Source organism: Haliotis cracherodii, unplaced genomic scaffold (assembly GCF_022045235.1).
Source record: "Haliotis cracherodii isolate W230 unplaced genomic scaffold, xgHalCrac1.p SCAF_6, whole genome shotgun sequence".
In the NCBI taxonomy this organism is placed as follows: domain Eukaryota; kingdom Metazoa; phylum Mollusca; class Gastropoda; order Lepetellida; family Haliotidae; genus Haliotis; species Haliotis cracherodii.
In genome coordinates, this window is record NW_027266319.1 from 47,231,015 (window position 1) to 47,375,193 (window position 144,179).

Consider the following 144,179-nt stretch of genomic DNA (forward strand, 5'->3'; position numbering starts at 1 on the left):
CTAAAAAACTTGAACGTTTATACAGGAGATAATAATAATAATAATAATAATAATAATAATAATAATAATAATAATAATAACAATAATAATAATAATAACAATAATAATAATAATAATGTTATTACCGTCTTCGCCATGCTTGTGGTTTTGACACAGAGGTTCACCCATGGCACGACCCGGAATATGTAGAGGGCGTCATGGAAAATGATAACTACAAAATTCTTTGGAATAGGCCCGTATACAGCCTCAGACGTATCCAGGACAACAAACCTGATCTTGTCCTTTTTGATAAATCCAATGAAATCATTTATATCATTGAATTTTCTGTCTCCTTTGGCACTAATGTGATTGACAGGATTGAGGAAAAACATGGCAAATCTGCAGGCCTCGCTTTCGAAATGTCACGCTTGCATCCCAAGTACTAAGTTGTCCGACTCCCCATTGTTCTCGGTGCCTTAGATTTGGTACCTCCCAATCTGTTGACTGACATCGGGAGAGTACCCGGGTTCTCTGGCAGGAATACAGCCCTTCTGACAATGTGGGTAATGCAGAAGGCTGCAATGTTGGGGAGTCTTCACATTCTCCGAAACGTTCTGGGTGGGTTTGACTAGGCAGCGCTTCCTGGGAGAAGTCCCATTCGCTGTCTGGGCTGCGTGTATAGGGGGCAAAGGCCCAGAGCTGATGATGAGCCTAACCAGCCTGACTGTGCCAAGAGTGCTTCGCTTGAATGAAGTCAGCTGGCCTGAAAAGTGAAACCGAAGGCTTTCTGTTTGCTGCTCAGGACCAGTCACTTCCCAGTCGAAACCGTCTATGTGTGATTTTGCATCAAAATGTAAATGAAATGTAGATTATGTAATGAATTGAATGAGACTGTCCAACACATTGCCAATGGATGCCAAACTTTGGCACAAACACAGTATCTTGAGCGACATGATGGAGTGGCTCAATCATTTTATTAATTTGTATATTAATTTATATAGTTAAATGACTTAATAAAAAATGTTACAGCCAATTTTGTCAAATTATGCATTTTCCCTTCAATTTATGCAATTTGGACCCCCTGAAAATTCACGCACATACTTGCAAGCTTACTACCCATTGGAAATCGTGTGCAGATACGTCCTTTGTGCAATAGAAATAGTTTTAGATATACAGGAAAAAGTGGAAACAAAAATCTTAACTAAGCCTCTTTTCCTCTGGTGGCCAACTGACTATAACATGAGTAGGTTAAGTAATGACAACAGAAGGATAATACAGAACTAGGACTAGGAAGTGCTTCCTGGGAGAAGTCCCATTCGCTGTGCTGGGCTGCGTGTAGAGGGGGAAAGGGCCCGAAGCTGACGATGAGCCTAACCAGCCTGACTGTGCCAGGATCAACCAAACCCTCTTTGCTGCATGTTTTATAATTATGATAATAATAATAATAATAATAATAATAATAATAACAATAGGCTATTTACATTGTGCATATTTTCACTCCAATCAGAGGCATGCACAAAGCGCTATTATTACCTCAGTTACTAGATCATTGTGGATTCTGGAATCATTCTCAGCTCCCTGGGGAGTATACAACCCAGGTGTAATTATCAAAATTGACTGTAGCTGTGGAAAGTTAAGAATGATTCTCTGTTTGAAAATTAGCTGTGAAAACAACTGAGATCCATGCAATTAGTTTGTTGATTTAGAATAGGGAACTATCTTCCAAAACTAAGCTACAGTGCCACTTTGTTGTCAAAATTAATAAAACAAATGGCATTATAACCAACGAATTGGAACGCTTGTTCTAAGAAACATTGGCATTATAACTATGGAGGACTGAACATGATCGTCAATCACCCACTTTAATTTCATCATTATTCCATATCCCATGAATTTTTTTGTTCAGACATGTTTGGAATTTTACATGTGGTAATAAAGTTCGACGAAGCTGAAAGTTCATATTTCCATAATGCATTAATTTTGTTTTTGTTGGAATATTATTTATATTACATGATAACTGCCTGCAACCCATATCAAATTGTGGGTTATTGTTTAAGAAAAATAAACTCCACTTTCGATTGCTGGTATTAAAACTTCTTATCCATCTGGTGTACTTGGCATGTAAGAGGTATGGCGTTATGTGAGGGGGATCTGAGCGCCTTCTAGGGCTGAGGAGTTGGCAAAGATGGCGAACACCCTGACGGTGGTTAATATTGTGGGTCAGTGAGTACAGAGATAATTAGACCTGAGTTAATCTAACGCAGATCATACAGCCGCGCATTATAACCATACCAGCATATAGCAACAGGTTATGCTTTAAAATACCAGCATAGAAACATATTATGCTTTAAAATACCAGTTAACATAGCAACACGCTAAGCGTGAACATACCCGCATAGCAACACGCTATGAATTAACATACCCGCATAGCAACACGGTACGATTTAACATATCCCCACAGCAACACGGTATGATTTACCATACCCGCATAGCAACATGTTGGGCCTCCTTGTGCACGTGGATGCCTGCTTGAATAACGCCCCCATCTACTAGTGTGTGTACTCAAACGCATGATTAACGTGCGTACAAACTCATAATTGTTAGTCATCTAAAAATATAACAGCATTGAGATTTGCCATTCATTGTATCGACCTGCACTGCTGGTGTACACGAGTACCACTGCTACATGTGGCCGTGTACACGTAAGGCCTTGTTTGGCACACTACAGGCATGGCTGTGGTATGGACCATAATGCCATATCCCTCAAGGTAACGCCCACATGCCATACACCTTATATGGCATGCTTAACAGTAAACACTGACCTACATAATGTGCCACCATCAAGCAGGCCTACTAGATAAGGCAGAGCACTATATCGGTTAGTTGCGTAGTAGAGAACAGAGTAGTCCTCACATAGAACACCATTTCCTGTTACACCTAATCTACGACATTAGTTACCATAGAACGGCCCTATATTGAGGCAATCAACCCTGGAATAACGCTCCGGTGGTGTTGTTGGTGTTTCTATCAAAGTCTGGTTAATAATATTGAGCGTTTCAAATGTGTGAACATAACGTTCATAAATGTGACTGTATACAAGTATATGGAGGATCATTATAATATCATATTAATTGACACACAGGCCAATGTAGAATCTGTTCCAGTGTGTTGTGTACCTCGTCTGTTCACTGTGTGTACTCAGTGTTCACATGGTGATATGATGGACACTCCCTGCCGGGGTAGTAACTATTGATATTTAGTCTGCCCTCCAGTGAACACAATAAACTGGTATTGTTGTGAGTAGATGCTGCTGACAACACGGTTGTGTGTGGTAGTATCTATTAATGTATACATGCGAATACTATAATACTGTAGTCTACCAGAGGAAGGTAATGAACGTGCCCATGTAGTCGTTCTGAATACGTGAAAGGCGACGTGAAGCGACTACCACGAAACACCGTCCCTTCTACCTACACACTTAGGGACCAACTATTTGATATTCGGGGGGGGGGGGGGGGGGATGTTTGTATTTGTATTTGCATATTTTTTAAGTTAAAACTATGAGCCTGATTTTTTAAAAGAAAGACACCTTGCAACAATGTCATTTTTTTCTTTTTGGCAGGCAATATATTTTAATTTTTAGATCTACCTTTATCAACAGTCTAAAGCATAATGATTTTTTTCAAGAATTTTCAGGAACAATTTTTGGTTCATAAATGTGTATCAATATTAATGGATAAAACAGTAATTAAGACCTGGATATAAATATGTGCATTGCCAATAGGCGCTCATGTCCTATAGTCTTAGCATGACTCACTGTCATACACGATAGCTAGATTATTTATACATGTACAGTACAGTGATTCTGTATGGTTCTTGAATACTGGGAATGTTAGGGAGTCTGAGGGCGTCTCATATGATCGCAGCTTACCTTGCCCAGTCACACGTTTTTCCCATCTGTCAGATTTAAATAAAAGAAGAATCTCTCATGCATTTTTATATAAAATTCACTTATAGAGTGAACATTTTATCACGTTCTAGATCTACTCTTAACTCCGTTGACTTTTGATAGACAGGCAGCCTCTCTGTGCCAATACACAATTGCATCTACAATTGTTTGTCATATGTAAAAGAATAGATGTGTGGCAATAGTGAAGATGCGTATATACTTCCGACTGGAGTCCGCAACGCAGATTTCCATGCATGGAAGTGTCATCGTGCCCCGATGTATCGCGTGTCATGCTTTCAGCCACTATAGTCTACATGACTTATACCCAGATGGTATTAACGTTCTACTAATATGTCGGGAAGACTACTAACATTCTGGGTTCGTGTAAATAGTATTGACTATCTTAAAGATCCGGGTTAGAATAGGTCTTCAGCAACCCGGGCATGCTTGTCGTAAGAGGCGACTCACAGGATCGGGTGGTCAGGCTCGCCGACTTGATTGATGCATGTCATCGTGTCCCATGCGTGGATCGATGTTCATGATATCAATCATTGGATTGTCTGGCCTAAACTCGATTATTTACAAACCGCTGTCAAATAGCTGGAATATTGAACAACAAACAAACAAACAAACTATGCCCAGTACGTCGAGAGCTGGCTCGCAGCACAGTAAACGTGGGCTCGATGTCCGCAAGGGCAAGGTCATTCTTCTACCCAGTGCCGTGACCTACGGGTCATTCCTCAATGATTGGTGGTGTACATCAAAACTATATCAAAAATAGGATGGTGAATTGGTTGCTTTGTATGTACTTGTGTCAGGTGTGTATGAGATGGCTTCACCACTTACTATAACGCTGTGGGTGACAGGTTTAGTAACACGTACAGCAGCAGCAGAAACCAGGCTGGGTAACTACCACACGGAGATTCACGGGATTTATCCCGCCGAGTTCGTCGTCACCTCTATTTATAGCTTAGGTTTCGAGCGTTAAAGATATTGATAAACGTGACTATCACGTGCATGTGTGTGCACATGTACGTGCGTGTGCTTGTGTGCAAATATCGCAATAAAGCAAAGATAGTTCTTGATTTTTTTGTCATTGTGCCCACTAGTATGTGATGTCATTGTCCACATACGGATATAGATACATGCATACCGATGTTGTGAAGTCGGGCAAATTGATCCACGTGGTATGACGGGCGAAAAGTCTCCAACTTGTGTCTTGTGGATGACGTTTGTCGTTCAGGGTTTCAGTTCACGGATTCACCGACCGGACCCGAGAGACACTTTTACCCAAACAACTCAGCAAATATTAAACTACACAAGTTACGTTAATTTTCGTTTTAACCTGTACAGGGATCCAGTTGCATGTCTCACTTATTCAACCTATACAGAGGTACCCTTTACCAGCCGCCTGTCTCACTTATTCAACCTATACAGAGGTACCCTTTACCAGCCGCATGTCTCACTTATTCAACCTATATAGAGGTACCCTTTACCAGCCGCATGTCTCACTTATTCAACCTATATAGAGGTACCCTTTACCCGCCGCATGTCTCACATATTCAACCTATACAGAGGTACCCTTTACCAGCCGCATGTCCCCCATATTCAACCTATATAGAGGTACCCTTTACCAGCCGCATGTCTCACTTATTCAACCTATACAGAGGTACCCTTTACCAGCCGCATGTCTCACTTATTCAACCTATACAGAGGTACCCTTTACCAGCCGCATGTCTCACTTATTCAACCTATATAGAGGTACCCTTTACCAGCCGCATGTCTCACTTATTCAACCTATACAGAGGTACCCTTTACCAGCTGCATGTCTCACTTATTCAACCTATACAGAGGTACCCTTTACCAGCCGCATGTCTCACTTATTCAACCTATACAGAGGTACCCTTTACCAGCCGCATGTCTCACTTATTCAACCTATACAGAGGTACCCTTTACCAGCCGCATGTCTCACTTATTCAACCTATACAGAGGTACCCTTTACCAGCCGCATGTCCCCCATATTCAACCTATACAGAGGTACCCTTTACCAGCTGCATGTCTCACTTATTCAACCTATACAGAGGTACCCTTTACCAGCCGCATGTCTCACTTATTCAACCTATACAGAGGTACCCTTTACCAGCCGCATGTCCCCCATATTCAACCTATACAGAGGTACCCTTTACCAGCTGCATGTCTCACTTATTCAGCCTATACAGAGGTACCCTTTACCAGCTGCATGTCTCACTTGTTCACAGATCATGCTTGATGGGCAAACTATTTTATTGAATGCGTATACATGTTCCTTATCATTGTCTACATAAGTGAACACACAGGCATACAAAGTGCCTACTTGCACATTATTTCCGTGTACAGATATTCAACAAACACACTTCCTCATGTCTTTGTAATTCCTCCCACCAAATGAAATGATCAGACTAGGTAATATAAAAAAAAAACAATATTTCCGCATGGCTGCAACTAGCCATGTGTTAACATACATACATATTCAGGGATCGCAAGTCCCTCATGCACAACACAGTGGATGATATGGTTTACGGAACAGATCTTTTATATCCATTCCGAACCTACTCCCATTTAAAGCGAGAAACATTGTGTTGTGTGATTAGCAGTGAACTGGACCATGTCAGTTAATTAACGCCGGCCACTATATGAAGATAAACAACCGTGATTTGTCAATAACCAATTAGAACAATGGGGGTGGGGGGTATGACGGCATTGGGGGTCTGGTGGTGTATGTTGTTGCCGTCCTATGGCCATGCTATAATGTCCCGTGTCCTTCCTAAACCCACATGAGAGGTGTTACCCTGTTTCCGTGTGTGGTTTCGACAAGGGAATATAAATTACTACATGTTCGTCTTTTCTTTGGGCTTTTCGGATAAGTGATAGCATAGTGGGAGAATAAACTATGTTCACCAAACACATATTTGGAGATAGAGGGCCATGCATATTTATTGGAAAATGGATAGTCATCCAAAATACATTAGGGGTTGATCACATGCTTCTAGTACATTCACGCTCATGGATAAAACACGACAGTAACTCCACCCTGTTATAAATGGTGGGTCTCCTAAACTCTGTCAACATACACTAACATCTATAAGTTACAGTCAGAGTCTGTAGATAGCTTTAATGGTTCATCAAGTCAGGTAGAGGGCCGCCCGAGCACACCGGATATGGATAAACGTAAATATAGCGGGTGTAAATGTCTACACGTACAGCTGTGTCCATACAGTTGTCGCCACTGTGATCAGCTAGATTCTGCCCCAACACGCGTATCCATGATGTGCTGTGATTGCTGACACTGATATACACAACTGTCATGCACCATATTGTGATTCGGAGCCCGCGAATATCACTAATGTACATCGACGGTGCTCTTCATCAAATACTTAAACCCATTGTATTTTTGTGATCTCGGAAACATATCTTTCGTTGTGTTTATCTTAGTTCATTTTAACAATGAAAAGCAACACCGTCGAAGATAAATCTTTAACTAAATACCGATATCGGCATCTACAGGTTTGACAGCGCCTGCAAGGTAACACACCCTTCTATATACTGGCGTTCCGTCAACGTTAGCAACAATAAACAGGAACAATACCAATGCTACCGTCCCACCCTAAAGCCTACCCCAATAACCACATACGCTATGATGTAAACCATTATTAATTAGTTTACTTTAACAACCAGATCAACATGTGGTTTAAGAAAGGGGTTAATTCCTGTTAATACAAATACACTCGTATATGCTGTAAAACTTGTTTCAAAATGCGATATGTGGTTTTTGTATTGCGAAGTTTGATATAGGATAGTAGAATGTATTGTATTTAATCGACATTATAAATAGAAGAAATAGCAGAGTAAATGTTTTGCAGTCCTGATCAGTTTTGACACGGGGCTGCATTTAGAGCTGACTGTATAATATATAGTTGTGACGTCTTCGGTTATATTTAGTGTTTGACATTGTGTCCTAAAATATGTCTGGCATATCAATAACATCACTATCAGTATAACTAAATAAAACAAAACGATAAAACCAAAACACCTAACCTAATAACACATATTGACTGTTTTCCCATTTCAGAAGAATTCAAGTCAATTTGTCCATTATCAAACACCAATAAAAATGTTGTTTTAATTCGTGTTGTGCAAAATATAGTTTCTAATGTGACGAAGCAGTTGCTTATTAAACAAATGAATATCATCGTGTATTGTTGTTGGTGAACTTATTGCTGAAACCTGCTTGGTCTTCCATTGCAAGCTAAGAGGTCGCATATCGGAAAACTGCGCCTAGTCACCGGACTGCCTGGAGAGCCCGGATGTACAGTGCGCTCTAGTGTTTAGCGTCCGCCATGTTGTATGGCCTGCCAGAAATTGACGGTGGCGAATGAGGTCAGAAGCCGATGGCGATGACTTGTTCGTCTTGAAGAAACACACATCTAGCATACGAAGTCTTTGAAACACCATGGTAAGGTCCTAGTACTTTATTGACGGAATTAAATCAGAAAAGGCGTCATCTCATTGCTTGGAAAGTGTCGATAGCATTGTCATTCAAGACCATCGAAGGCTGAAGAAACATACAAGGGTGTCTTGTTGGGTTGTTTTGTGCCGTTATGAAGTCATTAAACGAATATTCTTGTAAATTTTGAATAGAATACTGATCATAGCTCATGCCACAATCGAGGGTTTTAGAATTGTTGGGTTCATTTAGCTTCCTGCAGTTGTTGACATGGTGGTTGCCCATATTGCTGGCAATGTCAGTGGGCATATAACATGGTCATCTTTTGTAATGACAAAAAACAGGCACTTTCTGTGACACAGGATCAGTGCTGAATCCATAAAATATTCCAAGGATGGTCCACACGTGGCTTTACCAGCATGTTTTTCAACAGAATTATACCTCTTCCTTTATATTGATTTTTCTTGAACTTTGAACTTACAAAACTTTTCAAAAAGTGATTGAAATATATGTATAGCAATTTCAAGTTAATAGTTATGTATATCTGACTATTCCTGGTGATTTTGGGATTCCTGGTGTTTGTCTTTCAACATTAAAAGTTCATGACCTACTTTTTATTTTGTCCATAATCTAATGATATTGGTTCATATTCTTCATTATTGGTGTGTTTCAAGAGATTTTATGTTTCACATACTCTTTGTGGTATGAATAACTACGTATTTTGCTTTTCTGTTAATTGATACTCACAGTTGCAACCACATGCACAATATGTACAGCGTTGTTGACAATATTCATGATTGTAGTTTGTGAGGAAGTGTTTGGTGGGTTTTTTTCAAAACCTGTCAAGCTTTTGTGGGTTAGAAGAACTTGTCATTTGCATGTCCGTGTTATTTTCTTACCAGTAATATCAAAAACTACTGCTTTCCTGAAACAGGCCTTTCACTTCAGAAATGCATGCCAAAGACTGTTCGCTACTTTGTCAGATTTCAATGATTTTATCAATACATTATGGAATATTGTAAACCCTGTAAAATAATTCTAGAACTAAACATAAGAGTTTACTATTCTGTTTAAGTTTGGTTCTGAGATGACTTTGTGAGTACTATCAATAATTAATCATGATAATCCACAGGCAAGAAAAACATTTCTACTTGTTTCTTGTTTGACAGGGTTCACAAAGGCTTGAAAAGGCCTTTACTTTTATGGATCGTCTTGAAAAATCTTTAAAATCACCAAACTAGCTTTAGATGTCGTGATTTGGGGATCCACTGAAAACGCAACAGTGAAAAACAGCAAAATTTTTTTTCTGTAGGTTAGACATAACGGCCAGGGTTCGACACTAACTCTTGTCTACTGTTCCGAGCTAGCATATTTTCTTAAGGACCAGTAAAAATAAGTAAATGCTTGTCTAGTGTTTTGTGGACGAACGAAGTAATTTAGGTGTGTACTACTTTTGAAATCAGCGATAGATTGACTCAAAACTTGAAGCAAAACCAACAACATGAACATCCCTGAGTATGACTGTGGTTACCTTCTTGGTGAGTTTCATTCTAATGATATAATACTTTTTAAGAACTTTTTTGGTCTTTGTGTCTAGCAGAGATCCAATAGGACCAGTAGATTTTTCAATGTGCTGGTCTTTTTGACCACAGACAAATTTGGAAGAAATGCACATCTAGCATCAGAAACTCAGAAAAGGCGCCACCTCATTGCTTAGAAAGTGTTGATAGCATTGCCATTCAAGACCATGGAAGGCTGAAGAAACATACAAGGGTGTCTTGTTGGGTTGTTTTGTGCCGTTATGAAGTCATTAAACGAATATTGATGTAAATTTTGAATAGAATACTGATCATAGCTCATGCCACAGTCAAGGGTTTTAGAATTGTTGGGTTCACTTAGCTTCCTGCAGTTGTTGACATGGTAGTTGCCCATATTTTCTAGCAATGTTAGTGGGAATATGACATGGTCATCTTTTGTTATGACAAAAAACAGGCACTTTCTGTGACACAGGATCAGTGCTGAATCCATAAAATATTCCAAGGATGGTCCACATGTGGCTTTAGCAGCATGTTTTTCAACATAATTATTCCTCTTCCTTTTATATTGATTTTTCTTGAACTTTGAACTTACAAAACTTTTCAAAAAGTGATTAAAATATATGTATAGCAATTTCAAGTTGATAGTAAATATATGTTTCTCATTCTAATGCACAATGATATAATACTTTTTAAGACCCTTTTTGGTCATTGTGTCTAGCAGAGATCCAACAGGACCAGTAGATTTTTCTATGTGCTGGTCTTTTGGACCACTGACATATTTTGGTCATTGTCAGAAACATGGTAGCAACACATTTTCATAATCCCTTTGTTATGTTCATATATTATATACCTAGTAAGGTATATTTGCTGGTCAGAAAGAGAAGACATTAGACATTAATATTTTGATAAGCTTTTCCACATCACCAATGTGAGACAATAAACAAGCAACCCATGCTTGCCATAAAAGGCAACTAAGCTTGTCGTAAGAGGCGACTAACGTGAACAGGTGTTCAGGCTCGCTGACTTGGTTGATGCGTGTCATCATATCCCAATTGTGTGTATTGATGCTCATGATATCAATCACTGGATTGTCTCGTCCAGACTCGATTATTTACAGACCGCCATCATATATCTTGAATAATGCTGAGTGTGGCTTAAACAACAAACAAACAAATTAACATGTATTTCATCATTATCCGTCAATATCAAATTATATCATAAAAACATTGTTCAATAAATTAAGAAAGACACAACAAATACACAAAATTGTGTATCCATAGCCCACACAGTTGACACATGTATGATAGTATGATCACAGATACAGGTGTATGTAAGCTATGTGTGCTGGTTATTTCATAAGAAAACCGACAGTGAGATTGACATGTTTTCCCATAAACGTGTTGTCTTTGTATAATTTGTAAACAGTTTTATTCTGACCGATTTAAAAATTATTGTGTTTTTATGAAAGCATGTGTCCACATTTTTCTTAATTTTTTGGGGGAAAATTTCATGTAAAATGTGTGGCATTTTTAACTGTTGCTGCTCTTGGGCATATTCTTGAAGCGTACCTAACAAGTAACTATTAAAAGCTTATGCAGTTGTTCTGGTAGTAAACGGAAATTACCAATCTGGCAATGTGAATCTGGTCTGCCAACCATGCAGTCAGTGTTAGCATGCTAAATCTAAGAAATTATTTACTGATCTGACTTAGGGCATTTATCTTTGTTATAATACTGTAGTTGTAATTTTAAGGCCCTGAAAAGCCTTGAAGTTTAGCTCTTAATATCTGTATGAACCCTGGTTAGTTTGTGAATCTTTGGGAAATGGCTCATTCACATTATCAGTATGTATGCTCAAGCGACCTCCAGATGAAGGCCCTTTTGGAATATTATAATTGGCAGGTTATTGCATATGTCCACAACAATCTGTAAGACTTTGGTTTCCAAAGCATAACAGTATTAACATTTGATTTTGTTCAGTGTTTCTTTACTAAACTTTGCGCACATTAACCTCCAAGTGCCTTTCTTCTGATTAGATAGTTCTGAAAATGTTCCATTGTTCTTGATATTGAACAAATGTGACTTTAGTAATGTTAATTGAAGGTGAAGCTGTAGAAAACTTGAGGGAAAACTGTTCAATAGTCCTTTTTGTTGTGTGTGTCTGTGTGTGTTTTTTTTATGTTTGGGGCATTTCAATGGAAATAATGGCTGTTTGTCTTGTAATGGGTACTGACATCTGCCTGAAAGATTTTATGTTTTCCATGCTCATCCCAGCCTCGGGCTAGTGTTAATTTCTTACCCTGATAGATCTAGAATGCATTTGTGTGGGATTGCCACATTATTTTTATAATTGCCGCATTAAAAATAAATGATGGACCTTAGTACGTATAGGAAGTCACACATAGTTTTATAGCCCCTCTCCAAGGCTGTATTGAAAGATAAGTCCATGGATGTGTGTGATTATATCCTCCTAGTAGGCAAGTCTAGATATGTGGACAGCCTAAGGACTCCAGTCACATATAGGGACAACATGTTTTTAGTTTTTATATAAGCTAGAAATTTGCCCTTTATAGGTGTTTTGCTATATGTTATCATTATAAGGACTAGTGTACCAAAAAAGTCAGTTTCTAATGCTCCACAACAAGGCTTTCTTACTCTCAGCATTGCTTGCGAATATTAAACAATCACGTGGGACTGGCGGGGTCTTCTACTGATTGATGTACAGAACTTCCCTCCTGTTTGGGTGATCCCGAAATATGGCAGGAAGTACCCTTGAGTTCAGTTTTCAATGACCAAATAGTGAAGTGACATCATTTGTTAGCTACCAATAGTCAGTGGTTTATATTTAGCACTTATTAACTTGCTTTGAGTATTAATTTAATTATAGGGGCCAGTAATAGATAGATGAGGTACTTTGGGAACGAAATCGTCATGACATGTAATGTCCGGTTTTCAATAAGTATAAAATATTTTATTATACAAACTAAAAATGTGGAAAAATGCTTTACTTTTAACCTGATTCCAAGGTCCTGTTGATAGTGTAATGAGAGTGCCTAAGTGCCCATCTAGTTAACGTTTATTATGGCACCATGTTAGCATTGCAACAGAACTTCAAGCAGAAGAGTGGTGAATAATACAATAGAAAGGAAACATTTGTGTGGGGTTACCATGGTTAACATTAGGGCTGTTATGATTCACTCTTATTCTGTAAATCGAACTGTATCCCTTCATGAATTGAATTCGTTATTCATGGTCACTAGAATCGAATATGTACAATTGTTTTTGTAGAGAGTGTTTTTTTACTTGGAACTCGTAAGTTATGTATCAAAGTGAGATATGCAAAATGGAATATATACAAGCCATGCAGTAGCGTAATCTATATGTTTGCCAAGGCCCCAAAATGCTACTGTCAACCAAAACATGAGGCTATAATATATATAGTATAAGCGGCATTGTTGCAATGTATTGTTTGTTTGCTTCACAAAAAATATAACTGAAACCTTTTTTTTATGCACATATTTCACGTATATTTCTAACTGGACATCTGGGCTTGTCTGTTACAAAATAAACAATTGGAAAGATAGAAAGATTCAAACTTCATGTGAGTACGAAAGTGTTATTCATTCGTTCTTATTAAGATCAGTGTCAAAGAGTAATGTCCCTTGATCCCAAATAGTGAAAACATACACAAAAATCAGTCCAAAAAGAATTAGGGGGCGTCTTACTACTTGATATGGATGTTTTGAAACCGGTGAAATGAGGAGTGCCATTTTTCTCGTACATTCTTCCACTAGCAGAGTCCCTGTTGTTATGATAATCTTTTTGTGTGTTCATCTGCACACATGTAGACAGACATTCATGTCACCATCAGGATTAGTGGTGAAAGCTAGATCCGTATAGCTAGCCTAGTCCTGCCAGGTTTTCTCTACCTCTTCCCCGAAGTACAGCATGATAACAAATAGTACCTGCATGAGATAAGAAATATTGAGAATAAAATCTATTTGGAATTAATTTCGAAATATTTTAACTTTGCCATAAAATCAATTTATTTTCATGGTCAATTAAGCTTCAGTTTTTTTCCCATTGCTTTTAAAGTTTTAAATGATTCTCTGTATCTACTTCCTTGAATAATATCTTCATTTTGTCTTGAATTTTTGAATTTTCAATGTGTTATATATCATGTTTATAGGCCATCAGAGTGACTTTCTCATTATGGTCGCATTTCACAGTTCTCTCTTCAAGATAGATTCTTTCAGTTCATCAATTGAAAAATTATCAAACTCGAGCCGAGTTTCCTTACTGAGCAAAATACTAGCTAAAGACCTTCCCCCTGTCGAAGGAGATTATTTGGTATTTTTCGAAAATGTGTCCATTATCATGATATAATGCCATGTTTATTAATGAATAGATCGGCGAAACGATTAGGTTCGTAGGCATTGGCCATTACTTCTTGCAAGGAATGTTACATGCAGGGGTATCTGTGAGAGGAGACACTTGATTAGCCGAAATTTGAGGGATAACCTAGTCTTTGGGATTTTGTGCTATTTTAAGTCAATTGAAATCAATTGTCGGACCTGGGATAGGGGTAAATGTTTACTATGCTTGTCGTAAAATCGGGTGGTCAGACTCGCTGACCTGGTTGATGCATGTCATCGTATCCCAGTTGCATGGTACGAAGCTATTGTAGCTGGAATAAGTCTGCTGGAACTAGTGGCAAACAATTAACTACTGACACTAAACACTGCACCATTATAAAAACTTGTTTTTTCTTTATTAATTGTAAGTTGAAATTATAATCCAATCACCTACATTGATTTTTTTGGATCGGTAAAGGCCTAATGGTTTCAGTAGAAAACCTCGATACAGATCATTATCATTTACCTTATCTATTATATTGATCATGTGATATCTTGGCATTTATCTTAACACAGAGATGATTTTTCCTCTTTGTTTATCATGCTCTTTCACCGCTTAATGCTGAGATAGCAACTTGGATGTACAAACAGGAAACAGCCTTGGAAATTGATAATGGCAAAGCACGTGAAAACAAATACATTGTATTGATAACCTCAGGCAATCACAGTTTGGAAGATAACACAGGAAATACTGGGAAATTAATGTTTCTTTGACAAGATGACCAACTAGTTAGATCACCCTGATAGAGCAAATTGATCAGAAGATGCTTCTGTCATGATCTGAAGTGTGAAGTGGTTGACATACATGATGTGATCAAGCTCAGATTTAAAAACAAACAAATGATAAATAGTATATGTAATTGCCAGTGCCACAAAAATAACCCAAGTAATTATAGAATGCCTGTCAGCTATTGCAGGGTTTTTACCTTGACTTACAAAACTGAGAGTCTCATTTACCGATAATTACCAGTTTTGTACCGGTGAAATTAGGCTTAGACCAGCAGTTCATGTGACTGCCAGTCCCTGTAGACCAGCAAATAAAGTACCTCTTAAATCTCGTTGTTGAAGAAAACATCGGCGATATTCATGTAAGTATATTTTTCGAATGAAGTCAGTTGTAAAATTTTAGAATTTAAACATGGCAAAGTAATGAAATGGTGTAGTGTACTGTCCTGTAGGATTTGATAATTACTTACAATTACAGGATCTTTATATTTCTTGTCAAGAATTTGGTACTATGAAAATAATTGTGCATCTTTTGGGATGCAATATTTTTCTCTTTGTGGCCTGTCTATACATTTGTGTACCTGATACATGGCCCCTGAAGATAATGTTGTATATTACCTGACTCGTGTGTCGTACCCTGTTGAACGAGTCACTCACTATTCATGGTGTTCACCACTGGTTTGCCTGACACAGACACAATCATGTATACAGGCAGCAGGACTATTGTTGACATGCTGGAATAGTGTTGATTGCAGCATAAATGACATTGGGTCTCTCACTCACTTACTCTGGCAGCTACAGCAGGTGTAACCAGGGTTAGAAATTGGCACTAGTCCTATAGTCCTTGCCAATCTGCCCAGTAGTTAAGGTATCATAAGGACTAGTAGATATTTGCCATTTTTAAGGGTTTTGCTATATGTTACCATTATAAGGACTAGTGGACTAAAATGTTAGTTTCTATCGCTGTGTAACCTTACTGAGCCAATGACAATGATTACAAACAGTGACAGACAAATCTTTGGTTTAGCAACGTGATAGATGGATCTGTCATCACGACGGTACTGCTTCTGTGGATCAGCATTAGATTAATTATATTATGCTGGTATTCATTCAATGGAATTTACCTAGAAATTCCTTTAAGGATTGACTATTTTTTCGTGCAAGTGGTGCCAGGTATGATGGGAATGTCACTGAGACAACCATCACAGCTTTGTTCCAAATTTGTCATTAACATGGAAAAAGGAACGAAGAGTTGACTTTTTTTGGATTTGACACTAACTTACTCAAGTGGTTGAGAATAGGAAAGTGAAACTATTCTTGTATTTGATAGGAATTCAGGGTATTTTAGTGAAATACATGACACATTTGTATTTGAGTGTCAAGGTGAAAGTACTATTGCACAGTTGATAACAGAATTTGACGATTATTGCAATCCTAAGATAGAATCAGAGCCTATTGAACACAATAAGTTTTTCTTAAGGAATCGGGAGCCTTCAGAAGACTATGACAAGTACATGACTGAACTCAAGACTCTAGCAACTACCTGTAATTTCAGAACATTGCATAACACTCTACTAAGAGATCGCATTGTTTATTGGATTTTGGAAAATACTCCTCGTGAACGTCTTCTCAGATAAACTGAGTTGAACTTGGATACATGTGTTCAGTTATATAGAGCTACAGAGTTACCAAAAGAACAGTTGAAAACACTTGGATTTTCTAATTCCTTAGTACATAAAGGTAATCATCATGATCGTCATTCCTCAGCTAACAAGTTTGGGATTACAGGATTTACTCTCAGGCCTCAAGTAACCATGATAATCAAAGTCAAACACTTCAGATCAACTGCATATTTTGTGGAAGCAGGCATGAGATGAAGCAATTGATATGCCCAGCATTGGGCAAGTTCTGCAGCTAATATAGGAAACCAAATCACTTCACAAAGCGTTGTGCTCCAAGTCAAAGAGTGCCTATTACACTTGATACACATTATCAGGAGGATAATCCCAAATACCTAAGATACCCATATCTTCACAGCATGTGCACTGCAAGACAAAGCCCCAAGAATGGTGAAGGAGCTCACTGCCAAGCATACAGTCTTAAGACTCTTTGACAACAGTGATGCTGTTACAGTTCAGTGTGATGCTTCTCCTGTCAGGCTTGGAGCTGCTTTGTTGCAACAGGGATAACTGGTTGCCTTAGTAAGTCATGCTCTTACAGAAACAAAATCACACTATGCACAGATAGAGAAGAAGCTGCTTGCTTTAGAGGGGAAAAGTTCCGCCAGTATGCATATGGCTGCACTGTCACAGTACACAGATCACGAGCCACTGAAGATGATTATTAAGAAGCCATTGCAGTGTGTTCTAAAATAAGCTTCTGTTCTTACAGAAGTACTCTGTGCAGCTCATCTACGCACCTGGTAAAGAGATGTACATAGCAGATACTCAGCAGAGTTCCACTACTCCCCTTCTCCACTACCCAGATGAAGACATTAACATAGCAAAAGTACTTGCTGATCTCGGAGGAGAGACTGGTAAGAAATTCTGCATCACATTGATTGTGATGACAATCTACAAACCTTGAAAACAATATTTCAAGGTGGGTGCCCAGTGGATCAAACAAGCAGGAATTAATGTGGAAGGACTTTATCTCAAAAAGTGAAATCTGGCACACAAATGGAACTCCACAATCAAAAACAACAGAGGTGCAAGTGATGTCAGACCACTAGAGAATGGTGATGTAGTAAGAATAACTCAAGGAGAAAGTCTTGGAAGAAAGATAAAGTATTGAATGGTCGACCTTGCTCATATACAGTGAGGACTGGTAAAAACAGTGCTCTTAGAAGAAATTATAAACACTTGTAGAAGACAGCAGAAACACCAACACCGGCGCAATCTTATTCTACTGAACCTGAGATTAATCCGGGTTAACTCCAGCAAAGAACCAACAAGTGTTTGCATTCCAGACAGTGCAGTAACTGAAGCAGTGCTTTACAAGATTGGGAAGATCCTGAAAGACCATGAAAAGACTGGTGTGCTAAGATAAGTTGAGTTGCTACCAGACAATTAACCCTGTATAACTATGCATGAGGACCGCCCACTGGCATGTACCATTCGGAAGAAAGGTAGCTGGTGGTCCCCGACAAGTAGTACAATTGATATGTGCATGTCCTGTCTTGGAGAACAACTTCTGGTGGTGAGTTCAATAGCACATAATAGTATGTGCTGATGTGAGGTAAACAATGATGGTGAAAACGGTGACAGCCAATTTGCATAGATATCAACAATTGAGATATCATGACAATGAAGGGAATAAATTTGCTGTAAAAGTGGAATACTTTTTTTTACCCCATAGAGCAATAATCAAGATAATAATAATAGAGTATCAAATGATTGTGAAGTTTGATACTTTAATGAGTAATCTCATGTACATTCTTTCTCCATGTAATGTATGACATTTTAGGCTAAATCTCAAGCATGACAATATATGATCTGGCCATGCCTAACTAGCTTTGACATGTTTATTTGTTAACTATATTAATTATCTTCTATCAAATGACTTTTAGAGAATTTTGGTACAGACTTATCACACTGACCACTTAATAGTCTTATTAGCAGCACGTGTGTCCACAGGAGTGTAGTCAATTTCATCATCATGACCTGCAGGTGCACAACATATGTACTGTTGCTGTTGGTACACCCACTCTACCTGTAACAAACCAAATATGTTTGCCCAAGTTCTGTGCACCGCCTACCTGTCTCAAATACTTTTTGTGATTTTGTTCAACTTATCTTGAATTACCAGTAGTTAAGTTTGTTTATATGTTTTCTGAAGATCACCACTTTAAGAGGTAATATGTCAAATTGCGTGCATCTGTTGAAATAGACAAAGACAACATTGCGTGAAGATGTAAACAAAAATCCATTGTAATGACCTCTGCCACACAATGCCAACAAAAAACATGTGACCATCAATGATCAGTCCGATCACCCATCAATATAAGAGTATCCAACCAAAACTGAAACGTAAAAAAACACGAAAACACATTCACACAAACACAAAAAACTCTCAGTAGCATATCTGACTGACGTTTCATGCACCCATTAGTGTCTGGATGGTTGCCAAGGGAAGATTTATCCACTCTTCGGTAAGAATATTGCTGAATTCCTGTAGAGTTGCCAAAAGGACATAGCGCCATGAAAGGGTGATCTGCAGCTTGTTCTGCATGTGTTCGATAGGGTTGAGGTCTGGTGACCCTGCTGGCCTCTCCATGCAAACAGATGGCATCAACGACTGGCAGAATAAGGTCATGCGTTATCGTCCATGAAGATGAAGTACGGTCGAATTGCAGCAGCATACTGTCTCGCATACATCTCCAGAATGTCATCCCAAAAGTGCACACCTGTCATCGTGTCCCGCTGTAGGACATGGAGATTGGTTCTTCCAGCTAATCTGATCTCAAAGTCACAGTCACAAAGTGATGAAGTCTTGCTGCAATCAGCAGAAACCTGTCTTCCTGCTGTGTGTTGGAATTCTGTCGACCATCTGCATGTCGCTGGGTAGCTTATCCATATAGATTCCATGCCCTGCTGATGACACTTTGGCTGACACCTAAGACGTTTGCAACATGACCTTTTTTGGCCCCACTTTCAAGCATGCATATGCATCTGGCTAATTCTTCGGTCATCAAACAGGGCACAAGTGCATTCAGTTGTTGCAATCCTCAGTGGAAAATATTGTGCTCTCTGATAATGATATGCAATTATTCTGTTACGAAACATCCAGTGTTTGAAATAATTTCTTGTCATTGTGCCATCACAAGATGAACATGGTGAAATACTTAAGTGTAGTGATTATTGTGTGCATCCTTATAATAATTTAAAATGTGACATGTGCAAGTTTGAACATTTCAAGAAATATCATCCATGAAAACATTGTGAACGACTGTGAATGGAGCAGAACTGCAACTTTCAGTTTTAAATTTGAGGCCTATGTGCCATTTCTAAGTGAAAGTTTGGATGCTTGTAAGAGATACTTCTTTAAAGTTAACATTAATTTCCATAGTATTTGTAAAATTCTCAGGTTGTCGTATCAGCTGATAACTGAGTAACGAACGAGGGGTTTGGTTAATCACTGTTTACTGATATACTAAGAGACGTCTGTACAGGCTGACGGCTTCCTGGGACTCAGCCGCGCATGCGTATAGATGTACAATGCTGATAGTCTAAGATGCTAGTATCCTGATGGATAATTATGGATCATATATTATTATAGGTATATTAATGTCAATCTGTAATGTCAAGATATCTTCACAGGGAGTAACAATTTTCAGCTTAATCACTTTGTAACTTTTAAGACAACCCTAACTTTATCATTAACTTGTAAATTATCAACATCAACTTTAAACAGTCACTCTTGATCTTAGAGTATCAACACAGTCACAGATTTAATTTATCAGGTCTGCGAATAGCTTTGCCTGATCTGGTTTGATACTGATATCTATCACAATCGATGACACTGTCACTTAATGTCATTGGAACACATCTCTGACATGGTCTTCTACGTTGTGGGGTTCTATCAGGAACTCTTTTGTTGTTCAGCTGGTTCTTGTTTCCTGTGTCAGCTATTACTTCTCCGTGTTCATTTGGTGTTATAGTCTCATGTCAATTAGTTTCTTCTCTAAAGGTTACCTTCTTTCTTGGAGAAATTAAGTCTAAGATGTGTCGTCGATTTCTTAATACATGACCATTTGGAGTTTCAATTAAGTATGACCTTGGCTCTGTGCACTTCTGCTTGACAGTACCTTGAGTCCACAGTCCTGTTGTTTGATCTTGAATACGGACTCTCTGTCCAGTAATGGTGGCAAGTCGTGGGCTTGCCTGTCATGATACATTCTCTGTGAATCTTGGATGTTGTCTCTGTCATGTTTGTTGTGGTTGTGCATCTTGCATGGTAGGTTACTCTTCAATCTTCTACCACTGAGTAATTCTTCTGGTGATGGCAGGTAATTATCTATAGGTGTGGTCCTTAGACGCAGCATCGCCATATCAGGATCCATATGGTCTTCTGTAGACTTTATTAGGATACTTTTCACTGTCTTGATAGACCTTTCTATGAAGCCATTTGACTGGGGGTAATGTGGTGAACTGGTTGTGTGGTCGAAACACCACCCTTCAGCAAACTTTCTGTAATCTTTGCTATCAAAGTGTCATCGCTGATTATTATCCCCCGCCACGAAGTGGAAGGGGGATATAGGAATGGGTGCTGTCCGTCCGTCCGTCACATTTCGTTTCCGGAGCAGATCTTGAAAATCGTACCATATTTCTTCACCAAACTTGGCACTTAGATAGATCTAGTGGTGAACTGGTGCCTTTTGATAGTTTGGGATTTTTAAAAAGTTATTTTTCGAGTTTCCATGGCAACAACTTTGATTTACAATGATTTAGACTGAAAATGGCAGTAGTCCTCGTTTTCGGAGCAGATCGTGAAAACTGTACCATATTTCTTCGTCATACTTGGCACATAGATAGGTCTAGTGGTGAACTGGTGCCTTTTGATAGTTTGGGATTTTAAACAAAAATATTTTTTGAGTTTCCATGGCAATGACTTTGATTTAGACTGAAAATGGCTGTAGTCCTCGTTTTCGGAGCAGATCTTGAAAAACGTACTATATTTATTTACAAAAAGGCCCAAAAAGTTATTTTTCGAGTTTCCATGGCAACAACTTTGATTTACAATGATTTAGACTGAAAATGGCAGTAGTCCTCGTTTTCGGAGCAGGTCGTGAAAACTGTACCATATTTCTTCGTCATACTTGGCACATAGATAGGTCTAGTGGTGAACTGGTGCCTTTTGATAGTTTGGGATTTTAAACAAAAATATTTTTTGAGTTTCCATGGCAATGACTTTGATTTAGACTGAAAATGGCTGTAGTCCTCGTTTCCGGAGCAGATCTTGAAAAACGTACTATATTTCTTTACAAAAAGGCCCAGTGAACATAGTTCTCAGGAGCTAATGCATTACACACACCCGACACGTCATATTGGCGGGGGATGTGAGTATTTCATGCTTGTTTTGTCTGGTACTCCCATGTTCTGCAAGTATACTCTTAGTAGCTGTGATTACAGCAATACTTGTGCAGGGCTTAGGTAACTTTCTTATGACCGGAAACTTTGAGTAGTAGTCTGCGACGATAAGAAACTCGTTATCATGATGAAATAGGTCTGTACCTACTGTCTGCCATGGTCTTGTTGGGATCTCATGAGGCATCAGGGTTTCTTTAGCTTGTGAGTCTTGATGGCTTTGGCATGTAGGGCATGAGTTTACAGCTTGTTCAATATCTTTGTTATTCCATCCCAGAATACACATGATCTGGCTCTCAACTTGCACTTGGTTGCAACTTGGTGACCTGCATGTATCTTCTGTAGTACTTCGTGTTGCATTTCTTGGGAAATTATGTCTCTCTCTCCTTTAAGGATGAGGCCTTCAACTGATAATTCGTCTCTGTAACACCAGTACGGGCGGATTGGTCCTGGTATTTCTTTGAATGTGCTAAGCCATCCTTCAACAATCATGTGATGTAGTTCGCTGAGCGTATGGTCTTGACTTGCGCATGACTTTAGCGTTGTTAGCTTGTCTGATGAAAACTGTATTGGGCTAACCTGGATGTCCAAGTGAATTTCTCTTGTATTCTTATGATTTGGTAGTCTTGATAGCCCATCAGCCAGGGTCATTTCTTTTCCTGGTCTGTATCTGGTTTTGACATCATAGTTTTGGAGACGTAGAAGCATTCTCTGTAATCTTGGTGGGGCTGCAGTCAAGTTCTTCAGCTTGATCATTTCTAAGGGTTTGTGGTCTGTCTCTTTGATAAATGGCTTTCCATACACATATGTATGGAATCTTTCACATCCAAATACAACTGCCAATAATTCCCTTTCAATGATGGCATATCGTTGTTCAGTGTCAGTCAGACTCTTTGATGCGAATGCTATTGGTTTTCCAACTTGTGTTAACTCTTTCATCCCTGGCTGCCCCAGAGTTATGTCCCTTGAAACCCTGCAGTCCTTGACACTGACAAGGCCTGCACACTGGCCTTCCTGGCAGTATTATTGGAAAATCACACTATCATTTTTGATGCACTTTTTCTACCAGAAACTTGCTTTTAATATACATTTATCATATACCATTGTAAAGAAGATTAAGTATACTGTAATATTCTTTGATGTTATTGTCTCTAACCTTTGTTATTTTCTAATTACAGGTGTTTACAAGTGAAATAAAACTTGAAAACACTGAAAAAATGAAAACAGACAATGAATTTTGGCTCAAATTGTATTAAAAATCTCAAAAATAAATCACAGATACAAGGTAAACATAACACAGTGGTCTTGTCATCTTGGACGGCACAGGTAATCCCAGGTATTACAGGTTAATTTTCTTCATGCACATCTGTAAACAAATAAACAAGTTTACAACTCTTGGTACTGACTTTGTTTTCTATACTGACGTCACATATTACTTATGAAACTCGTTAACACACGTAAACTTGTTAACGCAGGTAAACTCATTAACACAGGTAAAAACACAAATATTTGATTTATTTTGTTCTTTTTCAGGATTTGAAACAAAAATTAAGTATTTAAGTTTTTAAATAGTAATTCATCACATTACCTGAACATTGAACCACAGCTACTATAAGAATGACATCACAGAGAAGATATCACAGATTGATCTGAAAGGAGGGAAAGATTGTAAAAGGACGGAAAGATCGTAAATTCAAGTTCTGCAAATATACAAGTTGTGATAACATATTTACAATACACTGCTATTTACAATTGCATAATAAATTAAATCAGTACTTTATTACATCAATGAATAAATAAATAATTATTACAGTTACTAAAACTTAAAATAAGATGTAAAAAACAAGAAAACAAACATGAATATGAAAATATATTTCATTCAAATTGAAATATAAGCACATACGATGAAAACCGGCAAACTACAATTCGGATTGCGATCAGAAAATTAAATTTAAAAAACAAAGAAAGAGATACGTCATGCCACCCACATTTGTTGTTGTTGTGATCGCTCGTTCACTTGTAGGCTGCATTCTCATTTGTCGCACTGATAATCTGTTCAAACACAGAATCATTGTAAAACAGTTGGATAAAATCAATAGCACGATACTTCACTCACCGTGTCAATATATATTCTTGAGTCTGGTCGCCTCTTCAAAATCCCTCATGTCTCCACTGTTGTGGTCCCTCTGCCACTCCCATTCTTGAAAGTTGGCGGGGGGGGTGGGGGGGGACACCTCATCGAAACCGTCAAAATCTTCACGAAATTATTCGCGAAATTCCCTCTCCCCTTCGTGCAAATTATTCAAATCAAACACATTATTATTCCCGATAGTCGTTGTTAGTCATCTGATCGCTATCCGAATCGTAGTTGGCCACCATTACGCTAGATTTACGATTCAAGCGAGAAAAATACCTGTCGCGAAAACAGGTGACATATTCGCGATTTTCGCGCCAAAAAGACTGGGAAATTCCATCGAATGACGTGTCATTACGTGTAGATCACGTTTCCATATTTAGAACGAGATTACACACGAGAAAGGAAGTAGAAAGACCGATTTTGTAAACACGGTCGTGCCGCCCGATTTATCGGGCAGCCGTGTGTGGGACTTATGCAGTAGCTGCCCGATTTTTCGGGCAGCCGGGGTACTGGCAAACGGTTTATGCTGCCCGATAAATCGGGCAGTCGGGGCGAAAGCGTTAATGCTGCTCCAAGTCCATGTAAGGATGCATCAACTTGGATCACTGTCTCTTTGCTTGGATCAAAGTAGCTCAGGGTGCCTTCTTCGCATATGAGAAATTTGATTCTCTCGAAGTCTTTGTCATGGGTTTGGACCAGCAGAATTCTGAGTCCTTGATTAAGTCACAAAGTGAAGCTGTGTGTTGTGACAATTTTGGTACAAATGGTCCCATTTAATTTACTATGCCAAGGAATTCTTGTAATTCTTTTGGGGTCTCTGGTGTCTTGATTGACTCTATGTCTTCATATACCATGCCAAAAAAGCTGATCTTCTTTACTTTGATTTCACACTTTTGGCTGTTGAATACAAGTACATGTTCTTTAGCTGTCTCCATGAGGTTGTCAAGATTGGCATCATGCTCTTCTTCTGTTTTGCTGTGAACGGCGACATCATCTGATATTCCAAGTGTTCCTGGGCATTTCTGTAGTATGATATCCATTTTCTGTTGGAACACGTCTTGTGACATAACATTCGTAGGAATCTGTATCTCCCAAAGGAGCTATGAAATGTTGTCAGCATGCTGCTCTCCTCATCAAGTTTTACGGACCAATATCCATTTTTTGCATCCATCTTTGAAAAAATAGTAGATCCAGCAAATTTATGGGTAATCTCTTCTAGTGTTGGTGTTTTATAATGCACCTTTTTATGGCTAGATTCAAGTCTTTCGGGTCCAAACAGATCCTTAATCCACCACTTTGTTTGCGTGAATATACAAGGCTTGATACCCAGTCTGTTGGTTCTGTAACTCTTTTGATTACCCCTTGATTTTCCATCTTTGTCAACTCTTCTTTGATTTCATCTTTCAGCTGAATTAGGCACTTTCTCGGCGAGTGAACTACTGGACTAACATCTGGATCCGTAACAATATGACATGTTGCTGGAAAGTTGCCTATGGTATCAAATCTGTCTGGGTACTGTGATTTCAAATCTTCTAGTGATTTGATGTTTGTTAGATTCTTTGTAGTTCTGTCATCTTTCTTGATGCTGTTTTCTCTTATCTTCTACTCAGGAGCATTCTCTTCCGTTTTCTTGTCAATGGCACAGTTTATGGTTATCAGTTTCATATATTTACAGTCTTTCAATCCTAAGATTGCTGGGCCATCAGTTTCTGCTAACGTAGAACTTGGCGTGCATCCAGTTTCCATTCATGTAGCGACATGGTAATGTGATCATTCCATACTGTGGAATCCTTGTTCCGTTATATGCTGTGAGGATTGTTCCAGGTTTTGCTTGTACTGATCCAGGTATAGGGTATCCTACTGTATCTATTTTCTCTGGGAACATGCGTCTGAATGTCCGTAGTGGAAGAATATTTCCTTGTGCACCTGTGTCCACTTTTACTTTCAATTCTGTCTTTATTTCTTTTCTTCTATTTTCAAGTTCAATGTCCAGTCTTGCAAATACTTCATCTTTGTCATCTTCAGTGTTCACTGACAAGATTCTGATTTCTTCAAAGCATAAGTTTTCAAATTCTTCACTTAGTTCATCATAGTCATCAGTCCATTCATTTCCGACTACATCAACATTTCTTCTTTTGTAATGATAAACTTCTTTCTTCCAAGCCTTGATTGGGATCTGTGGTTACATCCATGTCTTCCATGTCCTCTGCCTCTCTGTGATCCTCTGTATTTTGATCTACAAACATACTTCTTGTGATTCTTGCCTCCACAATTAGAACAAGTTGTTCCTATGGCAGGGCATTTCTGTTTGATGTGGTGCGATCCTCCGCATGATCCACATTGCTGTCTATCTCTCTGTATGGCATGAATTCCATTCTGTTGAGTGTGAACATCCTGTAACTGTGCCATATGTTGAATTAATGCTTCATGAGTATGTCCACATTCAATGGCCTTTTCTAATATAAGGGTATGTTCCTTCCCTAGCAATTCCTTCTGTAATTCAGGATACCTAGTGCCAACAATTAACTGTTCAATAAGCCTCTCACCAAACTCTGCTTCTGTTAATCTGCACTCGAATGCTTGTAGTTTACTTCTTGTTACAAAATCATTATCTCCTTGTCTGTATTTCTGTAGATAAAATCGTTGAACACGAAAGGTTATCTTAGGCTCTATTTGACTATGAAATTTGTTCCAAACTATTTCTGGATTATCATTTTCTTCTTCTGACAAACACCATGAGTTGAACATCTTCAAACCTTCATAACCGGTATACAGTAAGATATAGTCAACTTGTTTTGCAACTTTGGTTTCTTTCACGGAAAAATAAAGTTCACATTTCTGACGGAATAATCTGAAAGCTCCCACAATCTGGGTTAGACCAGTCCATCTTAGGTCCAGAATCCATATTGTTGTCAATGATCAAGTCAAAAGTTCAAAAGGTTATAAAATGTCACTATTATGAAGTTTCCCGCTGAATATGTGTGTTTGTTTACATTTTTCCGGAAGAAGAACTTATGTCCAGTACGTCATATCAGGCAATCTTGTGACATCATTTTACTCTGATGCTTGTTACTTTTTGCGGGGTTTTTCATCCAACGTTCTGAGATATCATAAAAGTTCCAATAATATCAAATTATACATCTTCAATTCTAGAAAAGTGTTCCCAATAATCCAGTTCTAATAAACGATGATATGTGTTAAGAGAAGTATTCACATACACCGGTAGTGATTTTGATTACAGTTCCGATGACAGATTCTTCAAAATGGCGTAGCGTCGTTAGTGACGACAGTTCATGTTCAGAGTACATACATTTCTTACTTACTGCGATACAGTGTTATTCCAATCCATGAATATCTTTATGAATGCCTAAGAATATAATATTTCACTTTCATGCACAATTTCAAAGCATGCACTGATATATGATTTATGATATTTGATAGATCTATTCAGTTCACCTGTCAGCCCAACGTCTTAGTTGTGAGTCCCCTAATTTTGTCTGTTTTTTCAAACGATGAAAATTTGGCAATTTCAGCACCATCTCTTATCCTAAATGATCAAACACACAGGGTGACGAAGCCAAATTTCACAGATGATTTTTCGTTGTTTTTTTGTTCGATGTATACAACTCTTCCAACGTTGTTTCAGCGGTAAATATTCACAATTCACAGTTCTAAAGTCGGCGAGATACGTTTCTCACTCGCTGCCACCATGTAATATTCTCAGGTTGTCGTATCAGCTGATAACTGCATAACGAACCCGGGGTTCCGTTAAACACTCTCTATTGATACACTAAGAGACGTCTGTACAGGCTGACGGCTTCCTGGGACTCGTACCGCGCATGCGTTTAAATGTACAATGCTGATAGTCTAAGATGCAAGTATCCTGATGGATAATTATGGATCATATATTATTATAGGTATATTAATGTCAATCTGTTACAGTATTCTTTACTATTTGAGGGGGCATGGGTGGCCCAGTCCTCTAAGGCGCTGCGATTAGCCGTGCAGAGTTGCTTCCCTTGGGCATGCCAGAAACCTATGATTGTGGGTTCGATCCTGGTTCACCCCGTTTATGTTTCTAGGTTTGTCAGCACCATAGCTGTGCTCGTGGCGTTCACCGAAGTGGTAAACGTCTGAGACTTGCATCACTTCGGGCTTTCCTCCCACATTAAGCTGACATGCTGTGATTTAACTGGAATACATTTAAAAGCAGTGTTAAACCCAACTCACTCATTTACTATTTGATTGCATATACTATACAAAGTGTCCCTTGGCAGGGCGAATAGTTATAGCGCTGTTTTCTTGTTGGTCCTGGCATGATCAACAGGGAAAATCTTCGTTTCAAGTCAGAAATTTGGCCTGACATTTGCTACACACTTGGGGCCAAATATTGGCCCCAGAACAGGACAAGATAAATCCCTTGACAATTTGTGACCTGGTTGTTTGATGTGTTAATAGTATGGTTTATTGTTCCTGCTATCAGCTGCTGGTCTGATGGTTCTACCCTGACAACTCGCATACTAATAGTGCTGACAAGGTAACATTCAGTGTGTATGGCATAGGGTGAAATAGTGGAGAGATTGTGATCCAAATCACTTAGCTTTCTTCTGAGGTTCCTTAATCATATTAATAATGTAACTTTGAGAGATTTATTTTACAATCACAACTTTGAGAGATTTATTTTACAATTACAGATTGTTAGAAAGGTTATTTGACAACTGTTTGTTACATTTATCAAGTTGATAGAAAAATTATCAGTGTTGACCATGTGGACCTTAGAATGTTTTATTATATTTTAGGATGGTTGCTATATATAAGGATTCTCAGTCATCTTAATATGTCTGAGTCATGAAAAAAGCATTGCAAGCGTGTATTGTATTGTATTGGTTACCAGTACTTGAAGCCAGCAGACGGATGTATGTGTTTGACCAGGTGTTACTTCTCTCATCTGGTTATGTGAGGAACTACTGCCCCCCAAAATATATAATTAAAATAAAAAATAAGGAACTTATTCATTTTCCATTGGATTTGGAATCCATTGGAATAGACTAATTTGCCCTGGTATTTCCATGTTGCTATAGATATGTCAGATGGATTTCACAAATATGTCAGATGGATTTCACAAATATGTCATGATCTATTGGTTATTTCTACAGTGAGTTTGTAAACACTTTGAAGCCCCAAGACTATTGTAATGACTGTAGTTGACACTTGGCATTCTTAATCAGACCGATCATGCCAATGACACCTTAATGTGTTCAAGGTTTTCAAATCCAATCTTAAACATGACATTCAAAACGCTTTTAATTCCAAAGTAAATTTCACTTATTTATAGTTATTAATCAGTTCCATTTAATGGGAATGCTTTAAGACTGTCAGAATTTGTAGGCCCCTTGATCTAATAAAAGTGAATTCCTCATTATATATTTGGTTTGTTTAATGTATAATGCTTGGGAATGTTCCTGAAATGCTTGTTACTGGTATTGAATGACAAATTCACGCTGAAGGTCATACATGCAAAGGGGTTTCATGTTTTATTATGGTAGCATGAAATTTGTTTTGTTTGTTTAACGCAGCACTCAGCAGACTGTAATTAATCCAGTCTAGACCAGAAAATCCAGTGATGGATATCGAGAGCATCAAAACACACAATTGGGATATGATGACATGCATCAAGCAAGACAGCGAGCCTGACATTTAGTAGATAATATCCTTAGGGTAAGATACTGTAGTGATATGTTGACATAAAGTAAAACAACAACACATATGACTTAACAAGTCAAAGTTTGGGATTTATGTATCCCTTCCCGGACAACTAAGGTTTGTTTTAAGATGTCAATTGTGGTAATCTAATCACAGTTTCTGTCAATAATGGCAAGTTGGTGTGATCTGCAGATCGGTTCTCACATGATTTCGCCAAAATTAGTGTAAACATCAGAGCTACAGATAAGCAGCTTATTTGCGTAAAATTCCCCCCAGAAATATTCAAAACCCAATTACTTTCAAATAACTTGTGTATAGAAACACATGCATTACATGAAAAACTCTAATGTATAACAGCAGCATGCATAAATACCCAGTGAAGCTTTTTCAGCATGCGACCAAAGGAGCTTATTTCCGAAACAAAAGTACGAGCTAATTTACTTTCCGAGTTAAGTCTATTTATTTAGAAGAGTTATATACATGTAAAAAAAAATAATCTTAAAATGTTCACTTATTTTGGGGGGGAAAAACTATAGAGTGATGAATAGATGAGTGAAAAAATATTTGTTACCCAATGAAAAATGTAATAACCCAATTAAAATAGAAACCCTGAGTAAAAACTCAATTGCTCAAAAAGTTATCTGGAGCTCTGCAGTATTGAATGAAAGTTTCAAAAAATAGATTAAAAACATAAATTCAGATATACGATCAATGTGCGAAACACAAACATTGTAAATACTTGGATGATAGGCTGTTTTTAAGATAAAGTTGGCATTTATAGGTGAGTGAGATGATTTACAGTTCACGTTATTAGCGACACAACTACAAATGTTTTTTAGCGTCCGAAAATCCATAACACGGGAATAATTACTGCTGAGCATCAAGTTAACATCTTAGCACCTTGTATGCTTAACCATGTTTACCCACTCTTACTTATTGACTTGATGAAGTAATAGTATACTAATATTGTATAATGATGAATTCTTCCATGCCATATGATCAAATAGTCTGGTCTAATTTTTATAATTTTAAGAATTCCCCAAAATGTGCTCTACAATGCTAATTTTCCCCTTAAAGGACCTGGAAACCAGTTAAGTCATAGGTTAAGCCTTGCCTGTGGTCCTGAATATGCTGAAACTCAAATAGAGGCCATCATTCACATGATTATGGCTAACCGATGTGTTACGATGTGGCATACTGACAACACTTTCGGGATTAGTTTTGGGCTGGTACAATCTATGTTAGCCCGCTCCACAAGAAGGTCATCTTCCCGAGGCAAAAGCATCCGCTAGCCTTTTAACCGAAGTCTTGGTTCCACCATTGCCACATCAGGCTCAATTTCCTGTGCTAAATATGATTGGATTATTGCACATATCGATAGTCCAATCAGAAAACATGTGACACAATCAACATCCATGACTGGTACACCTTCGTATAAAACTGATTTACCGCTGCCTGTCTTTGTTGACACGAATATGTCTTTTTCATCAATTTAGACCCCCAACGATTGCCTATGTTTTTGTGTCGGGTGAAATCGTGGATGTTTTTGTTACCTGATGGACTAGTTGATTGCCAATGGTAGTCGCCATCTATTTGAAGCAATGCAAGATAAGAACAGCGATCTGATTAGATATCTCATTTTCATTACAAGGGGCACAACTCATGATCTAGACGATGTGTGACCAGGGTCGAGCCAAGAAAAGAGGCTTTGATGTGGCAAGGGTAGAAACTAGGCTTTGATATAGGCTAGTGGACATGTTTGCCTCGGGAATATGCCAGAAGGTACCAGGGATGTTACACCAGATCAGAATCTGTCCAATCTGAATATGTCCAGGAACCTCTTGACCAGTTATCAGCTGAATTCTGATAAATTGATGATTCTAGTTTTAACCCAGGATAAGACTCCTGTACCCATCACTTTGAAATTGAAGCTTCAGAGCAAACAGTGAAAGACTTTGGCCTCACTCCAACCAAATACATAAAAATGGGTGGCTCCCTTCAGCATGTTCAGGTGTGCTACTGCTTTAGGAAAATGTGCCTGTGCATGTCACAAGTGACAGTGACTGCATCTGTGGACTCTGACTTTAGTTTACTTCCCAATGCGCCCGACCTAGCACCCTCCCACTTCTATCGTTTCACTAAACTCAAATCACTCCTAACACCTCTGTGATGTAGTGGATGGAGCATACCCTGAGAGCGTTTGGCCATGTCTTACCAAAAGACGTTAATAGATGGTACTTGTCATCACCATTCCTTGGGATCGAGACGAAAGGCTTCTTGTGGGCATGGATAACAAAGCTTGGACGTCAAATATTGGCAAAGTCAAAGGAGATAATGCTAAAAATGCATGTGTGAACTTTGATTTATCTTGTATACCAGACAGATAGTTCTGCAAAATAATTTCTTGGCCCTTCTGAAAATAGTCGTGAGGTGCTTGCTTCTTAATATCAAGTGCACACTGATCCATTAACCAGGGTAATAATGTCTTGAGCACTTAGAGCATGTATATATTATTATATAGTTGGAGTACAGTGCCATATAAATAGATTATTTTATCATCATCAGTGTCATCATCATGACATTGTTATTATTATCATTAGTATTTTTAGGAAAACCTGTAGATTCCTTTTGGTTCTATGGACTGCTCACAAACTCTGGTCAGTGTCAAACTGCTTAGTGTTTTCTCTGGTCCAAACTAATTACAGACCACTGTGGCTGCAGTATTGCTAACATGTACTTGCTGAGATAAAGTGGTCAGCCTCTGTGGTCTTGTGGTAGAGCGTCGGCCCGGAGAGTGGAAGGTCCGGGGTTCCATCTCTGGACGCCTCTTACCAAAAGGCGATAAAAGATGGTACTTGTTTTTACCCTGTCTGGCGCTCAGTATTAGGGGCTAAAACAAGGACTGGTTGGCTCGGAGTCAGTATACTGTGTCTGAGTGAGGTATTCATGTCAGTGAGCTAGCACTATAAATCGGCATCAGTCCGGACTAGTACAAGCAGCCACAGACACACATGCATGCACGTCGCCATATAAGTGCAATAATCTTGGATGCAACGTTAAACCCAATTTCACCTCACCTCACCTTGTGCAAGAGTGGGCAATGTTGTATTAATTTGTAAAGTAAGAGTTAATCATTTGTTATATACACACAAGTCCTCAGATCTTGAAAGTTTCATTGAGTGAAACTGTAATACCAGTAAGAAATTCCATTATCATGATTATCACATTTTTCAAATCTTTGAAAGAAGCCATTGAATAAGAAAGTTTACCTTTATGATAAAATAATGTATCGAATATTGAGGACATTAATTCTCAGGTTATTAGCCTCATCCCTCTTAGCCTGTCATTGACATCTGAAAGACCCTGCACACCTGCTATTTATGGCTGTCATGCTTCACTTGCTCTTAAAAACAAACCCATGGTCATTGAAGTGTGGAGAAGTACCAGTATGTAGTGATCGTGGGTAGGCATTACGCACTGATATGTGAATGCCTAGAGATGGCGATCTTTGATCCAGAGAGCCCCCTTATCCTGCGAACTGCCACAAAGAACTGTTAGCCATAGTATCTAAATATAGACGAGCGGTCCTATCAAAGCCTGACCCACTTAGAAATTCAAGTCACAACTGTTTGACTGAGTGCAGTTGTGGAGGTGCCTGTATGCCCTCCTGCCTGCAGCAATGACCCCACAACAGGTAGATGCCCCCAATTGTCACCGGTAGCAGATCGAGGAGGCAGATGTGCAGGTGAAGTGACAGCAGAGTGCACCCTTTTCCCAAACCAGCCTCACTGGCTCGAGACTGTTGGCAGGCAGCACATGGTACGTGAGGCAGGCAGGCGACTTCATGGTTTCAGCTCTTGGTGACGGAGGGGGGCCATATCTTTTGTTTGGCTTCATCATAGTCTTTGTTTGCATATGATGATGGAATTGCTCTTATCAGTCCTCTGTTGCCTCATCAGTGAAAAGATGTTAAGGACTTGTGTTCAGTACAGGATTTATTGAGTGATTGACAGTTCAGTTCATGTTCAGTGATTATTGATTTGTTTTTGAATTGTTTGAATAAAACCTAATTACTAATGCTGTAACTGGGGTATTTTGATTGATTGAATTGAAAAATGTTCATTTAAAGTCAAGTTTTTAAAAGTGGAGATATTGACCTTGAATAGGTTTGTTTATGCCAGGATGACATGCAGGTGAAGTTGCGTTACACCTGGTTGCTGACTTATGCTTATGGGACTGTTGTGTAGTAAAATGAATTTGTATCATTAATGATGGCAGATAGATAGATAGATAGATAGATAGAAAATGATGCATCAATACAACTTTACAAGCTGTCACCTTTATTGATACTTGGACCAGACCAATTTTTCTCCTTGTATTACAGATGCACAGAAAAAGTTATGATGAAAAATAGTAAGATTTTTGTATTTTGATAATTTGCAATGGAAGGGAATTTAGCCAATAAAAATTTGTGATACATCACTAAACATGGTATATAAAAAGTGTGTGCCTGGTAAAGTGCATCACTCCCACCAATTCACTTAGACATGTATTTCTTATCGTGCTAGGTGTTGTTTTCTATGTAGAGATTAAGATTGCTGAGTATATTTGTCTAAGCCGGTAGTTCAAGACCCCTGAATCAACTATCAAATCATAGTATGATTACTATGAAGTATACAGAAAGGCCAACAAACACCCAGTGGATTCTATTGTGAGATATGGCTAAAAGAATTTGGATGGTCACATTAAAACAAAATGTGATGACTCTTTCTTATTGTTCTACTAATCCATTGTTTCATGGAATACTTATTTTGTAAATTGCACTTGCAATTTCAAGCGAGAAACGTGCAGGATACTGGTGCAGTGGATGCCATTGACTCTTAAACTAGTACACTGGACCTTATATGAAACAAAGTTGGCGGGGGATATAGAAACGGGCTCCGTCCCTCCGTCACGTTTCGTTTCCAAAACATAACTCATAAACCGTTCAATATTTTTTCATCAAACTTTGCAGGTCGGTCAGGTACATGCTGAACTGGTGCCTTTTGCTATTTAGAAATTTAAGAAATTTTTATTTTTTTACGTTTCCATGGCAACAAGATGGACTTAGGTTCTGTGAGTGTAGGGTTCGTTTCTGGAGCATAACTCATAAACCGTTCAATATTTTTTCATCAAACTTTGCAGGTCTGTCAGGTACGTGCTGAACTGGTGCCTTTTGCTATTTAGAAATTTTGTAATTTTTATTTTTTACGTTTCCATGGCAACAAGATGGACTTAGGTTCCAAACTCATCTTTTTTTTACAATTTCATTGACAAGTTCCACCTCGGTTAAATAAGGTTAGGGTTTGTTTAGATTCAATTATGTCATAAATTCTGCAACAGGGGTGGGGGATATAGCCACGTTAGTGGCAAACTCTTGTTACAAATTATTTTAGCCTGAAATGTTTAGTATTAAAAGGTCAGTTGTGTTTGCACCCAGGAAACTCATTTTCGCTCCCCTTTGTTTTTCATGCAGGTGCCAAATGGCTCCTTATGGAAACAAATAATCAAGAGGGCTGAGAAAAAAACAGTACATAAAGGAATAATAATGTGTTCAAACATTTACAAATAAGTTAACATGTATGTTTAAAGGGAAAAAACTAACACTTCAAACATATGTCAACATTGTCAACTTCTGTCTGTTCAAAATCTGGTTTAGAATAGGTCTTCAGCAACCCATGCTTGCCATAAAAGGTGACTAACGGGATCGGGTTGCTGGTTGCTGGTTGCTGATTTGGTTCATGCATGTGATTGCATCCCAATTGCGTCAATAGATGCTCATGATGTCAATCACTGGATTGTGAGGTCCAGATTCGATTATTTACCGACTACCGTCATATAGCTAGAATATTGCCAAGTGCGGCGTTAAACAACAAACTAATTTGTTTTTATTCATAGAGAATACTACACTCATTCTCGTTAGATACCATTTTTACAAAACGAGTGGACTTTCTATGGTATCTGACCGAGCGTGAAAATCAACAAACTCAAGTCTGCTTGCATGTCAGTTACAGCTTCGAACAATCGAAGGGCAAGGTCACCACCGGAATAAGAAAAGACAACCGTAATCTACTCACAGCTTTTTACGCAAGATATAGGGAATGTCATGTTCACATTTGGGATGTTTGGGGCCAGAAAATCAGAAGTCAGGCACACTTCCACGAAGTTTTTGAATGATTTGTATCAGAACTGTTCACTGTTAGTGATCTGGTCGTGCAGTCGGGTATGTTCATTCATGAACAACACCACCCGAAACAGCGCCACAAAATACGCTTCGAAGGGGACATTGATGGCACAACCGGATCATCCCAAGTAAGTCTAGATATCTGTCCAGATAGTTTAAACAAACTTCATTTCAAGACGCTTATCCTTTTACGTTAAATCAAATTGAGAGTTGCGAAAGTGGTCGGGCGCGTCAGTCTCATGGGGAACCTCGCTCTATTGAACGGTAGTCGTACATTGTAAATGAATATAGCTCGATTATATAATGTCTGTAGAAGCTCTATATAATGCAAACAAAATTTGATGCGTGTGACTGTATTGTTTGGTTTAATAAAGTGTTTGTAAATATCTCTCATTCTCATTAATTTCTTCAGTTCTGCCTTGTAGTTGCAAAATGAATAACGTCTCACGATTTTTTATGAATGAAAAAAGAAGTCCCAGTGTGACAGAGGTCACGGTTATCCAATCAAAACGAATAAAACAAGGTCAACCTTGTACGACACACGTGTGACGTACGGATTTAGTATCTTACCACCTGTATCTTCACCACGTGGGTAATAATGTGTTTTATCAGTATTACTCAACATTCTGAACAAGGATTCAGTCATTGCTGAGCATGTTGTGTTTTTGCAGAAAAGAGAGCTTTCAGTGTAGAACAGTGGAAAGATGAGCAGGTCACAGCTTGAATAATTACTTTTGGAATGTAAAAAGTTTCCTTTTGAATTTTGATGACTGCTGACATGCTTGCAAAGTACTTTCAGTACTGATGTCCGGGAGCACCCGATCTACAGAATGATAGTAGCTCTACAATTATCTTTTAGGGGCGGTCGGGTAGCCTAGTGTTTAAAAGCGTTCGCTCGTCATGCCGAAGACCCGGGTTCGATTCCCGACATGGGTACAATGTGTGAAGCCCATTTCTGGTGTCCCCCGCCGTGATATTGGTGGAATATTGCTAAAAGCGGCTTAAAACCATACTCATTCACTCACTCACTCACTACAATTATCTTTACTCCTAAGTTAAAACCATGTGAACATATAAACTTTCCATTGTTGTAGCTCTATGATCACTTTGTGCAAGTGGGCAGTAATGGTCAGTGTTGGGACTTCCGGTAATGTTCTCTACTTGAACTTTAGAGAAAGTCTTGAATGTTGTCACAAAATTGACATAAGTACCTATGCAGGGTCCGACAGCTATGCTGTCCAGTTAGCCTGAACCTAGTAGATCTTTGTAAGGTATAATGGTAGACCGACTGGCTAGTGTTTTTTGCCTGTTATGGAGCCAGTTTATCTGTTGTGCAGTAATTTGTTAATTGCAGCCTGCACTAGGTGCAGTGGAGGAAAAGAACACCTGTCAATGCATTTCAAGTTGTTCATGAAATAAAGTAGGAAGGATCTTTTTCTTACACCAAATATTCGACATGACATTGTTTTGATATGATACTATCTGACAGTAATTGATGGCATAGTTACCTGGCATTATTGGGTTTATATTTAGAGCTTATTTTTGGCTTGAGGGAGTAAAATGTACGGGTACACATTTGATGTCAGGTTAATTATTACAAAATGGTCATGAAATACCTAGCTGTCAAAAAGTGTTTTCTTGAACTGTTTCAGGTTACTGACCTAAATATATATTGATATTGCATTTTGTCAAATTACCCACTCGTTATGACATTTGCATGTGTAAGTATAAACAAATAAAGAAACGTGATGATGTAATGATGTTATGATAATTAGGCTTTCAGATTAGATATTTCTCTGTCAACAGCACCCAAGTTGTCATGAACATGTTCCTGTTGGGGATTCCGCCTCACTATAGGTCCCCAGCAGCCTATGCTGGTTGTAAGAGGCAACCAAATGGATCGGGTGGTGAGACTCAGTGTCCAACCCAGGCCGCGCGATTGCGAGATTCACGCCAATAAAAAATCAAATCGCCCCTCATAAAAAAAAATCAAAGCGTGATCTGTCGCGCACAGTAATTTCTTGTACAGTCACTTACTCTATCAGCTGTTTATCCCTACCTTTAGATTCAATACTCACTAAATCTTTAATCAATTAACGAAGAAAGACAGTTCACAGCAAATATTGTAAACAACAGACCGATCGATAACAACCGGAAGTTCGAACACGAGTGACGTCCCTTAGGTTGCTGAATAAATTATCGACAGGATTGGCATAGGAAACGAAATTTGATTTATTTTAGTAGAGAACGTATCAAAACTTTGATCAAAATTATGTTGTATTTTGTTGTTTAGTAATCAAAAACCTTGACAAAATGTTTAAAGACAATCAATATTCTATCTTGAATAGTTCTGAAAATATTTTTGAAGATTTTAGTTTGTTTTAGTTTCGTTTCTGAAATCACACAATATGAATCGCTGACTGTCATAGCAGACGATCTTTTGTATAGTGAATGACCATGTCGCGCTAAAACAAAAGAATTACAGACTTTTTTAATCAAAATAGAAAAAAAGCACAAGGCATTGTTATTCATTTCAGTTCTTTATTCTGATCTGTTACACTTTTATATGATGATGTTCCAGTACATAATACAAAATAAGACCAATGAAGAAAGCAATTATCCCCCCTGCTTTTTCAAAATCCCTCCTATTTTCTACATGATGAAGGGACAAGTCCCTCCTTGATTTTCAATTCTGGGTTCGACACTGAGACTGGGTGACTTGGATGATTGTATGTTATCTTACCCTGACAGTGTGGACCGTTGCTCACAAAATCGATCACCGGATTGGTCCAGTTATTTACATCCAGCCATCATATAGCTGGAATATTACTGAGTGAAGCAGTTTTCTGATATATTTTCTTCTACAAGAAACATATCTCTAGGGATACAGCTAATTTCTCTTTCGAATCTGTCTACAAGGCTTTCTACAAAGTCGTGGCATTTGTCTAGCACTTTTGCGAGAATTTTGTTCGACCAAACCGCAACAACTTCTTCTTAGTGCACAATTACAACTCTGTAGGAGGACCAATTTTTGTTTTGGCTTCGATATCCTAGTATAGCCCATACAGTTTTTTCGTCTGCTATTTCTGCTATTTTCTTTGTTTTTGGAATTCGTAGTATATCTTCTACCAAGGTTCGTGTATTGCCCGAAATTTGTGTATATTCTTGCTTTTGGCGCAATAGGGAAGATAGAAGATCTAGTTCTTTTTCTTTTTGTTCTCTGCAAGCTGGTTTTGCTTTTGTTTTTCTTCTAGATAGTTCCATGCTTGTCTTTTCCATTCTTCTGTATGTAGACATTCTTGTATGTCTTGTAGATATTTTCCTCTATCCTTTGTGGACATGGTGTATATTTGTCTTCCTTTTGCTATTTCTGGTACTTCTTGTAGTTTGTATTCGGACATATCTGTAGCTATAGCGTGGCATTTTGCTGTTCTCCATTCCCACTCTACTTTTTCTGTAGGTGGCAATAGAACGCTTGGAGACACTGCGTTTTTGTGTAGTTGTGGTGGCTTTTTGCTTGCGCACAAGATATTTTTTGTATCTTTTGCTTTTGAGTAGCAACATAGAGGACCTAGTTCTACACCTTCTTTGTTTGCCGATAGAATTTCTACCTGGATTATTGGACAGGTTCTGAAGCCAAAATCTCCTGTAGCCCATCGTATAGTTCTATTCCATTTTCTGTCGTCTTCTACAGACATTGTTGTTAGACAAATTCGTACTCCAGCTATTCTTCCAGTTGTTGTATGCGTATACCAAGCTACAAATATGGTTCCTTGTGAGCGATCTGCTAGCACAAACAACGATCTAGGCAGCTGGCAAGATTTTCCAATTGTTTTGCGGGTGGTTGTACTACAAACAAAGGCGTTGTGGAAACTATCCGTAGAGCATCTTCTACCAAATAGTCTGCTGTTTCTGTATCTTGCAATTCATTGTTGCAGGCATACAAAGATACCTCTATACGTGTGCATCCCCTAGCTCGTACTTGTGGGTGTAGAAATGTCTTCTCCAAATATTTGTTTGGACAGTCCACATAGTCTGCAAGGTGTCCACCAAGTTGTTCTCGTATTTCTCCTGCTTCGAAATTGGACACGACTTTGTTGTAGAACTTTGTTCTTGTTGTATAGCCATTGTAGGTATGCACCCATGTACAGACATTTTTCCCAACGCCATGTGTATTTTCGAGAATAGTTAGAGTATTTTCCTGCATAGCTGCTGCAAGGTCGCGTGGTTCTCGGAAACCATATTCTTTGCAGAGATATTCGACAAGAGCTTCTCTATCTAGTGTACCAGAAAAGTCCCTAGTGTAGTCTAAAGAATACAAACCATAGCCGTGTGCTAGTAGTTGTCTTTCGAAGTCTGGCAAAGCGGCATGCAATTCGTCTATAGGTATTTCGGAAACATCTATCTTTGCCACAAACAAGCCATGTGCCTCTTTTTCTGGATATAGTTCTTCCCACTTCTTTTTCGCTTTCTGCTCTGTATCTTGCTCTATTCTTGCAATTGTACTCCGTATGGCACTATTTTTGGTTTCGGTATGTGTAGGAATAGTATGCAAAATTGTTGTATGTATATGTCCTCTTCTTCTCCAATTGGAGTTTCTCCCATACTTGTTCGTACTGCTGTAGATATTCTCGATACTATGTATTGCGCAGAACTATCTTCTCCTGTTGTACATAGCAATTTTCCTTTTTTGTATACACATTCTTTGTGGTGTAGATACCAAAACACATACAAATCGTCCACAAATGTTGGTAGACCTTCTAGTGGTTGTAGATTTGTCCTGCCGAGATTTCCTGCAAAATAGTCTACGTTTGCAATATCTGGTACTAGTTTGCTTTGGTATGCATTTTCTAGCAATAGGTGTAGCGCAATAGATTTTGCAGTTCGCAGACCTATACTTTGTAATGTTGTCTCCATAGTTTGCTCTGTATGTATTGGGCTACCAAAGTTGCTCTATATACATTGGGCTACCAAAGTTTAATTGTAAATTCTCCGCTACTTTTTTGGGATATTAGTTTTTTGGGAGAAAAGGTAGCCGAAAACCATGGTAACCCTGCAGAAAATGGCGACCTAGTAATAGCCAAACAAACGTTCTGCTTATGTCATAAAAATCTTTCGACAATAGCTTGACTACGGTGGGTCTCTTTTTGACCACGCCTGATTTCAACATCATGCTTTGTTAACAGTTTAGTTACTGATCCCATAAACTCGAGACTGGGATCTGCTTGAAATAGCTTAGGCCATTTTATATATGCGACTCGGTGCATTAGCTATTTCTGTTTAATCTTTTGAGGTTAATGGCTCAGCCTCCTTGTAGAGGGACTAGCCACATCCACTACAGTTAAAGCGTATTTATACGTTTTGCGTCTTACCTTATCATGGGGAAGAAACAAGAGGTCAGCTTGATGAACTTCTTTTGTTGTAAAATATCAAACTTCTTCCTCGGGATATCACGCGATGCCGGTAAGTATATTTGCCACATCGCTTGTTTCTTTAGCCAATCCTTGGCCACATCTTTAGATACCTTAGCCGCGGTGGCTAATTTTTGTATTGCTCCTATACCTTTCCAATATCCTCGTGGGCTATAGTAAATTTTATCCATTATTAATTAATATTGATGTTTCTTTTATTACGAATCATGACAATTGTTGAATCACATCATTTTTGCATAAAAAATTCCCTCTGTAGTAGTGGTACCCCATTCCCTATACTACTGCAGCGTAAAACTAGAAACAACCAAACATCATTCTGATCTATTAGAAATTGTTTGTAAGTGAATGAAAAACCATTGTCAATTAACAATTGCTGTAATATAAGAGGTTCTCTGAATTTTACCCTATGCTCCAGTTGCAATTAGCATGAAATTTCATTTGAAATCATTTTGTGGTTGTATCACATGATCCCACCTGACCTTCCAATTAAAAATGTTTTACATTAAAAAATTTTAAAATGTCTTAAGGACTAATTAGTTATGAGTGATCACTAGTCCTTGAGTCTAGTGCAAGAAATATCCAGCTGTCTTGCGGTGATTTGTTACAAAGATATCCATCAATACGTTTGCTATTGCTCAGTTAATAAGTCGTCTATCATTTCTATAGTCATGCAAGTCCATGTGCATCAGTGCATCTGTTAGCTGTGCCAGGATCTGCTGATTATTGCTTGCAGGCTCACCCTGTATATTTTCTTTTGATTGTTAACTCTATGGCCGTTTCACAAAAGGAAATTGTGCACATTCCTTAACAATGTTGCAGAAGGTATACTAGCCTATCAGAGTAATAATAGCCTAATAATCATAATATTTGTAGAAAGGTTGGAACTTCATTAGTCGTTTATTGATTTAAAAAGTGGGTAAGGAAAATGGCCTACTTATTCAATGGCTAACAGTGTTATGGGAATATCAGTAGGTCATTCTTGTCCCGGATAAGTAGCATGATGTTGTTTATAGGTGATAGAAACTACCTGACAATATACCTTAAGGATGTGATGTATATATGTATAGGAAGAAAGCATTGAAACCCCTCTTGTGACTGCTGGTCTTATGGAACAAAAAGGAAGTTTATTTGAAAACTCTGAAGCTTTTATCTGTTTTCAGACTGGTACAAATGTGGTACTTTGTTCCTTGTCCTACTCAGGACACTGATACATGTACATCAGTTCCATGTGAGCAACCCAGTTTAACCTGCCCCTTGTTTGAAGTAAGGGAGGATTGAGCCTAGTGTTAGTTCTCAAACATTCTCCCTGATGGAGCTGGCAAGTTTTCAGTGTTTAGCTCCTTTGTTTCTGTGTCCATGGTCAATAGTTCACCTGGCTGTTGAAAGCCAGGCAGTTACTGCATTGTATGCCTAGCTATACATTGATCAGTTGCACTCCAATCTTTGTGTCACTTGCTCATATGCAGTGGTCAATATCAACAGGTTTGTAAAGAGCTTGTGCTTATTGGCATTCAGTATTGAATAATGGATGTTTGTTTGCTTGATGCCCTTCTCCCTTGCCATCCTTACAATCTCCTAAATACTCTACATGAACTGCCCAATAGTATATGGCCATACTCAGATAAGATATGGTCAAAAAACATATTTTATATGTTGTCTTCAACCTTTGTTTTTACAGTGCTTAGTGGTACTTGTCTGTACTAATTTGTTGGTGGTATTTTGACATGAATGCTTGTGTTGATATATTCATCTGTCAAAATTTTAATATTTTTTTAATATGAAGTTTACGTGATATACAGTTTTTCCATTGGACGAGATTTTGGCCACATGACCACGAAACTGAAGTTCATAGGTGTATAAACAACACATTTTGACGTTCATACGTTTTTCATGAGACTTTATTCTTGAAATGACGTTAACACTGATGGACTACTTCCACATTCCTTGGAAAACACCTGGGAATTCCCTAGCACAAATAAATACTGAAGCGTTGTACTCATCATTTAGGACATTTAATCTTGAACTTAGCATTTTGCCATACATTGGGATAAGTCAGAGAGTTTGACTGCATGCCTGTTCAAGGATATCCTCACTACAACCAATCCTAGAGAACAAAATGAAGAAAAGCACATCAAAAGTATCATAGTATGGACTTAATGCATGTCTAGACTACAGTGACAGTCTACAGCAATCTATGTCTTTACCTGAGAATCTATTGGACAAATCTTTACAATCACCTTACAATGATCGGCCAATTGATGAGTGGTCAGTAACACTAGAAATAGCCACAGGTTTATTAACAACTTCAGAAATCTCTGCCGTCACGTCTGTCATGTTGGCCATTTTGACGTCGTATCTTTGATGTAAATGTATTAGGACGCACTGTCGTTGTGACTGATAATACTGAGGTAATTCTTAACAGACCTTTCTTATTTAATGAGAATATTATTTAAACACATTTGATGTAAAGAAACTACAAAAGTTGTTCCTATAGAGCATGTTGAGCATGCATACGCTCATGTCACCTCTTGTTTTGAGGAATTGTTTTATTCCGCGATACAGCTGGTTGTTGTATGGCTGTCAGTTTAAACATGAAGTCACACATACTAAATATAATTTGTGTAGATATAGGTCTACATCCCTTGAGGTAAAACATAGTGTTATAATAAATTATGAGAATTGACTTTCACTTTGTCTGAGTTCATTGGAGTATGAACCTTCGTAGAGTGGGGACCAAACAATTGTATGAACATCGTCGCAAGCTCTGACGTTCATAGTTTGGCCTTCAATCTATGAAGGTTTATACTCCAATGAACTCACACAAAGTTAAAGTCAAATCTTAAATAAATACACTGATAGGAATATTTCTGATTGAAGATGTTTGAGGTGATGTTTTACCGCTTTGGGTAACAGTAGAATTCTCCAACCTCTCTAATATTAACTGTGGCAGTACATGCATGTAAATATTTTGTTTATCCACAGAATAAGCTAAAGATGGCAGTGGAGGAGAGCCCACGTGCTAGTCGGTCCCGAAACAGAGAGTCCTGTGTGCCTGCTCTCCCACCACTCTCCATCAATACCATGACACAGGTAATATGCTGAACAAATTTTATTAACCCTTACTTTGCTGTGCAGATTCGAGCCTTGGTACCCCCAAATGCTGAATTAATTTGAGGATGTAATCTATTTGTAACTGTTAAAAATGTATTTAGGACGGTGAAATATTGAAATAATTTTTATACTATTGCTTTAACATTATTATATATATTGGTTAAAAGGAATAGTTATGTACATAATGCAGTCGAAGTTACAGTATGAGACCTCAAATCACAAAAACCTCGTCACTATATGGCTGAGATACTGCCGATGTGACGTAAAACTTAAACTCACTCACTCAAATCACAAATCTTAATCAACGTGGAAAAATAGGAATTATGCTAAAACATTATGATTATTTCCTTCAACATGTTCAGTGTGTTAGCTGTAAATAGAAATTGTTGATTTAAATAATTTTCAGTGTACTTTATGAGGTTAATGTAGTTAATCCTATTACATCAAATGTTATAATTCTTACGAAACTTCTACCTCTATTACATATCTGCCAAAAATCCTGTATATTGGTTTCAATCACACTAACTAAACTTTTTTAGATTTTCAACAGACGTCCTCTTCACTGTCAATCACACAATTAGTTGTCGCCAAGTATTCTATTAACTACCCAAGCCTTGACGTCACAATGGCGGCAACATCACTTTTTTCCTGTGTGTGCTAGAGTCAATTATAGTAGTTGTGACAATCTAGCACTTGGTAGTAGGTCACATTAACCTAAGATTATTCTAATAAGATGCTATAATAACAGTCATATAAATATATATTTATTTAAGGAAGTAGTGCTTGAAACAACACGCACATGAGTATAGCTGGTGTTGGGTTTGTGAGGTCTCCCTCCATCCCCAGGTGTAAGTGTCGATTTATGATCACGAGGAGTGCAGAGGAATGAAGACCTGCACCATGGAGGAGAGATGTGAGCAATGCAGTCACACATCCGAATAGATCTCCAAGATGTCAGAGCCGCGACTAAGGCCAAGAGGAGAGATTCGGCAAAGAAGAAAGTTGACAAGATAGTTACTGAGAAATCAGTGTCTACCCCAGCGCCTCCCTCTCCAGTGACCCCATCATCTCCTGCACTCACCATGAGTCTCATTCAACAACTACTAAGAGAACAGCAGGAGATGAAGGACATGCTTGAATCTAAGCTGTCGGATATGGACGCTAAGGTTGCGAGGGTAGCTCTGGCTAAGACTACCAGATCTTCGTCCACAGCCGTGGGCCATGCTACACAAGATCAACAAGCTGAGCCGCACGGCCGGGCCATGGACCACTTTGGGCTCACGGTCACCAACCCCTGGACCAGTCACCAAGCCAGCACTAGATTAGAGAACAATACTGTACAGGAGACGCACAGTATCCAGGGATAGGCCGTCCAACGGCAACCAAACAAGCCAGCCATACCAGGAGATACCCAAGGCTATTTAGAGCCGGAATCAGAGGGTTTTGAGGAGATTGAATACGGTGGGATGTCATGTGCCTACTCCATGTTAACATATTCATCAGACATCACCTTGGCCCAATTACGCTGGCAAGGTTGTAGGCCAGTTGAAGGATAACATTCACAGTCTCAAGCATGTTGAACTGGGTCTTAAGTTCACATCACCGGACAAGTCGTATCGTTTTTCATGGGCATCAACTTGCTCCCACACCGGCAACATCACAGTTGCTACTCAGAACTCGGACACACCACTGGTCTGCCGTGTGTAGAGCTTGAAACCAGTCGACTCAACATACAGGATAACAGTTTACTGCACAGGAAGAATTACATGTCACGTGTCTGGACTGACTGTAAAGATTTTTACCGTAATCAAGTACAGACTGACTTACATGATCGCTTATGCGAACATTACAAACACTCAACCAGAGACACCACGCACCATCGTTCCCTGATATAACAACGAGAACGTTTTTGCGAAGCCCATTGTTTCATTGACAACACATTTTCACATTTCGCTATGTCCTGACATGAGCGGAGAATCCACTGAAGAAGACGAGCTGATACCATCAGTTTTCGGATGGAAGCAAGACACAGGGAAACTGAACATCCTTGCCGACAGCTTTCCCCCCAAGGGATAAAAGTGGCAACAGAATGGATCTTACATCCCCATAAGAACCATCAACCCCGGGGCTGTGGCAAGATCGTAGCGACCTTCATCCTCCCTTTAATATGACAACAGATGGGACAAGTTTGTCCAGTGGAGAAAAAGACTATATCAATCCCTATGGTAGTGGATTTTCTGCTTCATCTACGTCAAGACAATAAATTCAGACACAGGACGATAGAAGGTTACAGATTATTCTGTACTTTTACATGATGGATTATCAATCGGAAACCATCACATTATCAACAGACTGAGATCCTTTCTACTGGAAGATATTAAGACTACTCATATCTTCCCCAAGTGGAATCTATCTGTGGTACTATCGGCACTGTTAATGGAACCTTACAAACCCGTGGTGAAGGCTACCCTACTTAAAAAAGCCAGGAAAATATCGTTTCTACTAGCGATGGCTACAGCAGCAAGAGTTTCAGAGAAAACATGTCTTAGACTATTCTAGTCTTACCCATATAATGATAAGATCACTCCCTGACTTCGTAGCCAAGAATCAATCTACCACAATGGGACCATTGGGTCATAGACACTATACAATTCCTGTCTTGGGACCAACAGTGGATCACCCAGACAGATTCTTATGTCCCATTAGAGCTCAGTATTTCTGTTCTCCGGTATAATTTGCTTTTTACCGATAAAAATATCAACAAGCCGATATATATGAACGCTGTCGGCTACCATGTCCGATAAAACATTGTTTGTTTTAAGATATGATCATGTCAACAGTTACTTGCCTTACAAATTTGTCATATAAATTGATAGGCTTTATTCATCAAACACAGAAACGCAAGTGACTGTCTCGCATTCCAGGGAAACCCCCATCTATTAATAGCATGACTATCCCGCACCAATTAACGTGCATCGCTGTGATTGGATAATATTGTCTTGATAGATGACGTTGGTAATCACGTGATCTATGCTGCCTCGTGACACGAGATTAAACATGTCGAAGACGAAGCAGACGAATCTGTCCACTTTCTTTGGGGGTGAGACGTCTAGTGCTAATCTGAAACGGAAACATGCGGCTGATGCGAGCGAATGTATTGAATTAAACATGCCAACTCCCTTGAAATCTTCGGACAAAATGCCTAGCGAACCAGACTCGAAAAAGAAAAAGAAATCTGTACTGCGAAAGTTTAATGCGGAGTGGTCAAATGAATTCAAGTGGCTACGTTTTGAGGAGGAGGGCGACAAAATCATAATGTTTTTCAGAATCTGCGAGGCAGCAAATAAATCTAACAGTTTCACTAAAGGTTGTATTAATCTCAAGAAATCTGCTTTGAAAGATCATAGAGACAGCGCCTCTCATCATCAGGCCGTTACAACAATGTATAGACAAAATGCAATGGCAGCGCTATGGAGGTGGCAGCAGACAAATCTGACAAGAAATTAACAGCAATGTTAAACACAGTTTTATTCATGTCTCAAGAAAATATTGCTAAATCCAAGTTTTCTAAACTAATCGAACTGCAGCAGCGAAACGGATGTGAACATTTACAGGGAGAAACCTACACTCATTCGGACTCCATAGACGCGATGGAGAATGCACTAGTTGAGAGTACTAAAGGAAATTTAAAATATAAACTTGAAAAAGCAAGTTTATTGGACTCATTATTGATGAGACTGTAAATATCATGGTTGAAAAAAACTTATATTGTTTGTGAAAATCGTTAACGACGGAAAGGCAGAAACAGTGTTTTTAGGAAATTTTTCAGTTCATAGTGGAACAGCCGAATGTATCATGGAAAAAATTCTAGAAATTTTGCCTCAATGGAACATTCCTTTGGAAAAAGCACTGCAAAAAAAATCCATATATACAAGCTTGTATATCCTTTGGAAAGATGATATTTCCAAAGGATATACAAGATTGGAATGATGATATATACAAAAATATACAAGTTTGTATATACGACATATACAAAAATATACAAATTTGTATATATGGTGTATCCAAATTTGTTTTCTTTGTATATATTGGTAAAGGGAGATAATTCTTATGTATGTGTGTATAAATATTATATATGTGCAAATTGAAGTGTTTTAAGTTGAGCACTGTGTTTCTTTGTATATGTTGGTAAAGGATGATAATTGCTATGTATTGCTCTATATCTGTTTTGTATGTGCAAAATAGTATCGGCAAGTTACAAAAAACTGATATAGTGGCGGGTAACATTACTGGAATGTTTAATTAGTACTCCACACTGTTAGCGGGAGTACATACTGTCCTTGCAATGATATTGACGGGTGGGCGGTTGAGGCGTCTGGTACTTGTCCTGGCGCGGTGCTTGGTATGTGAGTTGACTTTATGGTCAAATGCACAGAGAGGATTAGCTGTCGGGGGCGATTGCATTGGCGGTAACTTCTGTATTGAAAGTGTTTGAGCTTGGATTCGTTTGTACGGGGAGGCCGCGATGTGTTTTGTAATATGCTCTCGTGCACATATGCCAACAGAGTGGATTGCACAGAGGATGAAAACTATTTTATCACTACTTAAAAGTGTTGAATTTGGTTTGTTCTGAGCTGTCCGTTTCATTGTAGATATACATTGTTATAATGTGAAATCTCGGCGGAAACGCGGAAAATCGCGTTTTGTAAAACGGTAGTCCTTGCAAAAATCATCTACAAAATATTATCAAAGATTATTTTTTAAAATATTACGAAAATATTGTGTTGCCGGACTACAATGGCGGATTGTCCTGTTTTCGTTCAGCGCGTTCAGCATCAAACATGCCGTTATTATTATTCATAACACAATCGTCGGATCTTACGTTTCCAGACATCATACGTTTTCTATCATGGATACTTGCACTATAACGGGGAATGTAGCGTCACACATAAAAACTGTTAATACTCCGATGATGACTATGTTTATGATGAAGTTGTCTTTTATAAGTGAATGAGATGTTGAGCTGGCTTGGTCTAATTGGTATTCACTCCCTGGAACAAAAATATTGTTTACTAGCATTGTATTATGAGCAACCGGATGCGTAAATAACGTGTGTAATATATTCCCGTATTATATTTTATAATACTTGTTCTTTTAATATAGTTATCAATGAGAGAACGAAGATTACCTTGAAAAAACACAACAGCATGCATATGTTCTAGCAAAAGGAAACTTGATATATATTCATTTGGCTTAATTTCTACTTTGGAAAACTTAGTTGGCGCTCTAAAAGCTTGACGCTGTATAATTTGGCACGCGCATGGTTGGGTGCAAACCATATGTACATCAATAATAATAATAATAATAATAATAATAATACATCATGATGGCAGTTTCAATTAAAAGATTAAGTATTTCTAAAGATATGGAAAATAAATCTTGATAACTGCTTTAATCTTTGATCTTTAGGAAAATAATAATGGAATTGGTTGAGTGACTAACGTATTCTACATTAAAAGTGACAGGAACGTGATTTACATAATTAAAATATAGAATAATATGCAAATTATAAGAGAGGGTTTGTGATTTATATTGGGATGAAGTCAGTATTTAACGTGTGCTTTCCGACATTATGCGTATTTCGCACACGGTTAAGAAAAAAAATGCAATTCATTTATTTATAAGAAGTACGAATGCATCAATCCTACATCACAGGACCATGTACATAATTTGTTGAATGTTATTTCGTGAATACACAAATTGCATAACACATTCCCTGAGGACAAACCCAAATTGCCCGTCCCTTTGTGACAGGTGTTAATTAGAGAATGTATTGCCACCACATGTCCCGGCACTTTTATGACATGTAATGAACCTAGTCAATCCCTGGGTCTGTAACAACAACATGGGTCTAATAAAATCAAAGTAACATAAATGTTACGTAATTCGAATTAAAAAAAAGACTGAAAAAATGTAACATGAATATAATTGCCCTTTTGAGGGTAATATAATTTTGGGAAAATATACGTTTTCTTTTATTTATGGACGACTTCACACAAGCTGAAAAATTAAACATATGTTTATATAGCTATATTTACATACATGGCATTAACATGTAATAATAATATTGATCAGGTTTGTTAATTTGTACATTTCGTTGTTATTGGTATCCTGAGTATGTTGTAATAATGTGTTCTGATCTTATTTGACGTAGATTACATGAACTAGAAGAGTGACTTTCTTTCATCAGCGTGAAAGGATTACCCACACATATACCCTTAATCCTTTGTCAAACAGAAAGAAGTCATATAGATATCATATCTAACTGGTACTAAAAGTTCACTATCAATCTCCTCTGATAACAAACTTGCGTTTAATATCCCCAAGCTACAATACCCAGCATGCTCATGGAGTAATTATGAGAAACCCGAATGATATCCTGTCTACGTGGTCACACCCGGTGATTGTTAAGACATTCAGACAGTATGGCAGTCTGTATTCATTTCTTATATCCCAAAAGTAACCACCAAGCTTCCTTTTATTAACATTGGGATAAGGGGAGATATACATATTGTATTAAATAATACATCAATACATCAAAACAGAACAAAAAAGATAGGTCAACAGTGCGGTTGATGGAAAGGGGTTTCCTAAGAAAAGCTATTTAACTGTTTAATACTTAATACGTGTCTCAAAGTATGTATTTATTCTTACTACTAGTTATTATATATGTGCAAATCCACCCGAACGTCGGATGTACATGGCCGAGTTCAAAATAGCTAAATAAGGCACTGTTCAAATTGTTTACAATAAACCACTGATTAGAAACTCACTTAACCTTTAGAATAGAATCGTTTCTTAATATATTGTAGTTGGGGCATGTGAAAAAATTAATGCAATGTACCATTGTGACAGCCACAAGAGCATGCATGATTTGTTATCTGAGATGTGTTTTTTAAGCCGATGGAAGTTTAAAGTGACAAAATCTGGTATCATGGCTTAACTGAATATAACATTCTCCAAGTTTAATAATCCTCTTTTTTCCGGTGACTATTCCAATTATTAATGGTATCAGGTAGGAATGACTTGGCATAGCATTCTGTTCTACAACGTATATCCTGTGAATTGGTTAGATTTCTTTATATGTAATCACTAACAGCAAAGATGTTTTCCATCTTGTAAAAAGGTGTAATGGCTACGTTGGTCTCATTTGGCAGGTGACCGAATCATCAGACAGACCAATCAAGTGTGACCAGTGTATTCGCCTTGTCTAAACTAATAATTACTGTGCTGCTCTCGACTGTGGGCAGAGTAAGCTATTCAAACTCGTTAAGTGATACAGATTAACCAGATTCCTCTACGCTGGGCAAACACTGGTCTATGCAGAATCATATCGTTATCTGGGACTACGGGTTGACGAGCATCTAGATATGTGAAACTGTGAAAGAGTTGTACAATTCTGCCAGCCATGCTTTGTCTTATTCTGTTGGGTGTATGTCTTATGATGTTTTTATGAAACTGTATAAAAGTCTTGTGGAGCCGGTAATGTTCTATGGCTCTGGTATATGAGGATAAAACGTTAAACTAACCCAAAATAGAGCCTGTAAATTATTTCTTGGTGTTAGTAACGGTACCTCCAGTATAGCCACTAATGGAGACATGGGTCTCTCCTCCCCGTTTGTTACATTACATGCTAATGTTTTTAGACTACCCCAAGATTTAATAACAGTACTTGTAACGCTTTGATGAAGAAAATGGTTATACTATGTAAAAGTTCATGGAGTTCTAAAGTTGTTAAAATTGCCTGTAATCTTAATATTTATGATGTTTTAACTGCTCCAATGTCCCGAAAGAAGAAAATTGCCCATATTAAGAACGTTCTCATAAACAAAGATGAACTGAGCTGGAGAACAGAGCTTTGGAACGATAAACATAATGTTAAGGGCAATACATTAAGAACTTTCATGATCGTAAAGTTGTTGCTCCTTATGTTTTAAATACAGGGATCACCGTCGCATTTGAACTAGTTTTAGATCTGGATTGAAACAGGACAATTTACAACCCCCCAACCCTTTTAGAAAATAGAATCTGCCCACACTGTTTTAAATTTGTTCATAAAAGTTTGTCGAAAATGAATTTCACTTTATTCAATATTATGTCCTTTATGATCTTAGAAGTATTTTACTTAGATAATGGTCATCTCTTTTGTAACACGTGACGCGTTCATAAAATAACTTCCTCTGTAAGGTTCACATCCAATTGTCAGACATCCCATTTGGCAGGTGACCGAATCATCAGACAGACCAGTCAAGTGTGACCAGTGTATTCGCCTGGTCTAAACTACTAATTACTGTGCTGCTCTCAACTGTGGGCAGAGGAAGCTATTCAAACTCGTTAAGTGATACAGATTAACCACATTATGATTGTGTAAGTGGCGTTTGATCTGCGTCGGGTTGATGGTGTGTTGTTAGCACAGAGTAGTTTGTTCAGTGATATAGAACATAGGAAATTAAGAAGATTAATAAAAACAAATCGTTGAGGTTGTTTGGCATCATTTTCATTAAATATATTGTTACACAGATTAAACTGCTCCATAACCTGAGTACAATCTCACCCACTATAAGTACAGTATTATATTACATTGAGGAATTCTCTAAGATCGCAATGACAAGGTACGCCTATATTTTGCAACCTGAATCAATTCCCCTTGAGCGTAAAGACCATACTTTGCTCGGTTTAAACAAGAATTGCAGTTAGATCCGATTTGTCGTAGATAAGTAATAGCGAAGGCCAAACAAACAAAATTTCCCTACATTTCTGAGAGATAGCTACTCTAACATATGTACACAGAGCAGCTAAAGATAAAAAAAATGCGAATATATATATATATATATATATATATATATATATATATATATAAATAATAATAATAATAATAATAATAATAATGGGATCATCACAAGCATAAATTTTATGAATGCTAAAACTTCAAATAGATGTGTACCCTACTCACAAACGAGTCCCACAGGAGACAGGTCAGCCAAAGTGGCCCAGACAGAAGACGATCACACTTAAACACTTAAAGCAAAGCAAGAACAACAACTTTGAGGAATAGTGTCCTTTGCAATGATCTAATGAAATACATCAAAATGTGTGATAGCACTCGTTTCAGTTTATGTTGTATATATAGTGTCTTTCTGATAATGAAAAAAATATAATTTCTTATGATAACTTTTCCGCCCACTGTATGAGTGGTATGTTCCACATTAAAGTTAATAAGAAATAAATATATCCCGTAAAAATATTTCACTTCTGGTGTATGATTTGATTAAAAGTGCATAACTTATCCTGTAAATTCTCAAAATGTCTGCTTTCTGGCCACTTGGTCTGTTCCACTTTAATGAAAGGTAAACAGGTAACTATTTCTTAATTAACCATCCTTGACTAATTCTGACTAAAGGTGTCGTACGCATTTTATATTAATCAAACTTTTATTAAGATCTGTACAAATCTTCTATTTCTTATGTAAAACATAACGAAATACAAATTATTTCATAACATCATATAGTTGTCATAATAAAAATAGTATTAAAGCATTGTTGTCACATGCAATAATAATACTGTTCGGTATCATTAGTAAACCTGGCAACCACATATTATGTGAAACCTTCTATAAGAGGTGAAGAAATTCAATGAAGCAGTGGTAAAATCTAACCATATATACAAAATTGTATAGTTTTGGAAATACCAACTATACAAAATTGTATATTTTGGAAATACCAAATATACAAAATTGTATATTTTGTATATATGGGTATTTTTTCTTGTGAAGTGGTCGGTCTAGGATCGGATGGTGCGTCTGTTATGACCGGGAAACTCTCAGGAGTTGGGAAGAGGTGGCAGGATCATAATTCATATCTTGTGCACGTCCATTGCATAGCCCATCTTGTCGCACTTGCTTCAGCCGATGCAGCGAAGATTTCGAAGGTGTAGCGGAATATAGAACGACATTGTATGATATCTACAAACTGTTTGAATATTCAGCGACGAGATACAACAGATTGCGAGAATTTTCAGAGGTCCTTGAAGACTCGGACTTTTCAAGTTTAAAACAACCGTGCAGTGTTTGTTGGCTTTCCGTGGGACGGGCGGTCAAAGCAGTGAAATCTAACTGGCCAGCTCTTGTTCTCGAAATTGAAGAGGAATCTGCCGAGCGAAACAACGCTGTTGCCACGAATATTCAGAAGAAAATTCGCACGTACTCCTTTATCCGACTTACTCACTTGATGACTTACGTGCTCCATGTGATGGACAAAATTGTTACTCTTTTTCAGAGAGCGAATATCAACTTGGGCATGATTATGCCAATTGTGAATTCTACGATTGACTCCCTTACCAGTCTAGGAAACACCACAGATGAAAATGAACATCATTTCTTGGATAATCTGAACAACGGGGAATTTCGTGGAATTCAGGTCACATATGGGGACCAGCGATCTATTGGTGCGTTTGTGAAAACCCGTTGTGGGTTTATCGATGGAACTCTGTAACTCTGAGAAAAAGATTTCCGGATGACTCGCTTGATATCGTTACTTGTCTGGACAAAGTGCTCAACCCAAGTCAATTTCCCCAAACGCAAGAGGAACTGACAGCTCACGGAAGGGAATCCCTCGAGAAATTACTGGACAAATTCTGCCTCCTGATTGGCCCAGCTGAAAATGACGTCATCAATCGCATCCAGGCACAGCAGGACTTCACACCTTTCAAGATGGCGGTCAACAACATAGGAGCCAACCCGTTGGAGACAGTTGCAAGACAGTGATTTCTAAACTTTCAGTATTTATCCCGACTTTTCCACTCTGTGCTCGATAGTACTATCCTAAAACAGGATACACTCTGCCAGTCGCAATCGTCTTCCAGACAACGGATAAACAACCTGATGCTTTTGAATCTACACGAAGACGTCAACAATACTGTCAAACAAGCTACGAAGATCTTTCGTAGAAAGCAACGCAAACTTTAATAAACTAGTCAGTATGTTTACTGTTGTATTTTATTGAATTTATTAAGGACTGACAAAAATCACAAATGACCAGTATTTTGGTACATTGCCGGCTCACCTGTCCGGCAGATAAAAATATGACCGGAAACACTGGATCTCTCAAGTTCTATCTCTCTGCTACAGACCAAAATAGACGCCATCGGAGGGGACTCTTCCTATCCTGTAAGACCAATTCGAACAAGGATATCACCAAGGCCACTTTAGCAGGATGGATGAAAGCCACAGTTGCACAAATTTATACACAGACTCAGAATTCCACGCCACGTCTGCTTATTAGGTATAGGATGGATTAGAAGCACCTTAAATGTCAACAATCACCTTTTACCGGAAGTGTCGTCATTACCGGAAATAGCCGAACAAAGTCCTTCTAACCAGGAAATGACATCTTTGGGGTATAAATAGACCTAGAGATATGTCATTACCAAAAGGGGAAGTGACGTCATAACCGGAAGTGACGTAATCGCCGGTATTAAAAGTCACAAATCCAGGTTTTTTATGATCAAGATCAGAAAAAATATAATGGTAAATCTAGTGAACATGTCACATATTTGACTGATTCTTGACACAGTGTTCTGATTTTCAAGTCCTCAAGGGGAATATTAGCAGAAATTATCTCAAGTAGGATTAGAATCAGTACATAATTGCTGTCAATTACACAGGGAGTTACTGGAGGCAGATCCTACCAGGTCCCTCTGGTATATTCTGGCAGATATGTAGTAGAGGTAGAATTTTCGTACAGACAATAAGTAAACCGAAATTACTAAGGGATAATGATCCTGTTTCTGAGAAAGTTTGAAAATATAGATTTGTAGTGATAACATTTTCAGCAAAAGGACAAATGTAATTTGATCCTGCTCTAGCATATGCCATATTAGGCTGTGTCTGTCTGTGTAATGTGCCTCCTCCTACCAAGTGCCTCAAGTGTCATCTTGTCTGACTGTGCAGGGTCAGCTGCGAGAGTTTGTCCCTGCCCTGATGAAGGTAGTCAGTGGGAGTGGAGAATGTACCCGTGGACCAGGCCTCATTCAGAGACCTCACTGGTGGCCACCAGATGTACCCCTCTGGTCAAATGCCACAGACAGAAACAAAGAGGTGAGCAGCATCCAAGTTAACTCACATTACTAGGATCATCAGCTACGACTCCATTGCTTGAATTTATGAATTAGTGATCTTAAGAATCAATACACTTCCAGTCTTCTGGTTATTAACTGAGCTTGCACTAAAAGTTGAAACCTTTTTGTGATCATCATATGCCATGATAAAGGTTATCTATTGATCTGCCTGGTCATTTGAACCAATTTTACATTTGGGTTTTGTGTACACAATGCATTCTTCTTCATGTCGACTATACTTCTAGAGCCAGACAAGTTGAGAGTATTACTGTACGCTTGCCCTTCAAATGTTCAACATGTTCATTTCAATGAAAGTAAAGAAACCTAACAACAGAGATTGATATATTTTGTTTTTTCTATCTTTATTTAGTAATGTCAGTACACATATCGTTGGGTATATTCGAACAGCCATATACTTGAACGGCCATTTTATTTGTAATTACTCGCGTAATGACGAGGGATGTAACAAGATCAAGGGAGCCGACTTGTCAGGAAGCACCTCCGCTGATCAAAGTGCTCCGAGTAAAACGTCCAGGTGTAAGTATTGGATTAAAGTTATTGTAAGGCTAAATAAAAAAATAATAGTCTTGGTTCTCAGGCACCGCCGCATCATCATAAAGTCTACTGCACGTTTCGTTTTTATTTCCATTTTCAAAAACAATAAAAACATTCTGATTCTAAAAAACAATATGATCCAATATAACATACAGTTACTATCCTTTACATGCGCACTGCTTTACTGTGCATCTCGTGTTATGGTCATGGTGGCAATAGGAGGCTTTTAAGCTTGTTTATGTAGGGAGGCCCTTTCCCAGGTTAATAGTACACAACTGTTTATTTGGATACATACTAGTTTGAACAAGCAAAGCAAAAAAAACAAACAACAACACTTGTCCACACAATGTTTACAAAAGTCATTGCCTGAGAACCACTTCTTTTATTTTTTTTAAGCCTAAACGTGTGTAATTGTAATGCTGAACTGTGTTAAATTAGGGGAAGCAGTGTCTGTACCTGTGTGTGTTGGTCTGCTTTGTTGACATCAAGTTGTACTGACATCATAATACATAAGGGGTTTAACTCTGTCCTATTTTATAAACTATGGAAATGTTTTTTGGCCATTTATTATGTGCATTTCTACATTTCTTATTTGGATTTATTTATTTTCTCTATGCTTATGTTTTTGTTGTTGTTATTTCAGATTTCAACTCCCCCGGAGAAATCGAGATATCATTCATTCGTGGATGAAGCTTTATCTAAGACATATTCAGCCATGATCAAATATGACTTTGGTATCATGCAAGCTAGGTACTGACACTTTCCTCTCTTCAGATGAAGAGGCTAAGTTGGTGACATATATGGGGCATCTTTTTGATATGGCGACACTCATCACAATGTCATCACCATAGCCACAGGTTTTGCCATTCGTGTTGGAAGGAATACAGCAGACACCAAGCTACTATGCCTCCATTTGATCTTTGGATTTATCAAGAGATGGCCCCACTTGAAAGTTCAGAAACCTAGATCATGTAGATTGTTGGAGCAACGGCAACATCTGAAGAGTATCTCTCTATGGGGATCATCTGGAGTCCAGTGTTGGTGAAGATGATATGAATAAAAGTCCTGATTGTATCTACAACCTTGATGCAAAAGGACTGACGGAGAATCACACCCCTACTAGCATTGTTGGATCTAGTCAAGAGGCTGCTGTCGCTCTTACACTACCTAGATCTAGTACCACAACTGTCATTGGATGTGTAATCCATCCAATCTTCAATTATTGGATGGTTGTCAGCATGTTACATCAGGAACTGAGAGTGACTGGCTGGTCTAATAGTGAAATATTTAAGAAATATCTATCTAGGCACTTCATCAGATATTGTATCCCCTCTCGATTGTGTATGATGATCACAGGTCACATGTCTTGCTGTCTAAGAGTGAATAGGTAAGGCAACCCGTCCAGGTCGAAAAATTCCCTGTCGCTGATATTTGTTTCATTGGTGCATTGTACACAATGCCACATGTCAACACTGGGGTCCATTTGAATTACTGCATGACTGAGAACAGTTTGTCTTAACTCCAAAATCTGGTGACCATGCCAAGACGAGAAAGTAATAATCAGCAGTGAATTATTCATTCATGAAACTGTAAACATGTTCTAATTGAACATATTTGTATTTTATTTATTAATTTTCACTCGCAATTAATTTTCAAAGTCTGGTTTTTGACTTGGTCAATTTGTGTGAACACCTGTTAATCGTAATCTGTCGGGTAATTCCAGGAAAACCCCTCAAATGAGGCATGTGGATTTGTGGACAAGGTGTTCTGGCCGTATTACCATATTGAGAATATGATCAACACTGTTAGAGGGTATGTTATATGTATGTAAACCAGCACTAACTGGGAGTTGCGACCAATCAGGTGTTTCGGGATTAGGTGACGCATGTGTTGATGAGGGGATGTTGAAAGTTTCCACAATGGCTGATCAATTGATTTATTGATCACTAATAGAGTATCCAAGGACATTTAAACTGAACCTCAAAAGAAACGTCACCCCAAGTAACATTGCATGAAAAGTTGTCATTTAAATATCTGGGTAATTTTTGTCAAAGTTTCTAAAATTTAACATTACCTTGTCTGGAAAAATGAAATTTGATGATAAAAATACAAAGCAGGTGTCAATAAAACCGATCGCCCAAACGCATTACATCTGCGGCCATGGTAACCCGATGCACGTGAGTTTCATGCAATTTAAAATGCACATGTGTTCCCCCATTTCATGCCCTATAAAAATCCACCCAGATGGGATAACATTCATTCGTTATTGAGTTGCTACCACATGCCAAGATTGACAAGAAATCAGCGACACCAAGCCCTTGGACAATTGCAAGCTGGACAATTCGCCTGGCAAGTAGCAAATACATTTTAAGTCCACGTAAGGACGATAGACAGGCTCCAGCAACGGTACCAGACCACTAACACTACAGATGACCGACCACGTAGTGGAAGACCAAGGGTCACCACCCGACATCAGGATCGTCAGATTGTGCGACAGCATCTTCAAGATCGCTTTGTTATGCTGCAGAAACTGCTCGACAGACCATGGGGACACACCAGCGACACATTAGTGCTGACACCGTGCATTGGCGATTGAGGAGCAGACACCTCCACTGTCACAGGCCACACTGAAGACCCATTCTGACATACCGTTATTGCCGGAACCGTCTTCAGTAGGCAACACAGCACCAGCATTGGGGCCACTAGCAGTGGAGCAGATGGCAGAGAGAGAGAGAGAGAGTATCTGGCGACGCCATGGGGAACGTTATTCAGGTGCTTGTGTTGTTGAGAGAGACTCAGGTGGTCCGACCATCATGGTGTAGGGTGGAATTGATCTTGCACAGAGGGTCGGCCCTGTGGTTTTCCAGAACATCGGTCCAGAGAGAGGCAAAGGAGTCACAGCAGGTGGTACATTGATCAAGTGAGACCACACGCCATAACTCATTTGGTACGTCGACGCAACGACAATTTGCAGCATGATAACGCCCGTGCCCACACTGCGAAAGCAACAAGAGACTTCCTCCAGCAGAATGGCATCAGACCCATGCAGTGGCATGCCCTCAGTCCCAATTTAAAACCCATTGAGCACCTGTGGGACGAGATTCAAAGACGGCTGAATGATGCCCAGCCAAGGCCAACAACTGCAGCTGAACTGCGTCAGGCATTCCTCAGAGTGTGGGCTCAAGTGCCTATGAACTTCATCAACCGCCTCATCCATTCCATGTATCGATGGTGCACGGCAGTCATCAATGCACATGGCGGACACAAGAGATACTGACTTGTGATGACATTTTCTCAGAGACTAGTGTTGTGTTTCACTTTAAGAACATTTGACACTTTAATTTCAACCTTGATGATCAGTTTTGCCAAGTTTCATCTTTTTAATATTTCTCAAAGTATGTTTACAGTGTTTGGACAAATTAGGTTTCTCATATATCTATCCATGGTGATGTTTCTTTTGTGGTTCAGTATATATATACGGCGAATAATCATTTCATGATGCTTATTGTATGCTGGGTAAAGTACCTCAAGGGGTCGACAAATGCACATGAAGGTTATGCATGACTTTGATGAAACCAAGCCGCAAATAAGAGGGAGTTCCAATGAACAAATCTGTTTCAGATTTAGTATGAAAATTGTGCTGTAATGCAAGTACATAGTAAGTAAAACTATTTCACATGCAGCCAGTAAATGGTTTTTGGAATAACAAAAATGATGAGCATGTTTTGATATTTTTTTTATCCAGCTGCAAACTTTGGCTTTCACGTACCCGTTTTTCTAGTGTTACTTCAGCTTGGTCATTTCTTCAAGGCATGGGGGGCACGGGTGGCCCAGTCGTCTAAGGCGCTGCGATTCGCTGCGCAGGGTTGCGTCCCTTGGGCCTGAAACCTATGATTGTGGGTTCGAATCCCGGTTCGTCCTGATTATGTTTCTAGGTTTGTCAGCACCATACCCGTGCTCTTGGGTTTCACCGAAGTGGTAAACGTCTGAGACCTGCATCACTTCGGCCTTTCCTCCCACATTAAGCTGACACGCCGTGATATGACTGGAATACGGTTAAAAGCGGCGTTAAACCAGACTCACTCACTCTTCAAGGCATGTTGAATCTTTTGCACCATTTTTCACTATAGATGTGTGTACCAAAGTGAATAATGTTGCAGTGTCCTAAAATTAATTCTTCATAATTTGGGTGAGCAGCAGTCTTTTTGTGTATTGTGAAATTTCAAATACAGCCAGTATGTGGTATGAGAAATAACATATGGTTTTTGGCATATTATACTGAACAAAAAGGTAGGGATCATAAATATTATGTTTCAAGTGGCCCTGTTCTTGTGAAGTGTATGGGACTTCAGAGCATATACAGATTTAGGGTACCTGTGTCTAATGGTAGAAGTATCATATTTTGACAGTCACGGTAGCAGAAGTACCGTAAGTCCCCATTGCCCCTTGTATGGTGATCGACCTTCAGTTGCTGGCTATCATGTATTGGGGCCACGGATGGCCCAGTTGTCTAAGTCGCTGCAATTTGCTGTGCGTGTTGCATCCATTGGGCACGCCAGAAACCTATGATTGTGGATTCTAATCCTGTTTCTGGGTTTGTCAGCACCATACCAGTGCTCATGGGTTTCACCAAAGTGGTAAATATCCAAGACCTGCATCACTTCAGGCTTTCCTCCCACATAATGCTGATACGCCGTGATATAACTGGAATATTGTTAAAAGCGTCATTAAACCCAACTCACTCACTCACTTTTGTATGGTATTAGTGTGTATAAATTTTCACTCACTCACTCTCAAAATATTTTGAATCAGCTGTCCAATACTTTTTCTCCGGCATAGTTTTCAGTTGATTCTGTACGTTTAATATATGGGCTGTCATCAGCAAAGCTTCTAAAACAGTCAGAAATGTTCAAGACTTCTTCCATGTCCTCTGGATGCAAGGCACATTGACCAAGTTCCAGTGCTCTATATTTGCATCGATATTGAGTATTTGATGGCTGGACATGTCATTTGGTACCAACAGCTTTAGCATTGTTTCGCCGATGGATCTTGCAACAAAATTCCACAAATTACATCATTGGGTATTGTGACCTGATTGTAAACTTTGAGGTGCAAAGCCCCGTTCCACAAGGCGTATTGTGGCACAACAACAGTCATTAGTCTAAGTTAAAGTATGTGAGTGGCGATAACCTTAGCCCTACGATAATTTTGTGGAACAGTTGCCTGAATTCTAAAGGTGGACCGTTGTATGGTATTAAATTCATACGTTTCAACTTTTGACGTGTTTGAAGTATTATTCTGATAAACTCAATTGGATTAAGCCTAAGCCGTGGGGCCTATTCACACTCAACAGTATAATTTTAAAAATGTTAAAAATGGCCAGTAATAAGTGAAATACCAATTTTTTAAAACTCATGAATAGTTGTGGTATCTGACTCGCTTTCATTGTTAGATACCAGAACTATTCACTCATTTCATAAAATTCGTAATTAGACGGGAGCTTGTTTATTATTACCCATATGGGCTCAAATATGCAGTGTAATAACTTTTTGATATTTGCACAGTGTGCAATTAATGATTCTCGAAGCTGATTGGTCAGTGGAGCAAAGATCAAGTTTCATTGGACAACGGAACTATTTTTTCTCTCATCCCATTCATTCACAAATCCACGCCTTTCCCTTCAGATGTTTTACGTGTTAAAATCTCACTGATTTGAGATTTTTAAGACAAGACACAAGTTTCATATTAACAACATAACACATTATCATTTTTTTCATTTATTTCACATGATTTTCATTTTGAAGTAAAGACCAAAACTACGTAGAGGAATCTACCCATTTGTAAACAAACATGGCTGGCCATTTGAGACCTGTCAAAGTAAATGACCTGGTTAAAGCGGACGGAGATCTGACTGACATGAAAAGTTATTCGTATAATTCAACCTCTGAACACATTTAATGTCTTTGTTGTCAAAACTGCATATGGTCAGATTGAAGTTCCAAGATTCAGATTTTGATGGTGCCAGAAACTGTTTCTAGGGCGCCAAGATCATCACCACCAAGTCCTGGTTTGCGTCTGTGTTAGTGGGCTTGCTGTTTGATGAATTTTTCGACCACCCGAATTCAAAAACCGGACTTTGTATAGACAGGTTTGCCTTTGTGAACGATGATGACATCGATAACTGTCAATGAAAATGAAAACACAATGAAAAAGACTAAACTTGACATGTTGACATGAACTTAGTTCACAAATGTATACAGGTAAGAAAAACACGAAAAATATGACTACTCACACTTTTAACGATGGCATGAGAATAAAAACAGATTCATTTTGCAACAACATTTAGACTTTCCGAAAGACATCATAAAGATACACTACTTAGTACAATTTTGTAACGTTATGTGAAGAAATAAGAATGTGACACTTTTTTATACAATGTGTTTACGGTTTTTCGCAACTGCGACGTCTGCAAAGTACGGCACTGAGCGGTATGCAGGCTGACTGACGTCCGGGGACCATATGACTGTGAGGGTGAATGACACCGGAAAGGTGCAACTAAACATTATTATTTGCAAATTTATCATTTCGGCATGCACATCAGACAGTCCAGAATTCGAACTGTCTACTTTGAAGGGGATCAAGGGTAGCATAGAGTGTTACCTTAGCGACATGATTACCTGCTTGTGGTTGCGAAATCGATGCACTTTGCTGAACTCGGAGAGGTTTTGAAATCAAAACAAAAATAATTAAAAATACAAGGGAAAGAAAACTTACCCCAGCGAGCTCTGTTCTAGGCTGCCTTCACTGAAGCCATGAAGAAGGTTGTGCGAAGCTGCTACCACCATCTTGGTCAGGAATCTCTGCTGTCTACTGGCAAACTTAATGACTGGAAGACTGTCATAGCACATGGACAGTCTCGGAGACAGGCAAGAACGTCACATGGTCATATAGTGTTTAACAGAATAAGTCATTCAGTTGGCAGCTGATAACTGATTTGTAATTTATGTCATTAACAGGGTCAGATTCCAAGTAATGGTAGGGATGCAGCAATCAAGGAAGTCATAGTCCCAATATAAGTATGAACAATTTCAGTGATCATCTGTAGTCAGTAATATATTTTATCTTATGTCCATGTTTAGTTTAATTTGTTTGTTGAACAAGTATATGTTGAGATTACACAACTAATAACATTTTGTAACTGTATTTGCAGAATTTCAATGCCAACAACAGCTCGGATCTCCTATGTAGGACTCCTGGTAACATTTTTCTCCTTTATATATTTTATGAGTTTTTGTTAGTGATCCCTCAGTAGGACATCATTGTGACCATCACTATTTGTGTTTTACTGTTGTGATGAATACAATTCATATCACGAATTTAAGGTAATGAATATGAATAATTATTCATGAATACTGTAATTTCTTGTGTATCATTTAATGCACACAGCAAATGCAACACTGCCAGCACGTAACACTGAGACTCGACTATCAACAAAAACATACTGAAGTTCCAAGTTATTCCAGTAACTACACTTTCTCGTTATAAATAGTGTTCATTGTATGTCTTACTTAATGATTTTAATCTGGTTAATTAATTTGTTCAAATCAACATTAATTTTGGTGTAATGGTTTGTGAAGTGATCGGCAGATCTACTCACCATTATTTACAGCAAAAATGAAGATACACCTCTGTTGATGCCTTGAAATGAACCTTAGTTCTCAGAATGGATACACATTTATCACAAATGACATTCTTTGATTTGTTAAAAATTCTTATTTGTAAGTTGATAGGCATTCCTAAAACACTGACGGATGGTTTCACTGTTGTGTGTCAGTGTAGTGTTTTCGTGGTGGAAATAGTAAAACCCCTGGAAGCTCTTGTCACGATTGCTGTCTGTTTTATCTCAAATGTTGACTTTTCAAACTATCCCATATGTAGGAAATAATAGCTAATATATCAAAATGCTATACTTAGGGTTATTTCCAATTAACATTTATAGTTAAAGCAGCAACTATAATAACAAGCTAATAGAATATATCATTCCTGGTACAATAAATAGACAGATATGATTTCTGACAATTGTTATATTTTTTACTTATTCTGCATTACTACTTAATGCATTTACTGCTTACCTTACGATGGTACTTAGCGATGGTCTTGGGTGAAGGGAAAATTATTCGCTCTCAGATCCCACTTTTTATATGGAAAATCGCGGCTGTCATGTGACCTTGCGGGAATATCACCTAAAACATTCCTGCCTGTCGCGTAGCAGCTAGGATGTATCTCAGATGGGCTCGTCAACTTTTTGATTTTTTTAGGCAGTTCACTTTGGTTACCACACTAAATTATACCTGTGATGGGTGATGTATTCCTTTCATATAACTGTCACTGTTTTGTGTATTGATATGTGGGTCATTTTCCTGTAAAAAGACATTGTCCTGTAGCTTTGGCGTTACATAGTTTTTCGGGTATCTTTTCATATTATACACTTTCAAACTCATAAATGTCTTGCCGATCGATACATGTAAATTTTCATTGGCAATCTCTCATATCCGTATTAATCACAACTCTCTATTTTCGTAACATATGCTTGCACGGTGTACAATTTGTCGTAAAAATTCTTCCAAAGATCTCCCATCCACATTGTTTGGATTGCACTGTTGTTTGGATTGCACTCAGGTTTGCACTCCAAATTTTAAATGATATGTTTGTTTACCACTCTCTCCATCAAATTTTGCTGTTTATAGACAGGTCACTCACAGATGTATTTTGCAGCAGTCCCGTCATGTTTAGAGGAAGATGTCTTAGTCACAGGACGCAACTGACTTTAGGGAATTACCACCCAGCCTTTATCTTCTGGTGGACCTATGTCCTCCGTGATAGTGACTGCTGACATTCACTCTTCTACAGTTTCTACAATATTGGGCTCTACTGTAAGTTTCAAACCTTCAAATTTTCACGCGTCCATGGCTTCCACCGTGACAGTTCAAGCGATGCTGGGGCATGTGTCTTTTGACACTTCTACTTGAGTAGTGCAGACACTTACCACGATCTAGCCGACACCTACTGGCGTCTCTTCAACACCCCCAGGCACTTTACATCATCCTCAGGGCTCCCATTACATCAGCGTCCCATGACAAGCTTAGCGCTGTACCGCCTGCCTACCTGGCAGCGCAGCAGATATACACTCAACTGTTGGCACCATACCAGAACAACAACTGGATGCAAAATTTTATGCAATCCACTTGGCAACAGTCTATGGCACAATTGTACCCAGGGCCTGCACCTATGTACCAAACTCTAGTGTCGGCAACAACACTTACGCAGCAGACTACTCATGTGTCAATGTCTACACCAGCTTCTAACGTTCACCAGACGCCAGATACTCAATCTGTCATAACACATACATCAGCGCTAATACCAGGGGTCCGGAAATGGTCATATGCGCTGGACATGTCCGATTGGGAATCTCAAATGTCCGGTTTAAAATATTGCTTAAAAATTTTTAATTTTTCTGTCCGAACATTTTAAAAAACAAACAACGCTATCTTAGGGGTCCAAATAATTTATGAGCATTATCGTAAGCATATCATTAGCATAAAAGTATGAAATTTGATATAAAACATCACTAGTTATGATGATTTACCATTTAAAATGTATTTCCTGCTCTCCAAGGCATTGTTTTATATGCAGAGATTAAGATTACCATGTGTATTTTCTTGTAAACTAAGCTGGAAATAGCAATCGGCTGTACACACGTTTCCTCCCAATCTACCGGTGATTCAGTTAAAATGTACCCAATGATACAACCTCAAAGAATTTTGATGCAATGGTCAGCAGAAATTGTATCTGAAATTATTATTTTATCAGGAATAATATATTCCAATATCGTGTTATTTTAGTTGCCATATATACTTAAAATTATAAGAACCATAAGCGTAGCACTTGGTACAGATGGTATGCAGGATATTTTTTTATCAGATTTTGACCAATCACCGTAGGGATTTCCCGCGCAACATGTATTTCATTTGCAAAAACGTTATTTAATAGTCAAACTGCCTCAAATATGACTTTTAGCGAGTCATGGTATGGCATTTATGATATGTGTCCATATCCATTCTCTTGCAACTAAAGTTCGTTTAAAGGCGTCAATAGCAGTAATCTGACCGTGGTTGCTGTAAATAACGGTGAGTTGTGCGATCTACCGATCACTTAGCATACGATTTCGCCAAAATTATTGTAAACATCATTATAATTATTGAATGAAATATTGAATAAAATTAATCAAATATATTGCAAACGCTAGTCCAGATAAACAATAAACATTGGAAGGGAAACATTGTTTCATTAGAAAACTTGAGTTTATTAAAAATGTTAGTAAATTTTGGGAGCTATGCTTTACCGCGCTCTATAACCGAAGCGCACAATAACTTGTAATGTGTGTGAAAAGTCGTACAAAAATACGCTATTTGAAGGGGCGTGGCCTAAATGCAAATGTCCGATTGGGATTTTAAATTTTCCGGATCTCTGGCTAATACCACATATGTGGACATTGTTACACAAGTCTTTTTCACCAGTCCTCTCATTGAAGCCTTCTGTTAGAAAAAAAGGTTATGCACCATTCACCTACCAGGAGAATGCGTCACCATCATGCCAATTCTGTCGGCGAGGATGGAGATTCATCAGTTGAATGGAATAATTATTTTAGCTTAGCGCAAATGCCATAGTGGGTAGCAGACCATCTCTTGTCAGTAGCGCCTCCCCCGTATGGTCACATCCCACATCAATTCCGGTGGATGCTATGTTAAAGATATGGTTAAGGCATTGGACGAAGACTTTTCCAAACTTGTTTGCGCAGTCATTCAAGCCGCCAAAACTCAGGAAAGATTATCTTGCTATACATTCCTTCGCTGTAGCAGATCAGGCACACATTTTGGATGAGGATTTACGGAGGATGACTGGTTCCTCGAAACCAACCAAGTCCAAGACGCCAGATTTGCGTTCATTGAAACGGAAATCAGGCGTATATTAAAACCTTTGTCAGCACTGGCGTTTTCAACACGTGCAATGGATCAAGATTTAACAGAGGTCACCCTGAACCTTTAGACCATTTTCAGACTGTGGTTGACTTTCAGAAACGTCAGATCGACCAACATGAGGAACTAGCTCTGAGCTGCACTAGCGGAGATTACTGTTACACGCAGTCTTGGTTATTTAACACTTTCCAACTGGGATTCAGAGTTTAAGCACAAGCTCCTATGTCAATCTTGGTCAGGATTGGCCCAGTGGTTATTTACATGGATAATCAAGCCAATAACTCTTTTTCTACACCTTAGGAACATTTGGTTTGAGTCGTACATAGATGACTGTTTCCTGTGTCATCAAGACACTCACGCTAGTACGCCACCAGAATATCATCAAACCTTTGAACTACTATCCCAATTGGGATTGAAAATCAACAAGGCGAAGTCGGAGCTGACTCTGACCCACCGGCTCCAGTTCATAGGAGGCCTGTTCCAGACAGACCAGGACCTCTTATCAGGACTGAGGGACAGATGGATAAAAATCCTACGACATCTGTCTCCTGCTCTGCATCAATCACGCACACTTCGTCAGTGGCAAGTGTTACTAGGGTAACTAACTTCAGCGCAAGATAACCATAATTGCGCTGAATACCTCCTACACTTGTGTACAAAAAGACATTTGAAGGGTATCACCATTACTACGTATTTCGTAGCGCTCAATTCAGTGTGGGCCATTCCGGAGAATCGTAAAATGACCAAGGTCCCTGAACTACAGGCCCTACTACGCACTTTTAGGCTTGAGGACCAGAAGGCCAAATTCTGTTGCCCTGCTTAATATTTGCTTGTGGTACTTCGAGGTTTGCAAGGGCACCCATTGGAGCCCCTCAACACATCCTCATTTGATGGCCTCACCATCCGAACAATTTATATCTTGGCTTAAGCCACAGCAGCACGGGTGAGCAAGTTACATGAGTTGACATCACCCGTGTCCACTTTGAGCATGGTACGCATGTAGTTGGGTTGTGCTGGGATTTCATAGCGAAAAATCAACTACCAGGCCAACCCAACTGGTCCTTCACCATTCCACCAGTCTCTACGATTGTGAGGGTTGAAGATGAGGGGGAACTCCTTGCGCCCTCTGCGAGCACTTCAAGCTTTCATACGCAGCTTCAAAACTAGGTGTGGTTTCGCAGAAGCAGTTATTCATTCCCGTATCCCATAGGTCCATGATCGAGGTTAGTTCAACATTCTATCTCTATGGTTATCCTGCAGGCTCACGAGATCGCTAACCTTGATCTACCAAGAGCGAACAATCCTCACGAGATCAGAGTGGTAGCCTCAACCATGGCTCTACAGAGCAACTGGTCCATCAGAGCAATCATGAAAGAATGTTTTTGGACGTCTGACAGTTTTCGCCAGCTCGTTATCTTCTCGATGTGGCACTCCAAGACGTCTAAGGCGTTTGTAATTTTGACCCTCTGGTAGTAGCACAGCAGGTAATAATGCAAATAATGAACTTGTACTGTCCGGAACAAGGCTTACCTGTCCGTGCAGTACTGACTATGACACGCCCGATGTGAGGACTTTTTAAGCTTTTTAGCTTTGGCTTGGTAACATGCTAATCTTCCGTTTCACTGGTTGTTTACACAGACTTATCCTCGATTCTCATGTTCTTTCTGTAAATAAGATTGAACCAGTCAGGCGTTTGTGATTTTCACCATTCGGTTTCCTTGACAACTTGTCGTTTATTGAGGGGTTTTTACGTCTGAAGGTATACCCTCCTCCATTAGGTCTGATAAGATGCATTAAGGAGTAATGCAGGATAAGTAAAAGATTATGTAAACTCTAAATATGTTTTACATTTGTATACTTATCCTGCATTACTATGTCAAAGGACCCACCCGTTGCAGACTTTGCCTCTGTAGCTTCAGAAACTCTTTTCGATAGCTTGGGTGACGAGCAGTTATATGAAATGGTTGTGTCATTACAACCTGTCACATGTCCAAAGGGGTGGTCCTGTAAAAAGTGTCGGAAACAGCCTTTTATTTTTTTAACCCAGGACCATCAAAAGGTGCTGTCTTTTATGTTGTAAGGTAAGCAGTAAATGCATTAAGGAGTAATTCAGGATAAATGTACAGATGTAAAAAATATTTAGATTTTACCAATTCTGTCTTCTATAGCAAGATACAGACGCTGCACAAACTTAGTAATGGATGGTTAATACGAGAGATTTGATGGACTTAAATTCAATTAATCAATAGTTTGTGTTAAGGTGTAAAATAGAAAATATTTGGTTCAAAAGGTCATGAATGCCTGATATGATTCGAGAGCTGATCAAGACTTACTCCGTGGTCTAGTGGTAGAGAGTCCGCCCAGAGAGCGGAAGGTCTGGGGTTTGATCCCCGGCCGAGTCATACAAAAAGACATTAAAAGATGGTACTTGTTGTTACCCTGTCTTCTGGCGCTCGGCATTAAGGGGCTAAAAAAAATGACTGGTCGGCTCGGAGTGGGCTATTCATGTTAAACTGCGGCATGGTATCTCAGTGGGCTAGCACTATAAATCGGCATCAGTCCGGACTAGTACAAGCAGACACACAAACACACACATGTACATGCACACCGCTATATAAGTGCAATAATCTTGGACGCGACGTTAAACCCCATTTCACCTCACCACCGAGAGCTGACATCACTGTGGGTTGTTAGTTGTATCTTTAAGGTATAATTGGGGGCCCAATGGTCTAAGATTTTGCAGTTCGACAAACCGAACTCACTCACTCTAATGTATAATGAAAATGGCAAGAAAGAAATTTATTAATGTTTGAATTGAATTGTATTTGGCTTGAACATACATGTATGTACTGCCTTTTTCAGACCTGATGAAGAGTGGCAAGAAACCCTTTGTGGAAATCTATGTGTGTTTCTTCTGTAACAAGGAATTTTCCAATAAAGAGGAAATGAGAAAACACCAACTGAACTGTACAGAGCGTCCACAGGAGTTACAAGCTCTCAACACCCCGCCTCCTGCCACAAAACGTAACAAGTTTAAAGTGAAGTCTCCCACGTCCAGCCCAACTACAGTCACTCCACCAAGAAGCCCCACCCTAGAGAACTATCTACAGAAGCTTCATCTCATTCCTGTTTCCAAAGCTAAGAAGTTGAGAGCTTCAACCAGAAAAAGTACGGACCTCGACTGTGCCAAGATTGATTTCAGTGAGCCAGAGACACCTGTCTCCCCTACAACTCCCAAGACGCCAAAACTGTTAATATCTCAGTTGAGTCGTGATGACTCAGGTCAGTGTAAGCGACGCCTGTCATATCGGATTCAGGAAGAGCACAGTGATTCTGAGAGTGTGGTCAGCGGTAGTAGTGAGGATACAGAGGAGAAACAAGCTCCTGTCAGGACAAAATCACTCCTCAACATTGAGCTGTCCTCACTCCTAGGACAAAGGATTCAGAAACATCTCAAATCAGAATCTAACATTTGTGTTGTGGCTAATGCAGAGGCTTTCTGTAAGACTCCTGTAAAGAATCATTTCCTAGAGAAATTGAGAAAGAAGGAAAATGTTTACCCTGTCACATACAAACCAAGGAAAAAATTCAAGAAACGACCTCACGTACACATGTACTGCTTTACAAAACGTCAGAGGCAACTGCAGTTTAAAAAGCTTGAGACAGGCTTAGATAGGAAAAGTCGATTGCTAGCCAGATCTTTACCCAAATGCAAAGTTGTTATAGGAAGGTTGTCAAAGCAAGGTTTAAAATATTGGCTCGGTCGTAAAGAGACTCAACAAAAGAAAACTCAATGCATATTCCCTGAAGGACCAACATTCCTCTCTGAAGACATTGACAAAATGCTTGGTTTGAGGAAGAAGAACAAGCCACCCAAGCCAGAAAGGAGCCTGTCCCTGGCCAATGTTGTATCTGAGGACACTAATGCTGAAGTGTTGCAGCAAAAGGTAGCTGTGTACAGAAGTCTGTTGTCAGATCTTTCTTCCAGCAAGGAGCAGACACTTATCAGCATGTCACCCAGTAAACAGTCATCACAAAAAACCCTGAAGGGTAGCAATTTGCAGGCAGCCGAGAAGAAGTACAACAAACTATCTGCTTCTTTGTTTACAGATGACTTCATGGAAAACCCAAAACTGAAAGAAAGATTCCCACAACTGAATTCTCTACTTGCAGCGCCTTCTCTACCTGGTGAACCTCTAACACCCTCCTCTTCAACCTCCTCTAGTCCAGTCTCCTCTCGTCAACTCTTTAAAAAGACTTTCAGTCAGCCTCTCAAAATTGACATACCTTCTCAGGGCTCACTTGGCAAACAAAGGATGATCAGTCCATTCTTTCCGAACTCTAGTCATGGGGATGGTTTAAGGGAACACATTTCTCCAGATGATTCGGTGTCTATCATCACTGTATCATCGGATGAAGATTCGTTCACAAATTCTCTATGTTGCACAGGCTGTAGACAAAGGCAGAAGTGTAAGTGCACACCAGTGAAGATTGATCTCAGTAAGGGTGTAAAACCACCACACAATGTAGAAGTTTCACCCATTAGAAATTATCTTGGTCAGTTTTTGAAAAAGGATGTGAAGCCTAAAGCAGCACATCTTCCAGGTGCACTCAAGAAGACTAAGGATAGAAAGGAATGCAATGTTTCTCTAGAGGAAAAGAAAGTTAAAGAGACCTCAACAGAACATAAAAACAAACAGAAAACTTCTGTTGGAGGGAAACTGAAAAATAAGAAAACAGATGAAATGAGATCAAAAGAGCCTTCATTACTTGCTGATGTCAAGGAGAGTAGAAAACGTGTGATGGTTTCAGAATGCAAGAAAAGAACTGATGCTAGTGTGACAATTGGAGGCCAATATGGTCTGCGCAAACAGGCAAGTTCGACTGAAGGGATCATAAAATTTTCTCTCAGATCCAGTCCTGTCAATAAGATAAATCTTATAAAGAAACCTACCAAACTTGGGTTACGAAGTCATAACTCGGCTCCTGCAAACTATTTAGGGAAAGGCCTCAAGAGACATGCATCAGATGCCCCAACGAAAAGTGCTAATATATCAAGTCCTAAGAAATCCAAATTGGATGTGTTGCCACGAACAAGAAGGAACTCTGTTCTTGTCTGACTTCAGTCAAGCAGGAACTGGTGGTTGCTAGAAAGTTGTCAGGAACTACTGCAAACTAGATATTGGCAAAACACAATTCACATGGTTTACCCTATTGATATGCTTATCTTTTAACATGAATATTAATAATGTGAAAACAGTCTTTTAAAAAGAAATCCTCATCACTTTGAGTTTTATGTTGTTTTCCCAAATCAGAGCCCTTTTAGTATTTTCAAGTGACATGTTTTAGAATGACAGTTTTATAAACAAAATGTTCTAAAAACTGTTTTCAAAAGATTATTTCTTTTAATATTGGAACAAGAAGAATAACTAGGGCACTTGAAATCTACTTAAAGTAGGGTATCCTGCAGCCTTCACTTGTATTCAGCTTCATGGTGTCTTGGCAGGCCATCATATCACCACCATGTCAGATTAGTGTACAGATGTTTACTTCCCTCACACACACCATATATGTAACACAACTCAAAGGTGCTGTACAGGATTGCCTTGTGGCATTTCACATTACATTTGGTATTAATGTATGTATAGTTACAGAATCTCATCCTGGAAACTTGTGATTGTTTCAAGTATTTCTAGTTACATCTTTATATTGCCAGTCATTGCGAGTTATCTGTTATAAGTTATATCTGGAGTTCCAACATTCATTGTTTCATTTCAAGTTTCATTGTAAGATCTGTTCCTGTTTGTAATCCCAGTCTTAAGAAAATGGAAAAAATAACACATGAACACACATTTGATATAAATGGGAGAGGCTGCAGAGCTGAATGGTTAATCGTGATTGTGCCAGAATTAGTCATATTCAGTTATTTCACCTTCTGAAAACTAACATATAAAACCCTTTGACATCCAGTCTGTTGAGGTAAATAACAGGCCTGAAGCCCAACGTCACTGGAGGAGAATATCACACAACTGCATCTAAAACGATAATTGACAGCACATCCTGTTCCAACAGCTCTCTAAATGAACATGAAATTCATTGCACAAATTGTTCACGTAATGAAGGCAGCTATCATTTCCATGGAGAAGTGTCCCATTTACTCCCATTGAGCATGGCTGCTGCAACAGTAATCAGAGATGATCCTGTTAGTATTTTTGTTTTATATAGAAATAGTACTTCTAAGTAGAGAATTCAAAATGATCTACAATGCCACATATTTAAAACAAATTGCCTTTATTACTTTAAAACAAAATATCAAGGACACTTTTGGTGTATAATGTTTTCAGGATAGACCCCATTGTCACAAATGCAGTTGTATATCATGGAAAGAAGCAGTTTTCTTGATAATGTCATGCAGCATTCTTCTTTAATAATCTCATCACCAAGCCAAACTTATGCAGTTAAAGTTAGGTTTAATCTTTTAAAGGAAAGATTTCCATGTAGCTTATAGAAATGAAAGATGCATGTCGTCTAGTGAGAATGTAGAAATAGGTGGTCCAGTAGAGATGTTATTTAGCACATGTAATTCAGAAAGCAGATGGTATCGTCAGGCAGTGGGCATACTTAATTGTATTGTAGTCCTCATTTGTTTTTATTTGACTTCCCGAACTGGAAGGATGTTTATTGTTTAGTTTATTTTAAACCAGTTCAAATATAGAAATATTTCTGATGGTGGTTGTCTCAAATGAGCTTTGGTTCTTCATTGTTGTCAGGTCGAATTTGCAGGCCATTATGATTTTATCAGAGTTGTATATCTAACTGCCTCACTTCATGCCGTTTCTCCCCGTAGAAGCACTGGCATACCATACATGATTTATGTCTTCATTTATAGAATCTTATAGTTTGCTATGTCAACTAAGCTTATGTGTGATTTGGTGGCAAATGTTACTAAATCCTTCAGTTTCTGTTAGTTTGATAAAGTGATACTGACTGAGCATTTTGCCAAGGGCTCAAATAGTAAATCTATTAAACTCTATTGACAATTACCCAAGTACTTATTTTAGGTCTTATTTGTATCTCAGAAACATGTTTAACTATGTGAACATATGGATGATTGTGTCATCACATGCAGGTAGACTTATGTAGTCTGGAAGAAGTCTAGATACATTTCATTTTGTGAGTCCAGTCACATGATTCAAGGTTAAGATATAAATGTCCTGATTTGTTTACTCTGTTCTGTTTTGAGACATGTGGACCTGTCCAATCTGCAGACAAGATTTAAAGGGAAATAGTGTACTGTGATGGGGTTGGTAACCTTTTAATTGTACTGCTTCCAAGTTTTTATTTTAGACGGGACACAATGTTCATTGATTCCCAGGTGAAGTACAGGCATTTTGGGAGTTTGTCCTTTTATCTTTTGAGCACATCAGTTATGAAGTGTTTAAAGTATTATTGTTGACATTTTATCGAGATAGGGATGAAATACAGCTTAAGCTAGGAAGTTCAGTGCTTGTATTGTCAATCCCAACAAACAATTGGCTGTATAGGCCAAATTTACCATGGTCACCAATGTTTACTGGATGAAATGGCACAGTTGCAAATTTTCTAAAATAGTTCATAGGAATAAGGTAATATTGTTACATCGATGTGTTGATGGTAAAACAGCATGGTCATCTCGATAGAAGACTTCCTGGGTAGTTCAGCTACTGAGTACAGCATACTTCTATAGTTCAAGACATCGCTGTCATAATCAGATTTATTAAGTATGGAGGTTTTGTAGGCATTATGGAAATCTGGACCACCAATTGAACTTGAAGATATAAGCTTGGAAGAAATATTATTCTACATGAAGTCAGGATCATTTCAATTTAGGGAGCATGGTCAACAAGCACTGAAGTTCTCATGGGATAGAATAACTCTTTAACGGAGAAGTGATTCAGTTCTATAAACAATCAGTCTTTTGTCCTCCGTGTATGTGTAACTGTGATAAGATGGAAAGTACCTACTTACTTTATTATATTCATGTTTTATCATGAACAAGTTTGCCCATTATGGGGCAGTTTTAGTTGTTACTCCTGTGTTTTACCGATAGTCAGAAACAGTTGTGATAATACTTCTCCATCTTACCATAGTGCAACTATGCTAATACTGAAGAAATTTCATTTGATTTCAAATGTCACTGAATTGTCAAAAAATAATTTATGCCAAAGAATTGTATTTTCTTATTTCTTTACTTCTAAGGTGTTGAATGAATTCTGGACAGTGTTGTTAATGTTTGATGTTTGTCTTTGACATTGTTGGTTTATTGTGTTAATGATGGTTCTAAAAAAACTTATTCAAAGCATTATTTGATTTAAAGGGGCACTGATCTAACGCAATTCTCCGGACTGGTTGCTGCCTTTGTTATTGTTTTTTCCCAGTGAGTACCCGGATGATACGCAACGCAACTGAGCGTGACCAGAGACTGGGCTACCGTCTGCAAGGACAGCTAAATGAACTTGGAGGCTGGAGGCGATATTTGTTTTACGCATTTTTGCATAAACACTGATTGGTTAACTGTGATCTATAAAGATTTCGACAAAGGTCGCATGTTAATTAATTAATTAATCCATGCAGTTAACGCATTTTCGGGTTTTGGATTGCGTAATACGATTACTACTCCCTTGTTGTCATCCACGTTTTCTCGTCTAACCCTACACTTGTGTATTTGTCGTCATTCCCTTGATGCTCAGTTAATGAATTTATTACAGGTACAATTAGTGGTAGCACCACTTAGATTACCTGACAAAGGTTCCCATTTGGCATTTATTGTGTCTGGGGTAATTATTCAATCTAAATCCAGGTTTGAAGTGAGGTGAAATGTGTGTTATGTAATATGCACGTGGCAGCCAAGCAAGAGACGAATGATCAGTTCGTTTACTTTTTTTGGTAAATCAACGGATCGTTCCTGGTCATCAAAGGATTAACAGAAAATACGTTGATTGATTAATCACTGTAATCTTGCACAGTGGATATGTCAAAAGTGAGTGTCTAGGTTTACTCAAACAAAGGGAATACACTCATATCATGGCGTGAAGTGCCGATGTAAAAACAACATACTTTGTTCAAAGGGTTAACTGATAATACGTTGATTGATTGATATTGTTATCTATCACTCAATGGAACCGTTGACGTTATGAAAATAGTTGTCACGTGGGCTTTCTCAGCCGACCCTTGAGACTTGACACCTATGTGAAACACCTGAAACAATCCAAGTGATCAGTTGAGAAACGAACACGGGTTATAATATCCCGAAACGATATATATCTTTTAAAATATTTGATTGTTACAGAGACACGTGACATCGAATAAGTTTCTTTGTACAGCTGCAGAAGAGTGGGATATTGTTACTTTGTGTGGATATTCACGGATACATTCCTCGAACAAGCAAGCTGCCTAAAATTTATACACATAAATTTGGTGGGTTGTAATTATGGTATTTGCATTTTGTTTTCCTTCATTTGAACCGATTCGTTTTGTTTCTCTACGTCTTGGTTGGGAAAATCTTCAGTGCGCGATAGACGTTGTTTTCACCGGTCTTTTCCTTTGTAAGCGTGTATATATTACCGTCAATTTGTAACATTTGATTCTCTCAGGCAATTTATAAAATGTGTAAATATTTCAGCCATTTTGACTAAGAAATCTGTCCAGATTGATTAAGACGATCAAAATGGCCTACAAACATCACAACAGATTATTATGTAGGATTAGAAGCCAAACAGCATAGAAATGTACTTTTCAACGAAATGTTTTTCAGTCACTTTGTAAAATATTTCGACGTTTAATAAATATGTTACACATTTTGACAGTAAAAAAATATACACACTATGAAAAAGCAATGCTTAGGTGAAATATTTACTCCGTGTTGCAAGTAAAAATAGTGTAAACGAAAATCGCAAAATTACCAAGCAAGTGACTTATCAAAACTTCGTCACCATTACCGATGCTACCCCCAAAGATACCTACATTTCCTTATTATCTCGAAAACTGTATTTCATTTTGTTGATCAATGTGACCATACGCCCTTATTACTACCGGTATCCATAAAAGTGACTAATGCGCTTACGAAAGGCGCAGCAGAGGTCGCGAACTAGTCTAGATTTCTGCTATACATCCGGGTACTCACTGGGAAAAAACAATAACAAAGGCAACAACCAGTCCCGGGGAATTGCGTTAGATCAGTGCCCCTTTAAGAATTTGATAAATAGCACAGTGTGACAAAGGCCAGCCTTAGTGGTGGCCTGGGTGTTGTACACCATTAAACATGGTCAGTCTTTACTTTTAGAAGTGGAGCATATAACGGTAAACAAATGTTAGTTTCCTTATGGAATGCTACCTATACTGAGCTATGTACTCGCATATACAGCAGCAAAATAATTTTCTTTTAAATGTTTTGCTGAAAGTATCTACATAGTAAGTTAGTATGGTGTATGACTATCGTACAAACAACAAATGATCTGGCGTAGTCCTGTTGACATATGTATCTCTCCCTCCACCAGTGGCTCTCATTACTTCATACAGCACCTGATGAACATATTCCTGGATTATCTCACCTGATGTTAATCTTCATAACATTGCTTTAATCCTCATTTCATCTTGTCATAAATCTTATTGCCAGACATATTTTGTTTGTGCATTCTAGAGAACTTATTGTATGTTGGCTTATTTTGTATGTTGTATGATATAGTCACATATCACAAAGACACCTGTATTTTTTGTTCAGCAATGGGAAAATTCAGTCAATGCAAAAATACAAGGGTTCTCTGGAGATTGAATATTGCATATGTGTGAAGTTATAAAATACATTGCACAGCATTAATCAAAATATTGTTCAGTTATAATTAAATTGATTTTTTTTTAAGTAGATGTTTTGGATCCTCTTCCCTGCCACCCCCTATTCACTGTAATTACAGCTGTCAGGTGAAATGACACCACCATGACATTTTTTTTAAAAAGCATGAAAAATAGAATCGGTAGTAGAGAAACTGTATGCATGAATGCTTACACTTATCCTACTCATTGGTTTTTATCATTCTGTTTCAAAAAGGGGGTCATGGGTCATCTAAGGCGCTGCAATTTTCTGTGCAGAGTTGCGTTCTTTGGGCACGCCTTAAACCTATGATCGTGGGTTCGAATCCTGGTTTCAACCCGATCATATTTCTAGGTTTGTCAGCACCATACCCGTGCTCGTGGGTTTCACCACAGTGGTAAACATTTGAGACCTTCATCACTTCGGGCTTTCCTCACATCTAGCTGACATGCCTTGATATAACTAGAATACTGTTCAAAGCAGTGTTTAACCCATCTCGCTCACTCACTGTTTCAAAAGGCAACACATTACTTTAATTCTGGTACTCAAGTTCAAAATTAGATGTTTGTTTTGTGTAGTTTAGTATAACCTCAAAGAGGGTTACGTTGACAATATATTGTTAGACCTTTTATTTCAGAATTGTGGCCTCTTGAGATGCTACATTGCTCTTTTGAACAAAATGAGACGATCTGCATCTATCACAGACCTTTTCCATGTGTAAAAGGACATGCATTGATATTTTACCATATTCTGTGATCACATTTTACCCTGCCGAAAACAATTTTTATCTTCCATACTTGACAAAGAGAACAACCATGTACATTGACCAATTGTTATTGAAGCACTTGTATGTTTTGTATGCAAATATCAGTATTCCATATTGATGCCAAATATATTTGCACTATGTGCAAACAAGATGGTAGTGTTTGTATGTGACTGTAGGAAGGTGGAAAGGCATTGTTTATTTTCTGGGTGGAGGAAAGTGCATAAGCATTTTCATTCAAAAGTTCTATCTTTGATAAGAAGTCATGATGGAACTATTCTTCCTTAATGAAAATCATAAAATAATTATGTTTAATGTCATTCTAGTTAAGATGTGAAATAGTTTGACTTGAATTCCAAATGAGATTTTCAACAATGGCTGCCAAAAGAGCCACAGTAGAAATCTTTTACTGGAAGAGATACTGGAGATAAGTAAATGAACTACAGTCTCATACAGCTCCAAATCATGTTGATTTGAAGGTATTGTGTGCACTAGAAGGGTCTTTTTGACCACTGTATGTCGTTGTTTGAATGCATGACTTGTAGACTATAGAAACAGGGTGATCAGGAACAATATGGCTGTTTAGCGTGACACTGTACCTTTAAATGTGTTAATTTGGCAAGTGTTGTACATAATATACATATATTACTGTTAATTTGATGCAATAATGTTTTTGTTGAGATCATCCACATGCCTTTCTTTTATCATGAGCTATTATCATCTATTCCTGTATTTTCATACCCATTGCAGTTGCTAACATGCAGCACTGAATAAAGTGTAAATAATTTTCTCTTTTTAATTTACTATTTTTACCCTCAATACCATGTCTATGGCCATGGACAAGCTCCTCCCTTGCTTTGCGGACTCAACAGAATGGATGCTTGTTTTTCTTGACAAATTTCTTTTATTTGGAAATGACATTTGTTTTTTTATATATTAATTTCATGTCAAGTATAGCTGGGGAATGTTTATAAGCTGCTGCTCACCCTTATTAAAAACATCCCACAGGATCTGCATTATTTGTGAAGCAAGCATAAACTTGTTATGTATTCATATGAAAGAGAACTAGACTTTTGTCATTTAAAATCTTCTGCCTCTGTGGCCTAGTGGTAGAGCATTCGCCCAGAGAGCGGAAGGTTTGGGGTTCGATCCCCGGCCACACTATAAGATGTTAAAAGATGGTACTTATTGTTACCCTGTCTGGCACTCGGCATTAAGGGGTTAAAACAAGGACTGGTCGGCTGGGAGCCTGTTTACTGTGTCTGAGTTGGGTATTTATGTTAAATTGCTGCATGGTATCTCAGTGAGCTAGCACTATAAAATGGGCATTAGTAGTCTGGACTAGTACAAGCAGACCCATGCAAGCACATCGCTATATAAGTGTGATAACCTTGAACATGACGTTAAACCCCCATTTCAACTCGCCTATGCTGCAGTAGATGCAGCCATGGCTATGTCCTGGAGACCATCTTCATCACTCCTATGACAACCATTGGAACAAAAGAAATGTACACCCAAAGTATGGGCGTCGGCACCTGAGATGTGCTGCTAATGCATTGTGTGTGCTGATACAGGTCTGTGAGCCAGAACCCTTTATTGACATAACGATGTTACACATGGATGTCCGTTCCCTGGGAAGTCTGTGCACTGTTTGTTAATAAGACGGAAGATCTTAATTAATGGGTTAACCTGTAGATGCTACTCATGTGCCCTTCAAACCAGCTTCAGTTATGCCCAATGACGAATAATGCCTAATCTGGGCATTGTGCATTCTGTGTCAATCAAAGATCTGACAGACGTTTGTTGCCCTGTTTCGTTTTTGTTATGGGTACCTTCAACACCAAACAGTCCATGTTGCACATTAAACGCATGCATGTTCTCAACACCTGCTCAGAAAGACACGTTCTGCCTAGTCTGACGCATGGATATGACGAGTCTATATGTTCTGTGTTGGGGTTTGAATCCCAAAATGATGAGTGGTAAATTTCTAGACTTGTTATTATGTCTCCCCCAGAATGGAGGGAGACATATTGTTTTTGGCACGGTTCCCGTCGGCGTCGGCGTTCCCAACGTTTCCGGACCATAACTCAGAAACCGTTTAATATTTTTTCGCGAAACTTTGTATACACATTAACCCAGCACTGAAGTGGTGCCTTTTGCTATTTAGAGATTTTTGACATTTTTATTTTTTCTCGTTTCCATGGAGATAACTTGAACATAGGCTCTGAATGGGGGTAAGCTTTGTTTCCTGACCATAACTCAGAAACCGTTTAATATTTTTTCGCGAAACTTTGTATACACATTAACCCTGCACTGAAGTGGTGCCTTTTGCTATTTAGAGATTTTTGACATTTTTATTTTTTCTCGTTTCCATGGAGATAACTTGAACATAGGCTCTGAATGGGGGTAAGCTTTGTTTCCTGACCATAACTCAGAAACCGTTTAATATGTGACGAAATTGATCCAGCTGATATTCCAGACCTGCAGACAGAAGCACCTTCATCTCGATCTGTGTCTTATGCACCTCCTGCTGAATTGCAGTCAAGTGTAACAGTTACTCAACACAGACTTCTCTTATCAAAACTCAACAAAAAACAGTCACTGTTGTTTTATTTCATAAGGGACTGGGCACTCAGAGTGGCAAATGGATTGGATGTTAAACCATTTCACATATTTTTGACAGGAGGTGCTGGGACTGGAAAGTCTCATCTCATCAAATGCATATTTCATGAAGTTGAACAAATTCTTCCCCATCGATCTGGAAATCTCAACTCCTTAACTGAACTACTTGTAGCACCCACTGGAACAGCAGCCTTCAATGTTGGCAGTAGGTGATTTTCAACAAGTACCACCGGTTAAAGGTAAACTTTTGTGTATGCAGAGGAGGATTGTCACTGATTTGTGGAGATTGTTTCACCTATGGGAATTGGATGAGGTCGTAAGACAGCAAGGTGATCTGCCTTTCATCAAAATGCTTAACAGAATCAGAAAGAAGCCTAAAAGTGAATTGCTCCACCACGAATATGAAAAACTACTCCAATCACGTTTAGTTTCCAAAACTGATCCAACCTATCCAAAGATGGCCCTTCACATCTTCTCAACTAATCGTCAGCTGAATGATCACAATGAAGCACTGCTTGTTGAACGAGCTGAAAGCACTCCATTGGTAACAATCACTGCAGCTGATATTTGTTTCTCAGCTACCTCAAACAAGTCCTACAAAAGAACAAATCCAATGGAAACTGACAACGCCAAACTTCCACCTCGTGTAACTCTCTGCATTGGTGCACGTGTCCTCTTGTGCTCAAATGTTGACGTACCAGATGGCCTTTCAAATGGTGTTCTTGGAACAGTAACATCCATCATTGCAGGAAACAGCCCACTTGGCTTGCCTACAGCTGTGTGTGTCAAGTTTGATGATGATTAAGTTGGACGCAATGCAAGGAAATCTCATCCACCTCCACCAAGAATTGACCCATGTTCCACGGTCATCAAACCTGAAAAAGAACCTATTCAGCACAAGCCAATTAAAGTTACCCGTCACCAAATTCCACTTAAATTGGCATGGGCGGTGACTGAGCACAAAGTGCAGGGAATGACCACAGACAAGGCTGTTGTTTCATTAGACAGAATATTTAAAGCAGGGATGGCTTATGTTGCGCTAAGTAGAGTGACATCACTCAATGGCTTGTTCCTCATTAAGGACGATTATAAACCAAGTGAAATCTATGCAGACAGCAGGGTAGAAAATGCCATTTCAGAAATGCCGCTTGCTACAAGTTTGCCAAGATGGAATAACCTAGTACCACCAAACATTCCTGATTATGCAAATTCCCTGGTGCTTGTGGGCCACAACACTGAAGGATTTCTCCCTCACTTGAAAGATTACGAGCAAATAGATTTCTGCCAGCTGCAGACATCATAGCCCTTCAAGAAACATGGCTTCTTCCAAATCAGTCATTTACTAACCCACTGCCTACCCACAATGTTCTGACATGTAGCAGGGGAAATCAGTACAACTCAGCCTCTAGTGTACCAGACTCATTGAAAACGAGAGGAAAGGGTGGAGTAGCTATGTTCATCCATCAGGATCTTTCCTACAAAGTCATTGACACTTCATGTGTAGGACTGGAATGCCTTGGCATCCAGTTGCAGTGTTCATCAATTTCTGTTTTCTCTGTGTACAGACCACCAACCCTTCCCATTCCCTACTTCAGACTAGAGTTGAACAGAATGTTGGACCTATCTCCGACTGACAGTACAGTTCTTCTGGGAGATTTCAACATTGACCTCAATACAAACAAAGCGCAACCTCCTCTGCAAGAACCCTTCACGCAGCTGATTGAAGTGTCCACTACCAGGAAAGAAACTGTTATTGACCATATTTATGTCAAGGATCTTTCACATCAGAGAGCTGGTGTGGTGCCTTGCTATTACAGTTTCCATGACATCACATATTTCATTATGTAGAAGACCTGCAGAGTCAGATACACGGGCAATTACATCACAGAGACTTTCCTTTGTGCCATATAACATTGCTACATCATTTCTGATATGTTGGGGATATTAATATATTTGTGTCCAAACTCTATTAGTACTTTAAGTGGATTTTCTACAAATACTTCTGTAACAAGAAAACTGTGCTACTTAGATGACTACACTGTCAGGTGGGTAAATGATTGAGGGATTAGTGGTGTTGATTAGACGCTGAAGTGGTGCCCATTAGTTGTTTGAAAGTTCTAGGAGTTCTATTTTTGTCTCTGTTATTTAGTAATGGAGGGTGGGAATGAAGAGATGGGGTTTAACGTGAAGTAAACGAATGAATGGGGGTTAGGGGAGTGGGGGGAGACATATGTTTTTACGAGTAAAAACACTTTCTAGTTCTATCAGTGTGTGTCTTTTGTGCAAATAAATAACATTTTTTATATTGTTGATCAGAAGTTGCAACATGAAATGTGCGTTTCTTTTGGAACTTAGTATATTAAATACTCATGTGATTGTTTTTTATTAGCCCCAATGGTTGATCATCCAGACCGCCTCCTTTGTCCTATTCATGCACACAGGAGACTGTTCATCTCCTGCAAGACTTTCTCTGACTAATGCCCCAATTTCACTAAGACCAAGAATATCCCAAATCACCCCGAATAAGAAATTTATCATGTTCATCGATAAATCTCTATCATTTCTTGAAGTTCTTAAATGAGTCTTACTTGATTCCCAAACTTTTGTACAGTTCGCGGGAGTTTGTCGAATCGGCGAGAAAGTTTTTATCCCCGAATTGCTATTTCGTGGCTGTATCGTAATCTATTCATAATTAATTCTTATGTTCTGTAACAGCTTCGTAATCAATTCCTTTGCATTCCTGGCTATTCTTAGCGATTCGTCGCTCCTGAAAAATCTTGTCCTCAACCCGAAAAACATCCTGTCCTGAGTCAACTACAAATCATGTAAGAATTTAGTAAGAACAACACGACTCCCCAAGGACCAGGACCAGAGCAACACATGCTCTCAGTTGAACCTCCATGGTGGAAATGATGGGTTGGCCAGCCTTTCAGGACCCAAGAACATGCCGAAGTGTCAGGAAAAGTACCAATTTTCGCAAACTATTCGTATATATGTCATATTAGTCGTCTTGTTTGTTGCGATTGTCCTGCATTCATACATGCATTCAGCATATAATCGTAACTTGGTTGTAGGTGATTCTTACAATTTGTGCATGATCCTTACATGAATCTTGTAATTTGTATGTTCTTAACCCATTCCTGGCATTCTTCATATTTTTAAACTTGATTAGTTTTCGTAACTCTGTTGTACGTTTGTCGTAACTGCATCATACCTCCTACTGATTCTCAACGAAAGTTTGCATTATTGGATGAATCACAAATTTCAAAAGTTTCTGATTCGGGGTGATTCGGGATATTTGTGGTCAGAGTAAAAGGGGGGCATTAGACATTACCAAAGCCACAGTGGCAGGATGGCTCAAATCTACTTTAGCCGGAAGTATCGTTGAGCCCAAGATTCTTCACCTATACTTGCATCTCAACCCACGAAATAGTAGCCTTGGCTATGAGTCTTGCGTCCTGGACTACCATCTTGGTAGAACAGCTAGTATCAAGCTGTCAGTAGGGCTCACACAAGACATTCACCAACTTTTACCTGCGTGATGTCCAACCAGACCAAGAATGGATTTACACCCTAGGTTCTATTGTGGCAGCTCAATCCATTAAGGGGGGGTGGGGGGAGGGAAATGATGAGCCGACATCACCAACCTCAGAAGGTAGGTAAACCTTTTGATCTTCTGAACTACCGTGTACATAATACATCAAGGGCTATAGCTGAATCAAGCCTGAAGTCACAAGCTTGATATCTGATTGACTGGAAGTGACATCACAATCGGAGTGACAAAGATACCGGAAATGAAAAAAATAGGGAAATAAGCTTTACTGTCGGGACATTTGAAATAGCTCACATACAAATTTAACTCATGAGAGAATCAAATGTTGTGATGTATTTGTGTGCATTATTTCCAACACGTATATGGTAGACAAGGCTGGGAAGCCATGATAGCATAACATTTTACTGTGTCTAAAACTAAGTGTTCCGGGTATACATGTATTTGTATGTTACGTGTAGTCAGGTCCTCTTGAGGTGATTCAATAGTCAGTTATACCTAATAGATTTGGAAACCACTAACAATATGTGGAATCAAAGATACCTAGGTACATTCTGGCAATGATGTAATTGAGGTAGAGGATTCGAAAAATTATAGGAATAAAAGTGATAATTGTATGAATGCTTCCTCTATTACATCAAAAGGCCCATTCATCTGCCACTAGTTGGTAGATGTTTGTAAAGACGTGAGGTTTTCCTGCCTCTGCACACAGAAGACCTTTAAGCTGATCGGTGCTACTACGGCGACAACTGGTTGTGTGCAGTTGACAGTGAAGAGGACTTCTGTTGAAAATGTGAAGAATTAGTTATGGTGTGATTGCAGCCAAAGTACAGAATTTGGCAATGATGTAATAGAGGTAGAATTCTTAGAATTATCAACAATAATAAGTTTTGTTCCTATAATTGTGGGTTCGAATCCATGTTCACCCCGATTATGTTTCTAGGTTTGTCAGTACCATACCCGTGCTCGTGGGTTTCACCAAAATGGTAAATGTCCGAGACCTGTATCACTACAGGCTTTCCTATCCTGTCCCATTCCTCATGCGGAGAATGGGTCGTTAGCTCCTAGTCAAACTACTACAACCGGTAACTAAACTGGCAAAATGTGTCGTGTTATGTACTGGTTCATCCAGACAATCTCAACTCAGGCAGAGGTTTGAAACTACTGCAGGTTCAATCTTACAAGTAATTGTGTACTTAACGAAAATGATACTTTGACTGGTATAGGCAATACATTTGTTTCAATTATGCATTATAAAAACACAAACAAAACTCACTGAACAAATTTTCCCATTATATTTCTGAGAATGTCATCATGTTTATCAGGTACACTTGAGACAAGCCGATCGGCCGAACACCGCAACGTACAGACACACAGACAACTCTACACTGTCCACGTTTCTCATTACACTCAGCTCTAATGTGACTACATCAACATGAGGCATCCCCACTTCTCAATTCTGTTTGGTAATATCAGACAAAAATAGAATGAGATGAAAATAATGATACAAGTCCTAAACAATAATAGGCTGATGAACTACCCATCTTTGACTTACATGCAGAAATTGCTATTAAAGATGTTCACTTATATTACTTAAAGTTATGTACATTCATAGAAAGGTTAAGTCCCTTTAAAACAATTGCACATTGCTCCTAACACAAAGTTGACTTCCAGCAATTTCACATTATTCTCCCAACCTACACACATATTTAACCACTAAAACAAAACCATTTACAATTAAAAGATTCCATGACTTTTGTCCTGAAACATGCACACAAAAAAGAAGAAAATATAACCATGTAGAAATCATTCTTTAAAGCAATTTAAATTTTTATTTAAGGGAGACCAAAATGAACTACTTTGTCGATCCTCAAGTACTTGAAGAATGAGGAAAGAATAAAACTCGCTAATAAAACGGCTGACAAACACAATGGAATGAATAAAACTGGAAGAAATGAGTGAAACAAATACCAAACAAGAAACCAATGATAGCAACAAAATAGTCAAATAAAAGAGGAAAACAATGACAAAATCGGTATAGTTATATCAACTTCACAAGAATTGAACTTCTGCATGAATTGTAGATTGCTGCCATTGTTCAACTTTGATATCAGCTCAGATGAAATGTTTTAGACTCAGCTAATCCGACAAAATCAAACAAGTTTGGCAAGTTGGTACAATATAATTTCTGACAATATCCATGTGATAATACAGCCTAACTAACCAGTAGTTTGACAATGATATGGAAGACATGTCCAGGAGAATAATATGTAGAATGACATTAGAAAAAACATGGCATCTATACAGCCTGTTATTTTTTAGATCATTTTTCTGACACAGAATTTCAAAAAATAGAAATTAATCATATCAACTTTTTTTGTTACAAATCTGGTTAAAATCATAATATGAAATTGGTATTTAATGCTACCGCTCAGTCTTAGTCTACATTTAGCTCTCACACCCAGTAATTGCTATAAGGCTGATTTAAAAGAAAGACATTTCCTTTGAGCTGACCTATTTTCAAGACAGTACAAATACAACATGTCACACTTGCAACTTCAGCATAGTTTGCAGTTAGCTTGCATGAAACATCAATTACTTACATAAGTAAATTCCATCCTTTGCATCACAACTATTAATCACATAGTTCCATGTCAGCATTCTTGTAGTTTCCACACTTCTGGAAATTATTGAAGTCTGGTTAATAATGACAAGAACCAAAGAGAAAATGATACTGCAGACGTTGGTACCAGTCCAAGGATCAAGGTCATCATATTACTAAAACAGGATGACAGTAGAATTACAGTTCCCCAAAGGCATCAGACTGGTCACAATGTCCAACCAGAGTCTAGACAGTCACCAAAATAAGCAAGTACATCTCTGTTGTGGCTTAACAGGGTATTATCTGTATTTCAGAATAATAGCCTGGATTAATTCTGATAATTACTTATATACAATGGCTTAACATGTTCAATTTTCAAATCATGTAAAGTAGGCATAATAATGTAAGTACACTGTGCCAGATGTTTCAAGCTGAAATTTTGAATATTTCTGGTAATAATGTTTTGCTTTTACTCCAATTTATTCAATTGACCTTATAGCTGTGAACTTTAAAACTAAGCTGGCATGAATGTAAACAGCTCCATGGCATGCAGACTGTAACACCCTCATATAAAAATAATCATTTTCATCACATTGATAAGAACAAACACCTTAATAAACAAGCTAACAAATTATTGTTACAAGACTAAAAACATCCAAAACTAACTGAAATAGATCAAAGGGTTCATGTTGTTCACACAAATACTGGGAAAGATTATAATTGCAGGATTCTGGCTTAGTATGTCAGGGATAAACAGATTCTCATTGTATCCTGTTTCATGCAAGACAGGACAATTTGTATAACCTTTATATCAAAAAGAAGCAATTCAAAATCAAAATTCGCTGAAGATTATATGGCATCAAATCAGATTTTGATTTTCTTCTTTCAGTTCATTCCAAAACATTTCAAGTTGGAATAGTAACTAAATTAAATCAGTGTGTTTTAACAGCATCATGATAGCACATATCACAGGATATTTTCAAATAAATAAATAAAATCATCTTTCTCCATACCGGTACTTTAAAAAGCAAGGCATGTAACTAACATGTGATTGCTACAGAAATATTTCAGTTGAGAAACCAAACTTCATCTTGATCTGCTCAGCATTGTTTATCACGGCAAAATGAGATGGTAATTGAAAAAGGGAACAAAAAAATTACAAAAGGTTTCATTTGTAGATTCTGTAACTCCAAATCGGGAGGTGAAAATAGTTTTGCCAATTTAGAAAACTAAGGACATCTAATCTCTATTTTCAGTGTTGTATCATGAAGAAAAGTGATCTTCAGTTAAATGACATCATTCATATTTGTAACATGTAAAACCATGTTGCCCCTACTACTGGCTGACAGAAGACTACTAGTGCCTTGCTACTAAAGTATATCATACATGCAACAGGAGGTCCCGTTGCCTCCTACAAATGGCAAGACTCAAAAGCAGACAACACAAGATGCACACTGCATCGAGCACATAGCCCCGCAGCCAGTCATGCTTAATATCCCTGCTGGCTGGTCGGTACAGTCAGCTGGCTGGTCAGCAAGGTCCTCCTGACTCAAGGTTCATGGCTCAGCAAACCTGCTCCTGTGAAAGTTCTGTGCCTGCACGAGGCAGTTCTATTTCTGCTTGCAGCAGAGTTATGTCTCTGCATCAGATTCAGGAGTAAGTAAACATTTTGTAAATGCACCAGTCTTTCTGCAACTAGTAACTCAAGTATCACTGTAGTGTCACAAGTGCTGTGCAACTGCATGGAAGACTGCTGATGAAACATGCCTTCGTGTGACTGCATACAGTCTTCGTGCACCACAGTACAAAGTCCAGCATGAGTCTCTCTGAATCTCTAAACCCTGTGATAATGTTGCAAGGCTTGTCGACAGATCAAGTAGTGATGAACAAGTTGTGATGTCAGAAATATAACATGGAAGTAATATATCACACTCAAGTCATGTCAAGGGCAGTATGTTTGCCTGTAACACCAGATTTGTGCTACCACATTGGGAATCAGATCATTGTAGAAACTCATTGTCATTCCATCAGGCTGTTCATCCGACTCCATGATCAGAGTCAACACACAGTACATTCCAGTTGGATGAATACAGGTATCAAGTTGCACCAGGCGAGGTATGAAGATAAAACATGCTTTAGGTAGGATTCTGTAAAAATAATATAGTGGGGCATCACTTCAGCACTTTAGTTGGGGAATCTTGAGCAGAATCAGGTTTGGGAAATTTTCTTGCTACCTCCGGTGATCTCCCCGGCTTCTTCATGACCGACGGTTTGGCCTTGACAGGTGGTTTTGGTTTCTCTGCCACCGGTGGAGGAACCGGGCTCATACCCACCAATGCAGGAAGATCGGATTTTGCGTCTGTGACAGATTTTGAGCGTATGGCAGGTGAAGTCGACTGAACACGCCGGATTATTCCACCTGAGTTAAATGTTGATAATGGTGGCGGTGGAGGATGATCAGAGTTATTTCCTCTCTCAGAGTCTTCAGACAGATTCATACGATTTGTGGTTGATATGTTGCGTGGCATAGAACTAGCTTTCTTCAAAGTTCCTTGATTTGATTTAGCAAAGGTTTCAGCAGCACTTATTGTGGGACTATCTGGCTCGCTACTCTCCTGTGAAGGTGGGGAGTCGGAACCCTCTGGCAGATCCAACACTAGGTCTGGAGTGTGCTTGGGAGTCTGCTTGGCCTTGACAACAGGCAAACTCATCCTCTTGGCAGACCTCTGTTGCATCTCCAAGGACTTGAGCCCTGCCATCACTTCTTCTAGAGCATTGTCAATATCCACAGATATATCATCTGCTGTGGAATCTGGGGAAGACACCTGTCTCTTCAGTTCCTTTGGTGCATCACCCCCACCAGGGGGACACTCTACTTCTTCTACACTAGTTAAACTAGGAACTTTGGATGTAATTACACTTGTTTTAGGGGTGGAGGGTTGTGACACTGTGGTAGTGTCCACATCAATAATGTCAGTCTCTCGCACGATGATGTTGGGCTGTGACACAGACTTCTCGACAGGCTTGTCAATGATGACCGAGGTCTCCTCACTGGACTGTCGGATGGGGGGCTTGGTGGGTAAGGACTGGGTTGAGCTGGTCTTGTCCCCTTCCTCGCTGCTCAAACTCTTGGGCTCGTCAATAGACCTGCATAATACAAGCACATTTTATAGAATGTACAGACTGCAGGTTAGCTTATAAATAGCGACAATATCTTCTTTGTAATATAACAACCATAGTTTGACATGTATTGTACTGAGATTGTATCAGAGATGAGGCCCTCTATACATACCCCTCTTTGACAAGGCAGATGTACTTATTAGGGATGAGGCCCTCTATACATACCCCTGTTTGACAAGAGATGTATTTATCTGGGATGAGGCCCTCTATACATACCCGTTTGACTAGGGAGCTGTACTTATCCGGGATGAGGCCCTCTATACATACCCGTTTGACTAGAGATGTACTTATCCGGGGTGAGGCCCTCTATACATACCCCTGTTTGACTAGGGGGATGTATTTATTAGGGATGAGGCCCTCTATCCATACCCCTGTTTGACAAGAGATGTATTTATTAGGGATGAGGCCCTCTATCCATACCCCTGTTTGACAAGAGATGTATTTATTAGGGATGAGGCCCTCTATACATACCCGTTTGACTAGGGAGATGTATTTTTTCAGGGATGAGGCCCTCTATACATACCCGTTTGACAAGAGAGATGTATTTATTAGGGATGAGGCCCTCTATACATACCCCTGTTTGACAAGAGAGATGTATTTATTAGGGATGAGGCCCTCTATACATACCCCTGTTTGACAAGAGAGATGTATTCATCAGGGATGAGGCCCTCTATACATACCCCTGTTTGACAAAAGAGATGTTTTTATCAGGGATGAGACCCCCTATACATTCCCCTGTTTGACTAGGGAGATGTATTTATTAGGGATGAGGCCCTCTATACATACCCGTTTGACTAGGGAGATGTATTTATTAGGGATGAGGCCCTCTATACATACCCGTTTGACTAGGGAGATGTATTTATTAGGGATGAGGCCCTCTATACATACCCCTGTATGACTAGGGAGCTGTATTTATCAGGGATGAGACCCTCTATTCATACCCCTGTTTGACTAGGGAGCTGTATTTATCAGGGATCAGACCCTCTATTCATACCCCTGTTTGACTAGGGAGCTGTATTTATCAGGGATGAGGCCCTATATACATTCCCCTGTTTGACTAGGAGGATGTATTTATCGAGAATGAGGCCCTCTATACATACCCCTGTTTGACAAGAGAGATGTATTTTTTTTGGATGAGGCCCTCTATACATACCCCTGTTTGACAAGAGAGATGTATTTATCAGGGATGAGGCCCTCTATACATACCCCTGTTTGACAAGAGAGATGTACTTATCGGGGATGAGGCCCTCCTGGCCGTGACAACATCCCTCCCACCAGTCATTTGACACCTGGTTGTAGATGATTAGCGTGTCTCCCTTCTTGAAGGTCAGCTCCCGCCCAGTGCGCCCCTCAAAGTCATACAATGCTGTTGCCTCCAGAAGATCAGGTTCTATGAAGAGAGAGATTCTGGTGACAAATCTGTTAATATTAACCAAATAAGCTAATTCATCTTTTACTGATAAATTATGGGTATATTTTCATAATTTCTGTTTCAATGATAAGCAGCAGAGAATGCCAGTTACTTAACATAGAGTCATTGACTTGAATGACAGGAATTTGTCAAATCACATACCATCAAATCATGTCCCTCAACCAATTTACATCCTGAAAATATTGAGAAATGGGATGTTGTTCCAGTTAAAGCCACAAATTGTCATGGTAAGGTAGACACAGACGAAATGAGTTATTTGTCTATCTAAATGACTACTTCTACTCCAGGCTTGTCATTCTAATCAACCAGGTCATACACTATGGGGTAAGCTTGACAATCTAGAAACCGCCCTAGTCAGCTGCATCTGTCTGACACTCTGCACACGAGTACTGCAATGTACATCATTGATACATCGTACACTTTATCCTCTCACGTAACAAGTTTAGATACAACTCAACATTAATTGCAGACATGCATGTTATAAAGCTTCTGTTGGTGAATGATTTAGCAACAGGTGTGATCAAGTTGGCAATTACATGTGAAAAAATACAAACAAAAAAACAAACAAAATAAATCTGCCATGCAAGTGAACAAAAGAAAACAGCTGATTGTTGGCACTATGACTATCACGACTCCCTCCTTACCGCAAATGGATCCTGAAATATCAAATACCCAATGCAAACAGGGGAATCAGTAGTTTTTCAGAAGATTTGACCCAATAAGAACAATTCCGATCTATTTCTTGTTCCTTACATTAGCTAGCAAGGACACATTGGAACCATTGTTTCATTTGTGCAAAACAAAACTACGGAGACCAAACCAAAATTATTCAAAAACTTATTGAGTTTCAAAATGTTACATATAATCTAACGGAGAACTAAAGAAAAACTGGCGGTGAACAACTTCTTGAGTATGATTATTTTCTTTAATGGCCACCTAATTTTGGGAGATAGTTATCAGCTGTTAGGGTTTACACAAGTGGACACATCGTGATGTCATCATCTAGTAAACCTGTTCGTGTAGGAATGGTATTGAATTAAAGTGAGCGTGCTTCATTTGAACTGGTGAGTTCCATAATGCTTCATGATTGCAGACAGAGAATTCTGTTAAATGAGAGCCTGTAGAAAGTGTGAGGCAATGATGATAGTGAGTGACCCCGACAACTCACCTTCCTCGTCACTGGGTATAGAGCTTGTCTCATCATCCTCGCCTGTGTCATTGGAGTTGTCCCTGAAACAGAACCACATGGTAAATATTGCTAGGTGGAGGAATTCTGCCCTCAGTCGTTTAACCTACTGGTTGGCATGGCATGCAAATATTGATCTGTTAAATTGCTTGAAGAACAGTAGGGGTCCCCAATAACATTCAGTTCCGTATCTACGAGTATCTCATGGTGACAAGAGTAAAGACATAACCCCATTGGTTTGAGACATTGCAACTTCTCAGTATGCACATCATGACACCAACATTGTGTCCTGCACATGGCTCATATATCTCAACTTCACATTCACCTCCGCGTACCCGTGAATACACTTCTCATTCACCTCCACGTACCAATGAATACCCTTCTCATACACCTCCATGTATCCGTGAATACACTTCTCATACACCTCCACTTCTCATACACCTCCACGTACACGAGAATACACTTCTCATACACCTCAACATACCCGTGAATACACTTCTCATACACCTCCACGTAAACATTTATACACTTCTCATACTCCTCCATGTACCCATAAATACAGTTCTCATACACCTTCACGTACCCGTGAATACACTTCTCATACACCTCCATGTACCCGTGAATACACTTCTCATACACCTCCACGTACCCGTGAATACACTTCTCATACACCTCCACGTACCCGTGAATACACTTCTCATACACCTCCACGTACCCGTTTATACACTTCTCATACACCTCCATGTACCCATGAATACACTTCTCATACACCTCCATGTACCCATGAATACACTTCTCATACACCTCCACGTACCCGTGAATACACTTCTCATACACCTCCACGTACCCGTGAATACACTTCTCATACACCTCCACGTACCCGTGAATACACTTCTCATACACCTCCACGTACCCGTTTATACACTTCTCATACACCTCCATGTACCCATGAATACACTTCTCATACACCTCCACGTAACCATGAATACACTTCTCATACACCTCCACGTACCCGTGAATACACTTCTCATACACCTCCACGTACCCATGAATACAGTTCTCATACACCTCCACATAACGGTGAATACACTTCTCATACACCTCCACGTACCAGTGAATACACTTCTCATACACCTCCATGTACCCGTGAATACACTTCTCAAACACCTCCACGTACCCGTTTATACACTTCTCATACACCTCCATGTACCCATGAATACACTTCTCATACACCTCCACGTACCCGTGAATACACTTCTCATACACCTCCACGTACCCATGAATACAGTTCTCATACACCTCCAGGTACCCATGAATACAGTTCTCATACACCTCCACATAACGGTGAATACACTTCTCATACACCTCCACGTACCAGTGAATACACTTCTCATACACCTCCATGTACCCATGAATACACTTCTCATACACCTCCACGTACCCGTGAATACAGTTCTCATACACCTCCACGTACCCGTGAATACACTTCTCATACACCTCCACATAACGGTGAATACACTTCTCATACACCTCCACGTACCAGTGAATACACTTCTCATACACCTCCACGTACCCGTGAATACACTTCTCATACACCTCCAAGTACCCGTGAATACACTTCTCATACACCTCCATGTACCCATGAATACACTTCTCATACACCTCCATGTACCCGTGAATACACTTCTCATACACCTGCACGTACCGGAGTATACACTTCACATACACCTCCACGTACCCGTGAATACACTTCTCATACACCTCCGCGTACCCGTGAATACACTTCTCATACACCTCCATGTACCCATGAATACACTTCTCATACACCTCCACGTACCCATGAATACAGTTCTCATACACCTCCACATAACGGTGAATACACTTCTCATACACCTCCACGTACCCATGAATACACTTTTCATACACCTCCACATACCCGTGAATACACTTCATACACCTCCATGTACCCATGAATACACTTCTCATACACCTCCATGTACCCGTGAATACACTTCTCATACACCTCCATGTACCCGTGAATACAGTTCTCATACACCTCCACGTAAACATTTATACACTTCTCATACACCTCCATGTACCCATGAATACAGTTCTCATACACCTCCACGTAAACATTTATACACTTCTCATACACCTCCAAGTACCCATGAATACAGTTCTCATACACCTCCACGTACCCGTGAATACACTTCTCATACACCTCCACGTAAACATTTATACACTTCTCATACTCCTCCATGTACCCATAAATACAGTTCTCATACACCTTCACGTACCCGTGAATACACTTCTCATACACCTCCATGTACCCGTGAATACACTTCTCATACACCTCCACGTACCTGTTTATACACTTCTCATACACCTCCATGTACCCATGAATACACTTCTCATACACCTCCACGTACCCATGAATACACTTCTCATACACCTCCACGTACCCATGAATACACTTCTCATACACCTCCACGTACCAGTGAATACACTTCTCATACACCTCCACGTACCCGTGAATACACTTCTCATACACCTCCACGTACCCATGAATACACTTCTCATACACCTCCACGTACCCGTGAATACACTTCTCATACACCTCCACGTACCCATGAATACAGTTCTCATACACCTCCACATAACGGTGAATACACTTCTCATACACCTCCACGTACCAGTGAATACACTTCTCATACACCTCCACGGACCCGTGAATACACTTCTCATACACCTCCACGTACCCGTGAATATACTTCTCATACACCTCCACGTACCCATGAATACACTTCTCATACACCTCCACGTACCCATGAATACAGTTCTCATACACCTCCACATAATGGTGAATACACTTCTCATACACCTCCACGTACCCGTGAATACACTTCTCATACACCTCCACGTACCCGTGAATACACTTCATACACCTCCATGTACCCATGAATACACTTCTCATACACCTCCATGTACCCGTGAATACACTTCTCATACACCTCCATGTACCCGTGAATACACTTCTCATACACCTCCATGTACCCATGAATACACTTCTCATACACCTCCATGTACCCGTGAATACACTTCTCATACACCTCCATGTACCCATGAATACACTTCTCATACACCTCCACGTCCCCGTGAATACACTTCTCATACACCTCCATGTACCCATGAATACACTTCTCATACACCACCATGTACCCGTGAATACACTTCTCATACACCTTCACGTCCCCGTGAATACACTTCTCATACACCTCCATGTACCCGTGAATACACTTCTCATACACCTTCACGTACCCTTGAATATATTTCTCATACACCTCCACGTCCCCTTGAATACACTTCTCATACACCTTCACGTCCCCGTGAATACACTTCTCATACACCTCCATGTACCCGTGAATACACTTCCCATACACCTTCATGTACCCTTGAATACATTTCTCATACACCTCCACGTACCCGTGAATACACTTCTCATACACCTTCACGTACCCGTGAATACACTTCTCATACACCTCCACGTACCCGTGAATACACTTCTCATACACCTCCACGTACCCGTGAATACACTTCTCATACACCTGCACGTACCGGAGTATACACTTCACATACACCTCCACGTACCCGTGAATACACCTCCACGTCCCCGTGAATACACTTCTCATACACCTTCACGTACCCGTTTATACACTTCTCATACACCTCCATGTACCCGTGAATACATTTCTCATACACCTCCACGTACCAGTGAATACACTTCTCATACACCTTCACATACCCGTGAATACACTTCTCATACACCTCCACGTACCCGTGAATACACTTCTCATACACCTCCACGTCCCCTTGAATACACTTCTCATACACCTCCACGTACCCGTGAATACACTTCTCATACACCTTCACGTACCAGTGAATTCACTTCTCATACACCTCCAGGTACCCGTGAATACACTTCTTATACACCTGCACGTACCCGAGTATACACTTCACATACACCTCCACGTACCCGTGAATACACTTCTCAACAACCTCCATGAACCCATGAATACAGTTCTCATACACCTCCATGTACCTGTGAATACACTTCTTGTACACCTCAATGTAGCCTTGACATACTTCTCATACACCTCCACGTACCCGAGAATACACTTTTCATACACCTCCACGTACCCCTGAATACACTTCTCATACACCTCCACGTACCCGAGAATACACTTTTCATACACCTCTCCGCCATCATTGGGGAACAGCTCCTCCTGGTGAGTGATGATGGTCTTGATGATCTCGTTGACAGAGCCCTGGAAGGATACCTGGTCTCGGTCAGGCGGGATGGGCAAGAGGGTCGGGCCAAAGCAGATGGCCAGGTTGTATGGATCCATCATATTTTCATCACTGTACTCTGATAAGCTGGAACACAACGTGGGCTTAATACATTTTTGCTGCAAAGAGTGAGTTAGTGGGTTTGGTTTTAAGCAGCTTTTAGCAATATGTCAGCAATATCACGGCAGGGGACACCACATTGTGGGCTCCACACTTTGTACCCATGTTATGAATCGGCGTGACGAGCGAACGCTTTAACCACAAGGCTACCCTACTGCCCAGTTTCAATAGATAATAGCATATCTTGGACTCACTGGTTAAGGAAGGCAAATAGATATCGCATGACAATGATGATACATCTTGGAAGGGTGCTCAGGAGATCTCGCAGCCTCTCGACACGGCGGCTTGTTTCCTCACCTACAATGTCAGACATGGAACAATATCAAAACAAATAAAGTCATAGATCCTTGTCTGAAGTGTTCAGATTTAAAAAGTAGCTAAGTGTACAACTTACGCGTGCAGGAAACTAGCTCCTCAAACAGGTGCAGTGGGAACAGTGGCTCTCGGAGCTCCCTGAAGTACAATTTGAGAACCCCAGCAACAGAATTGATGTCACTTGAGTCCACAACGTCAATCAGGGCATCTTCACCTAAACATAGGAAGAAATCCATACACAACTCTATCTTGCAGAACCCTGACTACTCCAAGTATCCTACACAACCAACATGTCGAGCAGAGATGTGACCCGTGACCAGCATGTCTAGATCAGAGATGTGACCACCATGTCTAGATCAGAGATTTGACCAGTGACCAGCATGTCTAGTTCAGAGATGTGACCAGCATGTCTAGATCAGAGGTGTGACCAGCATGTCTAGATCAGAGATGTGACCAGCATGTCTAGTTCAGAGCTGTGACCAGTGACCAGCATGTCTAGTTCAGAGATGTGACCACCATGTCTAGATCAGAAATGTGACCAGTGACCAGAATGTCTGGATCAGAGATGTGATCAGCATGTCTAGATCAGAGATGTGACCAGTGACCAGCATGTCTAGATCAGAGATGTGACCAGCATGTCTAGATCAGACATGTGACCAGCATGTCTAGATCAGAAATGTGACCAGTGACCAGAATGTCTAGATCAGAGATGTGACCAGCATGTCTAGATCAGACATGTGACCATCATGTCCAGATCAGAGATGTGACCACCATGTCTAGATCAGAGATGTGACCACCATGTCTAGATCAGACATGTGACCAGCATGTCCAGATCAGAGATGTGACCACCATGTCTAGATCAGAGATGTGACCACCATGTCTAGATCAGAGATGTGACCACCATGTCTAGATCAGAGATGTGACCACCATATCTAGTTCGGAGATGTGACCACCATGTCTAGATCAGAGATGTGACCACCATGTCTAGATCAGAGATGTGACCAGCATGTCCAGATCAGAGATGTGACTAGCATGTCTAGTTCAGAGATGTGACCACCATGTCTAGATCAGAGATGTGACCACCACAACTAGTTCAGAGATGTGACCACATGTGAGATGTGACCACCATAACTAGTCTAGATCAGAGATGTGACCACCATGTCCAGATCAGAGATGTGACCACCATGTCCAGATCAGAGATGTGACCACCATGTCTAGATCAGAGATGTGACCACCACAACTAGTTCAGAGCATTGACCACCATAACTAGTTCAGAGATGTGACCAGCATGTCTAGATCTGAGATGTGACCAGCATGTTTAGATCAGAGATGTGACCACCACAACTAGTTCAGAGATGTGACCACCATGTCTAGATCAGAGATGTGACCAGCATGTCTAGTTCAGAGATGTGACTAGCATGTCCAGATCAGAGATGTGACCAGCATGTCTAGTTCAGAGATGTGACCAGCATGTCTATATCAGAGCATTGACCACCACAACTAGCTCAGAGATGTGACCACCATAACTAGTTCAGAGATGTGACCAGCATGTCTAGATCTGAGATGTGACCACCACAACTAGTTCAGAGATGTGACCAGCATGTCTAGATCAGAGATGTGACCACCATGTCTAGTTCAGAGGTGTGGCCACCATAACTAGTTCAGAGATGTGACCAGCATGTCTAGATCAGAGATGTGACCAGCATGTTTAGATCAGAGATGTGACCAGCATGTCTAGATCAGAGATGTGACCACCATGTCTAGTTCAGAGATGTGGCCACCATAACTAGTTCAGAGATGTGACCACCATGTCTAGTTCAGAGATGTGGCCACCATAACTAGTTCAGAGATGTGACCAGCATGTTTAGATCAGAGATGTGACCAGCATGTCTAGATCAGAGATGTGACCACCATGTCTAGTTCAGAGGTGTGGCCACCATAACTAGTTCAGAGATGTGACCAGCATGTCTAGATCAGAGATGTGACCAGCATGTTTAGATCAGATATGTGACCAGCATGTCTAGATCAGAGATGTGACCACCATGTCTAGTTCAGAGATGTGGCCACCATAACTAGTTCAGAGATGTGACCAGCATGTTAAGATCAGAGATGTGACCAGCATGTTTAGATCAGAGATGTGACCACCACAACTAGTTCAGAGATGTGACCACCATGTGTAGATAAGAGATGTGACCAGCATGTCTAGATCAGCGATGTGACCACCATGTCTAGATCAGAGATGTGACCAGCATTAATGAATAGAACAACTTTAGGCAACCAAAACATAAAAAGGGGTTCTTATTCTTATTCTTTCTTTATTTCTTCTCTGTATCATATGGTTTACAGATTGACAACAATTCTTGTATGAGCAACTTGCACCAACTTTATGCAAAGTGATGAAAATACTCGCAACAAGTAGAATATCACCATACACCAGTAATGTCCCTTTACTGCACCCCAAGATGATGGGTAAATCAATGAGCCTGATGTCCTAAGAAAGGAAATATGACTAAAAATATAGCAGAAACTGTACATAAGCTTAGATTCTTAAAAAATATGTACTTCTGGCCATATATCACAATGACTCTTGAATTATTTCCCTTTGCATGTTAAGGAAAGGTGATTTGACAGCCAGTGCCCCCTTCAACCAGCTTAACACAGCATCCAAACAGGTGAGAGGCCTCACAAACACTGCTGAAGAACTTACATAGACCAATCATAAATCAGCAGTCACACCAGGGGTCCGGAAACCGTCATATGCGCCGGACATGTCCGATTGGGAATCTCAAATGTCCGTTTTAAAATATTGCTTACCGTACATTTGAAAAAAAAAGAAGTATTGTCCGGACATTCTTAAATTTTGACCGGACATGATCAACAGTTAGGACTGAGCAGTTTCTATCTGCAGTTGCAACACAATAAAGATTAACTACCCTGACAAGCTTTGTTTGTTTTGATTGCTGTAAATACATCGTACCTACATGACAGTCCAATCGGTCAATCACTGTAATAGGCAATAAACTGAGCTGACACTGATTAATCGAGGATTAATTACTGAGAACATCTTGTTAATTTGAGTGAAAGGTGTTTACAACTGTACATTAATACCTTGCATCATCGATGTACCTCATTATCCTCTCAATGCTACGATACGTAACCTCAGACAAGAAGCGAAAGCGTGACGACAGCCAGTCGACCGATACAGATCAGTTGAGCGGATCTGCCAAACCCTCAAAGTCTGGATGATCATTTTGTAAGTCATGGCTAACAACTTTCACTTGGTTGACATACAATGAGGATTTGCAGATTTTATTGTTTTCAATAGCTGGTCGTATATTGAATCTTGATTGACCGCCATTTTGCTTTCTTGGACGATCGATATCCAATTTTTTTATGGTCAATAATTAAGTACAGATGAAAAAAGTATTCAAATATATATTGCTATCAACGATATTTTAGTATTTGTGATTAAATTATCTGTCTTGTTTTTAAAAAAATCTTTAGTTTAAAAAAAACCCTTTTCCCGTGAGGTCACGTGATAACCAAATATGGGATAATAGTCTCGATCCAAATGTTACAACGCGTACACTTGAGCAGACTCATGAATATAACTCATGAATATTAATTAGACCGTTCACTACGTTAACAGATCTTTATTATAACAGAAACAAACGTATGTTTTCCATGTAAATCTAAAATGATATTATTTGTTATTAATTGTCCGGTGAATTAAACAATTTAAATTGAAACAATTCATAATTCATCATATTATGAATACGTAAACTTGTAATGTGTGTGAAAAGTCGTACTAAAATACGCTATTTGAAGGGGGCGTGGCCTAAATGCCAATGTCCGATTGGGATTTTAAATTTTCCGGACCCCTGAGTCACACACATCTGTTAACTGGAAATCACCAGATTCATGCGCATCATATTAAATTGAGTCGCAATCCCAAGCCCAAAATGTGTCATGATATTAATGTGAGTGTCCCTTCTTTTGAAATGCTACAGCTAGTGAGTAAACAACAACAGAAGATGTCTGTGATGTGATGTTGTAGCAGTTATCACAGCTTCTCCCTCTTCCCAACAACAAGGAAAACAAGAGCAGGACATTCCAAATATATCCTATTCAGGTGAGATAGGTCAAGTCAGCCGACAGAATGTTAAAGTGTTGTGTCACACGTTAGCTCAAACCTTTGAACTTACATGAACACATATTTGTCTTCAGTATGACTGCTGTTACTGGATATCTTCTCCACATGGGAGTCAAGTATTTTGCTTCTAATGATAAGATTATTTGACCAGGTTGCCATACTGCCAGACTGTCATAACTGTTTGATCAATTTTCAACTCGCGTAAACAAACTGACCACACTTGACCTGACACTTCGTGAGTAGCACTAAATCTGGCACTAAACTATTTGGAGACCGTAGATAAGTCAAAATCTTTAAAATAATAATAACCATGACCTGGGGTATGCGATAGCACTATTTTGTATTGTCGGATACTTTTTTCGCCTGGAACAATTATTCGACAAATCATTGTTGAGGTTTCGTGAGATCTCGCAGAAGCAATATGTTGACATTTAATTGTCAAACTACAACAAATATTACTTTTATCGATTCAAAGTATGGCAGTTATGATATAGGTATCCGTTGTCTGTCAACTAAGGTTCTTTTCAAGGTGACAATATACTCCAATATGTCCAGATATTAATGCTAGCAAAGAGAATTCGCATTTTTCACATTATTTTCATTCTTGTATTAATTTCATGATTCCCAGTTTCCTAGCTACTTGAGGTGAGGTCTATGCTTCAAACATACCTGTTTCAAAGGTGTTCTTGAATTGATTGATGTCCAGCTGTGCTCCGGACACTCGGAAAATTCCCTGGTGGTGCATACCTGCAATACAGAAACTGCTGCTCTACACACCATACTGAACCAGCATACTGCAATACAGATACTGCTGCTCTACACACCATACTGAACCAACATACTGCAATACAGATACTGCTGCTCTACACACCATACTGAACCAGCATACTGCAATACAGATACTGCTGCTCTACACATCATACTGAACCAGCATACTGCAATACAGATACTGCTGCTCTACACATCACACTGAACCAGCATACTGCAATACAGATACTGCTGCTCTACACATCATACTGAACCAGCATACTGCAATACAGATACTGCTGCTCTACACATCATACTGAACCAGCATACTGCAATACAGATACTGCTGCTCTACACATCATACTGAACCAGCATACTGCAATACAGATACTGCTGCTCTACACATCATACTGAACCAGCATACTGCAATACAGATACTGCTGCTCTACACATCATACTGAACCAGCATACTGCAATACAGATACTGCTGCTCTACACATCATACTGAACCAGCATACTGCAATACAGATACTGCTGCTCTACACATCATACTGAACCAGCATACTGCAATACAGATACTGCTGCTCTACACATCATACTCAACCAACATACTGCAGTACAGCCAGCATGGCTCCATACATCATACTGAACCAGCATACTGCAGTACAGCCAGCATGGCTCCATACATCATGCTCAACCAGCATACTGCAGTACAGCCAGCATGGCTCCATACATCATGCTCAACCAGCATACTGCAGTACAGCCAGCATGGCTCCATACATCATGCTCAACCAGCATACTGCAGTAAAGATACTGCTGCTCTACACATCATACTCAACCAACATACTGCAGTACAGCCAGCATGGCTCCATACATCATACTGAACCAGCATACTGCAGTACAGCCAGCATGGCTCCATACATCATACTCAACCAGCATACTGCAGTACAGCCAGCATGGCTCCATACATCATACTCAATCAACATATTGCAGTACAGCCAGCATGGCTCCATACATCATACTCAATCAACATATTGCAGTACAGCCAGCATGGCTCCATACATCATGCTCAATCAACATATTGCAGTACAGCCAGCATGGCTCCATACATCATACTCAATCAACATATTGCAGTACAGCCAGCATGGCTCCATACATCATGCTCAACCAACATACTGCAGTACAGCCAGCATGGCTCCATACATCATGCTCAACCAGCATACTGCAGTACAGCCAGCATGGCTTCATACATCATACTCAATCAACATATTGCAGTACAGCCAGCATGGCTCCATACATCATACTCAATCAACATATTGCAGTACAGCCAGCATGGCTCCATACATCATACTCAATCAACATATTGCAGTTCAGCCAGCATGGCTCCATACATCATGCTCAATCAACATATTGCAGTACAGCCAGCATGGCTCCATACATCATACTCAATCAACATATTGCAGTACAGCCAGCATGGCTCCATACATCATGCTCAACCAACATACTGCAGTACAGCCAGCATGGCTCCATACATCATGCTCAACCAGCATACTGCAGTACAGCCAGCATGGCTTCATACATCATACTCAATCAACATATTGCAGTACAGCCAGCATGGCTCCATACATCATACTCAATCAACATATTGCAGTACAGCCAGCATGGCTCCATACATCATACTCAATCAACATATTGCAGTTCAGCCAGCATGGCTCCATACATCATGCTCAATCAACATATTGCAGTACAGCCAGCATGGCCTCATACTCAACCAGCATACTCAGGCTGACCATTCAACACAGGCTGACCACTCCATACAGGCTGACCACTCCACAAAGGCTGACCACTCCACAAAGGCTGACCACTCCACAAAGGCTGACCACTCTATACAGGCTGACCACTCCATACAGACTGGCCACTCCATACAGGCTGACCACTCCACAAAGGCTGACCATTCAACACAGGCTGACCAGTCCACAAAGGCTGACCACTCCATACAGGCTGACCACTCAACACAGGCTGACCTCTCAACACAGGCTGACCACTCCATAAAGGCTGACCACTCAACACAGGCTGACCACTCCATACAGGCTGACCACTCCATACAGGCTGGCCGCTCCATACAGGCTGACCACTCAACACAGGCTGACCATTCAACACAGGCTGACCACTCCACAAAGGCTGACCATTCAACACAGGCTGACCACTCAACACAGGCATACTATTCTCACCATACAGGTTGACGACTCGTATACAGCTGCGAATGATGCGAGGAATATCCACATTCAGGGCCTCACAGTACTCCTCAAGGCTCCCCCCGAACAACTTCGGCTGGCCAACTGGGGGGGTTCTACCTATGCGCCGTTTCTGAGGTTTGGGTGGGAGAGCAGGTGGTCTAAAATAAACCAAAAACACTCACGTATCTTACACTGAATGTCCTCTAAATACACTTCCGATAGTGTCTCCACAATAACCACTCACATATCTTACACCGAATGTCCTCTAAATACACTACTGATAGTGTCTCCACATGACCACCATCTTCCATTGCATGACCACACCCTTCCACCCATGTTGCCTCACTCCTGACCCCTGACCTTCGGTGAGATAAGACAAGATAGACTTTATTATAATGAATTCTTAATGAAGCTGTACATGTAATGTTGATTGAACCAGTCTAGAGTTTCATGTGCCACTCATGATAACATTAACTAAACTATATTCAGTAATACAATGCATAAAGGAATTAACGCATGTATCCATAATAGTTAGACAGAAAACATTATTTCTTTTTATGTTACAAGCATCAGGAAGTAAACAATGCATATAAAACATATCAATAATAATTTTCAGTAGCAATTTTCTTATAGTTAGTCCGATTTTATTTACATTCCAGCACTTTTCAAGAACTGCCAAAAACATTCCAGCACTTAGACGGTAAAATGTCAGAATGAAGCACCTTTCAATCAGACATGGTGAAATTCAAGCATGTTACAAATCTGTGCGAACCCTGGGAGAATAATACAGGACTGTTGTCATTTAGGATTTAATGGGCTTATTTCATAATTTGTTCTTCTTAATATATGCCTAGGCTTGGCAAAAATCCAGTAATATTATTTGCATTATTTACAATTTTCATTATTCTATTTTCGTTTTGAATTATCTGATTCCCATACAAGCAGTGGAAATTGAAAAGTAGAATGCTCTGTACAGTATGCTGACAGTAGCAAGGTACTTACCATATATCGCCGTCTATAAGCACCCCAGGTATAAGGCGTCCCCCTTGAAAGCCCCCTAATTCTAGGTACAAAAGTCTTGCCTTATACACAGCAATATACTGTATATTCTTCTACAATTTCCATTTCTTCATTATAAACTGCAACTCAATTTAACTCTTTCAACACCAGTCAACCAGAAGTGTTTTCTGCTGGGACACCATGAGTTCCCAGAGACTCTTGTGTGATAGATGAAGCCAACATTTATCAAAGAAAATATCTGCTTGTAAAATATATTTGCTACTACATGTTATACACCATTTGAAAGGTCTGATCCTATGGTTTATAAATATGAAAGTTATGTTTATCACATTATTTAAATGATGCATTTACAACTTAATTAAGTTCGTTGTAAATAAATAATGTAAGCTAAAACGTTGATAACATCCAGGTTACGGACTAAGGAAGCGAACACTTGACGATTTTCGGCAAATATAAGATTCAATAAAATCCACTTACCTATTTCTGTTTTATTTTCATTGTTTCATTTTAAAAAGAATTATAAATAGTATCTTTCATCACCCATTTCCCGATAACAGCGGCTGTCCGTTCAGTAACATGAAGAAATACCCCCATTTTCAAGTCTTCATATGAATAACACTTTCGTTGAAGACTGGCATATGACACATCGCTAGAAAGCTTATTCCTTCATCTACATGCTCATAACATTGCCTGGAGTTTTTTCATAGTTATAACATGTGATTTCATTGGATAAAACTTGGTTTCTAATGACGCTTTCTAGCCGAAATCTGCTACAAGGTTCGTGATTGGTCAAATTTGAGCACGTGACCTAAGGCAGCCAATCAAATCACAGCTATGCTACCGCCTCTTGTATATTATAAATTTCAGAAGTTGACGAAAGACTATTTTTAAATCGTGTTATTCTGAACATTTTAAGCAGGAAATCACGATATATATAAAAAAAGAAGGAACTTCATGAATGTATTGTGCTAGGTTACGAGATGTGACAAAGATTTTTCATACATATATATTTTTGCATTAAACATCGTGTCCGAGCCAAGAATTCAAGGAGACGAAAGATGTCATTTGACTAACATTATACGCGATTGCACGAAAAGATGGAAATAATAACTTAGATGTAAGCTTGACAACTTTAAGATATATATTTGTTGCTCTTTATAATATACGTAAAGATTTGCTTGAAATGTCTTTATTTTGTTCTTTGACATGTTCGATGTGGACCAGTTGTGGAAGTGTGTGTCCGAAAAGCTTATTTTCAATAACACTGCGGGAAATAGTGAATAATTTTTTAATTTATCGATAAAAAATGATAAATTGAAATGGAATACGTATTTCAGACATTGTGAAATGTGATAGATTTAATAAATAAATGATATGACAGGTAGGTTCATAAAAATATATACTATTTTGATGTGACTACGGCTTGGCCGGTATACCGGCCTACGGTATCTGGGGACTCGATGCTTCTTGGCCGGGAAACCGGCCTACGGTGTTGAAAGAGTTAAGGCTGGTTTCTTTACTTGAAAATGTATAATGATTTCCTTTGCATTCTTTACCTTGTCACCCCAGACGATAGATCCTTTTCTCCCAAAGCTTTCTGTATTGCATTGTACTTGGACTGAAGGCGTGCCAGACGATTGCAGCTTAATGTATACTCCCGGAATTTCTGAAAACCAAATAGAAAACATACTTAAGTAAGTGGATGTGATTTGGTTTGGTTTGACTGACAAGAAGTCCTGTTCTTTATATTAATCTTTTACAGTGTGTGTGCTGTGACAATACAGATAGAGATGGCAAGTGACGCAGTGCCCGGTTACACATAGCGATGGTAGCGCAACAACAGTCGTAAGTCTATGTTAAAGTATAGGAGTTACGATCACCTTAGTGCTACGATATCTTTGTTGAACGGACCCTAGCACCATAGAAGCAGGGACACACCCAATATCACTTACTGACAAATAGAATATTTCTGTCTCTTGACGATCATTTCGATATTTAGCATCTTCATGTGGTGACTTGGGTGGTGGATTCTCATCTCTGAAAAACCTTGACACATCATAGTCCTTCACTTGTATAAGATCAACAAGAGCTCTTTCTGTTGTCTCCAATGTCTTCCAAATCTGAAAATATCAAGAGTTCAGGCTAATTTGTTAATAAAACTTTCGTGATCAGTTTTTGTCCCCTTGGCGATAAAAGACTTATGTTGATTCCAGAGAGAATGTTTAAGTAAGACAGTCACGGATTCTCAGAACTGAGAGCAGGGCTCTATCTAAAGACCTTGACTTAACTTGCACCTAGTGTATGTTGGCATGAAAATCTAGTTGCACCAGACAAAACCAGGTTGCACCCTGGTCCCATAAATTTATCAAAGTTGAAACATTGATGTATAAACTAGTGTAAAAAAAGTGAAATCTCAGATCTCTCATGAATTGCACATAACACAGTAATTAGTCATGTAGTAGTATGGTAAATGATGTTTAGAGGTACAGAGTGTGTTCAAAGATAATAGAAAATTTGTTTGTTTTGTTTTGACATGCACTTGTGCATGTAGACCTTATGTAAGGTTGCATTGTTCAATTATGGGTTGCACTGGTGCATGTTTTATACAGCTAAATCAAGCCCTAAGTCATGACAGTAACTTAATGATTCCTCTTACATGTCTGGGCAGAAAGAAGAGATATGAGTAAGTAAATATTGTTTTATGCACATCAGCAATATTCCTGCCATATCACGATGGCCTGTAAATCACCACGTCAGGAGCAGGCAAACCACCGAGCTATGATCCACAGAGGGAGACAACGTCAAAATAAGTCGCTGTGAGACATGCCTGACATTTTCTGCTGTAGTTTGAGACTGACCTCGTTATTCTCCGCAGTGAGAGATGCGAGCCGCTCTCCAATACTCTGATGGCGCTGCACTAGGTCATCTTGTACAGGTTTTTGAGCACTGATCTGCCGAACCTGAAACACAGACCGAATGTAAACATGCAATATATGCAAGGTACTTTTCATACAGTTATCACAGATAGTTATTACGGTCAGTAAATATTTTACGACAAGAACACTATTTTTGTTTGTTATTTGTTGTTTAACGCTGAACTCAGCAATAGCCCAGCTATATGACAGCGGTCTGCACATAATCGAGTCTGGACCAGACAGTCCAGTGATTGACATCATGAGCATCGATATATGCAATTGGGATATGTTGACATGCATCAACCAAGTCAGCAAGCCTGACCATCGATCCTGTTAGTTGCCTCTTACAACAAGCATGGGTTGCTGAAGGCCAATTCTAACCCAAATCTCCCTGAGCAATACATTGCACACCTTTTGAAAGAATTTAGAAAGAAAATATTCTCCAAATGATTAATCAAAATTTGTTGCTTATACAGTATACAGAGATTTTATAAAAAGTCTGAAACCAGAATAACAAGAGAGTTAACAACATTCATCTACCATTACTGCAATAACATTATGTATCTGGAGATACTTGTTCTCACAGGTTAAATAACGACCACACAAACAGCAATTATAGAAGCACTCATAAAATATTCACATTCCTGAAACCACACTTCATAAACTCAGTTGACTGAAGTCTTAGCAGTGAGGCAGACTGAGAACACAGACACCAGTAGGCTGGATGGCTGAATAAGTAATAAGAAGTCTGTGGGATATCTGCGGGTGGATACTTTCAACTACCCGGGTACCAGGCTACACAGGCTCAAGGTGAGCCAGGCTACACAGACTCAAGGTGAGCCAGGCTACACAGACTCAAGGTGACCCAGGCTACACAGACTCAAGGTGCGCCAACAGAAGGGGCAGGTTGTGAAGGGGCACAGGCTACACTGACTCAAGGTGTGCCCGGCTACACAGACTCAAGGAGCGCCAACAGAAGGGGCAGGTTGTGAAAGGGGACAGGCTACACAGACTCAAGGTGAGCCAGGCTACACAGACTCAAGGTGAGCCAGGCTACACAGACTCAAGGTGTGCCAACAGAAGGGGCAGGTTGTGAAGGGAGACAGGCTACACAGACTCAAGGTGCGCCAACAGAAGGGGCAGGTTGTGAAGGGGGACAGGCTACACAGACTCAAGGTGTGCCCGGCTACACAGACTCAAGGTGTGCCAACAGAAGGGGCAGGTTGTGAAGGGGGACAGGCTACACAGACTCAAGGTGCGCCAACAGAAGGGGCAGGTTGTGAAGGGGGACAGGCTACACAGACTCAAGGTGCGCCAACAGAAGGGGCAGGTTGTGAAGGGGGACAGGCTACACTGACTCAAGGTGAGCCTGGCTACAGACTCAAGGTGTGCCAACAGAAGGGGCAGGTTGTGAAGGGGTACAGGCTACACAGACTCAAGGTGTGCCAACAGAAGGGGCAGGTTGTGAAGGGGTACAGGCTACACAGACTCAAGGTGAGCCAGGCTACATCTGCGGGTGGATACTTTCAACTACCCGGGTACCAGGCTACACAGACTCAAGGTGAGCCAGGCTACACAGACTCAAGGTGAGCCAGGCTACACAGACTCAAGGTGCACCAACAGAAGGGGCAGGTTGTGAAGGAGGACAGGCTACACAGACTCAAGGTGGCACAGGCTACACTGACTCAAGGTGTGCCCGGCTACACAGACTCAAGGTGAGCCAGGCTACATCTGCGGGTGGATACTTTCAACTACCCGGGTACCAGGCTACACAGACTCAAGGTGAGCCAGGCTACAGAGACTCAAGGTGCGCCAACAGAAGGGGCAGGTTGTGAAGGGGCACAGGCTACACTGACTCAAGGTGTGCCCGGCTACACAGACTCAAGGTGTGCCAACAGAAGGGGCAGGTTGTGAAGGGGTACAGGCTACACAGACTCAAGGTGTGCCAACAGAAGGGGCAGGTTGTGAAGGGGTACAGGCTACACAGACTCAAGGTGAGCCAGGCTACACTGACTCAAGGTGAGCCTGACTACAGACTCAAGGTGTGCCAACAGAAGGGGCAGGTTGTGAAGGGGTACAGGCTACACAGACTCAAGGTGAGCCAGGCTACACAGACTCAAGGTGTGCCAACAGAAGGGGCAGGTTGTGAAGGGGGAACAGGCTACACAGACTCAAGGTGTGCCAACAGAAGGGGCAGGTTGTGAAGGGGGACAGACTACACAGACTCAAGGTGTGGCAGTCTACACAGACTCAAGGTGTGCCAACAGAAGGGGCAGGTTGTGAAGGAGGACAGGCTACACAGACTCAAGGTGAGCCAGGCTACACAGACTCAAGGTGTGCCAACAGAAGGGGCAGGTTGTGAAGGGAGACAGGCTACACAGACTCAAGGTGCGCCAACAGAAGGGGCAGGTTGTGAATGGGGACAGGCTACACACACTCAAGGTTTGCCAACAGAAGGGGCAGGTTGTGAAGGGGGACAGGCTACACAGACTCAAGGTGCGCCAACAGAAGGGGCAGGTTGTGAAGGGGTACAGGCTACACACACTCAAGGTGAGCCAGGCTACACACACTCAAGGTGCGCCAACAGAAGGGGCAGGTTGTGAAGGGGGACAGGCTACACGGACTCAAGGTGTGCCAACAGAAGGGGCAGGTTGTGAAGGGGCACAGGCTACACTGACTCAAGGTGTGCCCGGCTACACAGACTCAAGGTGAGCCAACAGAAGGGGCAGGCTGTGAAGGGGGAACAGGCTACACAGACTCAAGGTGTGCCAACAGAAGGGGCAGGTTGTGAAGGGGGACAGGCTACACAGACTCAATGTGAAACCAGGCTTCACAGACTCAATGTGAAACCAGGCTACACAGACTCAATGTGAAACCAGGCTACACAGACTCAATGTGAAACCAGGCTTCACAGACTCAATGTGAAACCAGGCTACACAGACTCAATGTGAAACCAGGCTTCACAGACTCAAGGTGAGCCAGGCTACACAGACTCAAGGTGCGCCAACAGAAGGGGCAGGTTATGAAGGGGGACGGGCTACACAGACTCAAGGTGAGCCAGGCTACACAGACTCAAGGTGTGCCAACAGAAGGGGCAGGTTGTGAAGGGGGACAGGCTACACAGACTCAAGGTGAGCCAACAGAAGGGGCAGGTTGTGAAGGGGGACAGGCTACACACAATCAAGGTGAGCCAGGCTACACAGACTCAAGGTGTGCCAACAGAAGGGGCAGGTTGTGAAGGGGGACAGGCTACACAGACTCAAGGTGAGCCAGGCTACACAGACTCAAGGTGAGCCAACAGAAGGGGCAGGTTATGAAGGGGGACAGGCTACACAGACTCAAGGTGTGCCAACAGAAGGGGCAGTTTGTGAAGGGGGACAGGCTACACAGACTCAAGGTGTGCCAACAGAAGGGGCAGGTTGTGAAGGGGGACAGGCTACACAGACTCAAGGTGAGCCAGGCTGCACAGACTCAAGGTGTGCCAACAGAAGGGGCAGGTTGTGAAAGGGGACAGGGAGTGCTTGGAGGCCCTAAACAAAGTGAAAACAGAATCACATTCTGTGTCTGTATTTCCACTCCATGGCTTAACTGGAACAGTTATGAGTGTGCACGAGACAACACCAGCTAGGCTGTATTTAGTGTGCTTGGAATGTGCATGATATGAAATTTTGTCAATTGATGTTACATGCTTGAATTATGTTGAGTATAGGCAGACACATTTGTTAAATACACAGCAACTTTGTTAGATAATTACACACACGTTACAAAAAGCATATTTGCATATTGTTTCTTACTGAAAGAAAATCTAATATTTGATCACTGTACACAGCTAGTGATAAAGTACACTGTGTACACAGCTAGTGATATGGAACACTGTGTACACAACTAGTGATATGGAACACTGTGTACACAACTAGTGATATGGAACACTGTGTACACAGCTAGTGATATGGAACACTGTGTACACAACTAGTGATATGGAACACTGTGTACACAACTAGTGATATGGAACACTGTGTACACAACTAGTGATATAGAACACTATGTACACAACTAGTGATATAGAACACTGTGTACACAGCTAGTGATATGGAACACTGTGTACACAACTAGTGATATGGAACACTGTGTACACAACTAGTGATATGGAACACTGTGTACACAACTAGTGATATGGAACACTGTGTACACAACTAGTGATATACAACACTGTGTACACAGCTAGTGATAAAGTACACTGTGTACACAACTAGTGATATGGAACACTGTGTACACAACTAGTGATAAAGTACACTGTGTACACAACTAGTGATATGGAACACTGTGTACACAACTAGTGATAAAGTACACTGTGTACACAACTAGTGATATGGAACACTGTGTACACAACTAGTGATATGGAACACTGTGTACACAACTAGTGATAAAGTACACTGTGTACACAGCTAGTGATAAAGTACACTGTGTACACAACTAGTGATATGGAACACAGTGTACACAACTAGTGATATGGAACACTGTGTACACAACTAGTGATATGGAACACTGTGTACACAACTAGTGATATAGAACACTGTGTACACAGCTAGTGATAAAGTACACTGTGTACACAACTAGTGATATGGAACACTGTGTACACAACTAGTGATAAAGTACACTGTGTACACAACTAGTGATATGGAACACTGTGTACACAACTAGTGATAAAGTACACTGTGTACACAGCTAGTGATAAAGTACACTGTGTACACAACTAGTGATATGGAACACTGTGTACACAACTAGTGATATGGAACACTGTGTACACAACTAGTGATATGGAACACTGTGTACACAACTAGTGATATGGAACACTGTGTACACAGCTAGTGATATGGAACACTGTGTACACAACTAGTGATATGGAACACTGTGTACACAACTAGTGATATGGAACACTGTGTACACAACTAGTGATATGGAACACTGTGTACACAACTAGTGATATGGAACACTGTGTACACAACTAGTGATATAGAACACTGTGTACACAGCTAGTGATAAAGTACACTGTGTACACAACTAGTGATATGGAACACTGTGTACACAACTAGTGATAAAGTACACTGTGTACACAACTAGTGATATGGAACACTGTGTACACAACTAGTGATAAAGTACACTGTGTACACAACTAGTGATATGGAACACTGTGTACACAACTAGTGATATGGAACACTGTGTACACAACTAGTGATATGGAACACTGTGTACACAACTAGTGATATGGAACACTGTGTACACAACTAGTGATAAAGTACACTGTGTACACAGCTAGTGATAAAGTACACTGTGTACACAACTAGTGATATGGAACACTGTGTACACAACTAGTGATATGGAACACTGTGTACACAACTAGTGATATGGAACACTGTGTACACAGCTAGTGATATGGAACACTGTGTACACAACTAGTGATATGGAACACTGTGTACACAACTAGTGATATGGAACACTGTGTACACAACTAGTGATATGGAACACTGTGTACACAACTAGTGATATGGAACACTGTGTACACAACTAGTGATATAGAACACTGTTTACACAACTAGTGATATAGAACACTGTGTACACAGCTAGTGATAAAGTACACTGTGTACACAACTAGTGATGTGGAACACTGTGTACACAACTAGTGATATGGAACACTATGTACACAACTAGTGATATGGAACACTGTGTACACAACTAGTGATATGGAACACTGTGTACACAACTAGTGATATGGAACACTGTGTACACAACTAGTGATTTGGAACACTGTGTACACAACTAGTGATATGGAACACTGTGTACACAACTAGTGATATGGAACACTGTGTACACAACTAGTGATATAGAACACTGTGTACACACCTAGTGATATGAAACACTTTGTACACAACTAGTGATATAAAACACTATGTACACAACTAGTGATATGGAACACTGTGTACACAACTAGTGATATAGAACACTATGTACACAACTAGTGATATGGAACACTGTGTACACAACTAGTGATATGGAACACTGTGTACACAACTAGTGATATGGAACACTGTGTACACAACTAGTGATATGGAACACTGTGTACACAACTAGTGATATGGAACACTATGTACACAACTAGTGATATGGAACACTGTGTACACAACTAGTGATATGGAACACTGTGTACACAACTAGTGATATGGAACACTGTGTACACAACTAGTGATATGGAACACTGTGTACACAACTAGTGATATGGAACACTGTGTACACAACTAGTGATAGGGAACACTGTGTACACAACTAGTGATATGGAACACTGTGTACACAGCTAGTGATATGGAACACTGTGTACACACCTAGTGATATGGAGCACTGTGTACACAACTAGTGATATGGAACACTGTGTACACAACTAGTGATATGGAACACTGTGTACACAACTAGTGATATGGAACACTGTGTACACAGCTAGTGATATGGAACACTGTGTACACACCTAGTGATATGGAACACTGTGTACACAACTAGTGATTTGGAATACCATGTACATGGCTAGTACTATGGAGCACTTGGCAGACAGTGACCGCTGGCTAACATGTGTCACTTGTCCGGCTTCCTGGACTGTTGAATGGGGGATCATAGCTTCATCCTACAGTATTGAATATTGGTTTCCACTCATGGCAGAGGAATCTTTGACTACCAGGTCTCCATAACAAAACAGGCTTTTTCAATTTATCAATCTAAAATAACTTTGTTTATACTAACTCAGCTTTCCCTGCCTGGATAGTGACAACGTGTAAGGAAGGGCTGGGACGGGTAACTAGGAACTCGGGTCAGTAGGGTATTGAGTAGGACCCAGGTACCCACAGGATTACACCGACCCGTGGTTAGTCCCGTGATATATTGCTTAATGGCATAAAGTTTCTAAAACTCTCTCTATGTTGAAACTTCAAGTCACTTATGTTCGCAGTTATTCCTGACTACTATGCCCTTTCCTTCTGACTTTAATATGTTTGAATAAAAACAAAAATTCAGTCAACTTCAGCGTATCCACCATAACGTTTCATACATGTATCTAAACACATTTTACCAGAGCTAAGGTCAAACTTTTCCCAATCGGACAGTTTGTACCTACCTCTTGAGACCTACAGCGGTTACCCGGGTAGAGTCGGGTAATAGAGGGGTGGGTACCTGGGTAGTAAATTTGGACTCATCCCAGTCCTAGTGGAAGGATGTCCACTTAAAATAGTCTTCTTCTACTAACCCTCAAAACATGAGACTGGTTGTGGCTGGTGGCAAGAGCCAAGTTACATCCCTGGCTACATCACCAGTGTTTCACAAATGTATCAGAGCTTCCTAAGATAACACACACTATAGAAAACATTACTGGTAATAAAGAGTAATGTTAATACTGAAATATGATTACTTAAGTCATATTATTAATGTAAATTGCTAAGCGTCAAGCCACAATACGTTAACAGAAGAATAACTGACAGTTCCATTTCTTTTATTCTTAATTTGTACAAGTTGAACATAAAAGGAGCACCAATCATAAGAGGGGATGTGTATCATGGCCAGTAGATATCTAAAGCTGCATCTACAAAATCTACAAAATAAACAAAACCAACACAAGTCCTAAGAACGGGGACTAGGAGACATGGTAGACAGAAACAGTTTCACGGTAACAGAAACCAAAGGTCAAAATGAAACAGGGGTCATGCAACAGGCAAATGACAACATGAGGGAAAGACAACAGAATTACTCACGGGGATTTGTATTTCTTTCACACCCTGAAGACCAATCAGATTATCTTCAGAATGTCACATGACTTAGCATGGTAATTCAACAGGTCACGTGACTAGTTCTCAAAGCCAAATTCATTTGTCTGTTTGTACTATAGCCAGCATATTACAAAGACTTTCTCCCAACTCTAACAGGAGTCTTCATCATAGACTTACAGTACCTTATTCCAATAAGAGATGTAGACAATTAATTGTGCAGAAAAAGTCATTAGATGCTTTACATGCAAAGAAGCAACTTCAAACTATTGATTTAGTAGTGAGGGAAAAATAGTATATATTAATACGAAAGTAATCTATCCTTGGAACTGGGAATCTAGTGAAGCTGCGTGACTAGACTAGGATGTCAGTCAATGGTGATGATGACAGATGAGGCCTGATCTTGGGCCAAGACACCTCATCACAACTTTCAGTTGGCACATCCTGATGTTGGCTTTGTGTTTAAATCATGAAACTAACAGGAGACTAGCACATACAAAACTGAATGGTACTTTCATAATTATTGGCATAAAATATATTGCCTAGCAACTAAAATGGCTTTGACAGAAATTGCAATTGTAACTACAAATAGAACGAAGCATATATTTCAGTTGAAATGAAGACCATGAAGCATAGGACATTTGACACAGCAAATTGATGTTTATTTGCTGTGTGTTTGACAACCCTGGCCATCGTAGCACAACAGCAAGAAGAACACCATCACTGGCACCACCACGGAGAGGGGAAAAAGAAACATTGTCATCCAACATGTCCTTCCTCAAACCTGTCCCACCTAAAAACAATTCCCTTTTCACAATTCTGTTTGTTTCATATTTTCAATTTTCAGTTCCTACCAGACGAGTATTCTCCTTTCCTATGTAGAATGACAATACAAAAGGGCTTACTGGTGCTACGTACAACACACCATTAGCTTGATACAATTGACCCAACACCCATCTATGCAGGTCTATGCTTAGGAGTTATGTTTTCAGCATATTTTCTCCAAATGATATATGTTATATCCTAAAACTTGTATTAGATACAATTCTGCCTTGTGAAATCCATATCTGATATGGATGCTATGGCCGCTGCAGTCTGTGACTTCATCACGCAAAAGGTCTCTTGAAAGAATGCATGATCTTAGTGCACTAACCTCATCTCCCTTGAAGGGTTGGAACTCAAATTTCTTGGGTAGCATGAACATTTGATTATTCAGCTCCATGAACTTCTGCTTATCTGCCCTTGAGTCAAGGTCTGAGATGTTCTTGTTGATGGACTCAATGGCTGACTGGTGCGTCTGCTTCAGTTGTTCGTGTACTGAGAGGTACATCATCATAGTTCGTCCTACTGAGTTGTGGTAGCCAAAGTCCATGCACTGAAACAAGGGTGAATTATACTCATCATCTCCAACTACTGGAAACAAATCCTTATTAGAGTTGTACCCTTCTGATGAGTCACACTGCTGAACACTGGGTATGGCTTCAAACATGACAGAATACATAAAGTTGTCATAACATATGCTTTTCCATATTCTAGGACATACCAAACAATAACTGATCCACATGAACTACATTGTCCACTGCCTCCAGTTCACAACACCATTAACATCACACAAAACCATCAACATTACTCAACACCATCAACATCACCATCAACATCACATTATAGCAGCTGTTCGTGGCATCTCTTTTATTGCCTCAACAGTTCCTCACATATTTTTCAACAAAATGTTATCCGACTAAATGAGTGTCCATGACAACATGAAGACACTGGTTTTCCTCTGGAGAAAGCCCTAACAACCCTTTGCAACTATTTAGGGTCTACATGTTTCACAAACACATGCAAATGATCAGGTTCAGAATGACTAAAATATAATATTGTTGACTTAAACCCAGCTTGGATATAATAACTTGTTTTGTTTTCATGTTTTCAGAATTTACTTTGTAATCTTCATCCCATCTGAGTGCCATGTTCTACAATGCTGTACGTCTGCTAGGCTCTATGTTGAAAGGTGATGACTCACCACAAGAAGTAGAGGGTGAACGATGGCCTTCATGGAAGTAAATGCTGTCACTCCTGTAATCATTGGTGCCTCAAGTAGCACCATTCTACATAGGAGGCCACACGAGCTTGTCAGGTGTTGTGACAAGCTGGGACATGGGGGTGGGGAGAATTCTAACAGGAAGATGCAACCTGCTGTTCCCCCTGACACACACTTCTTCTATCCATCAGCCACACAAAAACACACACATCATTGGTCAGAGGAGAAGCAATCAATGTCTCTGCTGTCAAGAAATTTAGATTTATATATTACGTAAACTTTTCCCTGCTACATTCGCACAACCAAACAATACTATCACAAACACCTTACAAAGAATATCATATCAAATATGTTCTCTATCATGGAATATTAAATACTTCAGCAAAGAATTAGGTTTCAGTCTGCAATATTCTCCCGCGCTGACTGTAAGAGTGTGGTTACCATGATCTCAGTTTGGGTTAAATTTGGCCCAAGTTTACAGAAAACCCCACTGTGAAGATGTCTCACATTACACATCTCATAGCTGCAGAGTAGAGGCACAGGCCCAACTAAGAGTTTTACCCACCATCTGCAAATACAATGTCCACAACTATTTGAAAGATTTCACACAAAAAACAAGCATATAGTTGACAAAGTCATCTATATCCCCCGCCCATTTTAACATGTTATGGTCCCAAACCAGGTAACTGACCCAACATTTCTCTTAGCCCAAGTCAAAATAGCTGCAATGGAAATTCTAAAATTTCTAAAACTCCTTAATATCAAATGGCACTAGTTCAGTATGTGCTTTATATATGGACATGCAATGTTTGGCAAGGAAATATTTAACAGTTTATTTGTTATACTACTTAAGTAAACCAATCCTATATTAAAACTTAAATCCAACTTATTACCATGGAAACGTGAAAAATAAAAATTTCTAAAATTCCTAAATAGCAAGAGGCACCAGTCCAGTATGTGTCTGGTAAACAGGCACAGTTTTTGTTGGAAAGTATTTAATGGGTTTTGAGTTATGCTCCCGAAACAAACTCTACCCTATAGAACCTAAGTCCGACTTGTTGCAATGGAAACGTAAAAAATAAAATTTATAAAATTCCTAAATAGCAAAAGGCACCAGGTCAGTATGTGCCTAGTAGACATGCAAAGTTTTGTAAGAAATTTTTAACGTTTTATTAGTTACGCTACGGAAACGAACAGCACCCTTATAGAACCTAAGTCCAACTTGTTGCCATGGAAACGTAAAAAAATTAAAATTTATAAAATTGCTCAATAGCAAAAGGCACCAGTTCAGCATGAGTCTGATAGACATGCAAAGTTTCGTAGAGAAAGATTTCGGGACGCACGCACGCACACACGGACGGAACCCATTTCTATATCCCCCGTCAACTTCGTGGGGGGGGGGGGGCTAATAATAATGACTGCAATTTACTTGGAGGCATCTGAACATTCAATCTGAATGTTGTTATACAGTCAAGTCTCGCTAATCCGACATCGTTGATTGCACATGATTGTGTCGGATTAACGAGTATGTCAGATTAACGAAATTCAGTGATTTGTGATCGAAAATCGAACGTCTTTACGATAGATAATAACGGTGTGTACCTTGAAATAAAATCATTAAAAACAAAATATTTACATTGTTATGTTGTTTATTCATTCATTCCTTAATTTCTAATTAATGACAGTGCAAAAATAATAATAATTTTCCCATTTATACATAATAGAGACATTACTCACTGAATTAATCACATCAACGACACACGTTTCCTTGTGTAATTGCAAGTGCTACTGTCTTAACAACTTGCTTCATTTACTCAAAATAGTCTGTCAGTGTTTTCTGTTTCTCACATTTTGAAGGCACATTAATTCTCAAAGTCCCCTGCTCGCTTGACGTCTAGGGCTTGTGGTTCTTCAGCATCAACATTGTCGAGGTGTAATTTCATTTGCTGTTTCTTATAATAAAGCTTGAAATTCTTTATGATTCCGGCATCAGTGGCTGAATGTGCGATGTGGTGTTTGGTGGCAAAAAGTGAAATTTCACATTAGTTGTGTCGACAGTAGCATGGGGTGGGGCGTTGTCCAACAGCAATACCACGTGGCATCACTCCAATCGCATTTGCCGATCCAAGATCAGTAGCCAGGCTTTGAATATTAAGTCATCCATGCTTTCTTGTTTACATACCAGTCGACTATGGTGAGTCGACCATGTTTTATATACCTGTTCATATTTTAAAATGGCTTCATGCACATTTATCTGGCTTCAATTTGTAAACTACATTTGTATAGCTTTGTACATACAGGTTTGAATAGCTTTTCCGGTTAATTGTTAAGTTAATCTCTGCAGCCAGTGCGTGTCAAAACTCGCGGGTGTATCTCCTCACTGTCACAGACAGATAAGTGTTAGCCATGTGGAGGTGCATGACTTGGTGTATCTCCTCACTGTCACAGACAGATAAGTGTTAGTCATGTGGAGGTGCATGACTTGGTGTATCTCCTCACTGTCACAGACAGATAAGTGTTAGCCATGTGGAGGTGCAAGACTTGGTGTATCTCCTCACTGTTACAGACAGATAAGTGTTAGTCATGTGGAGGTGCATGACTTGGTGTATCTCCTCACTGTTACAGACAGATAAGTGTTAGCCATGTGGAGGTGCAAGACTTGGTGTATCTCCTCACTGTCACAGACAGATAAGTGTTAGTCATGTGGAGGTGCATGACTTGGTGTATCTCCTCACTGTCACAGACAGATAAGTGTTAGCCATGTGGAGGTGCAAGACTTGGTGTATCTCCTCACTGTTACAGACAGATAAGTGTTAGCCATGTGGAGGTGCATGACTTGGGGTATCTCCTCACTGTTACAGACAGATAAGTGTTAGCCATGTGGAGGTGCAAGACTTGGTGTATCTCCTCACTGTCACAGACAGATAAGTGTTAGCCATGTGGAGGTGCATGACTTGGTGTATCTCCTCACTGTTACAGACAGATAAGTGTTAGCCATGTGGAGGTGCAAGACTTGGTGTATCTCCTCACTGTCACAGACAGATAAGTGTTAGTCATGTGGAGAGGCATGACTTGAGGTATCTCCTCACTGTCACAGACAGATAAGTGTAAGCCATGTGGAGGTGCATGACTTGGTGTATCTCCTCACTGTTACAGACAGATAAGTGTTAGCCATGTGGAGGTGCAAGACTTGGTGTATCTCCTCACTGTCACAGACAGATAAGTGTAAGCCATGTGGAGGTGCAAGACTTGGTGTATCTCCTCACTGTTACAGACAGATAAGTGTTAGCCATGTGGAGGTGCATGACTTGGTGTATCTCCTCACTGTTACAGACAGATAAGTGTTAGCCATGTGGAGGTGCAAGACTTGGTGTATCTCCTCACTGTCACAGACAGATAAGTGTTAGTCATGTGGAGAGGCATGACTTGGTGTATCTCCTCACTGTCACAGACAGATAAGTGTAAGCCATGTGGAGGTGCAAGACTTGGTGTATCTCCTCACTGTCACAGACAGATAAGTGTTAGTCATGTGGAGAGGCATGACTTGAGGTATCTCCTCACTGTCACAGACAGATAAGTGTAAGCCATGTGGAGGTGCATGACTTGGTGTATCTCCTCACTGTTACAGACAGATAAGTGTTAGCCATGTGGAGGTGCAAGACTTGGTGTATCTCCTCACTGTCACAGACAGATAAGTGTAAGCCATGTGGAGGTGCAAGACTTGGTGTATCTCCTCACTGTCACAGACAGATAAGTGTTAGTCATGTGGAGAGGCATGACTTGGTGTATCTCCTCACTGTTACAGACAGATAAGTGTTAGCCATGTGGAGGTGCATGACTTGGTGTATCTCCTCACTGTCACAGACAGATAAGTGTTAGCCATGTGGAGGTGCATGACTTGGTGTATCTCCTCACTGTCACAGACAGATAAACATATGGTAATCACAGGTTATCACACAAGTGTGTTTTGGGATAGTAAATATCCTGTATTAAGAATAAACATTGATTGTATTTATTAAGCATTGGTGAGCCAAGTACATAGTGAATATTCCAAGTTATTTACCATCAGAAAAACACAGAAGCATGATAACCTCCTTATTATATAGTGTCTTTGAAAAAAAATCTCTCACAAATGGTACCTAGACATTGCCAGATTTCCTGGAATATGTGCATTAATATATAACATCACAGGCTGAGTGACTAGTCAGACTGTGCCAACAGGTTAAATAGTTCCAACTGAAACTTGTATTTAAGACAGTGGCCTAACTACCATATTGCCAAAATTTGTCATTTCTTTAACGCACAAAAAATAACTTTGTCAGTGAACATCTTTCGTGGCAATCCACTTCTCTAGCATCTGTTACATCACATCTGTTTAGAGTCTGCATGGTCAATTTATGTTGTGACCACCTCACGAAATGCAGTCAGATGTCCCCACACAGTGACAAGATGTAACAAAGTAAAATTTGGGTCCAAAGTTGCCTACACATGTAAAAGGTCTTAGCTACACCATAGATTTCCATATCTTGGACTATTTATTTTGACAATTATAACAATTATCCCAGTAATTTGTCCAGATCCCCGGTGGTCAAATCTGACTCAATAGCAGAGGGTCGAGGGCAATGCCATGTTGTTAGTAAACACTGAAAGTAGGACCTACCTGATCACTTTTATTAGTATATATATATCTGTAAATAATCCCAACGGATACTGTTTTTATTTGTTGGGTTTATCCTGTCGAGAAATAGTGCACTTTTGTAACTTACGTCCATTAGGTCTGAGATGTCGTCGGAGAAGTACTTGGTGATGGCAGAGTTGGCGCCCTCAATACAGAGCAGGTAGTCGTTCCGGGCTTTCAGCGACTTCAACTTGTTCTCAGAGTATTTAGATTGACGCTGAAAAAATAAAATCTTGCACATCAATTGTAATTCATTTACTACTACAACACACCCACATACATGCACCCACATGGCAACACATATGCACCAACATGGCAACACACATGCTATGTCGGTTACCCATATTGTAATGAGGTGTTACATGGTGACTTGAACCATGGACAGGGCAAATCATACTCTCCTAACAACTGCATGTCTATGTATTGTACAACACTTTGAACTTGAGTCTTTGACCAGTGTACCTATTTCCCTGTAGCCGTCAGGGAGATGTTCAACAGCTCTCTGCTTACTAGAACAGGGTGTGGTTGTTGGTTTGCTTCACTATTATCACAACATCTTACAAGATCACTTAAGCTACATAGAAAGAAGATCCAATGATGATTCCTGTCAGTTGAAACAAGACAACTAGGCTGGTTTCTAGACAGTGTTCGAAATAACTGCCTGCCCGTGGCTGGTAACTTTTCTGTCAGGCTGCATGAAATTTGCCTCCACCTGCCTGACTGCCTTGCAGATAATTTTAAGACTACTTACAATTCAGATTAATTATAACTTCTTGAAGATTCTCAAGTGATTGTTTGCATTATTTCAACTGAATCAAGGCATGATTTGTCTCTTAATGTCTGAATCCAGGGATGTAAATTTGTAGAGGCGCAGGCAACATTTGTGGGTCACCTGCCCCACTGTCTTTTTGGGTCCTAAAATTATTTCAAACACTGTTTCTGGATAATAACTGCATGAGCACTGTTTACGTCAACCTGAAATAATTATAATATGTTGAGGCATCTTGTTTTTTATGGTTGAAGTGCATACAAAGGCAAGCTTCAGTCAGAACATTGTTTAATTTGGAATAATTATTTAAATTTCTTTATCTTATTCATGGACGCTATTTAATCAAAATGCGCTCATTGGAACTGAAGTTGTGCTACTGGCTGTACAACTGATAATGGGTCGATTTTAAGCTTCCGACTTTGAGCAATATTTTAATGATGCAAAATCTTTCTCTCATTTCTTGAGCCATTATAAAAAACACAGACCATATCAACTAACAAAACTTGTAAGGAATGCTTTGAAACCTATAGAAATGTTATTTTATGGTTAAGAAGCTGCATGTGATGTCATGCCAGACTCACTTATGTTAAGTAAGTCAGTGGGCAGACATCAAATGTTTCTTGGCCATGGATTTTTGTCCATAGGCAGGCATGTGATATATCCAGGACTTCCATTAATCTCATAGAATGTGGTGCCGATCTACACACTGCATGACCTGATGTCTGCCAACTGAATTCTGTGAATCCCCATGATAAGCATGGCCATTCCTCACTGATGGACTGTACAAAAGCTATTGTCATCACATGGTTTTTAGCTATGAAACGGATATCAATTCCAGGGATTTACTGGACGTAATGGCATATACTTATAAAACTTGGAACGGTTGCAAAAAGACTACAGAATGCATCCATTGAGAAGCAGAAAATATACTGACACAATGAAAACGCATAATCAACTTTAACTTGAAGGACTAGAAAATGATTTTAGGAGTGAATATTTACTCACATGACAAAAACATATTAATTGTGTGACAACATGAGATTGTGTTTGATGATACAGTTGAACGTTTCGCAATTTTCCCACTAGCACTTGTTTTAGTGTTAGTTTTAGTTTTAGTTCTTAAACTAACAGTCTCTGAGCATTCGTAAACATTTCTCTTAAGCCACCATTTTGAAACCTGGGACTCCAACAAACAACTTAAGGCTTTGACTCCCCTGTACCCCCTAAATAAACTCATATCCCCCACCAATATAACATTTCTGGTTGTGTGCAAGGCATAAGTTGACTGGACCTTTTTGTAAATGGCCTAATTGCAAGCACTAATAAAGTAGTTGCCATGGAAATGCAAAAAATTAACTTTCCAAACTTTTCATTTTCAAATTTAGGTTCCTGAAATTAGAATGACCAAATAGAACTCAGAAATTTGTAAATTTAGTAAAATCAAAATTGTCATATATGCAAAGATGTACACCTTAACATACACTTATACACATACACATTTAAAAAATAATCCACATTCCTGACTACTAATACTATGTAGCATGTATAACTTTAGCTGGACTTATCCCATCACCCAACTTTGGACTTGTAATAGTACCTTCTCTGCTTGTCGCTCCAGGCCCTTCAACTTGCGGCTGGTTGTATTCTTGCCTGACAGCTGCTGTTCAACTTTCATTTTCTGGGACTCCACACTTCTCAGTTTGGATTCAGCCTGTTTGCTCTCCGACTGGTAAATGTGGTATGTCTTCATTGCCTAATTCGAAAAACAACTATGGTTTACTAAAGAGAAGTTTTCTAATCAGCCATGTATTTGTTCGTTTGTTGTTTAACACCGCACTCAGCAATATTCCAGTTATATGACGGCGGTCTGTAAATAATCAAGTCTGGACAGACAATCCAGTGATTGACATCACGAGCATCGATCAATGCAATTGGGAAACAATGACATACATCAACCAAGTCAGCAAGCCTGACCACCTGATCCCGTTAGTTGCCTCTTACTACAAGCATAAGTTCACCATGTAAGCAAGAGGAGAATGAACTTACAAAAGCTACATGTAAAATTGTATTAAAACTTACATTAGAGACGCCAACAGACATACCAGGGAAATAAATTCATCACAATACACAAATACATATTTTATCTGCTATATCTGGTAGTAATGATTATCTTGTGTGACATATATAACACTTTGTTTGCCAATGCTAGCACTGAAACTGAAAAAGCTAACAAAGCTACAAAACCAGTTATTTCTAAGACTAACTCAATGTCCCAGTTTCCCCATGTCAGCAGAAATTGAACACTGTGCACAGTATTGATCTGGCTGTACTGGGGTTAGCCACCCACAGTCCACAGCCTGCCTCAATTACACTCAGTCTTAGCCAGCACTCACATGTCAGACAACACTTTCAGCTAAACATCTTCACAAAGACACTTCTAACAGTGAATTCTCTTGTAAGCCTTTGGACTGGTTGCTATTGAAGGGAATAATTATTCAAACTAAATAAATTGTCAATTAAAATCACAAGATTTGTCACACTGAAGAAAATGACGTTTGATTTGAACTAAACTGTTCTTAAATTCAATTACTCATTACAAATATGCAAATAAATGATCTAAGACAAATGAGAAAGTTGCATAAACACAACACATAGAGCAATTGTGCATCTATAAAGTGTATGAATTGCATTTTGAAAACATAACATGATCATATGAATTAAAGTACCATCCATACGTTTAAGCATTACGAGGCCATTGTAATCCATGACAATGCCACCCATTACAAGGCCATCAAGATAATGTCACCCATTACAAGGCCATCAAGATAATGTCACCCATTACAAGGCCATCAAGATAATGTCACCCATTATAAGGCCATCAAGATAATGTCAACAATTACAAGGCCATCAAGATAATGTCACCCATTACAAGGCCATCAAGATAATGTCCCCCATTACAAGGCCATCAAGATAATGTCATCCATTACAATGCCACCCATTACAAGGCCATCAAGATAATGTCCCCCATTACAAGGCCATCCAGATAATGTCCCCCATTACAATGTTATCAAGATAATGTCACCCATTACAATGCCACCCACTACAAGGCCATCAAGATGACGTCATCCATTACAAGGCCATCTGGATAATGTCACTCATTACAAGGCCATCAAGATAATGTCCGCCATTACAAGGCCATTCAAAAAGTACAATCAGTAACATATTGGGATACATTACAAATTATGCATAGCTAAAGTCATGATCGTGACATGCCCTGCTAAGGGTGAAGTGACATTATAATCAAGTTTAGCTTAATTTATTTCATAGAATGTATAAGAAATAATTGCTGACATGTGGTTGTGTCTTTAATAACTGGCCTCCTGAAGGTAGGGGTATCACCTGCGCCATTCAACACCTGCCCTATGCCCTCTTCTGAACACAGGTGGCATCATGGTCAGGCTCCATCTCGACAGAATTCAGCTTGTTTCACCGAGATACAGAGTTGTAAACTCACAAACATTAATAAGAGTATTCCACTAAAACAACCAACACAGACATGGCAAGGAGTGACCTCTCATCTAGATGGCTGCTGGTTGAGTGTACATGGCCTTTGAGTCACTACTCGGCACAGCGGAGCAAATAATGAAGGCATATTGGAGTTTAGTCTATGTGCATCATGAATGATCACATTGATTTTTATTTGTGATTTCCTAGCCATCAGATCAGACCGACTTCTCGGCATCAACACATGATAAGGCACCGAGGATAATCACTCTCAAAGAGTGCTTGTTTGGATTTTGCTACATATTGATTCTTCCCCAAATAGAAGCATCTCATCATTACACTGCAAGGCTTGATTCTTCTGAATTCTGTATCAATCTTAATTTAAAGATCACCATCTCATTTGTTCATGGCATCAGAAGACAGGGAGTGGGCTCAAAACCAACCTTTTTCTCTTCCATTACAAACCATCCTCAAGTTGTTTACACCAACCTCCTACACCTTAGGATCTTATCATCACATAACATTTCAAATGTTCTCAAGGGTACACCTAGAAACTCAACTTCCCTCTTTAATGGGAGCCGTACACATCTGCATCAGCAGTGAATCCTGTTAAACCAATCATATACAACTCCATCAGCAATGAATCCTGTTTACCAATCATATACAACTCCATCAGCAATGAATCCTGTTTACTAATCATATACAACTCCATCAGCAATGAATCCTGTTAAACCAATCATATACAACTCCATCAGCAATGAATCCTGTTTACCAATCATATACAACTCCATCAGCAATGAATCCTGTTTACCAATCATATACAACTCCATCAGCAATGAATCCTGTTAAACCAATCATATACAACTCCATCAGCAATGAATCCTGTTTACCAATCATATACAACTCCATCAGCAATGAATCCTGTTTACCAATCATATACAACTCCATCAGCAATGAATCCTGTTTACCAATCATATACAACTCCATCAGCAATGAATCCTGTTTACTAATCATATACGACTGCACTGATTGGTAATATATCCTCTTCAGAGTGGCCAGTTATTTGTTGTGTTAGGTATGTGTGTGATACATGAGTGTTACTGGCCTATGACTGCTGTCAGTACACGAGTGTTACTGGCCTATGACTGCTGTCAGTACACGAGTGTTACTGGCCTATGACTGCTGTCAGTACACGAGTGTTACTGGCCTATGACTGCTGTCAGTACACGAGTGTTACTGGCCTATGACTGCTGTCATTACACGAGTGTTACTGGCCTATGACTGCTGTCAGTACACGAGTGTTACTGGCCTATGACTGCTGTCAGTACACGAGTGTTACTGGCCTATGACTGCTGTCAGTACACGAGTGTTACTGGCCTATGACTGCTGTCAATACATGAGTGTTACTGGCCTATGACTGCCATCAATACATGAGTGTTACTGGCCTATGACTGCTGTCAGTACATGAGTGTTACTGGCCTATGACTGCCATCAATACATGAGTGTTACTGGCCTATGACTGCTGTCAGTACATGAGTGTTACTGGCCTATGACTGCCATCAATACATGAGTGTTACTGGCCTATGACTGCTGTCAGTACATGAGTGTTACTGGCCTATGACTGCTGTCAGTACACGAGTGTTACTGGCCTATGACTGCTGTCATTACACGAGTGTTACTGGCCTATGACTGCTGTCAGTACACGAGTGTTACTGGCCTATGACTGCTGTCAGTACACGAGTGTTACTGGCCTATGACTGCTGTCAGTACATGAGTGTTACTGGCCTATGACTGCTGTCATTACACGAGTGTTACTGGCCTATGACTGCTGTCAGTACACGAGTGTTACTGGCCTATGACTGCTGTCAGTACACGAGTGTTACTGGCCTATGACTGCTGTCATTACACGAGTGTTACTGGCCTATGACTGCTGTCAGTACACGAGTGTTACTGGCCTATGACTGCTGTCAGTACACGAGTGTTACTGGCCTATGACTGCTGTCAGTACACGAGTGTTACTGGCCTATGACTGCTGTCAATACATGAGTGTTACTGGCCTATGACTGCCATCAATACATGAGTGTTACTGGCCTATGACTGCCATCAATACATGAGTGTTACTGGCCTATGACTGCTGTCAGTACATGAGTGTTACTGGCCTATGACTGCTGTCAGTACATGAGTGTTACTGGCCTATGACTGCCATCAATACATGAGTGTTACTGGCCTATGACTGCTGTCAGTACACGAGTGTTACTGGCCTATGACTGCTGTCAGTACACGAGTGTTACTGGCCTATGACTGCTGTCATTACACGAGTGTTACTGGCCTATGACTGCCATCAATACATGAGTATTACTGGCCTATGACTGCTGTCAATGCAAGAGTGTTACTGGCCTATGATTCGCTGTCAGTACTTACACTCTGCAGTTCATTGAGCACTTTGAGCATATCTTCATGTGATTCAGATCCAATTTCCCGACACTGCAACAAAAACATCCATCTCAGACATAATATTTGAGCAATATGAATATGCTGATATGAAGCCAAATATCCCTTGTGTACATTTGCAGGTTATATTGTTAATAGTTGGTCAGACATTTTTAGGATAACAAGTGAGACATGTTGTTTTATCCAAGATTAGTTTTAATTATCTTGCACACTGACCAATCAGCTGACAAGTTGACCCCTGCATAGGAAACATGATCAGATAGGAGCCGGCATCTCCGCAGTACACCCATCCCTAGTCATTTGGGAAAAACCTTAGGTAGGCGTCGAGCGAAAAATCTAAACTGGGCGATTGCTGGAGGATTAAGAGGACAAACCTGACGACCTGTCGGGGGGGGATTCAGGTGAGTTGAGGTGAACATGTTTGAACGTTGGTAATTAAAACTTCAAAAGTGAACTGTGTTCACATGTCATATGTATTGGTTGTAAAATGTTGACTACTTCATTCTGTCATTAGTTCTTTGTGGGGTGGCTCTGTCGCCTTCACAAGATTTTGGCAAGGCACATCTCAACATCTTCGAGATGGTAAACTAATCCATGACAAGGAATAGAAATCCCATCAATGGTCACATACAAGCATTTGATATAAGGCAGCCAATCAAATTACAGTAATGGATACCACCCTGGTGTATGACATATTATACATTTAGATAAAAGACTTTGGTCGAATCATATTATTCTGAACATCTTAAGCAGGAAATTGCGATTGATGTTTCAAATATGGAACTTTGAGGGTATATTGTGCTTGGCTACGACCTATGGCAAAGATTTCTCATTCATATATTTTGGTGTTAAACATTGTGTCTGCGTCTAAAAATGGAAGAGACAAAAGCTGAGATGTCATCTGATTTACATTACACAATCTCACTTAACATGTTTGATATGGACTTGTGGAAGCATGTGTATATACTGGACAACAAGAAGCAATGCAGTCCTTAGTCACATGTACTATACATGGGTCCAGAGACAATCAGTGCTCACCTTCTTGAATATCCTCTGTGAATTTTCGATGGTTTCGTTGAGCCTGTTCATGACAGCGTTGCTGTACAGCTCGCTGATAGTGTTGTGGTCCTGGCTCTCCTTGCGAGTGATGCCCAACAGATGCTTCCAACATGCAAATGTTGAAAATGTAGCCCATTGTTCTTGACGACTGAAGAATTAAACAGAGTTACATAAGAAACTATCAAGATAACCATGTTCACTAACCAGTTGTAAATACATACACTATCCCATTAGCCCAAAGCTAGTGAATGTTTGTAAGGACAAGCAAAAGCAAACAAATGGTTGACCCTAACAATCCAGCAAGTCCAGATGCCGGAAACATGTATACATGTACCGTGCAAGACCCTAAACACTTTGATCTCCAGATTATTTCAAAGAGTTTTTGTATTATGCTGAAAAATTGTTTGATCAAGGCAACACACTTAATATGGGAAAAAATCCACAAACCTGACAATTAAAAGCCCCTGTAATAAATTTGGTTGAGTACGAGGGTGTACATAAACAGGTGTTCCATGGACATTTATGCCAGTCAGTGTTGCTTGTTTACAATCAGAATGTACTCCAACCTAGTTGGCCTTTCTTCTCAGAACCACTGTTTAAAGTTACAAATGTACAGCATTCAGAAGGAGCCTGCTCCTTCCTGTCCAGCTCTACATACAGCCATCAAGACAGCATGGTTCATTACCATCATCTGGCTACCATGTCTAACTGCCTGTCAAAGAGCTAGTACACAGTCCATGTGTCTCTGTTGATGCTGTGACAACACGCATGCCATCCTGTATTCCTAAAATTACAGCACGCATGCTGCTTAGCTAGGGGCCAACACTTATTCAGCACTCATATCATTACGAAAGATGACAAATACTTTCCTGAACTTCACTTGTAACTACCTAATTATGACCAAGATTCATTTTCAAACAATTCTGTATGCTGTGCAGGACTTGAAGTCTTTAAGTACATGTCAGAGAAGTGTTGTAAGGGGAGTAGTACATTACTTTGATTAGATGACAGGGCAGTGTTGTAAGGGGAATAGAACATTACTTTGACTAGATGACAGGGCAGTGTTTTAAGGGGAATAGAATAGTACATTACTTTGACTAAATGACTGGGCAGTGTTTTAAGGGGAATAGCACATTACCTTGACTAGACGACAGGGCAGTGTTGTAAGGGGAACAGTACATTACTTTGACTAGATGACGGGGCTGTGTTGTAAGGGGAATAGTACATTACTTTGACTAGATAACTGGGCAGTGTTGTAAGGGGAGTAGTACATTACTTTGACTAGATGACTGGGCAGTGTTGTAAGGGGAATAGTACATTACCTTGACTAAATGACTGGACAGTGTTGTAAGGGGAATAGTACATTATCTTGACTAAATGACTGGACAGTGTTGTAAGGGGAATAGAATAGTACATTACTTTGACTAGATAACTGGACAGTGTTGTAAGGGGAATAGTACATTACCTTGACTAGATGACAGGGCAGTCTTGTAAGGGGAATAGTACATTACTTTGACTAGATGACTGGACAGTGTTTTAAGGGGAATAGAAATAGTACATTACTTTGACTAAATGACTGGGCGGTGTTTTAAGGGGAATAGGACATTACCTTGATTAGATGACTGGGCAGTGTTGTAAGGGGAGTAGTACATTACTTTGACTAAATGACTGGACAGTGTTGTAAGGGGAATAGAATAGTACATTACCTTGATTAGATGACAGGGCAGTGTTGTAAGGTGAATAGTACATTACCTTGACTAAATGACAGGGCAGTCTTGTAAGGGGAATAGTACATTACATTGACTAGATGACAGGGCAGTGTTGTAAGGGGAATAGTACATTACTTTGACTAAATGACTGGACAGTGTTGTAAGGGGAATAGTACATTTCTTTGACTAGATGACTGGGCAGTGTTGTAAGGGGAATAGTACATTACTTTGACTAGATGACAGGGCAGTGTTGTAGGGGGGATAGTACATTACCTTGACTAGATGACAGGGCAGTGTTGTAAGGGGAATAGTACATTACCTTGACTAAATGACTGGACAGTGTTGTAAGGGGAGTAGTACATTACTTTGACCGAATGACAGGACAGTGTTGTAAGGGGAATAGAATAGTACATTACTTTGACTAGATAACTGAACAGTGTTGTAAGGGGAATAGTACATTACATTGACTAGATGACAGGGCAGTGTTGTAAGGGGAATAGTACATTACCTTGACTAAATGACTGGACAGTGTTGTAAGAGGAATAGTACATTACATTGACTAGATGACAGGGCAGTGTTGTAAGGGGAATAGTACATTACCTTGGCTAGATGACAGGGCAGTGTTGTAAGGGGAATAGTACATTACTTTGACTAAATGACTGGACAGTGTTGTAAGGGGAATAGTACATTACTTTGACTAGATGACTGGGCAGTGTTGTAAGGGGAATAGTACATTACTTTGACTAGATGACAGGGCAGTGTTGTAGGGGGGATAGTACATTACCTTGACTAGATGACAGGGCAGTGTTGTAAGGGGAATAGTACATTACCTTGACTAAATGACTGGACAGTGTTGTAAGGGGAATAGTACATTACCTTGACTAGATGACAGGGCAGTGTTGGTAGGTGAATAGTACATTACCTTGACTAAATGACTGGACAGTGTTGTAAGGGGAATAGTACATTACCTTGACTAGATGACAGGGCAGTGTTGTAAGGGGAATAGTACATTACCTTGACTAAATGACAGGACAGTGTTGTAAGGGGAATAGTACATTACCTTGACTAAATGACTGGACAGTGTTTGTTGTAAGGGGAATAGTACATTACCTTGACTAGATGACAGGGCAGTGTTGTAAGGGGAATAGTACATTACCTTGACTAGATGACAGGGCAGTATTGTAAGTGGAATAGTACACCGCTTATGACTTGAGTCAGTTATATTAGTGGAACAGAAGCTAATCTGACTAGGATGTATGTCTTACCATCACTGTTGTAGGGGGAATATCCATCTCACAAACAGTATCTGTGGAGGTTGTTAAACCTGTCTGCTATTAAACTAGAAACTGTTATCTACAAACAGTATCGGGTCATTTCCGGCATCAAGGTGATTGCAAAACAACATGGTAGGAAGAGTTCCACCAACAATATATCAAAGACTGGGGATCTTATCGTAAGCTGCCACTCCTATAATAGGGGGCAACTGATAGGCTGCATATCTTCCAAGCCCTGCACCTCTCATGTTGACAGTTTCAGGAACTTACAACATGCATGTGGATCCTTGATCATCCCAGCAACACCAGGGAAATCAAACAAACCCTCAAACCCCTCACCTCACCACTGAAAATTGTGCACCCTCTAGGGAACTTATTCTTCCCCCAGCATGATAAACACTATCTTTTCTGGTACATCAAAAATGGCAATCTTATATCATCAACGCTAATCTCTCCCCTCACGTTTACCCCGCAACTAGGATCTGACCCCAGCACCTTCTCCATATACTTCCTCCTCATCCTGACTCAGATCAAGGGGATTTATCTTCAGAGTGAGTGAGTGAGTTGGGTTTAATGCCACTTTTAACAGCATTCCAGTTATATCGCGGTGTGTCAGCTTAATGTGGGGGGAAAGCCCGAAGTGATGCAGGTCTCAGACGTTTCCCACTTCGGTGACACCCAAGAGCACGGGTATGGTGCTATCTTCAGAGAGTTCACACCAAAGATGATAGAAAGTTCAAGCTAAACTGCTGATATGCAGGTCACTTCAAGTCTTGCAAAGTTCAACAGCAACAAATAAGGAAATATGAGAACCACCTGTCCACCAGTAGCGGTTAGTTTCTGCTGGGGCTGCTGTGTGTGGGTGTGACACAGTCTGGGACCTGCCCACCGGTAGAGGCTTGTTTCTGCTGGGGCTGCTGTGTGTGGGTGTGACACAGTCTGGGACCTGCCCACCGGTAGAGGCTAGTTTCTGCTGGGGCTGCTGTGTGTGGGTGTGACACAGTCTGGGACCTGCCCACCGGTAGAGGCTAGTTTCTGCTGGGGCTGCTGTGTGTGGGTGTGACACAGTCTGGGACCTGCCCACAGGTAGAGGCTAGTTTCTGCTGGGGCTGCTGTGTGTGGGTGTGACACAGTCTGGGACCTGCCCACAGGTAGAGGCTAGTTTCTGCTGGGGCTGCTGTGTGTGGGTGTGACACAGTCTGGGACCTGCCCACCAATAGAGGCTAGTTTCTGCTGGGGCTGCTGTGTGTGGGTGTGACACAGTCTGGGACCTGCCCACCACTGGAGGCTAGTTTCTGCTGGGGCTGCTGTGTGTGGGTGTGACACAGTCTGGGACCTGCCCACCACTGGAGGCTAGTTTCTGCTGTGGTTGCTGAGTGTGGGTGTGACACAGTTTGGGACCTGCCCACCAGTAGAGGCTAGTTTCTGCTGGGGCTGCTGTGTGTGGTGGTGACACTGTCTGGGACCTGCCCACCACTGGAGGCTAGTTTCTGCTGGGGCTGCTGTGTGTGGGTGTGACACTGTCTGGGACCTGCCCACCAATAGAGCCTAGTTTCTGCTGGGGCTGCTGTGTGTGGGTGTGACACTGTCTGGGACCTGCCCACCAGTAGAGGCTAGTTTCTGCTGGGGCTGCTGTGTGTGGGTGTGACACAGTTTGGGACCTGCCCACTACTGGAGGCTAGTTTCTGCTGGGGCTGCTGTGTGTGGGTGTGACACAGTCTGGGACCTGCCCACCACTGGAGGTTAGTTTCTGCTGTGGCTGCTGTGTGTGGGTGTGACACTGTCTGTGACCTGCCCACCACTGGAGGCTAGTTTCTGCTGGGGCTGCTGTGTGTGAGTGTGACACAGTCTGGGACCTGCCCACCACTGGAGGCTAGTTTCTGCTGGGGCTGCTGTGTGTGGGTGTGACACAGTCTGGGACCTGCCCACCACTGGAGGCTAGTTTCTGCTGGGGCTGCTGTGTGTGAGTGTGACACAGTCTGGGACCTGCCCACCACTGGAGGCTAGTTTCTGCTGGGGCTGCTGTGTGTGGTGGTGACACTGTCTGGGACCTGCCCACCACTGGAGGCTAGTTTCTGCTGGGGCTGCTGTGTGTGAGTGTGACACAGTCTGGGACCTGCCCACCACTGGAGGCTAGTTTCTGCTGGGGCTGCTGTGTGTGGTGGTGACACAGTCTGGGACCTGCCCACCAGTAGAGGCTAGTTTCTGCTGGGGCTGCTGTGTGTGGTGGTGACACAGTCTGGGACCTGCCCACCACTGGAGGCTAGTTTCTGCTCGGGCTGCTGTGTCTGGGTAGGACTATTTACCACTAATTGTGCAAGATCTACATTTGTATGAAATCCTAATTTTGGCATCCTCAGTCCTATTACTTTGTTCTTTCTACACTGGTGTTATAGCAATGTCATGACCTTTGCAATGCAACAGGGGATATATCTGCGATGAATATAAACTACTCAAAACTATCTTACATATGTCAGCAAAAGCATATCACAGTATAAGGCACAAGGATCGGCATTCTCAAACTTGAACTAAGTTATAGGCTTCTCAACTGCCCTATGTCCTCATTAACACTGAAAACAACATTAGTAGATTTAAATCGTATTAGACCAATCATAAATTGTTATGATTCTCAGTAATTCACTCACATTTCTAATACAATGCACTTCTAACATGACAATTATCACAAAATGTACATGAACATTTGTACAAATTCAGCCCAGTTGGCAAGGCTTGTCCAGTGCACTTCCTCTCGATGCTGATGACGTTGGGAGTCCAACTGAATGTGTCTCAGACTCCGCCTCCTCAGTCTAACAGGTGAGAGCCTGATAAGATTAGCTTTGGATACCACACACCACTGCCTCTCAATGAGATCTTACACTCATTACCCCGGCCACAGCGACAATCTCTGTAATGCCATCATTCTCCACTTCAGTGATTTTGTAATGTTCCCATTTAACACTTGGTCTGAATAATATCTGTGGGTGTCTGATACCTTGATGACCGACAGTCAAACCAGATGGTACCAAATGTAACCTCACTTTCAAAGTATACCAACATGTGGACATTGAAAACCAGAAGCAGGAGAGAGATGATGAAACCGGCTAGATGTAAAACATTCCCATTACTGCTGTTGGGGAACACCTTCACACCAGCCCAGCCAATTCCTGCTTTGGTCTCAGTCCCTTCAGACTGTGTCTAATATCTGGCCAAGTTCTTGTATCAACAACTCAGCTACATTTGCCCAGATAAGATTCTGGAACCCTAAAACTGTAACCCATCTGGCACTGTTCTCATTCCTGATATGATGTCAACCGCCAAATCAGACCACCAGGACCAAATGTAATAAAGACAAATGACAGGACTCCAGCACTAGTATCACTCCATACTCTGAGGTTTAAGCCAAGTGTAAATGTTTAATGTGCTGTTGACAAAACCAATCTACAGGACTGAATGACTGGAGAGGAGAACATGGGATCAATGGGTTGTCTGAGGAGGGAGGTCAAATCACTGGAGCACTGGCTGCTTCCTAAGACCACACCTTACACTCTATCTCAGTCTTTTCCAAATTTTTATGTAGTAAGTGGGTGAGTGAAGATGGTTTTATTCCATTTTGAGCAACATTCCAGCAATATCTGGCACACCAGATATCCAACAATAATTATCATTTTGAGAATACTACCTCTACTACATCAGGAATTAGTCCCTCCCACCTCCCCACGCATCTGGTTGATGAAGGTTATGGGTTGAAAGTAATATGTTTTCCCACCACTCGCATGTGCAGTTGCTTTTTCTGTGGAGGATAGGGTTTTCCTCACAACTATTAGATATGTTGGCAGTGAAGAGGACATCTGTTGAAAATCACACAGATTTTATAGTGTCATTGACAGCCAAAATAGGAATTTATGCTATGATGTAGTATTGTACCCATGTGGGGAACTGAACCCGGGCTTCAGTGTGATCAGCAAAAACGCTTTATATATTCACTATGTGACTCCACTGCCAAACTCGGCACATAGATGAGACACACCAGTAGTTCACACATGATTTGTCTTGGAACAAACCCCTTAGCTTCCTTGACTATCATAGAAAGTTGCATCAAGTAAGAGTCATAATGATCAAAGACATGGAAAGAAAATGTATGGTTTCTTGTGCCTTCATCAAGTAATCAATATGCTTGTAAAAACTTTAAGAAACTATTGTATCTATCAGCCTAGCGTACACAGTAAGAACCCATAGTACGGGATTTCCATCTATGATGAACCTGAGACATGGATCTCAGATACTTACTTTTGTTTCTCAGCTCGATGCCGTGTAATCATCTGACGCACAAGTTTATCCAGGTTCTTTGAATATTCCATTTCTACCTCCGCTCGTCGCTTGAAGAACTCCTGAAGTTCTGCAACAATGGCGACCTGGATCTCCAGCTTGTTCTCGAGACATTTTAGTTGGTCACCGAGCTGGGCACGGATATCTGAAAACAATAACCAGTTTGTGATATATTTGTTAAAGGTGATGGAATTTTAAAAACATTGCACCCATTTCAAAAAGGACGTGAATACAATACCACCTCATCTAAACCCCAACAAAATGGTAATCACATGGCCAGACACGAACTCACCCAACACCTCTTCAATCAATGATCTGATATTTCTGTGTTTCGCATCAATGCAACATATGTAGCCTACACAGCCATAAGCTGAGACATGCCTGATTAAAGTTGCAAGAAAACACACATGTATGTGTGTAAGAGCTGCCTAACAACTAGTGAAATTGCAGCACTATGGGGATACAAGCTTACAGACCACAAATGGAATACATGGAATGGCTGCCAATCAACCAATAGCAGTTGTGTCCCTCAGAATGCAGGGATCTGCTGATCGGGGGCTGGAATCCAGTTGCTATGTCCCTATTCATCCTTTATACCGGGATTCAAACCCACAATCAAAGGTTTCTGATGTGCCCAAGGGATTCCCCTCTGCACAGCAAATTGTGGTGCTGTAGACGATTGGGCCACCCATACCCCTCCTGCACATAGATGATAGAACTTAGTGTGGATAAGCCCCACTTTATTCACACAGCATTTAATTATCATCTGATTAACAAGTCCAGCCTAAGCAATGACAAAACATCAAAGAAAGGGGAGATAATTAAATGCTGGCTACGTGTTATATTGGCGTGATATATTGTGACCAGACACCAGGGAGGACAGACATTAAACATGTGTGTAAAGACTTCACAAGCCATGTGCACCAACAGGAGGTAGTTATCTGAAACAGTTCCCTGTTTGACATGACACAAATGGGCCTACAGTGCCCAGGCCCTTGGAAAAAACAATGGCTACATAATGAATTTCCTTCTACTATTACCAAGTGTTTTTTCTCGAACCTACAGAGAACAAAAAACAGGATTCATTTTTTCTGGAGTGAATTAATGCCATTTCGGTAAGAAAACTCTTCTCTTTGTATACCCGAGTTGTTAAACTGTGGCCAATAACATCTACTCAGGAGACAGGCTGTGTATATTTACGTAGCAACCACAGTTGAGTCATGTTCTCTATTCAATACCTGTGTAGGCCAATGGTCCAAGGTACAACTGATGGTCCTCCGAAGACTGTAAAGCAATTCACTGCATCATACACAAACATGTATTTCTAATTAAAGTCTAGCCTTGGTTTGGCGATAGAATATTACAGTCGTGCCCCGCTTATACGGACTTCAGATATCCGGAAACCTCGGTTCCCGGAAGATTTTCATTCAAAACGAAATAATTACTATATAAATTTACCCGTATATCCGGAAATTCAGTTTCCGGAACCGGACGGTCATTTTCATACACAAAACACTGAAATGCACTCAAAATTGTCTCACTTATCCGGACAGTACACTTCCGCTGGTGGTAATATCTTTGATTCGTGAGAAGTCAATTAACCAGTGACACTGAGTTACGTTTGAGACGAGCTTGTTTATTGTACATGTAATCCCCTTCGATAAATATGGCGTCTGTGGAGGTCAGAGGTCAAAGTTGAACTTCATTACGTATTACGAGAACATTACGAGGCATTGTTTTATATCTAGGGATTAAGATTACCTTGTGTATTTTCTCGTAAACTAAGCCGGAAACAGCAATCAGCTGTACACACGTTTTCTTGGAATCGACCGGTGATTCGGTAAAGACACACCCAATGACATAACTTTATAGGATTTTTAATGCAAGGATCGACAACAATTGTATCTGAAACTATTTTTTTTCATCAGGAATAATATATTCCATTATTTTCTTAATTATATGCAGCCTTTACTAAACATATTTAAAATAATAATAATCCTAAGCGAAGCAGCTGATCGCTATTCTCGGGTATTTTTTTTTACATGGAACCAGTCTGACCAGTCACCGTCAAGGCTCACGCGCACGTGATCGCATGATCGCGAGAATTTCATGTTGACATAGAATCCTCAAACAAAAACAAATATGACTTTTAACGAGTCAAAGTATGTCATTTATGATATATGTATCCATTCTCTGTCAACTAAAGTTCGTTTCAAGGCGTCAATAGCCGTATTCTGACAGTGGTTGCTGTTAATAACGGTGAGTTGTGCGATCTTCCGATCGCTTCACACACGATTTTGCCAAAATTAATAAAAACAATATGTATAAGGAATTTTGTCATGAGTTGCATAATTGAAGGGAAGTAACTCTTCCAGTAAGAAGCTGGTTTCAGTTATACGGAAATTCGTTTATACGGACAAATTGTGAAATGACGCACGACTGTACCAACAATTGCTGAATGCAATTGCAGTCCTGTTCATAAGCCGACTTCAAACATGATACAAATTCAGAAATGATAAATCTGCGCAGTCACTTTCCTAAATATACCCAGAATCCAACTTACACAAAAGTAATTTAATTTTCGATGCCCAATTACATTTACCATTGACAGCTTCACGATACAGTACAACATAACTTGTCTTAGGGCAGGAAGATCCTGGCGATGCAGAACAACATAATTTGTCTTAGGGTAGGAAGATCCTGGCAATACAGTACAACATAACTTGTCTTAGGGTAGGAAGATCCTGGCGACACAGTACAACATAACTTGTCTTAGGGTAGGAAGATCCTGGCGACACAGTACAACATAACTTGTCCTAGGGTAGGAAGATCCTGGCGATACAGTACAACATAACTTGTCTTAGGGTAGGAAGATCCTGGCGATACAGTACAACATAACTTGTCTTAGGGTAGGAAGATCCTGGCAATACAGTACAACATAACTTGTCTTAGGGTAGGAAGATCCTGGCAATACAGTACAACATAACTTGTCTTAGGGTAGGAAGATCCTGGCGATACAGTACAACATAACTTGTCTTAGGGTAGGAAGATCCTGGCAATACAGTACAACATAACTTGTCTTAGGGTAGGAAGATCCTGGCAATACAGTACAACATAACTTGTCTTAGGGTAGGAAGATCCTGGCAATACAGTACAACATAACTTGTCTTAGGGTAGGAAGATCCTGGCAATACAGTACAACATAACTTGTCTTAGGGTAGGAAGATCCTGGCATACTTACACTCTTGCAGCAATACAAAATACAGCAGAGCTCCAGATAAGCTTTTGGTGTAGAGGGTATTTTACCCATGCATTTTAAAATCATTGGGTATCAGTAATTCTATCTGGGTATTCAAATTTCTGTTACCCACTAGTTTTTACACATGTGGGTATTTAAGTTAAATATCTAAAAACACTATTCATCTAGTCCCTGCAAACTGGTGTCGTGTGGGTTCGAGAGCTTTATAGGACTCAAAAATACCACGATACTTCCACAAGAAAGTGTGATGGCAAATGATCATGATGTAACTGTCATCGTGGAGTTTGGCAAGGTTGACGGAAAGCCCGTTTATAATTTCAAAATAAGTTACTAATTTGCAAATCGAATACGCAGGGTTACTTCACAATATTTTGATGATACGCACAAGTTTTATTTTTGTAGTGTATCTGTATTGTTCGTTGCGTATTTGATACGCTTGGATTTTATGTTACTGCGTATTTCTGCATTTCTGATACATATTTTACGCAGATACGCAGCTTATCTGGAGCTCTGATACAGTAATAAATACTGAGCCATACATTGGATATCTTGCACATTCACCACTGACAGTATTTTGACATGGATGACTTTAGCCTCAAAAACTGCATACATGCAAATAAATGGACAGATTCAATTTCTTTGTAAATATTGAATAAAACGTTTGGGCTCTACATCATAAAATTGGGGTAACTTAAGTATCAAATACACAACATGATATGGTTTCAAATTT

The 144,179-nt window shown here is 39.9% G+C and overlaps 2 protein-coding genes across 7 annotated transcripts in view; one reads left to right on the plus strand and one right to left on the minus strand.

Moving 5' to 3' along the window:
• The first annotated feature begins 8,297 nt into the window (after positions 1–8,297).
• LOC139444930 (uncharacterized) lies at positions 8,298–76,893 on the plus strand. Its single transcript, XM_071225952.1, has 6 exons — positions 8,298–8,420; positions 44,652–44,759; positions 56,788–56,934; positions 64,304–64,435; positions 64,720–64,765; positions 71,408–76,893. The coding sequence occupies exons 1-6, from the start codon at positions 8,418–8,420 to the stop codon at positions 73,663–73,665; spliced, it is 2,694 nt and encodes an 897-aa protein (XP_071082053.1). The 5' UTR covers positions 8,298–8,417; the 3' UTR covers positions 73,666–76,893.
• Positions 76,894–87,606: 10,713 nt separating this feature from the next.
• LOC139444928 (SLIT-ROBO Rho GTPase-activating protein 1-like) overlaps positions 87,607–144,179 on the minus strand; it is a 180,515-nt gene continuing 123,942 nt past the window's right edge. For 5 of the 6 annotated variants that reach the window (XM_071225949.1, XM_071225950.1, XM_071225946.1 and 2 more), the window contains exons 2-19: positions 140,152–140,335; positions 132,861–133,029; positions 131,793–131,855; positions 127,465–127,620; positions 125,187–125,315; positions 119,533–119,754; positions 118,368–118,391; positions 110,524–110,625; positions 109,618–109,785; positions 109,222–109,331; positions 106,640–106,803; positions 104,331–104,408; positions 99,588–99,722; positions 99,388–99,490; positions 98,957–99,160; positions 94,709–94,770; positions 93,315–93,498; positions 87,607–92,075 (exon numbers count right to left, since the gene is read on the minus strand). In XM_071225949.1, coding sequence (XP_071082050.1) covers positions 91,100–92,075; positions 93,315–93,498; positions 94,709–94,770; positions 98,957–99,160; positions 99,388–99,490; positions 99,588–99,722; positions 104,331–104,408; positions 106,640–106,803; positions 109,222–109,331; positions 109,618–109,785; positions 110,524–110,625; positions 118,368–118,391; positions 119,533–119,754; positions 125,187–125,315; positions 127,465–127,620; positions 131,793–131,855; positions 132,861–133,029; positions 140,152–140,335 — 3,233 coding nt within the window. In that variant the 3' untranslated portion in view covers positions 87,607–91,099. The remainder of the gene's footprint in view (positions 92,076–93,314; positions 93,499–94,708; positions 94,771–98,956; positions 99,161–99,387; positions 99,491–99,587; positions 99,723–104,330; positions 104,409–106,639; positions 106,804–109,221; positions 109,332–109,617; positions 109,786–110,523; positions 110,626–118,367; positions 118,392–119,532; positions 119,755–125,186; positions 125,316–127,464; positions 127,621–131,792; positions 131,856–132,860; positions 133,030–140,151; positions 140,336–144,179) is intronic. The other variant, XM_071225948.1, reaches the window with a different exon arrangement.

Bases quoted from the DNA above. Each gene is read 5' to 3' on its own strand.
- LOC139444930 (XM_071225952.1), top strand. The intron at 44,760-56,787 runs GTAATATGCTGA...CTGACTGTGCAG, and splicing joins CCATCAATACCATGACACAG to GGTCAGCTGCGAGAGTTTGT. The intron at 64,436-64,719 runs GCAAGAACGTCA...CTGTATTTGCAG, and splicing joins ATGGACAGTCTCGGAGACAG to AATTTCAATGCCAACAACAG.